This window comes from Medicago sativa, chromosome 2, assembly GCF_051527215.1.
Source record: "Medicago sativa cultivar Bolivia chromosome 2, Bolivia_mono, whole genome shotgun sequence".
NCBI lineage: Eukaryota > Viridiplantae > Streptophyta > Magnoliopsida > Fabales > Fabaceae > Medicago > Medicago sativa.
In genome coordinates, this window is record NC_140750.1 from 44,509,563 (window position 1) to 44,653,741 (window position 144,179).

Sequence of the window (144,179 nt, forward strand, 5' to 3'; positions counted from 1 at the left end):
ACTCAATAAAATAAAAAGAAAAAAACTCCAAAGTTATATACTCAAAAGACAATCGATAAAAAAAATAAACAAAACATACGAAAGAGGTTATATTCTGACGACAAAATTCAATATCTAAACAAACTAAAACAAATGGTAAAAAGATGAATAAAGAGAGATGTTGTGGTGATTAAAGAAATTAAATTTACAAGTGTTACACGACTAACCTTGAGAGAACTGCATATTTAACGATTGATCCATCAATCAAGAAGCTTCGTATTTATTCCCATTTAATCAAATATCACATTTTCGCCTCAACAGTCATCGAAACAAAATATTAACTTTCCTATTTATCAAATTTATATTAAACTAAAATTATTTTCGGTTTGAGGATCATTGAACCACATTTTCATACTTCCAGTTTAGCAAAATCCAAACAAACTCGGCTTAAAAATCATATTTCGCATCAAGGGACATCGAGGTACAAGTTCAACCTTCTCATTTATCATATTTGTAACCATAAATGCTAAAACCTCATTTTTGCGACAAGAGTCATCGAGAAACAATATGATAGGAGAGAAAAAGCATGTGTTCAATTTACCAAATTTAAAACAAAATAGGTTCAAATATCATGTTTCGCATGAAGGGATATAGAGGGACAAGTTCAACCTTCATATTTATCAAACTTCTAACCATATAGGCTAAAATCTCGTTTTCGCGACAAGGAACATTCCAATACTTTCATTTTACCGAATATGAAACCAAATAGGTTCACATATCATGTTTTGCATCAAGGCTCATCGAGGGTTCAACCTTCATATTTATCAAACTTGTAACGATATTAGTTAAAATTTCGTTTTCGCAGCAAGGATCATCTCATTACTTTCTATTTACATAATTTAAAACCAAATAGGTTCAATATTATGTTACGCATCAAAGGACATCGAGGGACAAATTCAACCTTCATATTTATCAAACTTCTAACCATATAGGCTAAAATCTCATTTTTTTGACAAGGGTCATTCCAATACACTTTCATTTTACCGAATACAAAACCAAATAGTTTCATATATCATATTTTGCATCAAGGGACATCGAGGGACAAGTTCAACCTTTATCAAACATCTAACCATATAGGCTAAAATCTCATTTTCGCCTCATGTTTCGCATCAACGGTCAAGTTCAAACTTCTCATTTATCAAACTTGTAGGCATATATACCAAAATCAAATTTTCGCGACAAGGGCCATTCCAATACTTTCATTTTACCGAATACAAAAACAAATAGGTTCACATATCATGTTTCACATCAAGCGACATCAAGAGACAATTTCAAACTTCCCATTTATCAAACTTTGTAACCATATAGGTTAAAATCTCGTTTTTGTGACAAGGGTCATCCCAATACTTTATATTTACCGAGGGACAAGTTCAAACTTCCAATTTATCAAACATGTAACCATTTAAGCTAAAATCTGTTTTTCGCGGCAAACAGAAGACATAACTCAATAAAATAAAAAGAAAAAAACTCCAAAGTTATATACTCAAAAGACAATCGATAAAAAATATAAACAAAACATACGAAAGAGGTTATATTTTGACGTCAAAATTCAATATCTAAACAAACTAAAACAAATGGTAAAAAGATGAATAAAGAGAGATGTTGTGGTGATTAAAGAAATTAAATTTACAAGTGTTACACGACTAACCTTGAGAGAACTGCATATTTAACGATTGATCCATCAATCAAGAAGCTTCGTATTTCTTCCCATTTAATCAAATATCACATTTTCGCGTCAACTGTCATCGAAACAAAATATTAACTTTCCTATTTATCAAATTTATATTAAACTAAAATTATTTTCGGTTTGAGGATCATTGAACCACATTTTCATACTTCCAGTTTAGCAAAATCCAAACAAACTCAGATTAAAAATCATATTTCGCTTCGAGGGACATCGAGGTACAAGTTCAACCTTCTCATTTATCATATTTGTAACCATAAATGCTAAAACCATCATTTTTGCGACAAGAGTCATCGAGAAACAATATGATAGGAGAGAAAAAGCATGTGTTCAATTTACCAAATTTAAAACAAAATAGGTTCAAATATCATGTTTCGCATGAAGGGATATAGAGGGACAAGTTCAACCTTCATATTTATCAAACTTCTAACCATATAGGCTAAAATCTCGTTTTCGCGACAAGGAACGTTCCAATACTTTCATTTTACCGAATATGAAACCAAATAGGTTCACATATCATGTTTTGCATCAAGGGCCATCGAGGGTTCAACCTTCATATTTATCAAACTTGTAACGATATTAGCTAAAATTTTGTTTTCGCAGCAAGGATCATCTCATTACTTTCTATTTACATAATTTAAAACCAAATAGGTTCAATATTATGTTACGCATCAAAGGACATCGAGGGACAAATTCAAACTTCATATTTATCAAACTTCTAACCATATAGGCTAAAATCTCATTTTTGTGACAAGGGTCATTCCAATACACTTTCATTTTACCGAATACAAAACCAAATAGTTTCATATATCATATTTTGCATCAAGGGACATCAAGGGACAAGTTCAACCTTTATCAAACTTCTAACCATATAGGCTAAAATCTCATTTTCGCCTCATGTTTCGCATCAACGGTCAAGTTCAAACTTCTCATTTATCAAACTTGTAGGCATATATACCAAAATCAAATTTTCGCGACAAGGGCCATTCCAATACTTTCATTTTACCGAATACAAAAACAAATAGGTTCACATATCATGTTTCACATCAAGCGACATCAAGAGACAATTTCAAACTTCCTATTTATCAAACTTTGTAACCATATAGGCTAAAATCTCATTTTTGTGACAAGGGTCATCCCAATACTTTATATTTACCGAGGGACAAGTTCAAACTTCCAATTTATCAAACATGTAACCATTTAAGCTAAAATCTGTTTTTCGCGGCAAACAGAAGACATAACTCAATAAAATAAAAAGAAAAAAACTCCAAAGTTATATACTCAAAAGACAATCGATAAAAAAAATAAACAAAACATACGAAAGAGGTTATATTCTGACGACAAAATTCAATATCTAAACAAACTAAAACAAATGGTAAAAAGATGAATAAAGAGAGATGTTGTGGTGATTAAAGAAATTAAATTTACAAGTGTTACACGACTAACCTTGAGAGAACTGCATATTTAACGATTGATCCATCAATCAAGAAGCTTCGTATTTATTCCCATTTAATCAAATATCACATTTTCGCCTCAACAGTCATCGAAACAAAATATTAACTTTCCTATTTATCAAATTTATATTAAACTAAAATTATTTTCGGTTTGAGGATCATTGAACCACATTTTCATACTTCCAGTTTAGCAAAATCCAAACAAACTCGGCTTAAAAATCATATTTCGCATCAAGGGACATCGAGGTACAAGTTCAACCTTCTCATTTATCATATTTGTAACCATAAATGCTAAAACCTCATTTTTGCGACAAGAGTCATCGAGAAACAATATGATAGGAGAGAAAAAGCATGTGTTCAATTTACCAAATTTAAAACAAAATAGGTTCAAATATCATGTTTCGCATGAAGGGATATAGAGGGACAAGTTCAACCTTCATATTTATCAAACTTCTAACCATATAGGCTAAAATCTCGTTTTCGCGACAAGGAACATTCCAATACTTTCATTTTACCGAATATGAAACCAAATAGGTTCACATATCATGTTTTGCATCAAGGCTCATCGAGGGTTCAACCTTCATATTTATCAAACTTGTAACGATATTAGTTAAAATTTCGTTTTCGCAGCAAGGATCATCTCATTACTTTCTATTTACATAATTTAAAACCAAATAGGTTCAATATTATGTTACGCATCAAAGGACATCGAGGGACAAATTCAACCTTCATATTTATCAAACTTCTAACCATATAGGCTAAAATCTCATTTTTTTGACAAGGGTCATTCCAATACACTTTCATTTTACCGAATACAAAACCAAATAGTTTCATATATCATATTTTGCATCAAGGGACATCGAGGGAGAAGTTCAACCTTTATCAAACTTCTAACCATATATGCTAAAATCTCATTTTCGCCTCATGTTTCGCTTCAATGGTCAAGTTCAAACTTCTCATTTATCAAACTTGTAGGCATATATACCAAAATCAAATTTTCGCGACAAGGGCCATTCCAATACTTTCATTTTACAGAATACAAAAACAAAAAGGTTCACATATCATGTTTCACATCAAGCGACATCAAGAGACAATTTCAAACTTCCCATTTATCAAACTTTGTAACCATATAGGCTAAAATCTCGTTTTTGTGACAAGGGTCATCCCAATACTTTATATTTACCGAGGGACAAGTTCAAACTTCCAATTTATCAAACATGTAACCATTTAAGCTAAAATCTGTTTTTCGCGGCAAACAGAAGACATAACTCAATAAAATAAAAAGAAAAAAACTCCAAAGTTATATACTCAAAAGACAATCGATAAAAAAAATAAACAAAACATACGAAAGAGGTTATATTTTGACGACAAAATTCAATATCTAAACAAACTAAAACAAATGGTAAAAAGATGAATAAAGAGAGATGTTGTGGTGATTAAAGAAATTAAATTTACAAGTGTTACACGACTAACCTTGAGAGAACTGCATATTTAACGATTGATCCATCAATCAAGAAGCTTCGTATTTCTTCCCATTTAATCAAATATCACATTTTTGCCTCAACAGTCATCGAAACAAAATATTAACTTTCCTATTTATCAAATTTATATTAAACTAAAATTATTTTCGGTTTGAGGATCATTGAACCACATTTTCATACTTCCAGTTTAGCAAAATCCAAACAAACTCGGCTTAAAAATCATATTTCGCATCAAGGGACATCGAGGTACAAGTTCAACCTTCTCATTTATCATATTTGTAACCATAAATGCTAAAACCTCATTTTTGCGACAAGAGTCATCGAGAAACAATATGATAGGAGAGAAAAAGCATGTGTTCAATTTACCAAATTTAAAACAAAATAGGTTCAAATATCATGTTTCGCATGAAGGGATATAGAGGGACAAGTTCAACCTTCATATTTATCAAACTTCTAACCATATAGGCTAAAATCTCGTTTTCGCGACAAGGAACATTCCAATACTTTCATTTTACCGAATATGAAACCAAATAGGTTCACATATCATATTTTGCATCAAGGCCCATCGAGGGTTCAACCTTCATATTTATCAAACTTGTAACGATATTAGCTAAAATTTCGTTTTCGCAGCAAGGATCATCTCATTACTTTCTATTTACATAATTTAAAACCAAATAGGTTCAATATTATGTTACGCATCAAAGGACATCGAGGGATAAATTCAACCTTCATATTTATCAAACTTCTAACCATATAGGCTAAAATCTCATTTTTGTGACAAGGGTCATTCCAATACACTTTCATTTTACCGAATACAAAACCAAATAGTTTCATATATCATATTTTGCATCAAGGGACATCGAGGGACAAGTTCAACCTTTATCAAACTTCTAACCATATAGGCTAAAATCTCATTTTCGCCTCATGTTTCGCATCAATGGTCAAGTTCAAACTTCTCATTTATCAAACTTGTAGGCATATATACCAAAATCAAATTTTCGCAACAAGGGCCATTCCAATACTTTCATTTTACCGAATACAAAAACAAATAGGTTCACATATCATGTTTCACATCAAGCGACATCAAGAGACAATTTCAAACTTCCCATTTATCAAACTTTGTAACCATATAGGCTAAAATCTCGTTTTTGTGACAAGGGTCATCCCAATACTTTATATTTACCGAGGGACAAGTTCAAACTTCCAATTTATCAAACATGTAACCATTTAAGCTAAAATCAGTTTTTCGCGGCAAACAGAAGACATAACTCAATAAAATAAAAAGAAAAAAACTCCAAAGTTATAAACTCAAAAGACAATCGATAAAAAAATAAACAAAACATACGAAAGAGGTTATATTTTGACGACAAAATTCAATATCTAAACAAACTAAAACAAATGGTAAAAAGATGAATAAAGAGAGATGTTGTGGTGATTAAAGAAATTAAATTTACAAGTGTTACACGACTAACCTTGAGAGAACTGCATATTTAACGATTGATCCATCAATCAAGAAGCTTCGTATTTCTTCCCATTTAATCAAATATCATATTTTCGCGTCAACTGTCATCGAAACAAAATATTAACTTTCCTATTTATCAAATTTATATTAAACTAAAATCATTTTCGGTTTGAGGATCATTGAACCACATTTTCATACTTCCATTTTAGCAAAATCCAAACAAACTCAGCTTAAAATCATATTTCGCATCGAGGGACATCGAGGTACAAGTTCAACCTTCTCATCTATCATATTTGTAACCATAAATGCTAAAACCTTCATTTTTGCGACAAGAGTCATCGAGAAACAATATGATAGGAGAGAAAAAGCATGTGTTCCATTTACCAAATTTAAAACAAAATAGGTTCAAATATCATGTTTCGCATGAAGGGATATAGAGGGACAAGTTCAACCTTCATATTTATCAAACTTTTAACCATATAGGCTAAAATCTCGTTTTCGTGACAAGGAACATTCCAATACTTTCATTTTACCGAATATGAAACCAAATAGGTTCACATATCATGTTTTGCATCAAGGCCCATCGAGGGTTCAACCTTCATATTTATCAAACTTGTAACGATATTAGCTAAAATTTCGTTTTCGCAGCAAGGATCATCTCATTACTTTCTATTTACATAATTTAAAACCAAATAGGTTCAATATTATGTTACGCATCAAAGGACATCGAGGGATAAATTCAACCTTCATATTTATCAAACTTCTAACCATATAGGCTAAAATCTCATTTTTGTGACAAGGGTCATTCCAATACACTTTCATTTTACCGAATACAAAACCAAATAGTTTCATATATCATATTTTGCATCAAGGGACATCGAGGGACAAGTTCAACCTTTATCAAACTTCTAACCATATAGGCTAAAATCTCATTTTCGCCTCATGTTTCGCATCAACGGTCAAGTTCAAACTTCTCATTTATCAAACTTGTAGGCATATATACCAAAATCAAATTTTCGCGACAAGGGCCATTCCAATACTTTCATTTTACCGAATACAAAAACAAATAGGTTCACATATCATGTTTCACATCAAGCGACATCAAGAGACAATTTCAAACTTCCCATTTATCAAACTTTGTAACCATATAGGCTAAAATCTCGTTTTTGTGACAAGGGTCATCCCAATACTTTATATTTACCGAGGGACAAGTTCAAACTTCCAATTTATCAAACATGTAACCATTTAAGCTAAAATCAGTTTTTCGCGGCAAACAGAAGACATAACTCAATAAAATAAAAAGAAAAAAACTCCAAAGTTATAAACTCAAAAGACAATCGATAAAAAAATAAACAAAACATACGAAAGAGGTTATATTTTGACGACAAAATTCAATATCTAAACAAACTAAAACAAATGGTAAAAAGATGAATAAAGAGAGATGTTGTGGTGATTAAAGAAATTAAATTTACAAGTGTTACACGACTAACCTTGAGAGAACTGCATATTTAACGATTGATCCATCAATCAAGAAGCTTCGTATTTCTTCCCATTTAATCAAATATCACATTTTTGCCTCAACAGTCATCGAAACAAAATATTAACTTTCCTATTTATCAAATTTATATTAAACTAAAATTATTTTCGGTTTGAGGATCATTGAACCACATTTTCATACTTCCAGTTTAGCAAAATCCAAACAAACTCGGCTTAAAAATCATATTTCGCATCAAGGGACATCGAGGTACAAGTTCAACCTTCTCATTTATCATATTTGTAACCATAAATGCTAAAACCTCATTTTTGCGACAAGAGTCATCGAGAAACAATATGATAGGAGAGAAAAAGCATGTGTTCAATTTACCAAATTTAAAACAAAATAGGTTCAAATATCATGTTTCGCATGAAGGGATATAGAGGGACAAGTTCAACCTTCATATTTATCAAACTTCTAACCATATAGGCTAAAATCTCGTTTTCGCGACAAGGAACATTCCAATACTTTCATTTTACCGAATATGAAACCAAATAGGTTCACATATCATATTTTGCATCAAGGCCCATCGAGGGTTCAACCTTCATATTTATCAAACTTGTAACGATATTAGCTAAAATTTCGTTTTCGCAGCAAGGATCATCTCATTACTTTCTATTTACATAATTTAAAACCAAATAGGTTCAATATTATGTTACGCATCAAAGGACATCGAGGGATAAATTCAACCTTCATATTTATCAAACTTCTAACCATATAGGCTAAAATCTCATTTTTGTGACAAGGGTCATTCCAATACACTTTCATTTTACCGAATACAAAACCAAATAGTTTCATATATCATATTTTGCATCAAGGGACATCGAGGGACAAGTTCAACCTTTATCAAACTTCTAACCATATAGGCTAAAATCTCATTTTCGCCTCATGTTTCGCATCAATGGTCAAGTTCAAACTTCTCATTTATCAAACTTGTAGGCATATATACCAAAATCAAATTTTCGCGACAAGGGCCATTCCAATACTTTCATTTTACCGAATACAAAAACAAATAGGTTCACATATCATGTTTCACATCAAGCGACATCAAGAGACAATTTCAAACTTCCCATTTATCAAACTTTGTAACCATATAGGCTAAAATCTCGTTTTTGTGACAAGGGTCATCCCAATACTTTATATTTACCGAGGGACAAGTTCAAACTTCCAATTTATCAAACATGTAACCATTTAAGCTAAAATCAGTTTTTCGCGGCAAACAGAAGACATAACTCAATAAAATAAAAAGAAAAAAACTCCAAAGTTATAAACTCAAAAGACAATCGATAAAAAAATAAACAAAACATACGAAAGAGGTTATATTTTGACGACAAAATTCAATATCTAAACAAACTAAAACAAATGGTAAAAAGATGAATAAAGAGAGATGTTGTGGTGATTAAAGAAATTAAATTTACAAGTGTTACACGACTAACCTTGAGAGAACTGCATATTTAACGATTGATCCATCAATCAAGAAGCTTCGTATTTCTTCCCATTTAATCAAATATCATATTTTCGCGTCAACTGTCATCGAAACAAAATATTAACTTTCCTATTTATCAAATTTATATTAAACTAAAATCATTTTCGGTTTGAGGATCATTGAACCACATTTTCATACTTCCATTTTAGCAAAATCCAAACAAACTCAGCTTAAAATCATATTTCGCATCGAGGGACATCGAGGTACAAGTTCAACCTTCTCATCTATCATATTTGTAACCATAAATGCTAAAACCTTCATTTTTGCGACAAGAGTCATCGAGAAACAATATGATAGGAGAGAAAAAGCATGTGTTCCATTTACCAAATTTAAAACAAAATAGGTTCAAATATCATGTTTCGCATGAAGGGATATAGAGGGACAAGTTCAACCTTCATATTTATCAAACTTTTAACCATATAGGCTAAAATCTCGTTTTCGTGACAAGGAACATTCCAATACTTTCATTTTACCGAATATGAAACCAAATAGGTTCACATATCATGTTTTGCATCAAGGCCCATCGAGGGTTCAACCTTCATATTTATCAAACTTGTAACGATATTAGCTAAAATTTCGTTTTCGCAGCAAGGATCATCTCATTACTTTCTATTTACATAATTTAAAACCAAATAGGTTCAATATTATGTTACGCATCAAAGGACATCGAGGGATAAATTCAACCTTCATATTTATCAAACTTCTAACCATATAGGCTAAAATCTCATTTTTGTGACAAGGGTCATTCCAATACACTTTCATTTTACCGAATACAAAACCAAATAGTTTCATATATCATATTTTGCATCAAGGGACATCGAGGGACAAGTTCAACCTTTATCAAACTTCTAACCATATAGGCTAAAATCTCATTTTCGCCTCATGTTTCGCATCAACGGTCAAGTTCAAACTTCTCATTTATCAAACTTGTAGGCATATATACCAAAATCAAATTTTCGCGACAAGGGCCATTCCAATACTTTCATTTTACCGAATACAAAAACAAATAGGTTCACATATCATGTTTCACATCAAGCGACATCAAGAGACAATTTCAAACTTCCCATTTATCAAACTTTGTAACCATATAGGCTAAAATCTCGTTTTTGTGACAAGGGTCATCCCAATACTTTATATTTACCGAGGGACAAGTTCAAACTTCCAATTTATCAAACATGTAACCATTTAAGCTAAAATCAGTTTTTCGCGGCAAACAGAAGACATAACTCAATAAAATAAAAAGAAAAAAACTCCAAAGTTATAAACTCAAAAGACAATCGATAAAAAAATAAACAAAACATACGAAAGAGGTTATATTTTGACGACAAAATTCAATATCTAAACAAACTAAAACAAATGGTAAAAAGATGAATAAAGAGAGATGTTGTGGTGATTAAAGAAATTAAATTTACAAGTGTTACACGACTAACCTTGAGAGAACTGCATATTTAACGATTGATCCATCAATCAAGAAGCTTCGTATTTCTTCCCATTTAATCAAATATCATATTTTCGCGTCAACTGTCATCGAAACAAAATATTAACTTTCCTATTTATCAAATTTATATTAAACTAAAATCATTTTCGGTTTGAGGATCATTGAACCACATTTTCATACTTCCATTTTAGCAAAATCCAAACAAACTCAGCTTAAAATCATATTTCGCATCGAGGGACATCGAGGTACAAGTTCAACCTTCTCATCTATCATATTTGTAACCATAAATGCTAAAACCTTCATTTTTGCGACAAGAGTCATCGAGAAACAATATGATAGGAGAGAAAAAGCATGTGTTCCATTTACCAAATTTAAAACAAAATAGGTTCAAATATCATGTTTCGCATGAAGGGATATAGAGGGACAAGTTCAACCTTCATATTTATCAAACTTTTAACCATATAGGCTAAAATCTCGTTTTCGTGACAAGGAACATTCCAATACTTTCATTTTACCGAATATGAAACCAAATAGGTTCACATATCATGTTTTGCATCAAGGCCCATCGAGGGTTCAACCTTCATATTTATCAAACTTGTAACGATATTAGCTAAAATTTCGTTTTCGCAGCAAGGATCATCTCATTACTTTCTATTTACATAATTTAAAACCAAATAGGTTCAATATTAAGTTACGCATCAAAGGACATCGAGGGATAAATTCAACCTTCATATTTATCAAACTTCTAACCATATAGGCTAAAATCTCATTTTTGTGACAAGGGTCATTCCAATACACTTTCATTTTACCAAATACAAAACCAAATAGTTTCATATATCATATTTTGCATCAAGGGACATCGAGGGACAAGTTCAACCTTTATCAAACTTCTAACCATATAGGCTAAAATCTCATTTTCGCCTCATGTTTCGCATCAATGGTCAAGTTCAAACTTCTCATTTATCAAACTTGTAGGCATATATACTAAAATCAAATTTTCGCGACAAGGGCCATTCCAATACTTTCATTTTACCGAATACAAAAACAAATAGGTTCACATATCATGTTTCACATCAAGCGACATCAAGAGACAATTTCAAACTTCCCATTTATCAAACTTTGTAACCATATAGGCTAAAATCTCGTTTTTGTGACAAGGGTCATCCCAATACTTTATATTTACCGAGGGACAAGTTCAAACTTCCAATTTATCAAACATGTAACCATTTAAGCTAAAATCTGTTTTTCGCGGCAAACAGAAGACATAACTCAATAAAATAAAAAGAAAAAAACTCCAAAGTTATATACTCAAAAGACAATCGATAAAAAAAATAAACAAAACATACGAAAGAGGTTATATTTTGACGACAAAATTCAATATCTAAACAAACTAAAACAAATGGTAAAAAGATGAATAAAGAGAGATGTTGTGGTGATTAAAGAAATTAAATTTACAAGTGTTACACGACTAACCTTGAGAGAACTGCATATTTAACGATCGATCCATCAATCAAGAAGCTTCGTATTTCTTCCCATTTAATCAAATATCACATTTTCGCGTCAACTGTCATCGAAACAAAATATTAACTTTCCTATTTATCAAATTTATATTAAACTAAAATCATTTTCGGTTTGAGGATCATTGAACCACATTTTCATACTTCCATTTTAGCAAAATCCAAACAAACTCAGCTTAAAATCATATTTCGCATCGAGGGACATCGAGGTACAAGTTCAACCTTCTCATCTATCATATTTGTAACCATAAATGCTAAAACCTTCATTTTTGCGACAAGAGTCATCGAGAAACAATATGATAGGAGAGAAAAAGCATGTGTTCCATTTACCAAATTTAAAACAAAATAGGTTCAAATATCATGTTTCGCATGAAGGGATATAGAGGGACAAGTTCAACCTTCATATTTATCAAACTTTTAACCATATAGGCTAAAATCTCGTTTTCGTGACAAGGAACATTCCAATACTTTCATTTTACCGAATATGTAACCAAATAGGTTCACATATCATGTTTTGCATCAAGGCCCATCGAGGGTTCAACCTTCATATTTATCAAACTTGTAACGATATTAGCTAAAATTTCGTTTTCGCAGCAAGGATCATCTCATTACTTTCTATTTACATAATTTAAAACCAAATAGGTTCAATATTAAGTTACGCATCAAAGGACATCGAGGGATAAATTCAACCTTCATATTTATCAAACTTCTAACCATATAGGCTAAAATCTCATTTTTGTGACAAGGGTCATTCCAATACACTTTCATTTTACCGAATACAAAACCAAATAGTTTCATATATCATATTTTGCATCAAGGGACATCGAGGGACAAGTTCAACCTTTATCAAACTTCTAACCATATAGGCTAAAATCTCATTTTCGCCTCATGTTTCGCATCAACGGTCAAGTTCAAACTTCTCATTTATCAAACTTGTAGGCATATATACCAAAATCAAATTTTCGCGACAAGGGCCATTCCAATACTTTCATTTTACCGAATACAAAAACAAATAGGTTCACATATCATGTTTCACATCAAGCGACATCAAGAGACAATTTCAAACTTCCCATTTATCAAACTTTGTAACCATATAGGCTAAAATCTCGTTTTTGTGACAAGGGTCATCCCAATACTTTATATTTACCGAGGGACAAGTTCAAACTTCCAATTTATCAAACATGTAACCATTTAAGCTAAAATCAGTTTTTCGCGGCAAACAGAAGACATAACTCAATAAAATAAAAAGAAAAAAACTCCAAAGTTATAAACTCAAAAGACAATCGATAAAAAAATAAACAAAACATACGAAAGAGGTTATATTTTGACGACAAAATTCAATATCTAAACAAACTAAAACAAATGGTAAAAAGATGAATAAAGAGAGATGTTGTGGTGATTAAAGAAATTAAATTTACAAGTGTTACACGACTAACCTTGAGAGAACTGCATATTTAACGATTGATCCATCAATCAAGAAGCTTCGTATTTCTTCCCATTTAATCAAATATCATATTTTCGCGTCAACTGTCATCGAAACAAAATATTAACTTTCCTATTTATCAAATTTATATTAAACTAAAATCATTTTCGGTTTGAGGATCATTGAACCACATTTTCATACTTCCATTTTAGCAAAATCCAAACAAACTCAGCTTAAAATCATATTTCGCATCGAGGGACATCGAGGTACAAGTTCAACCTTCTCATCTATCATATTTGTAACCATAAATGCTAAAACCTTCATTTTTGCGACAAGAGTCATCGAGAAACAATATGATAGGAGAGAAAAAGCATGTGTTCCATTTACCAAATTTAAAACAAAATAGGTTCAAATATCATGTTTCGCATGAAGGGATATAGAGGGACAAGTTCAACCTTCATATTTATCAAACTTTTAACCATATAGGCTAAAATCTCGTTTTCGTGACAAGGAACATTCCAATACTTTCATTTTACCGAATATGAAACCAAATAGGTTCACATATCATGTTTTGCATCAAGGCCCATCGAGGGTTCAACCTTCATATTTATCAAACTTGTAACGATATTAGCTAAAATTTCGTTTTCGCAGCAAGGATCATCTCATTACTTTCTATTTACATAATTTAAAACCAAATAGGTTCAATATTAAGTTACGCATCAAAGGACATCGAGGGATAAATTCAACCTTCATATTTATCAAACTTCTAACCATATAGGCTAAAATCTCATTTTTGTGACAAGGGTCATTCCAATACACTTTCATTTTACCAAATACAAAACCAAATAGTTTCATATATCATATTTTGCATCAAGGGACATCGAGGGACAAGTTCAACCTTTATCAAACTTCTAACCATATAGGCTAAAATCTCATTTTCGCCTCATGTTTCGCATCAATGGTCAAGTTCAAACTTCTCATTTATCAAACTTGTAGGCATATATACTAAAATCAAATTTTCGCGACAAGGGCCATTCCAATACTTTCATTTTACCGAATACAAAAACAAATAGGTTCACATATCATGTTTCACATCAAGCGACATCAAGAGACAATTTCAAACTTCCCATTTATCAAACTTTGTAACCATATAGGCTAAAATCTCGTTTTTGTGACAAGGGTCATCCCAATACTTTATATTTACCGAGGGACAAGTTCAAACTTCCAATTTATCAAACATGTAACCATTTAAGCTAAAATCTGTTTTTCGCGGCAAACAGAAGACATAACTCAATAAAATAAAAAGAAAAAAACTCCAAAGTTATATACTCAAAAGACAATCGATAAAAAAAATAAACAAAACATACGAAAGAGGTTATATTTTGACGACAAAATTCAATATCTAAACAAACTAAAACAAATGGTAAAAAGATGAATAAAGAGAGATGTTGTGGTGATTAAAGAAATTAAATTTACAAGTGTTACACGACTAACCTTGAGAGAACTGCATATTTAACGATCGATCCATCAATCAAGAAGCTTCGTATTTCTTCCCATTTAATCAAATATCACATTTTCGCGTCAACTGTCATCGAAACAAAATATTAACTTTCCTATTTATCAAATTTATATTAAACTAAAATCATTTTCGGTTTGAGGATCATTGAACCACATTTTCATACTTCCATTTTAGCAAAATCCAAACAAACTCGGCTTAAAAATCATATTTCGCATCAAGGGACATCGAGGTACAAGTTCAACCTTCTCATTTATCATATTTGTAACCATAAATGCTAAAACCTCATTTTTGCGACAAGAGTCATCGAGAAACAATATGATAGGAGAGAAAAAGCATGTGTTCAATTTACCAAATTTAAAACAAAATAGGTTCAAATATCATGTTTCGCATGAAGGGATATAGAAGGACAAGTTCAACCTTCATATTTATCAAACTTCTAACCATATAGGCTAAAATCTCGTTTTCGCGACAAGGAACATTCCAATACTTTCATTTTACCGAATATGAAACCAAATAGGTTGACATATCATGTTTTGCATCAAGGCCCATCGAGGGTTCAACCTTCATATTTATCAAACTTGTAACGATATTAGCTAAAATTTCGTTTTCGCAGCAAGGATCATCTCATTACTTTCTATTTACATAATTTAAAACCAAATAGGTTCAATATTATGTTACGCATCAAAGGACATCGAGGGACAAATTCAACCTTCATATTTATCAAACTTCTAACCATATAGGCTAAAATCTCATTTTTGCCTCATGTTTCGCATCAATGGTCAAGTTCAAACTTCTCATTTATCAAACTTGTAGGCATATATACCAAAATCAAATTTTCGCGTCAAGGGCCATTCCAATACTTTCATTTTACCGAATACAAAAACAAATAGGTTCACATATCATGTTTCACATCAAGCGACATCAAGAGACAATTTCAAACTTCCCATTTATCAAACTTTGTTACCATATAGGCTAAAATCTCGTTTTTGTGACAAGGGTCATCCCAATACTTTATATTTACCGAGGGACAAGTTCAAACTTCCAATTTATCAAACATGTAACCATTTAAGCTAAAATCTGTTTTTCGCGGCAAACGGAAGACATAACTCAATAAAATAAAAAGAAAAAAACTCCAAAGTTATAAACTCAAAAGACAATCGATAAAAAAAATAAACAAAACATGCGAAAGAGGTTATATTTTGACGACAAAATTCAATATCTAAACAAACTAAAACAAATGGTAAAAAGATGAATAAAGAGAGATGTTGTGGTGATTAAAGAAATTAAATTTACAAGTGTTACACGACTAACCTTGAGAGAACTGCATATTTAACGATTGATCCATCAATCAAAAAGCTTCGTATTTCTTCCCATTTAATCAAATATCACATTTTCGCGTCAACTGTCATCGAAACAAAATATTAACTTTCCTATTTATCAAATTTATATTAAACTAAAATGATTTTCGGTTTGAGGATCATTGAACCACATTTTCATACTTCCAGTTTAGCAAAATCCAAACAAACTCAGCTTAAAAATCGTATTTCGCATCGAGGGACATCGAGGTACAAGTTCAACCTTCTCATTTATCATAATTGTAACTATAAATGCTAAAACCTTCATTTTTGCGACAAGAGTCATCGAGAAACAATATGATAGGAGAGAAAAAGCATGTGTTCAATTTACCAAATTTAAAACAAAATAGGTTCAAATATCATGTTTCGCATGAAGGGATATAGAGGGACAAGTTCAACCTTCATATTTATCAAACTTCTAACCATATAGGCTAAAATCTCGTTTTCGCGACAAGGAACATTCCAATACTTTCATTTTACCGAATATTAAACCAAATAGGTTCACATATCATGTTTTGCATCAAGGCCCATCGAGGGTTCAACCTTCATATTTATCAAACTTGTAACGATATTAGCTAAAATTTCGTTTTCGCAGCAAGGATCATCTCATTACTTTCTATTTACATAATTTAAAACCAAATAGGTTCAATATTATGTTACGCATCAAAGGACATCGAGGGACAAATTCAACCTTCATATTTATCAAACTTCTAACCATATAGGCTAAAATCTCATTTTTGTGACAAGGGTCATTCCAATACACTTTCATTTTACCGAATACAAAACCAAATAGTTTCATATATCATATTTTGCATCAAGGGACATCGAGGGACAAGTTCAACCTTTATCAAACTTCTAACCATATAGGCTAAAATCTCATTTTCGACTCATGTTTCGCATCAACGGTCAAGTTCAAACTTCTCATTTATCAAACTTGTAGGCATATATACCAAAATCAAATTTTCGCGACAAGGGCCATTCCAATACTTTCATTTTACCGAATACAAAAACAAATAGGTTCACATATCATGTTTCACATCAAGCGACATCAAGAGACAATTTCAAACTTCCCATTTATCAAACTTTGTAACCATATAGGCTAAAATCTCGTTTTTGTGACAAGGGTCATCCCAATACTTTATATTTACCGAGGGACAAGTTCAAACTTCCAATTTATCAAACATGTAACCATTTAAGCTAAAATCTGTTTTTCGCGGCAAACAGAAGACATAACTCAATAAAATAAAAAGAAAAAAACTCCAAAGTTATATACTCAAAAGACAATCGATAAAAAAAATAAACAAAACATACGAAAGAGGTTATATTTTGACGACAAAATTCAATATCTAAACAAACTAAAACAAATGGTAAAAAGATGAATAAAGAGAGATGTTGTGGTGATTAAAGAAATTAAATTTACAAGTGTTACACGACTAACCTTGAGAGAACTGCATATTTAACGATTGATCCATCAATCAAGAAGCTTCGTATTTCTTCCCATTTAATCAAATATCACATTTTCGCGTCAACTGTCATCGAAACAAAATATTAACTTTCCTATTTATCAAATTTATATTAAACTAAAATCATTTTCGGTTTGAGGATCATTGAACCACATTTTCATACTTCCAGTTTAGCAAAATCCAAACAAACTCGGCTTAAAAATCATATTTCGCATCAAGGGACATCGAGGTACAAGTTCAACCTTCTCATTTATCATATTTGTAACCATAAATGCTAAAACCTCATTTTTGCGACAAGAGTCATCGAGAAACAATATGATAGGAGAGAAAAAGCATGTGTTCAATTTACCAAATTTAAAACAAAATAGGTTCAAATATCATGTTTCGCATGAAGGGATATAGAAGGACAAGTTCAACCTTCATATTTATCAAACTTCTAACCATATAGGCTAAAATCTCGTTTTCGCGACAAGGAACATTCCAATACTTTCATTTTACCGAATATGAAACCAAATAGGTTGACATATCATGTTTTGCATCAAGGGCCATCGAGGGTTCAACCTTCATATTTATCAAACTTGTAACGATATTAGCTAAAATTTCGTTTTCGCAGCAAGGATCATCTCATTACTTTCTATTTACATAATTTAAAACCAAATAGGTTCAATATTATGTTACGCATCAAAGGACATCGAGGGACAAATTCAACCTTCATATTTATCAAACTTCTAACCATATAGGCTAAAATCTCATTTTCGCCTCATGTTTCGCATCAATGGTCAAGTTCAAACTTCTCATTTATCAAACTTGTAGGCATATATACCAAAATCAAATTTTCGCGTCAAGGGCCATTCCAATACTTTCATTTTACCGAATACAAAAACAAATAGGTTCACATATCATGTTTCACATCAAGCGACATCAAGAGACAATTTCAAACTTCCCATTTATCAAACTTTGTAACCATATAGGCTAAAATCTCGTTTTTGTGACAAGGGTCATCCCAATACTTTATATTTACCGAGGGACAAGTTCAAACTTCCAATTTATCAAACATGTAACCATTTAAGCTAAAATCTGTTTTTCGCGGCAAACGGAAGACATAACTCAATAAAATAAAAAGAAAAAAACTCCAAAGTTATAAACTCAAAAGACAATCGATAAAAAAAATAAACAAAACATGCGAAAGAGGTTATATTTTGACGACAAAATTCAATATCTAAACAAACTAAAACAAATGGTAAAAAGATGAATAAAGAGAGATGTTGTGGTGATTAAAGAAATTAAATTTACAAGTGTTACACGACTAACCTTGAGAGAACTGCATATTTAACGATTGATCCATCAATCAAAAAGCTTCGTATTTCTTCCCATTTAATCAAATATCACATTTTCGCGTCAACTGTCATCGAAACAAAATATTAACTTTCCTATTTATCAAATTTATATTAAACTAAAATCATTTTCGGTTTGAGGATCATTGAACCACATTTTCATACTTCCAGTTTAGCAAAATCCAAACAAACTCAGCTTAAAAATCGTATTTCGCATCGAGGGACATCGAGGTACAAGTTCAACCTTCTCATTTATCATATTTGTAACCACAAATGCTAAAACCTCATTTTTGCGACAAGAGTCATCGAGAAACAATATGATAGGAGAGAAAAAGCATGTGTTCAATTTACCAAATTTAAAACAAAATAGGTTCAAATATCATGTTTCGCATGAAGGGATATAGAAGGACAAGTTCAACCTTCATACTTATCAAACTTCTAACCATATAGGCTAAAATCTCGTTTTCGCGACAAGGAACATTCCAATACTTTCATTTTACCGAATATGAAACCAAATAGGTTCACATATCATGTTTTGCATCAAGGGCCATCGAGGGTTCAACCTTCATATTTATCAAACTTGTAACGATATTAGCTAAAGTTTCGATTTCGCAGCAAGGATCATCTCATTACTTTCTATTTACATAATTTAAAACCAAATAGGTTCAATATTATGTTACGCATCAAAGGACATCGAGGGACAAATTCAACCTTCATATTTATCAAACTTATAACCATATAGGCTAAAATCTCATTTTTGTGACAAGGGTCATTCCAATACACTTTCATTTTACCGAATACAAAACCAAATAGTTTCATATATCATATTTTGCATCAAGGGACATCGAGGGACAAGTTCAACCTTTATCAAACTTCTAACCATATAGGCTAAAATCTCATTTTCGCCTCATGTTTCGCATCAACGGTCAAGTTCAAACTTCTCATTTATCAAACTTGTAGGCATATATACCAAAATCAAATTTTCGCGACAAGGGCCATTCCAATACTTTCATTTTACCGAATACAAAAACAAATAGGTTCACATATCATGTTTCACATCAAGCGACATCAAGAGACAATTTCAAACTTCCCATTTATCAAACTTTGTAACCATATAGGCTAAAATCTCGTTTTTGTGACAAGGGTCATCCCAATACTTTATATTTACCGAGGGACAAGTTCAAACTTCCAATTTATCAAACATGTAACCATTTAAGCTAAAATCTGTTTTTCGCGGCAAACGGAAGACATAACTCAATAAAATAAAAAGAAAAAAACTCCAAAGTTATATACTCAAAAGACAATCGATAAAAAAAATAAACAAAACATACGAAAGAGGTTATATTTTGACGACAAAATTCAATATCTAAACAAACTAAAACAAATGGTAAAAAGATGAATAAAGAGAGATGTTGTGGTGATTAAAGAAATTAAATTTACAAGTGTTACACGACTAACCTTGAGAGAACTGCATATTTAACGATTGATCCATCAATCAAGAAGCTTCGTATTTCTTCCCATTTAATCAAATATCACATTTTCGCGTCAACTGTCATCGAAACAAAATATTAACTTTCCTATTTATCAAATTTATATTAAACTAAAATCATTTTCGGTTTGAGGATCATTGAACCACATTTTCATACTTCCAGTTTAGCAAAATCCAAACAAACTCGGCTTAAAAATCATATTTCGCATTAAGGGACATCGAGGTACAAGTTCAACCTTCTCATTTATCATATTTGTAACCATAAATGCTAAAACCTCATTTTTGCGACAAGAGTCATCGAGAAACAATATGATAGGAGAGAAAAAGCATGTGTTCAATTTACCAAATTTAAAACAAAATAGGTTCAAATATCATGTTTCGCATGAAGGGATATAGAAGGACAAGTTCAACCTTCATACTTATCAAACTTTTAACCATATAGGCTAAAATCTCGTTTTCGCGACAAGGAACATTCCAATACTTTCATTTTACCGAATATGAAACCAAATAGGTTGACATATCATGTTTTGCATCAAGGGCCATCGAGGGTTCAACCTTCATATTTATCAAACTTGTAACGATATTAGCTAAAATTTCGTTTTCGCAGCAAGGATCATCTCATTACTTTCTATTTACATAATTTAAAACCAAATAGGTTCAATATTATGTTACGCATCAAAGGACATCGAGGGACAAATTCAACCTTCATATTTATCAAACTTCTAACCATATAGGCTAAAATCTCATTTTCGCCTCATGTTTCGCATCAATGGTCTAGTTCAAACTTCTCATTTATCAAACTTGTAGGCATATATACCAAAATCAAATTTTCGCGTCAAGGGCCATTCCAATACTTTCATTTTACCGAATACAAAAACAAATAGGTTCACATATCATGTTTCACATCAAGCGACATCAAGAGACAATTTCAAACTTCCCATTTATCAAACTTTGTAACCATATAGGCTAAAATCTCGTTTTTGTGACAAGGGTCATCCCAATACTTTATATTTACCGAGGGACAAGTTCAAACTTCCAATTTATCAAACATGTAACCATTTAAGCTAAAATCTGTTTTTCGCGGCAAACGGAAGACATAACTCAATAAAATAAAAAGAAAAAAACTCCAAAGTTATAAACTCAAAAGACAATCGATAAAAAAAATAAACAAAACATGCGAAAGAGGTTATATTTTGACGACAAAATTCAATATCTAAACAAACTAAAACAAATGGTAAAAAGATGAATAAAGAGAGACGTTGTGGTGATTAAAGAAATTAAATTTACAAGTGTTACACGACTAACCTTGAGAGAACTGCATATTTAACGATTGATCCATCAATCAAAAAGCTTCGTATTTCTTCCCATTTAATCAAATATCACATTTTCGCGTCAACTGTCATCGAAACAAAATATTAACTTTCCTATTTATCAAATTTATATTAAACTAAAATCATTTTCGGTTTGAGGATCGTTGAACCACATTTTCATACTTCCAGTTTAGCAAAATCCAAACAAACTCAGCTTAAAAATCGTATTTCGCATCGAGGGACATCGAGGTACAAGTTCAACCTTCTCATTTATCATATTTGTAACCACAAATGCTAAAACCTCATTTTTCGACAAGAGTCATCGAGAAACAATATGATAGGAGAGAAAAAGCATGTGTTCAATTTACCAAATTTAAAACAAAATAGGTTCAAATATCATGTTTCGCATGAAGGGATATAGAGGGACAAGTTCAACCTTCATATTTATCAAACCTCTAACCATATAGGCTAAAATCTCGTTTTCGCGACAAGGAACATTCCAATACTTTCATTTTACCGAATATGAAACCAAATAGGTTCACATATCATGTTTTGCATCAAGGGCCATCGAGGGTTCAACCTTCATATTTATCAAACTTGTAACGATATTAGCTAAAATTTCGTTTTCGCAGCAAGGATCATCTCTTTACTTTCTATTTACATAATTTAAAACCAAATAGGTTCAATATTATGTTACGCATCAAAGGACATCGAGGGACAAATTCAACCTTCATATTTATCAAACCTCTAACCATATAGGCTAAAATCTCATTTTTGTGACAAGGGTCATTCCAATACACTTTCATTTTACCGAATACAAAACCAAATAGTTTCATATATCATATTTTGCATCAAGGGACATCGAGGGACAAGTTCAACCTTTATCAAACTTCTAACCATATAGGCTAAAATCTCATTTTTGCCTCATGTTTCGCATCAACGGTCAAGTTCAAACTTCTCATTTATCAAACTTGTAGGCATATATACCAAAATCAAATTTTCGCGACAAGGGTCATTCCAATACTTTCATTTTACCGAATACAAAAACAAATAGGTTCACATATCATGTTTCACATCAAGCGACATCAAGAGACAATTTCAAACTTCCCATTTATCAAACTTTGTAACCATATAGGCTAAAATCTCGTTTTTGTGACAAGGGTCATCCCAATACTTTATATTTACCGAGGGACAAGTTCAAACTTCCAATTTATCAAACATGTAACCATTTAAGCTAAAATCTGTTTTTCGCGGCAAACGGAAGACATAACTCAATAAAATAAAAAGAAAAAAACTCCAAAGTTATATACTCAAAAGACAATCGATAAAAAAAATAAACAAAACATACGAAAGAGGTTATATTTTGACGACAAAATTCAATATCTAAACAAACTAAAACAAATGGTAAAAAGATGAATAAAGAGAGATGTTGTGGTGATTAAAGAAATTAAATTTACAAGTGTTGCACGACTAACCTTGAGAGAACTGCATATTTAACGATTGATCCATCAATAAAGAAGCTTCGTATTTCTTCCCATTTAATCAAATATCACATTTTCGCGTCAACTGTCATCGAAACAAAATATTAACTTTCCTATTTATCAAATTTATATTAAACTAAAATCATTTTCGGTTTGAGGATCATTGAACCACATTTTCATACTTCCAGTTTAGCAAAATCCAAACAAACTCAGCTTAAAAATCGTATTTCGCATCGAGGGACATCGAGGTACAAGTTCAACCTTCTCATTTATCATATTTGTAACCACAAATGCTAAAACCTCATTTTTGCGACAAGAGTCATCGAGAAACAATATGATAGGAGAGAAAAAGCATGTGTTCAATTTACCAAATTTAAAACAAAATAGGTTCAAATATCATGTTTCGCATGAAGGGATATAGAAGGACAAGTTCAACCTTCATACTTATCAAACTTCTAACCATATAGGCTAAAATCTCGTTTTCGCGACAAGGAACATTCCAATACTTTCATTTTACCGAATATGAAACCAAATAGGTTCACATATCATGTTTTGCATCAAGGGCCATCGAGGGTTCAACCTTCATATTTATCAAACTTGTAACGATATTAGCTAAAGTTTCGATTTCGCAGCAAGGATCATCTCATTACTTTCTATTTACATAATTTAAAACCAAATAGGTTCAATATTATGTTACGCATCAAAGGACATCGAGGGACAAATTCAACCTTCATATTTATCAAACTTATAACCATATAGGCTAAAATCTCATTTTTGTGACAAGGGTCATTCCAATACACTTTCATTTTACCGAATACAAAACCAAATAGTTTCATATATCATATTTTGCATCAAGGGACATCGAGGGACAAGTTCAACCTTTATCAAACTTCTAACCATATAGGCTAAAATCTCATTTTCGCCTCATGTTTCGCATCAACGGTCAAGTTCAAACTTCTCATTTATCAAACTTGTAGGCATATATACCAAAATCAAATTTTCGCGACAAGGGCCATTCCAATACTTTCATTTTACCGAATACAAAAACAAATAGGTTCACATATCATGTTTCACATCAAGCGACATCAAGAGACAATTTCAAACTTCCCATTTATCAAACTTTGTAACCATATAGGCTAAAATCTCGTTTTTGTGACAAGGGTCATCCCAATACTTTATATTTACCGAGGGACAAGTTCAAACTTCCAATTTATCAAACATGTAACCATTTAAGCTAAAATCTGTTTTTCGCGGCAAACGGAAGACATAACTCAATAAAATAAAAAGAAAAAAACTCCAAAGTTATATACTCAAAAGACAATCGATAAAAAAAATAAACAAAACATACGAAAGAGGTTATATTTTGACGACAAAATTCAATATCTAAACAAACTAAAACAAATGGTAAAAAGATGAATAAAGAGAGATGTTGTGGTGATTAAAGAAATTAAATTTACAAGTGTTACACGACTAACCTTGAGAGAACTGCATATTTAACGATTGATCCATCAATCAAGAAGCTTCGTATTTCTTCCCATTTAATCAAATATCACATTTTCGCGTCAACTGTCATCGAAACAAAATATTAACTTTCCTATTTATCAAATTTATATTAAACTAAAATCATTTTCGGTTTGAGGATCATTGAACCACATTTTCATACTTCCAGTTTAGCAAAATCCAAACAAACTCGGCTTAAAAATCATATTTCGCATTAAGGGACATCGAGGTACAAGTTCAACCTTCTCATTTATCATATTTGTAACCATAAATGCTAAAACCTCATTTTTGCGACAAGAGTCATCGAGAAACAATATGATAGGAGAGAAAAAGCATGTGTTCAATTTACCAAATTTAAAACAAAATAGGTTCAAATATCATGTTTCGCATGAAGGGATATAGAAGGACAAGTTCAACCTTCATACTTATCAAACTTCTAACCATATAGGCTAAAATCTCGTTTTCGCGACAAGGAACATTCCAATACTTTCATTTTACCGAATATGAAACCAAATAGGTTGACATATCATGTTTTGCATCAAGGGCCATCGAGGGTTCAACCTTCATATTTATCAAACTTGTAACGATATTAGCTAAAATTTCGTTTTCGCAGCAAGGATCATCTCATTACTTTCTATTTACATAATTTAAAACCAAATAGGTTCAATATTATGTTACGCATCAAAGGACATCGAGGGACAAATTCAACCTTCATATTTATCAAACTTCTAACCATATAGGCTAAAATCTCATTTTCGCCTCATGTTTCGCATCAATGGTCTAGTTCAAACTTCTCATTTATCAAACTTGTAGGCATATATACCAAAATCAAATTTTCGCGTCAAGGGCCATTCCAATACTTTCATTTTACCGAATACAAAAACAAATAGGTTCACATATCATGTTTCACATCAAGCGACATCAAGAGACAATTTCAAACTTCCCATTTATCAAACTTTGTAACCATATAGGCTAAAATCTCGTTTTTGTGACAAGGGTCATCCCAATACTTTATATTTACCGAGGGACAAGTTCAAACTTCCAATTTATCAAACATGTAACCATTTAAGCTAAAATCTGTTTTTCGCGGCAAACGGAAGACATAACTCAATAAAATAAAAAGAAAAAAACTCCAAAGTTATAAACTCAAAAGACAATCGATAAAAAAAATAAACAAAACATGCGAAAGAGGTTATATTTTGACGACAAAATTCAATATCTAAACAAACTAAAACAAATGGTAAAAAGATGAATAAAGAGAGACGTTGTGGTGATTAAAGAAATTAAATTTACAAGTGTTACACGACTAACCTTGAGAGAACTGCATATTTAACGATTGATCCATCAATCAAAAAGCTTCGTATTTCTTCCCATTTAATCAAATATCACATTTTCGCGTCAACTGTCATCGAAACAAAATATTAACTTTCCTATTTATCAAATTTATATTAAACTAAAATCATTTTCGGTTTGAGGATCATTGAACCACATTTTCATACTTCCAGTTTAGCAAAATCCAAACAAACTCAGCTTAAAAATCGTATTTCGCATCGAGGGACATCGAGGTACAAGTTCAACCTTCTCATTTATCATATTTGTAACCACAAATGCTAAAACCTCATTTTTCGACAAGAGTCATCGAGAAACAATATGATAGGAGAGAAAAAGCATGTGTTCAATTTACCAAATTTAAAACAAAATAGGTTCAAATATCATGTTTCGCATGAAGGGATATAGAGGGACAAGTTCAACCTTCATATTTATCAAACCTCTAACCATATAGGCTAAAATCTCGTTTTCGCGACAAGGAACATTCCAATACTTTCATTTTACCGAATATGAAACCAAATAGGTTCACATATCATGTTTTGCATCAAGGGCCATCGAGGGTTCAACCTTCATATTTATCAAACTTGTAACGATATTAGCTAAAATTTCGTTTTCGCAGCAAGGATCATCTCTTTACTTTCTATTTACATAATTTAAAACCAAATAGGTTCAATATTATGTTACGCATCAAAGGACATCGAGGGACAAATTCAACCTTCATATTTATCAAACCTCTAACCATATAGGCTAAAATCTCATTTTTGTGACAAGGGTCATTCCAATACACTTTCATTTTACCGAATACAAAACCAAATAGTTTCATATATCATATTTTGCATCAAGGGACATCGAGGGACAAGTTCAACCTTTATCAAACTTCTAACCATATAGGCTAAAATCTCATTTTTGCCTCATGTTTCGCATCAACGGTCAAGTTCAAACTTCTCATTTATCAAACTTGTAGGCATATATACCAAAATCAAATTTTCGCGACAAGGGTCATTCCAATACTTTCATTTTACCGAATACAAAAACAAATAGGTTCACATATCATGTTTCACATCAAGCGACATCAAGAGACAATTTCAAACTTCCCATTTATCAAACTTTGTAACCATATAGGCTAAAATCTCGTTTTTGTGACAAGGGTCATCCCAATACTTTATATTTACCGAGGGACAAGTTCAAACTTCCAATTTATCAAACATGTAACCATTTAAGCTAAAATCTGTTTTTCGCGGCAAACGGAAGACATAACTCAATAAAATAAAAAGAAAAAAACTCCAAAGTTATATACTCAAAAGACAATCGATAAAAAAAATAAACAAAACATACGAAAGAGGTTATATTTTGACGACAAAATTCAATATCTAAACAAACTAAAACAAATGGTAAAAAGATGAATAAAGAGAGATGTTGTGGTGATTAAAGAAATTAAATTTACAAGTGTTGCACGACTAACCTTGAGAGAACTGCATATTTAACGATTGATCCATCAATAAAGAAGCTTCGTATTTCTTCCCATTTAATCAAATATCACATTTTCGCGTCAACTGTCATCGAAACAAAATATTAACTTTCCTATTTATCAAATTTATATTAAACTAAAATCATTTTCGGTTTGAGGATCATTGAACCACATTTTCATACTTCCAGTTTAGCAAAATCCAAACAAACTCAGCTTAAAAATCGTATTTCGCATCGAGGGACATCGAGGTACAAGTTCAACCTTCTCATTTATCATATTTGTAACCACAAATGCTAAAACCTCATTTTTGCGACAAGAGTCATCGAGAAACAATATGATAGGAGAGAAAAAGCATGTGTTCAATTTACCAAATTTAAAACAAAATAGGTTCAAATATCATGTTTCGCATGAAGGGATATAGAGGGACAAGTTCAACCTTCATATTTATCAAACCTCTAACCATATAGGCTAAAATCTCGTTTTCGCGACAAGGAACATTCCAATACTTTCATTTTACCGAATATGAAACCAAATAGGTTCACATATCATGTTTTGCATCAAGGGCCATCGAGGGTTCAACCTTCATATTTATCAAACTTGTAACGATATTAGCTAAAATTTCGTTTTCGCAGCAAGGATCATCTCTTTACTTTCTATTTACATAATTTAAAACCAAATAGGTTCAATATTATGTTACGCATCAAAGGACATCGAGGGACAAATTCAACCTTCATATTTATCAAACCTCTAACCATATAGGCTAAAATCTCATTTTTGTGACAAGGGTCATTCCAATACACTTTCATTTTACCGAATACAAAACCAAATAGTTTCATATATCATATTTTGCATCAAGGGACATCGAGGGACAAGTTCAACCTTTATCAAACTTCTAACCATATAGGCTAAAATCTCATTTTCGCCTCATGTTTCGCATCAACGGTCAAGTTCAAACTTCTCATTTATCAAACTTGTAGGCATATATACCAAAATCAAATTTTCGCGACAAGGGTCATTCCAATACTTTCATTTTACCGAATACAAAAACAAATAGGTTCACATATCATGTTTCACATCAAGCGACATCAAGAGACAATTTCAAACTTCCCATTTATCAAACTTTGTAACCATATAGGCTAAAATCTCGTTTTTGTGACAAGGGTCATCCCAATACTTTATATTTACCGAGGGACAAGTTCAAACTTCCAATTTATCAAACATGTAACCATTTAAGCTAAAATCTGTTTTTCGCGGCAAACGGAAGACATAACTCAATAAAATAAAAAGAAAAAAACTCCAAAGTTATATACTCAAAAGACAATCGATAAAAAAAATAAACAAAACATACGAAAGAGGTTATATTTTGACGACAAAATTCAATATCTAAACAAACTAAAACAAATGGTAAAAAGATGAATAAAGAGAGATGTTGTGGTGATTAAAGAAATTAAATTTACAAGTGTTGCACGACTAACCTTGAGAGAACTGCATATTTAACGATTGATCCATCAATAAAGAAGCTTCGTATTTCTTCCCATTTAATCAAATATCACATTTTCGCGTCAACTGTCATCGAAACAAAATATTAACTTTCCTATTTATCAAATTTATATTAAACTAAAATCATTTTCGGTTTGAGGATCATTGAACCACATTTTCATACTTCCAGTTTAGCAAAATCCAAACAAACTCAGCTTAAAAATCGTATTTCGCATCGAGGGACATCGAGGTACAAGTTCAACCTTCTCATTTATCATATTTGTAACCACAAATGCTAAAACCTCATTTTTGCGACAAGAGTCATCGAGAAACAATATGATAGGAGAGAAAAAGCATGTGTTCAATTTACCAAATTTAAAACAAAATAGGTTCAAATATCATGTTTCGCATGAAGGGATATAGAGGGACAAGTTCAACCTTCATATTTATCAAACCTCTAACCATATAGGCTAAAATCTCGTTTTCGCGACAAGGAACATTCCAATACTTTCATTTTACCGAATATGAAACCAAATAGGTTCACATATCATGTTTTGCATCAAGGGCCATCGAGGGTTCAACCTTCATATTTATCAAACTTGTAACGATATTAGCTAAAATTTCGTTTTCGCAGCAAGGATCATCTCTTTACTTTCTATTTACATAATTTAAAACCAAATAGGTTCAATATTATGTTACGCATCAAAGGACATCGAGGGACAAATTCAACCTTCATATTTATCAAACCTCTAACCATATAGGCTAAAATCTCATTTTTGTGACAAGGGTCATTCCAATACACTTTCATTTTACCGAATACAAAACCAAATAGTTTCATATATCATATTTTGCATCAAGGGACATCGAGGGACAAGTTCAACCTTTATCAAACTTCTAACCATATAGGCTAAAATCTCATTTTCGCCTCATGTTTCGCATCAACGGTCAAGTTCAAACTTCTCATTTATCAAACTTGTAGGCATATATACCAAAATCAAATTTTCGCGACAAGGGTCATTCCAATACTTTCATTTTACCGAATACAAAAACAAATAGGTTCACATATCATGTTTCACATCAAGCGACATCAAGAGACAATTTCAAACTTCCCATTTATCAAACTTTGTAACCATATAGGCTAAAATCTCGTTTTTGTGACAAGGGTCATCCCAATACTTTATATTTACCGAGGGACAAGTTCAAACTTCCAATTTATCAAACATGTAACCATTTAAGCTAAAATTTGTTTTTCGCGGCAAACGGAAGACATAACTCAATAAAATAAAAAGAAAAAAACTCCAAAGTTATATACTCAAAAGACAATCGATAAAAAAAATAAACAAAACATACGAAAGAGGTTATATTTTGACGACAAAATTCAATATCTAAACAAACTAAAACAAATGGTAAAAAGATGAATAAAGAGAGATGTAACACCCATACTAAACGTATCTAGAAAGTTTAGCACGTGTGTTATCTTTAGTACTGGATACATTAAAATTTACAACATAAAAAAACTTCGAATGAATATATTAGACAACAATACGCTTTCGTACAAAAACAATACTACACCTCTTGTCTAAAATATAATAAATGCATCCTTGAATCCACAATCATTCTGCAGCGGGTACGAACGAGCACTTGCTAAAATATCCATCCGGCTACTAGCTTGCAATCCAACCTGTTTATCTGAAACAAATAAGGATTGGGATGAGACTTAATGTCTCAGTGAGTTCCACCTAATCCTAGGCTAAAGGCAACCTCAAGGGGAAACCTACGGTCACCACGTGTCTACATTACAACCTGACGGTTGATTATACGTGTGTGGGGACTTGCATACTTAGACGGTTGTGCATACTAGGGCCGTCATAATTCATCTTACTTGTTATAGGCTTACTATCATACGTGTCATGGCGGTCAAGGGATCCTAGGACCGCTAACTCAAGATACGTTAAACGCATCAAGACTTAACATAACATATTCATGACGCAATCCTAAACCGGACGATTAGGGGAACCTAAGATCGTCATCGGCATAACATTCTTTACTTGATCTATTTCATATCTCATACTTGTCTAATAGCATCTCGTGCTATTGCTCATAAACATAATCTTACATAAATTCATTTCTTGCAACATAAACATAAATAAAGTCAGGGTCATACTTGGTTAGCGTTGAACAAACATTATTATCTTGATTCATTTTACGGATAGTCCCGGGTGGAGTAACCCCGAGATCAATCCCATACATGACCGATGTACGTACATCGGACTCCCTCGGTGTCGTGCGGGTCCCTTGCGGCTTGAACCATTCCCCTTAGGTCGAGAACCTCTCGTATCCCCCTGGCGTGGATAACAAGAGACACGAACACCTACATCTTACTTACTCAGTGACATGCGGGTCCCTTACGGCTTAAATCGTTCCCATCATGAGAACCCCTTGAATCCATACCTTCATGGATTGCAAGAGACATGTCACCTACATATTCATTTTTAATCATAAATCTTAATCTTAAACATATCATGAAAGGTTAAACATTTTCATGCTTACTTGTTGATTCTTACATATGTGAAGAGATTAATCATCAATTCACGTCTTAACATAATGCTTGATTATCTTAAACATATGCGAAGAGATTACACTTCGCGTCTTTTCATATTTAGGATTCTTGCTTAACTTTCTTTGTGAAAAGATATCCAATCTCTCACATCCTAGCATAAATAATTCATGCTAACTATCTAGTTCTCGATAACTATATCGAGGCTCTAGTTCTTTCCCCTTTCTTATTTTATGCTACCCGGACATAATGAATATTATTCTCTCGCATGCCACGCTTTACCAACATATTAAATACTTGTTTTATTCTTAAGTAAATACATAAAAACTTGTAAAACATCTTTTCAGCAAGTATTCATGAGTTAGCAAGAATGGCATAATTTGGGTAACTAATCATAACATATAAAATTCCTAATATTCATATTATCCTCACAAGATAAAAACATAATCCCAAAGGGTGGGAAAACTATCTATGGAACTCACCATAAAAGTTCTTGATTCTCTCAATATCTTTTGCCACAACTCAAAGCTCATATCATTGCTTTCCCTTCAACCCTCTTATCTTGCTCTTAGAAGCCTTATTTTCAGACCTCTGCTTCAGTCCTTGTCCATTCAATATGACTCACTTATGCAAAACCCGTACCCTGCAAATCCAGCATCAATGCCTTGACTTTAACAATTTAATTAAAATACCAAACGATATCGGTTTTGAGCAAACGACCACTCGTTGGAAAGCTTAGGGTGTCAGGATTCCAAATATAATTTTTGTTTTGAGGATTAACCATCCAATTTGTACAGTTTAACAAAAGAGTGGACATTGGTACAGAAACGAGACTGAAATTTTCCTCAAACTTGCAGGTAGATTTTCTCCTACTATACTTGATAGAATTTAATAATTCTTGTGTCGAAACTGTAGAGAATTTTGTTAGCTATCCACAGCAATAACAACCACTCAATTCAGAGTTACATGGAAAGAGTTCTTACCATTTTAATGAAGCCCTGTTCGAAAATCCGCAGCCAGAATCCAGCAGAAAATACCAAACTTTAAACATGTTTTCCGAACTCGTTTCAAATCCGAATCATACAAAATTTGTGTCCAAACTATAGGGAATTGAATGAGGAATCCAAAACTTCAGTAATCATTCAATTCCAAGCTACATAGAAATAGGTACGAATTAAAAACCAGAACTAGAGCTTACCACTATTTCATGAAATTCATCCATAATCAACCTCAAATTCAAAATTAATGAAACACTCACCTAATTGATTAAGCAACAGCCCCAGCTTAAGCTCCAATTCCAACTTTTCTCTGCATCAAAAACCTAGCTTCCCTTGAACATCTCTTTATGAGCTTTAAGATGGAAAAATTGCTAACCCAAGCTTCTATATACCTCCATGATTATGTACAAACCACAACATAAGCTTGATCATTCAAGAATCCAACTTAATCAAAACCTTAACTTCTTAAAGGAGAGAAGAATTGAAACTTACCTATTAATCCAAGCTTCTAGCACCATAAAATTTTATTGGGAAACTTACACAACTTGTTCCATGATTTGGAAATAGTTTGGAAAGGATTGATGGAAGAAGAAGAAAAGAAGAAGAAGAAGGAAGAGAGGCGTGAGAGAGTAGGGAAGAGAGAAGAAGAAAAGAGAGTGAAGATATTTTGGGGTAAAATCCAAATAAAAATATCCCTTCCACGGGAAAGTACTATAATGCCCCTGTCTTAAAAGTGTTAAATCCGACTTTGATACTTAACTTGTGTTTAGCTGACATCACATAATAATTATTTCCATCATATTTAATTATTTCATAATTCTCTGACACATTCAACCGGTAATATTCCATTAGCTGACAAGTGGGATATTACACTCTACCCCCCTTAAAAGAATTTCGTCCCCGAAATTTAGAAATCACTTAATGGGTACTGAGTTCAAACATAACATCTTGAAATAATCATTGCATTGTCGGAATCATCCTTCTCATAGTCTTAGCTTAACGTAAAAACATCATAATCATAACTTATTCTTACAACATATTGGTCTAATTATCTCTGATCTGTATCTCAAGTGTTTGGCATAAATCATTCATATAGGTAACTTATCATTAACTGGAACACTCAGGATTTGCCTTTTAACTGGAGTTTTACTAGAATCCAGGTTTGCCCTGCAGTGCTCAATTGCATCATAGACATCTTATTGTGTAAACACATAATCTTTCTTATATAACTTGAGACTCATGCCTCTGACTTACATTACTTATCTAGATGATTCCACGAATCTCTTATCTCTTTTCAGAGTCTTAGGAAATATTCTGATCTCATTGCACCCGAATTCCATCGGTAACTCATATAACTTATCATGGATAAGCAAATTTAAGTGTTTCCATTATACTTGACATCTATAAACCAGTCTTTGGTTCACATGCTCTTAAACTTTCCGACTTAGTCCGCTTGCACTTGAACATTCTTAGCATATACTTGTACGTCTCATATGACCCTTTTGAAGAACATTGTTGTTCACTTCTTCAAATCTTAATTTCCATAGTGTTTGCATACCTCAAGTGCCACATACTGTTAGGTAATAACGATACTTGTTCTATCTTTTTACTTTAAGAAATCTTATAAACATTGGTATACGGATTCTTGGAATAAAATATGTATAACCTTTTTAAGGAAATCATTTTGAAACCAAACCGATAACGGTACTACAGAGTCACAAGACGAGTTTCTATGTTTTGAAAAAGGTTTGAATCTCGTCCCAAGCTCGCCACTGACGAGTTGGTCTGGAAGTCCGCACGTCTTAAGTGAACTTACTCACTTATGGCGTGTATCATCGGTTTCAGAAAATGAAAATATCATGTTTTTAGAATAATTCATTGCCAAGTCCCTTAATGTCGTCTTCACTTTTAAAAGTTGAAAGAAAATTATAATTTTGACATCGTTAGCAAGTATCGTCATCACTTAACAAATATGGCATAGGAGGGTATGAATCTTTTCGTTCATAATTCGTATCTTCAAAACATCTCTTTCGGATAATGTTCAGATGTTGTTACCTTCACCCGTATGGCACTTATTATTCAGATACCGATCACCTCACATGATGCCTTGATCATCACTTTGAATCACAAGAAAGGACTTTCTGAATCTTACATGTATTTTCTCTTGTCAGAACACGTACTCTTTCTATCCGACTAACAGTCTTGTACACGCTCAACATCACTAATAGGCGACCTGATTACTTCATTATAGCGTCTTCAACCTTTCCTATTTTACTTAGATAATGAAAACACATCCATATACTTTTACCTTATTCATCATTGATTGTATAAATCTCATTACTTGACATTTTGAGAACTCTTTGCTCGTCTCATAACGCCTCTCATGAAGCTTCTTTACTGTTAACAATTTAACCGATTTACTTCTGTTGCGCTACTCTGATTACCACCGGTTGTCTTTAACCAATACTCAAAATCATGGATTCGAGTGAAACTTAACGTTCCTTTTCTTATATGTTTACCATCTTTCTGAACTCTACTCAAGCCCATTCATGTGACAATCAATGTCGTAACTCGCACTTCTCATTGGCTTGTAAGATTTAAATCTCACAATGGACTTAACGTATTATCATAATACTTTCTTATGGTTGAACCTTACATACTCACTGGTTGACTTACCTTCTGACTTATTAATACCATTCTTAAACTTATTTCCGAGCAGAACTTAAATTCCATAGTTGACTCATCATGTACTTATACATACCCTTCTTGAACATCCAGCATTGCATCTTCGTATTCTCGCACGCTATGTTTTGCTTAATCTTACCAGTGCTTGCTCATTACTTTTTCTTCTTGAATAAAACTTCATAAATTAGCACACGGATCATTGGTGTTGATGTTTCTTTATTATATATAAAAATATAGTGAATCTGGGTCCCAGTCATTACCATAAAATTCATGGAACGAGTTGATAACACAACAGTGTTATCAAGTCTTGCTCCAAGTGTTCAAATTATTTTACATAAGTCGTAACCGACCGGTACCTACAGAATTCCATTTTTAAATTTATGAACACCAATTCCAATCACCCATATGCGTAAATCTTTTCTAAAATCATATAAATTTTGCAAATATTAAAATCTGTCATGGCAACGAGCCTTAGCAAATGAATTAAGCAAATCATAGATTCGAGGGGTAATTAATACTCCACAAAATCTGAGAATCTTGTGATCTAACATAATTCTTCATCACTTCAATATTTTGCCTCATGTCTTCATGTCTGTTCCATCTGTTCCATATACCGGAACCTTTAATCTCTTGGTCTAAACTCCTTTTTAACTCTTGACACATTAATCTCCGAGGTCACCTTAAACTGAATCGATTTTGTTAATGGTTGTCCATGCCCTTTTTCCTTTGGAAACTTTAATTGGTAATGTGCATTCGTTACTTGATGTTATTAAAAGGTGTTTATTGCAAAAAGGTTGTGAAGACAACTCCCCAATAGTCATTGCGGACCCTAGAGACAAACTGACAGTTTTCGGAAAAACTGAAAATTTCACCCCAGGTTCGCTATCAGCGAAATCATCTGAAGTAATTTCGCTATTAGCGAAAATTTTGCTATTGGCGAGTTTCTTTATCTTAGTTTTCCAGAAATCATAGTTTGTACAAAATCTTATTTCTCAAGCAATCCAATGCACATTATTCATTCTTAACATCATTAAAACATTTATATCGTATGCATGACAAACATCAACATCATTCGATTCAATTCTCGACACATCAGAAATTATTGCCTTAATCATGGCATCATAAAATATCCACATAAAATCTTAACTTCGTTCGCTGCGAACGGTTAACTTGCTTCTCTGTCGACTCGCTCGACATTCCAACATGAGAACCTTGTACTCTCTGGGAATTCAAATCTTTGGCTTCATTCACATACCTCTAATCCTGAGAACTTCCATATTTTGTCAACATATGACGACTTCTCCTTATCTTGTAGTCTTGCACTTATATTCCAGAAATATATTTCCTTTCTATATCGCAGTTCTGTTCCAACAACAACTCTTAACAAAACTCCCGGTCATATTTAGACATTTTCAAATTCTTAACTTACGGGTATACAAAGTATCCTTATCAACTTACCCAACGTCGTCGAAACACTCCATCTTATTATTACTTTGCATTCCCGGAGTATTCAAACTTGAACAGCTTAGCTCACCGGCCACCATTTGGCACGAACAGACTCTTACTTTACTTCTTGTTTCTACCTTCTCAGATAATCTTCATCACATATTTCGTTCCTCCTGGGTCCTATTCAGCTCTCAGGCATCCGTTCTAACCGTCAAATGTTAAATTGAGTTGATCAGGCTCAACTAACATCAACAATTAAAACATTTACCTGGAACCCAATGGTCCCACTTCCTTAGTTGTAACTTAATGACCCAAGGCACGGTCTGAATCGACCTGCTCTGATACCAAATGTAACACCCATACTAAACGTATCTAGAAAGTTTAGCACGTGTGTTATCTTTAGTACTGGATACATTAAAATTTACAACATAAAAAAACTTCGAATGAATATATTAGACAACAATACGCTTTCGTACAAAAACAATACTACACCTCTTGTCTAAAATATAATAAATGCATCCTTGAATCCACAATCATTCTGCAGCGGGTACGAACGAGCACTTGCTAAAATATCCATCCGGCTACTAGCTTGCAATCCAACCTGTTTATCTGAAACAAATAAGGATTGGGATGAGACTTAATGTCTCAGTGAGTTCCACCTAATCCTAGGCTAAAGGCAACCTCGAGGGGAAACCTACGGTCACCACGTGTCTACATTACAACCTGACGGTTGATTATACGTGTGTGGGGACTTGCATACTTAGACGGTTGTGCATACTAGGGCCGTCATAATTCATCTTACTTGTTATAGGCTTACTATCATACGTGTCATGGCGGTCAAGGGATCCTAGGACCGCTAACTCAAGATACGTTAAACGCATCAAGACTTAACATAACATATTCATGACGCAATCCTAAACCGGACGATTAGGGGAACCTAAGATCGTCATCGGCATAACATTCTTTACTTGATCTATTTCATATCTCATACTTGTCTAATAGCATCTCGTGCTATTGCTCATAAACATAATCTTACATAAATTCATTTCTTGCAACATAAACATAAATAAAGTCAGGGTCATACTTGGTTAGCGTTGAACAAACATTATTATCTTGATTCATTTTACGGATAGTCCCGGGTGGAGTAACCCCGAGATCAATCCCATACATGACCGATGTACGTACATCGGACTCCCTCGGTGTCGTGCGGGTCCCTTGCGGCTTGAACCATTCCCCTTAGGTCGAGAACCTCTCGTATCCCCCTGGCGTGGATAACAAGAGACACGAACACCTACATCTTACTTACTCAGTGACATGCGGGTCCCTTACGGCTTAAATCGTTCCCATCATGAGAACCCCTTGAATCCATACCTTCATGGATTGCAAGAGACATGTCACCTACATATTCATTTTTAATCATAAATCTTAATCTTAAACATATCATGAAAGGTTAAACATTTTCATGCTTACTTGTTGATTCTTACATATGTGAAGAGATTAATCATCAATTCACGTCTTAACATAATGCTTGATTATCTTAAACATATGCGAAGAGATTACACTTCGCGTCTTTTCATATTTAGGATTCTTGCTTAACTTTCTTTGTGAAAAGATATCCAATCTCTCACATCCTAGCATAAATAATTCATGCTAACTATCTAGTTCTCGATAACTATATCGAGGCTCTAGTTCTTTCCCCTTTCTTATTTTATGCTACCCGGACATAATGAATATTATTCTCTCGCATGCCACGCTTTACCAACATATTAAATACTTGTTTTATTCTTAAGTAAATACATAAAAACTTGTAAAACATCTTTTCAGCAAGTATTCATGAGTTAGCAAGAATGGCATAATTTGGGTAACTAATCATAACATATAAAATTCCTAATATTCATATTATCCTCACAAGATAAAAACATAATCCCAAAGGGTGGGAAAACTATCTATGGAACTCACCATAAAAGTTCTTGATTCTCTCAATATCTTTTGCCACAACTCAAAGCTCATATCATTGCTTTCCCTTCAACCCTCTTATCTTGCTCTTAGAAGCCTTATTTTCAGACCTCTGCTTCAGTCCTTGTCCATTCAATATGACTCACTTATGCAAAACCCGTACCCTGCAAATCCAGCATCAATGCCTTGACTTTAACAATTTAATTAAAATACCAAACGATATCGGTTTTGAGCAAACGACCACTCGTTGGAAAGCTTAGGGTGTCAGGATTCCAAATATAATTTTTGTTTTGAGGATTAACCATCCAATTTGTACAGTTTAACAAAAGAGTGGACATTGGTACAGAAACGAGACTGAAATTTTCCTCAAACTTGCAGGTAGATTTTCTCCTACTATACTTGATAGAATTTAATAATTCTTGTGTCTAAACTGTAGAGAATTTTGTTAGCTATCCACAGCAATAACAACCACTCAATTCAGAGTTACATGGAAAGAGTTCTTACCATTTTAATGAAGCCCTGTTCGAAAATCCGCAGCCAGAATCCAGCAGAAAATACCAAACTTTAAACATGTTTTCCGAACTCGTTTCAAATCCGAATCATACAAAATTTGTGTCCAAACTATAGGGAATTGAATGAGGAATCCAAAACTTCAGTAATCATTCAATTCCAAGCTACATAGAAATAGGTACGAATTAAAAACCAGAACTAGAGCTTACCACTATTTCATGAAATTCATCCATAATCAACCTCAAATTCAAAATTAATGAAACACTCACCTAATTGATTAAGCAACAGCCCCAGCTTAAGCTCCAATTCCAACTTTTCTCTGCATCAAAAACCTAGCTTCCCTTGAACATCTCTTTATGAGCTTTAAGATGGAAAAATTGCTAACCCAAGCTTCTATATACCTCCATGATTATGTACAAACCACAACATAAGCTTGATCATTCAAGAATCCAACTTAATCAAAACCTTAACTTCTTAAAGGAGAGAAGAATTGAAACTTACCTATTAATCCAAGCTTCTAGCACCATAAAATTTTATTGGGAAACTTACACAACTTGTTCCATGATTTGGAAATAGTTTGGAAAGGATTGATGGAAGAAGAAGAAAAGAAGAAGAAGAAGGAAGAGAGGCGTGAGAGAGTAGGGAAGAGAGAAGAAGAAAAGAGAGTGAAGATATTTTGGGGTAAAATCCAAATAAAAATATCCCTTCCACGGGAAAGTACTATAATGCCCCTGTCTTAAAAGTGTTAAATCCGACTTTGATACTTAACTTGTGTTTAGCTGACATCACATAATAATTATTTCCATCATATTTAATTATTTCATAATTCTCTGACACATTCAACCGGTAATATTCCATTAGCTGACAAGTGGGATATTACAAGAGATGTTGTGGTGATTAATGAAATTAAATTTACAAGTGTTGCACGACTAACCTTGAGAGAACTGCATATTTAACGATTGATCCATCAATAAAGAAGCTTCGTATTTCTTCCCATTTAATCAAATATCACATTTTCGCGTCAACTGTCATCGAAACAAAATATTAACTTTCATATTTATTAAATTTATATTAAACTAAAATCATTTTCGGTTTGAGGATCATTGAACCACATTTTCATACTTCCAGTTTAGCAAAATCCAAACAAACTCAGCTTAAAAATCATATTTCGCATCAAGGGACATCGAGTTACAAGTTCAACCTTCTCATTTATCATATTTGTAACCATAAATGCTAAAACCTCATTTTTGCGACAAGAGTCATCGAGAAACAATATGATAGGAGAGAAAAAGCATGTGTTCAATTTACCAAATTTAAAACAAAATAGGTTCAAATATCATGTTTCGCATGAAGGGATATAGAGGGACAAGTTCAACCTTCATATTTATCAAACTTTTAACCATATAGGCTAAAATCTCGTTTTCGCGACAAGGAACATTCCAATACTTTCATTTTACCGAATATGAAACCAAATAGGTTCACATATCATGTTTTGCATCAAGGGCCATCGAGGGTTCAACCTTCATATTTATCAAACTTGTAACGATATTAGCTAAAATTTCGATTTCGCAGCAAGGATCATCTCATTACTTTCTATTTACATAATTTAAAACCAAATAGGTTCAATATTATGTTACGCATCAAAGGACATCGAGGGACAAATTCAACCTTCATATTTATCAAACTTATAACCATATAGGCTAAAATCTCATTTTTGTGACAAGGGTCATTCCAATACACTTTCATTTTACCGAATACAAAACCAAATAGTTTCATATATCATATTTTGCATCAAGGGACATCGAGGGACAAGTTCAACCTTTATCAAACTTCTAACCATATAGGCTAAAATCTCATTTTCGCCTCATGTTTCGCATCAATAGTCAAGTTCAAACTTCTCATTTATCAAACTTGTAGGCATATATACCAAAATCAAATTTTCGCGACAAGGGCCATTCCAATACTTTCATTTTACCGAATACAAAAACAAATAGGTTCACATATCATGTTTCACATCAAGCGACATCAAGAGACAATTTCAAACTTCCCATTTATCAAACTTTGTAACCATATAGGCTAAAATCTCGTTTTTGTGACAAGGGTCATCCCAATACTTTATATTTACCGAGGGACAAGTTCAAACTTCCAATTTATCAAACATGTAACCATTTAAGCTAAAATCTGTTTTTCGCGGCAAACAGAAGACATAACTCAATAAAATAAAAAGAAAAAAACTCCAAAGTTATATACTCAAAAGACAATCGATAAAAAAAATAAACAAAACATACGAAAGAGGTTATATTTTGACGACAAAATTCAATATCTAAACAAACTAAAACAAATGGTAAAAAGATGAATAAAGAGAGATGTTGTGGTGATTAAAGAAATTAAATTTACAAGTGTTACACGACTAACCTTGAGAGAACTGCATATTTAACGATTGATCCATCAATAAAGAAGCTTCGTATTTCTTCCCATTTAATCAAATATCACATTTTCGCGTCAACTGTCATCGAAACAAAATATTAACTTTCCTATTTATCAAATTTATATTAAACTAAAATCATTTTCGGTTTGAGGATCATTGAACCACATTTTCATACTTCCAGTTTAGCAAAATCCAAACAAACTCAGCTTAAAAATCATATTTCGCATCAAGGGACATCGAGTTACAAGTTCAACCTTCTCATTTATCATATTTGTAACCATAAATGCTAAAACCTCATTTTTGCGACAAGAGTCATCGAGAAACAATATGATAGGAGAGAAAAAGCATGTGTTCAATTTACCAAATTTAAAACAAAATAGGTTCAAATATCATGTTTCGCATGAAGGGATATAGAGGGACAAGTTCAACCTTCATATTTATCAAACTTTTAACCATATAGGCTAAAATCTCGTTTTCGCGACAAGGAACATTCCAATACTTTCATTTTACCGAATATGAAACCAAATAGGTTCAAATATCATGTTTTGCATCAAGGGCCATCGAGGGTTCAACCTTCATATTTATCAAACTTGTAACGATATTAGCTAAAATTTCGTTTTCGCAGCAAGGATCATCTCTTTACTTTCTATTTACATAATTTAAAACCAAATAGGTTCAATATTATGTTACGCATCAAAGGACATGGGACAAATTCAACCTTCATATTTATCAAACCTCTAACCATATAGGCTAAAATCTCATTTTTGTGACAAGGGTCATTCCAATACACTTTCATTTTACCGAATACAAAACCAAATAGTTTCATATATCATATTTTGCATCAAGGGACATCGAGGGACAAGTTCAACCTTTATCAAACTTCTAACCATATAGGCTAAAATCTCATTTTCGCCTCATGTTTCGCATCAACGGTCAAGTTCAAACTTCTCATTTATCAAACTTGTAGGCATATATACCAAAATCAAATTTTCGCGACAAGGGTCATTCCAATACTTTCATTTTACCGAATACAAAAACAAATAGGTTCACATATCATGTTTCACATCAAGCGACATCAAGAGACAATTTCAAACTTCCCATTTATCAAACTTTGTAACCATATAGGCTAAAATCTCGTTTTTGTGACAAGGGTCATCCCAATACTTTATATTTACCGAGGGACAAGTTCAAACTTCCAATTTATCAAACATGTAACCATTTAAGCTAAAATTTGTTTTTCGCGGCAAACGGAAGACATAACTCAATAAAATAAAAAGAAAAAAACTCCAAAGTTATATACTCAAAAGACAATCGATAAAAAAAATAAACAAAACATACGAAAGAGGTTATATTTTGACGACAAAATTCAATATCTAAACAAACTAAAACAAATGGTAAAAAGATGAATAAAGAGAGATGTTGTGGTGATTAAAGAAATTAAATTTACAAGTGTTGCACGACTAACCTTGAGAGAACTGCATATTTAACGATTGATCCATCAATAAAGAAGCTTCGTATTTCTTCCCATTTAATCAAATATCACATTTTCGCGTCAACTGTCATCGAAACAAAATATTAACTTTCCTATTTATCAAATTTATATTAAACTAAAATCATTTTCGGTTTGAGGATCATTGAACCACATTTTCATACTTCCAGTTTAGCAAAATCCAAACAAACTCAGCTTAAAAATCATATTTCGCATCAAGGGACATCGAGTTACAAGTTCAACCTTCTCATTTATCATATTTGTAACCATAAATGCTAAAACCTCATTTTTGCGACAAGAGTCATCGAGAAACAATATGATAGGAGAGAAAAAGCATGTGTTCAATTTACCAAATTTAAAACAAAATAGGTTCAAATATCATGTTTCGCATGAAGGGATATAGAGGGACAAGTTCAACCTTCATATTTATCAAACTTTTAACCATATAGGCTAAAATCTCGTTTTCGCGACAAGGAACATTCCAATACTTTCATTTTACCGAATATGAAACCAAATAGGTTCACATATCATGTTTTGCATCAAGGGCCATCGAGGGTTCAACCTTCATATTTATCAAACTTGTAACGATATTAGCTAAAATTTCGATTTCGCAGCAAGGATCATCTCATTACTTTCTATTTACATAATTTAAAACCAAATAGGTTCAATATTATGTTACGCATCAAAGGACATCGAGGGACAAATTCAACCTTCATATTTATCAAACTTATAACCATATAGGCTAAAATCTCATTTTTGTGACAAGGGTCATTCCAATACACTTTCATTTTACCGAATACAAAACCAAATAGTTTCATATATCATATTTTGCATCAAGGGCCATCGAGGGTTCAACCTTCATATTTATCAAACTTGTAACGATATTAGCTAAAATTTCGTTTTCGCAGCAAGGATCATCTCTTTACTTTCTATTTACATAATTTAAAACCAAATAGGTTCAATATTATGTTACGCATCAAAGGACATCGAGGGACAAATTCAACCTTCATATTTATCAAACCTCTAACCATATAGGCTAAAATCTCATTTTTGTGACAAGGGTCATTCCAATACACTTTCATTTTACCGAATACAAAACCAAATAGTTTCATATATCATATTTTGCATCAAGGGACATCGAGGGACAAGTTCAACCTTTATCAAACTTCTAACCATATAGGCTAAAATCTCATTTTCGCCTCATGTTTCGCATCAACGGTCAAGTTCAAACTTCTCATTTATCAAACTTGTAGGCATATATACCAAAATCAAATTTTCGCGACAAGGGTCATTCCAATACTTTCATTTTACCGAATACAAAAACAAATAGGTTCACATATCATGTTTCACATCAAGCGACATCAAGAGACAATTTCAAACTTCCCATTTATCAAACTTTGTAACCATATAGGCTAAAATCTCGTTTTTGTGACAAGGGTCATCCCAATACTTTATATTTACCGAGGGACAAGTTCAAACTTCCAATTTATCAAACATGTAACCATTTAAGCTAAAATTTGTTTTTCGCGGCAAACGGAAGACATAACTCAATAAAATAAAAAGAAAAAAACTCCAAAGTTATATACTCAAAAGACAATCGATAAAAAAAATAAACAAAACATACGAAAGAGGTTATATTTTGACGACAAAATTCAATATCTAAACAAACTAAAACAAATGGTAAAAAGATGAATAAAGAGAGATGTTGTGGTGATTAAAGAAATTAAATTTACAAGTGTTGCACGACTAACCTTGAGAGAACTGCATATTTAACGATTGATCCATCAATAAAGAAGCTTCGTATTTCTTCCCATTTAATCAAATATCACATTTTCGCGTCAACTGTCATCGAAACAAAATATTAACTTTCCTATTTATCAAATTTATATTAAACTAAAATCATTTTCGGTTTGAGGATCATTGAACCACATTTTCATACTTCCAGTTTAGCAAAATCCAAACAAACTCAGCTTAAAAATCATATTTCGCATCAAGGGACATCGAGTTACAAGTTCAACCTTCTCATTTATCATATTTGTAACCATAAATGCTAAAACCTCATTTTTGCGACAAGAGTCATCGAGAAACAATATGATAGGAGAGAAAAAGCATGTGTTCAATTTACCAAATTTAAAACAAAATAGGTTCAAATATCATGTTTCGCATGAAGGGATATAGAGGGACAAGTTCAACCTTCATATTTATCAAACTTTTAACCATATAGGCTAAAATCTCGTTTTCGCGACAAGGAACATTCCAATACTTTCATTTTACCGAATATGAAACCAAATAGGTTCACATATCATGTTTTGCATCAAGGGCCATCGAGGGTTCAACCTTCATATTTATCAAACTTGTAACGATATTAGCTAAAATTTCGATTTCGCAGCAAGGATCATCTCATTACTTTCTATTTACATAATTTAAAACCAAATAGGTTCAATATTATGTTACGCATCAAAGGACATCGAGGGACAAATTCAACCTTCATATTTATCAAACTTATAACCATATAGGCTAAAATCTCATTTTTGTGACAAGGGTCATTCCAATACACTTTCATTTTACCGAATACAAAACCAAATAGTTTCATATATCATATTTTGCATCAAGGGACATCGAGGGACAAGTTCAACCTTTATCAAACTTCTAACCATATAGGCTAAAATCTCATTTTCGCCTCATGTTTCGCATCAACGGTCAAGTTCAAACTTCTCATTTATCAAACTTGTAGGCATATATACCAAAATCAAATTTTCGCGACAAGGGTCATTCCAATACTTTCATTTTACCGAATACAAAAACAAATAGGTTCACATATCATGTTTCACATCAAGCGACATCAAGAGACAATTTCAAACTTCCCATTTATCAAACTTTGTAACCATATAGGCTAAAATCTCGTTTTTGTGACAAGGGTCATCCCAATACTTTATATTTACCGAGGGACAAGTTCAAACTTCCAATTTATCAAACATGTAACCATTTAAGCTAAAATTTGTTTTTCGCGGCAAACGGAAGACATAACTCAATAAAATAAAAAGAAAAAAACTCCAAAGTTATATACTCAAAAGACAATCGATAAAAAAAATAAACAAAACATACGAAAGAGGTTATATTTTGACGACAAAATTCAATATCTAAACAAACTAAAACAAATGGTAAAAAGATGAATAAAGAGAGATGTTGTGGTGATTAAAGAAATTAAATTTACAAGTGTTGCACGACTAACCTTGAGAGAACTGCATATTTAACGATTGATCCATCAATAAAGAAGCTTCGTATTTCTTCCCATTTAATCAAATATCACATTTTCGCGTCAACTGTCATCGAAACAAAATATTAACTTTCCTATTTATCAAATTTATATTAAACTAAAATCATTTTCGGTTTGAGGATCATTGAACCACATTTTCATACTTCCAGTTTAGCAAAATCCAAACAAACTCAGCTTAAAAATCATATTTCGCATCAAGGGACATCGAGTTACAAGTTCAACCTTCTCATTTATCATATTTGTAACCATAAATGCTAAAACCTCATTTTTGCGACAAGAGTCATCGAGAAACAATATGATAGGAGAGAAAAAGCATGTGTTCAATTTACCAAATTTAAAACAAAATAGGTTCAAATATCATGTTTCGCATGAAGGGATATAGAGGGACAAGTTCAACCTTCATATTTATCAAACTTTTAACCATATAGGCTAAAATCTCGTTTTCGCGACAAGGAACATTCCAATACTTTCATTTTACCGAATATGAAACCAAATAGGTTCACATATCATGTTTTGCATCAAGGGCCATCGAGGGTTCAACCTTCATATTTATCAAACTTGTAACGATATTAGCTAAAATTTCGATTTCGCAGCAAGGATCATCTCATTACTTTCTATTTACATAATTTAAAACCAAATAGGTTCAATATTATGTTACGCATCAAAGGACATCGAGGGACAAATTCAACCTTCATATTTATCAAACTTATAACCATATAGGCTAAAATCTCATTTTTGTGACAAGGGTCATTCCAATACACTTTCATTTTACCGAATACAAAACCAAATAGTTTCATATATCATATTTTGCATCAAGGGACATCGAGGGACAAGTTCAACCTTTATCAAACTTCTAACCATATAGGCTAAAATCTCATTTTCGCCTCATGTTTCGCATCAATAGTCAAGTTCAAACTTCTCATTTATCAAACTTGTAGGCATATATACCAAAATCAAATTTTCGCGACAAGGGCCATTCCAATACTTTCATTTTACCGAATACAAAAACAAATAGGTTCACATATCATGTTTCACATCAAGCGACATCAAGAGACAATTTCAAACTTCCCATTTATCAAACTTTGTAACCATATAGGCTAAAATCTCGTTTTTGTGACAAGGGTCATCCCAATACTTTATATTTACCGAGGGACAAGTTCAAACTTCCAATTTATCAAACATGTAACCATTTAAGCTAAAATTTGTTTTTCGCGGCAAACGGAAGACATAACTCAATAAAATAAAAAGAAAAAAACTCCAAAGTTATATACTCAAAAGACAATCGATAAAAAAAATAAACAAAACATACGAAAGAGGTTATATTTTGACGACAAAATTCAATATCTAAACAAACTAAAACAAATGGTAAAAAGATGAATAAAGAGAGATGTTGTGGTGATTAAAGAAATTAAATTTACAAGTGTTGCACGACTAACCTTGAGAGAACTGCATATTTAACGATTGATCCATCAATAAAGAAGCTTCGTATTTCTTCCCATTTAATCAAATATCACATTTTCGCGTCAACTGTCATCGAAACAAAATATTAACTTTCCTATTTATCAAATTTATATTAAACTAAAATCATTTTCGGTTTGAGGATCATTGAACCACATTTTCATACTTCCAGTTTAGCAAAATCCAAACAAACTCAGCTTAAAAATCATATTTCGCATCAAGGGACATCGAGTTACAAGTTCAACCTTCTCATTTATCATATTTGTAACCATAAATGCTAAAACCTCATTTTTGCGACAAGAGTCATCGAGAAACAATATGATAGGAGAGAAAAAGCATGTGTTCAATTTACCAAATTTAAAACAAAATAGGTTCAAATATCATGTTTCGCATGAAGGGATATAGAGGGACAAGTTCAACCTTCATATTTATCAAACTTTTAACCATATAGGCTAAAATCTCGTTTTCGCGACAAGGAACATTCCAATACTTTCATTTTACCGAATATGAAACCAAATAGGTTCACATATCATGTTTTGCATCAAGGGCCATCGAGGGTTCAACCTTCATATTTATCAAACTTGTAACGATATTAGCTAAAATTTCGATTTCGCAGCAAGGATCATCTCATTACTTTCTATTTACATAATTTAAAACCAAATAGGTTCAATATTATGTTACGCATCAAAGGACATCGAGGGACAAATTCAACCTTCATATTTATCAAACTTATAACCATATAGGCTAAAATCTCATTTTTGTGACAAGGGTCATTCCAATACACTTTCATTTTACCGAATACAAAACCAAATAGTTTCATATATCATATTTTGCATCAAGGGACATCGAGGGACAAGTTCAACCTTTATCAAACTTCTAACCATATAGGCTAAAATCTCATTTTCGCCTCATGTTTCGCATCAATAGTCAAGTTCAAACTTCTCATTTATCAAACTTGTAGGCGTATATACCAAAATCAAATTTTCGCGACAAGGGCCATTCCAATACTTTCATTTTACCGAATACAAAAACAAATAGGTTCACATATCATGTTTCACATCAAGCGACATCAAGAGACAATTTCAAACTTCCCATTTATCAAACTTTGTAACCATATAGGCTAAAATCTCGTTTTTGTGACAAGGGTCATCCCAATACTTTATATTTACCGAGGGACAAGTTCAAACTTCCAATTTATCAAACATGTAACCATTTAAGCTAAAATCTGTTTTTCGCGGCAAACAGAAGACATAACTCAATAAAATAAAAAGAAAAAAACTCCAAAGTTATATACTCAAAAGACAATCGATAAAAAAAATAAACAAAACATACGAAAGAGGTTATATTTTGACGACAAAATTCAATATCTAAACAAACTAAAACAAATGGTAAAAAGATGAATAAAGAGAGATGTTGTGGTGATTAAAGAAATTAAATTTACAAGTGTTACACGACTAACCTTGAGAGAACTGCATATTTAACGATTGATCCATCAATAAAGAAGCTTCGTATTTCTTCCCATTTAATCAAATATCACATTTTCGCGTCAACTGTCATCGAAACAAAATATTAACTTTCCTATTTATCAAATTTATATTAAACTAAAATCATTTTCGGTTTGAGGATCATTGAACCACATTTTCATACTTCCAGTTTAGCAAAATCCAAACAAACTCAGCTTAAAAATCATATTTCGCATCAAGGGACATCGAGTTACAACTTCAACCTTCTCATTTATCATATTTGTAACCATAAATGCTAAAACCTCATTTTTGCGACAAGAGTCATCGAGAAACAATATGATAGGAGAGAAAAAGCATGTGTTCTATTTACCAAATTTAAAACAAAATAGGTTCAAATATCATGTTTCGCATGAAGGGATATAGAGGGACAAGTTCAACCTTCATATTTATCAAACTTCTAACCATATAGGCTAAAATCTCGTTTTCGCGACAAGGAACATTCCAATACTTTCATTTTACCGAATATGAAACCAAATAGGTTCACATATCATGTTTTGCATCAAGGGCCATCGAGGGTTCAACCTTCATATTTATCAAACTTGTAACGATATTAGCTAATATTTCGTTTTCGCAGCAAGGATCATCTCATTACTTTCTATTTACATAATTTAAAACCAAATAGGTTCAATATTATGTTACGCATCAAAGGACATCGAGGGACAAATTCAACCTTCATATTTATCAAACTTCTAACCATATAGGCTAAAATCTCATTTTTGTGACACGGGTCATTCCAATACACTTTCATTTTACCGAATACAAAACCAAATAGTTTCATATATCATATTTTGCATCAAGGGACATCGAGGGACAAGTTCAACCTTTATCAAACTTCTAACCATATAGGCTAAAATCTCATTTTCGCCTCATGTTTCGCATCAATGGTCAAGTTCAAACTTCTCATTTATCAAACTTGTAGGCATATATACCAAAATCAAATTTTCGCGACAAGGGCCATTCCAATACTTTCATTTTACCGAATACAAAAGCAAATAGGTTCACATATCATGTTTCACATCAAGCGACATCAAGAGACAATTTCAAACTTCCCATTTATCAAACTTTGTAACCATATAGGCTAAAATCTCGTTTTTGTGACAAGGGTCATCCCAATACTTTATATTTACCGAGGGACAAGTTCAAACTTCCAATTTATCAAACATGTAACCATTTAAGCTAAAATTTGTTTTTCGCGGCAAACGGAAGACATAACTCAATAAAATAAAAAGAAAAAAACTCCAAAGTTATATACTCAAAAGACAATCGATAAAAAAAATAAACAAAACATACGAAAGAGGTTATATTTTGACGACAAAATTCAATATCTAAACAAACTAAAACAAATGGTAAAAAGATGAATAAAGAGAGATGTTGTGGTGATTAAAGAAATTAAATTTACAAGTGTTACACGACTAACCTTGAGAGAACTGCATATTTAACGATTGATCCATCAATAAAGAAGCTTCGTATTTCTTCCCATTTAATCAAATATCACATTTTCGCGTCAACTGTCATCGAAACAAAATATTAACTTTCCTATTTATCAAATTTATATTAAACTAAAATCATTTTCGGTTTGAGGATCATTGAACCACATTTTCATACTTCCAGTTTAGCAAAATCCAAACAAACTCAGCTTAAAAATCATATTTCGCATCAAGGGACATCGAGTTACAACTTCAACCTTCTCATTTATCATATTTGTAACCATAAATGCTAAAACCTCATTTTTACGACAAGAGTCATCGAGAAACAATATGATAGGAGAGAAAAAGCATGTGTTCTATTTACCAAATTTAAAACAAAATAGGTTCAAATATCATGTTTCGCATGAAGGGATATAGAGGGACAAGTTCAACCTTCATATTTATCAAACTTCTAACCATATAGGCTAAAATCTCGTTTTTGTGACAAGGGTCATCCCAATACTTTATATTTACCGAGGGACAAGTTCAAACTTCCAATTTATCAAACATGTAACCATTTAAGCTAAAATGTGTTTTTCGCGGCAAACGGAAGACATAACTCAATAAAATAAAAAGAAAAAAACTCCAAAGTTATATACTCAAAAGACAATCGATAAAAAAAATAAACAAAACATACGAAAGAGGTTATATTTTGACGACAAAATTCAATATCTAAACAAACTAAAACAAATGGTAAAAAGATGAATAAAGAGAGATGTTGTGGTGATTAAAGAAATTAAATTTACAAGTGTTACACGACTAACCTTGAGAGAACTGCATATTTAACGATTGATCCATCAATAAAGAAGCTTCGTATTTCTTCCCATTTAATCAAATATCACATTTTCGCGTCAACTGTCATCGAAACAAAATATTAACTTTCCTATTTATCAAATTTATATTAAACTAAAATCATTTTCGGTTTGAGGATCATTGAACCACATTTTCATACTTCCAGTTTAGCAAAATCCAAACAAACTCAGCTTAAAAATCATATTTCGCATCAAGGGACATCGAGTTACAACTTCAACCTTCTCATTTATCATATTTGTAACCATAAATGCTAAAACCTCATTTTTGCGACAAGAGTCATCGAGAAACAATATGATAGGAGAGAAAAAGCATGTGTTCTATTTACCAAATTTAAAACAAAATAGGTTCAAATATCATGTTTCGCATGAAGGGATATAGAGGGACAAGTTCAACCTTCATATTTATCAAACCTCTAACCATATAGGCTAAAATCTCGTTTTCGCGACAAGGAACATTCCAATACTTTCATTTTACCGAATATGAAACCAAATAGGTTCACATATCATGTTTTGCATCAAGGGCCATCGAGGGTTCAACCTTCATATTTATCAAACTTGTAACGATATTAGCTAATATTTCGTTTTCGCAGCAAGGATCATCTCATTACTTTCTATTTACATAATTTAAAACCAAATAGGTTCAATATTATGTTACGCATCAAAGGACATCGAGGGACAAATTCAACCTTCATATTTATCAAACTTCTAACCATATAGGCTAAAATCTCATTTTTGTGACACGGGTCACTCCAATACACTTTCATTTTACCGAATACAAAACCAAATAGTTTCATATATCATATTTTGCATCAAGGGACATCGAGGGACAAGTTCAACCTTTATCAAACTTCTAACCATATAGGCTAAAATCTCATTTTCGCCTCATGTTTCGCATCAATGGTCAAGTTCAAACTTCTCATTTATCAAACTTGTAGGCATATATACCAAAATCAAATTTTCGCGACAAGGGCCATTCCAATACTTTCATTTTACCGAATACAAAAGCAAATAGGTTCACATATCATGTTTCACATCAAGCGACATCAAGAGACAATTTCAAAGTTCCCATTTATCAAACTTTGTAACCATATAGGCTAAAATCTCGTTTTTGTGACAAGGGTCATCCCAATACTTTATATTTACCGAGGGACAAGTTCAAACTTCCAATTTATCAAACATGTAACCATTTAAGCTAAAATTTGTTTTTCGCGGCAAACGGAAGACATAACTCAATAAAATAAAAAGAAAAAAACTCCAAAGTTATATACTCAAAAGACAATCGATAAAAAAAATAAACAAAACATACGAAAGAGGTTATATTTTGACGACAAAATTCAATATCTAAACAAACTAAAACAAATGGTAAAAAGATGAATAAAGAGAGATGTTGTGGTGATTAAAGAAATTAAATTTACAAGTGTTGCACGACTAACCTTGAGAGAACTGCATATTTAACGATTGATCCATCAATAAAGAAGCTTCGTATTTCTTCCCATTTAATCAAATATCACATTTTCGCGTCAACTGTCATCGAAACAAAATATTAACTTTCCTATTTATCAAATTTATATTAAACTAAAATCATTTTCGGTTTGAGGATCATTGAACCACATTTTCATACTTCCAGTTTAGCAAAATCCAAACAAACTCAGCTTAAAAATCATATTTCGCATCAAGGGACATCGAGTTACAAGTTCAACCTTCTCATTTATCATATTTGTAACCATAAATGCTAAAACCTCATTTTTGCGACAAGAGTCATCGAGAAACAATATGATAGGAGTGAAAAAGCATGTGTTCTATTTACCAAATTTAAAACAAAATAGGTTCAAATATCATGTTTCGCATGAAGGGATATAGAGGGACAAGTTCAACCTTCATATTTATCAAACTTCTAACCATATAGGCTAAAATCTCGTTTTCGCGACAAGGAACATTCCAATACTTTCATTTTACCGAATATGAAACCAAATAGGTTCACATATCATGTTTTGCATCAAGGGCCATCGAGGGTTCAACCTTCATATTTATCAAACTTGTAACGATATTAGCTAATATTTCGTTTTCGCAGCAAGGATCATCTCATTACTTTCTATTTACATAATTTAAAACCAAATAGGTTCAATATTATGTTACGCATCAAAGGACATCGAGGGACAAATTCAACCTTCATATTTATCAAACTTCTAACCATATAGGCTAAAATCTCATTTTTGTGACAAGGGTCATTCCAATACACTTTCATTTTACCGAATACAAAACCAAATAGTTTCATATATCATATTTTGCATCAAGGGACATCGAGGGACAAGTTCAACCTTTATCAAACTTCTAACCATATAGGCTAAAATCTCATTTTCGCCTCATGTTTCGCATCAATGGTCAAGTTCAAACTTCTCATTTATCAAACTTGTAGGCATATATACCAAAATCAAATTTTCGCGACAAGGGCCATTCCAATACTTTCATTTTACCGAATACAAAAACAAATAGGTTCACATATCATGTTTCACATCAAGCGACATCAAGAGACAATTTCAAACTTCCCATTTATCAAACTTTGTAACCATATAGGCTAAAATCTCGTTTTTGTGACAAGGGTCATCCCAATACTTTATATTTACCGAGGGACAAGTTCAAACTTCCAATTTATCAAACTTGTAACCATTTAAGCTAAAATCTGTTTTTCGCGGCAAACAGAAGACATAACTCAATAAAATAAAAAGAAAAAAACTTCAAAGTTATATACTCAAAAGACAATCGATAAAAAAAATAAACAAAACATACGAAAGAGGTTATATTTTGACGACAAAATTCAATATCTAAACAAACTAAAACAAATGGTAAAAAGATGAATAAAGAGAGATGTTGTGGTGATTAAAGAAATTAAATTTACAAGTGTTACACGACTAACCTTGAGAGAACTGCATATTTAACGATTGATCCATCAATAAAGAAGCTTCGTATTTCTTCCCATTTAATCAAATATCACATTTTTGCGTCAACTGTCATCGAAACAAAATATTAACTTTCCTATTTATCAAATTTATATTAAAATAAAATCATTTTCGGTTTGAGGATCATTGAACCACATTTTCATACTTCCAGTTTAGCAAAATCCAAACAAACTCAGCTTAAAAATCATATTTCGCATCAAGGGACATCGAGTTACAAGTTCAACCTTCTCATTTATCATATTTGTAACCATAAATGCTAAAACCTCATTTTTGCGACAAGAGTCATCGAGAAACAATATGATAGGAGTGAAAAAGCATGTGTTCTATTTACCAAATTTAAAACAAAATAGGTTCAAATATCATGTTTCGCATGAAGGGATATAGAGGGACAAGTTCAACCTTCATATTTATCAAACTTCTAACCATATAGAGTAAAATCTCGTTTTCGCGACAAGGAACATTCCAATACTTTCATTTTACCGAATATGAAACCAAATAGGTTCACATATCATGTTTTGCATCAAGGGCCATCGAGGGTTCAACCTTCATATTTATCAAACTTGTAACGATATTAGCTAATATTTCGTTTTCGCAGCAAGGATCATCTCATTACTTTCTATTTACATAATTTAAAACCAAATAGGTTCAATATTATGTTACGCATCAAAGGACATCGAGGGACAAATTCAACCTTCATATTTATCAAACTTCTAACCATATAGGCTAAAATCTCATTTTTGTGACAAGGGTCATTCCAATACACTTTCATTTTACCGAATACAAAACCAAATAGTTTCATATATCATATTTTGCATCAAGGGACATCGAGGGACAAGTTCAACCTTTATCAAACTTCTAACCATATAGGCTAAAATCTCATTTTCGCCTCATGTTTCGCATCAATGGTCAAGTTCAAACTTCTCATTTATCAAACTTGTAGGCATATATACCAAAATCAAATTTTCGCGACAAGGGCCATTCCAATACTTTCATTTTACCGAATACAAAAACAAATAGGTTCACATATCATGTTTCACATCAAGCGACATCAAGAGACAATTTCAAACTTCCCATTTATCAAACTTTGTAACCATATAGGCTAAAATCTCGTTTTTGTGACAAGGGTCATCCCAATACTTTATATTTACCGAGGGACAAGTTCAAACTTCCAATTTATCAAACATGTAACCATTTAAGCTAAAATCTGTTTTTTCGCGGCAAACAGAAGACATAACTCAATAAAATAAAAAGAAAAAAACTTCAAAGTTATATACTCAAAAGACAATCGATAAAAAAAATAAACAAAACATACGAAAGAGGTTATATTTTGACGACAAAATTCAATATCTAAACAAACTAAAACAAATGGTAAAAAGATGAATAAAGAGAGATGTAGTGGTGATTAAAGAAATTAAATTTACAAGTGTTACACGACTAACGTTGAGAGAACTGCATATTTAACGATTGATCCATCAATCAAGAAGCTTCGTATTTCTTCCCAATTAATCAAATATCACATTTTCGCGTCAACTGTCATCGAAACAAAATATTAACTTTCCTATTTATCAAATTTATATTAAACTAAAATCATTTTCGGTTTGAGGATCATTGAACCACATTTTCATACTTCCAGTTTAGCAAAATCCAAACAAACTCAGCTTAAAAATCATATTTCGCATCAAGGGACATTGAGTTACAAGTTCAACCTTCTCATTTATCATATTTGTAACCATAAATGCTAAAACCTCATTTTTGCGACAAGAGTCATCGAGAAACAATATGATAGGAGAGAAAAAGCATGTGTTCAATTTACCAAATTTAAAACAAAATAGGTTCAAATATCATGTTTCGCATGAAGGGATATAGAGGGACAAGTTCAACCTTCATATTTATCAAACTTCTAACCATATAGGCTAAAATCTCGTTTTCGCGACAAGGAACATTCCAATACTTTCATTTTACCGAATATGAAACCAAATAGGTTCACATATCATGTTTTGCATCAAGGGCCATCGAGGGTTCAACCTTCATATTTATCAAACTTGTAACGATATTAGCTAATATTTCGTTTTCGCAGCAAGGATCATCTCATTACTTTCTATTTACATAATTTAAAACCAAATAGGTTCAATATTATGTTACGTATCAAAGGACATCGAGGGACAAATTCAACCTTCATATTTATCAAACTTCTAACCATATAGGCTAAAATCTCATTTTTGTGACAAGGGTCATTCCAATACACTTTCATTTTACCGAATAGAAAACCAAATAGTTTCATATATCATATTTTGCATCAAGGGACATCGAGGGACAAGTTCAACCTTTATCAAACTTCTAACCATATAGGCTAAAATCTCATTTTCGCCTCATGTTTCGCATCAATGGTCAAGTTTAAACTTCTCATTTATCAAACTTGTAGGCATATATACCAAAATCAAATTTTCGCGACAAGGGCCATTCCAATACTTTCATTTTACCGAATACAAAAACAAATAGGTTCACATATCATGTTTCACATCAAGCGACATCAAGAGACAATTTCAAACTTCCCATTTATCAAACTTTGTAACCATATAGGCTAAAATCTCGTTTTTGTGACAAGGGTCATCCCAATACTTTATATTTACCAAGGGACAAGTTCAAACTTCCAATTTATCAAACATGTAACCATTTAAGCTAAAATCTGTTTTTTGCGGCAAACAGAAGACATAACTCAATAAAATAAAAAGAAAAAAACTCCAAAGTTATAAACTCAAAAGACAATCGATAAAAAAAATAAACAAAACATACGAAAGAGGTTATATTTTGACGACAAAATTCAATATCTAAACAAACTAAAACAAATGGTAAAAAGATGAATAAAGAGAGATGTAGTGGTGATTAAAGAAATTAAATTTACAAGTGTTACACGACTAACGTTGAGAGAACTGCATATTTAACGATTGATCCATCAATCAAGAAGCTTCGTATTTCTTCCCAATTAATCAAATATCACATTTTCGCGTCAACTGTCATCGAAACAAAATATTAACTTTCCTATTTATCAAATTTATATTAAACTAAAATCATTTTCGGTTTGAGGATCATTGAACCACATTTTCATACTTCCAGTTTAGCAAAATCCAAACAAACTCAGCTTAAAAATCATATTTCGCATCAAGGGACATCGAGGTACAAGTTCAACCTTCTCATTTATCATATTTGTAACCATAAATGCTAAAACCTCATTTTTGTGACAAGAGTCATCGAGAAACAATATGATAGGAGAGAAAAAGCATGTGTTCAATTTACAAAATTTAAAACAAAATAGGTTCAAATATCATGTTTCGCATGAAGGGATATAGAGGGACAAGTTCAACCTTCATATTTATCAAACTTCTAACCATATAGGCTAAAATCTCGTTTTCGCGACAAGGAACATTCCAATACTTTCATTTTACCGAATATGAAACCAAATAGGTTAACATATCATGTTTTGCATCAAGGGCCATCGAGGGTTCAACCTTCATATTTATCAAACTTGTAACGATATTAGCTAAAATTTCGTTTTCGCAGCAAGGATCATCTCATTACTTTCTATTTACATAATTTAAAACCAAATAGGTTCAATATTATGTTACGCATCAAAGGACATCGAGGGACAAATTCAACCTTCATATTTATCAAACTTCTAACCATATAGCCTAAAATCTCATTTTTGTGACTAGGGTCATTCCAATACACTTTCATTTTACCGAATACAAAACCAAATAGTTTCATATATCATATTTTACATCAAGGGACATCGAGGGACAAGTTCAACCTTTATCAAACTTCTAACCATATAGGCTAAAATGTCATTTTCGCCTCATGTTTCGCATCAATGGTCAAGTTCAAACTTCTCATTTATCAAACTTGTAGGCATATATACCAAAATCAAATTTTCGCGACAAGGGCCATTCCAATACTTTCATTTTACCGAATACAAAAACAAATAGGTTCACATATCATGTTTCACATCAAGCGACATCAAGAGACAATTTCAAACTTCACATTTATCAAACTTTGTAACCATATAGGCTAAAATCTCGTTTTTGTGACAAGGGTCATCCCAATACTTTATGTTTACCGAGGGACAAGTTCAAACTTCCAATTTATCAAACATGTAACCATTTAAGCTAAAATCTGTTTTTCGCGGCAAACAGAAGACATAACTCAATAAAATAAAAAGAAAAAAACTCCAAAGTTATATACTCAAAAGACAATCGATAAAAAAAATAAACAAAACATACGAAAGAGGTTATATTTTGACGACAAAATTCAATATCTAAACAAACTAAAACAAATGGTAAAAAGATGAATAAAGAGAGATGTTGTGGTGATTAAAGAAATTAAATTTACAAGTGTTGCACGACTAACCTTGAGAGAACTGCATATTTAACGATTGATCCATCAATAAAGAAGCTTCGTATTTCTTCCCATTTAATCAAATATCACATTTTCGCGTCAACTGTCATCGAAACAAAATATTAACTTTCCTATTTATCAAATTTATATTAAACTAAAATCATTTTCGGTTTGAGGATCATTGAACCACATTTTCATACTTCCAGTTTAGCAAAATCCAAACAAACTCAGCTTAAAAATCATATTTCGCATCAAGGGACATCGAGTTACAAGTTCAACCTTCTCATTTATCATATTTGTAACCATAAATGCTAAAACCTCATTTTTGCGACAAGAGTCATCGAGAAACAATATGATAGGAGAGAAAAAGCATGTGTTCAATTTACCAAATTTAAAACAAAATAGGTTCAAATATCATGTTTCGCATGAAGGGATATAGAGGGACAAGTTCAACCTTCATATTTATCAAACTTCTAACCATATAGGCTAAAATCTCGTTTTCGCGACAAGGAACATTCCAATACTTTCATTTTACCGAATATGAAACCAAATAGGTTCACATATCATGTTTTGCATCAAGGGCCATCGAGGGTTCAACCTTCATATTTATCAAACTTGTAACGATATTAGCTAAAATTTCGTTTTCGCAGCAAGGATCATCTCATTACTTTCTATTTACATAATTTAAAACCAAATAGGTTCAATATTATGTTACGCATCAAAGGACATCGAGGGACAAATTCAACCTTCATATTTATCAAACTTCTAACCATATAGGCTAAAATCTCATTTTTGTGACAAGGGTCATTCCAATACACTTTCATTTTACCGAATACAAAACCAAATAGTTTCATATATCATATTTTGCATCAAGGGACATCGAGGGACAAGTTCAACCTTTATCAAACTTCTAACCATATAGGCTAAAATGTCATTTTCGCCTCATGTTTCGCATCAATGGTCAAGTTCAAACTTCTCATTTATCAAACTTGTAGGCATATATACCAAAATCAAATTTTCGCGACAAGGGCCATTCCAATACTTTCATTTCACCGAATACAAAAACAAATAGGTTCACATATCATGTTTCACATCAAGCGACATCAAGAGACAATTTCAAACTTCCCATTTATCAAACTTTGTAACCATATAGGCTAAAATCTCGTTTTTGTGACAAGGGTCATCCCAATACTTTATATTTACCGAGGGACAAGTTCAAACTTCCAATTTATCAAACATGTAACCATTTAAGCTAAAATCTGTTTTTCGCGGCAAACAGAAGACATAACTCAATAAAATAAAAAGAAAAAAACTCCAAAGTTATATACTCAAAAGACAATCGATAAAAAAAATAAACAAAACATACGAAAGAGGTTATATTTTGACGACAAAATTCAATATCTAAACAAACTAAAACAAATGGTAAAAAGATGAATAAAGAGAGATGTTGTGGTGATTAAAGAAATTAAATTTACAAGTGTTACACGACTAACCTTGAGAGAACTGCATATTTAACGATTGATCCATCAATAAAGAAGCTTCGTATTTCTTCCCATTTAATCAAATATCACATTTTCGCGTCAACTGTCATCGAAACAAAATATTAACTTTCCTATTTATCAAATTTATATTAAACTAAAATCATTTTCGGTTTGAGGATCATTGAACCACATTTTCATACTTCCAATTTAGCAAAATCAAAACAAACTCAGCTTAAAAATCATATTTCGCATCAAGGGACATCGAGGTACAAGTTCAACCTTCTCATTTATCATATTTGTAACCATAAATGCTAAAACCTCATTTTTGCGACAAGAGTCATCGAGAAACAATATGATAGGAGAGAAAAAGCATGTGTTCAATTTACCAAATTTAAAACAAAATAGGTTCAAATATCATGTTTCGCATGAAGGGATATAGAGGGACAAGTTCAACCTTCATATTTATCAAACTTCTAACCATATAGGCTAAAATCTCGTTTTCGCGACAAGGAACATTCCAATACTTTCATTTTACCGAATATGAAACCAAATAGGTTCACATATCATGTTTTGCATCAAGGGCCATCGAGGGTTCAACCTTCATATTTATCAAACTTGTAACGATATTAGCTAAAATTTCGTTTTCGCAGCAAGGATCATCTCATTACTTTCTATTTACATAATTTAAAACCAAATAGGTTCAATATTATGTTACGCATCAAAGGACATCGAGGGACAAATTCAACCTTCATATTTATCAAACTTCTAACCATATAGGCTAAAATCTCATTTTTGTGACAAGGGTCATTCCAATACACTTTCATTTTACCGAATACAAAACCAAATAGTTTCATATATCATATTTTGTATCAAGGGACATCGAGGGACAAGTTCAACCTTTATCAAACTTCTAACCATATAGGCTAAAATCTCATTTTCGCCTCATGTTTCGCATCAATGGTCAAGTTCAAACTTCTCATTTATCAAACTTGTAGGCATATATACCAAAATCAAATTTTCGCGACAAGGGCCATTCCAATACTTTCATTTTATCGAATACAAAAGCAAATAGGTTCACATATCATGTTTCACATCAAGCGACATCAAGAGACAATTTTAAACTTCCCATTTATCAAACTTTGTAACCATATAGGCTAAAATCTCGTTTTTGTGACAAGGGTCATCCCAATACTTTATATTTACCGAGGGACAAGTTCAAACTTCCAATTTATCAAACATGTAACCATTTAAGCTAAAATCTGTTTTTCGCGGCAAACAGAAGACATAACTCAATAAAATAAAAAGAAAAAAACTCCAAAGTTATAAACTCAAAAGACAATCGATAAAAAAAATAAACAAAACATACGAAAGAGGTTATATTTTGACGACAAAATTCAATATCTAAACAAACTAAAACAAAAGGTAAAAAGATGAATAAAGAGAGATGTTGTGGTGATAAAAGAAATTAAATTTACAAGTGTTACACGACTAACCTTGAGAGAACTGCATATTTAACGATTGATCCATCAATCAAGAAGCTTCGTATTTCTTCCCATTTAATCAAATATCACATTTTTGCGTCAACTGTCATCGAAACAAAATATTAACTTTCCTATTTATCAAATTTATATTAAACTAAAATCATTTTCGGTTTGAGGATCATTGAACCACATTTTCATACTTCCAGTTTAGCAAAGTCCAAACAAACTCAGCTTAAAAATCATATTTCGCATCAAGGGACATCGGGGTACAAGTTCAACCTTCCCATTTATCATATTTGCAACCATAAATGCTAAAACCTCATTTTTGCGACAAGAGTCATCGAGAAACAATATGATAGGAGAGAAAAAGCATGTGTTCAATTTACCAAATTTAAAACAAAATAGGTTCAAATATCATGTTTCGCATGAAGGGATATAGAGGGACAAGTTCAACCTTCATATTTATCAAACTTCTAACCATATAGGTTAAAATCTCGTTTTCGCGACAAGGAACATTCCAATACTTTCATTTTACCGAATATGAAACCAAATAGGTTCACATATCATGTTTTGCATCAAGGGCCATCGAGGGTTCAACCTTCATATTTATCAAACTTGTAACGATATTAGCTAAAATTTCGTTTTCGCAGCAAGGATCATCTCATTACTTTCTATTTACATAATTTAAAACCAAATAGGTTCAATATTATGTTACGCATCAAAGGACATCGAGGGACAAATTCAACCTTCATATTTATCAAACTTCTAACCATATAGGCTAAAATCTCATTTTTGTGACTAGGGTCATTCCAATACACTTTCATTTTACCGAATACAAAACCAAATAGTTTCATATATCATATTTTGCATCAAGGGACATCGAGGGACAAGTTCAACCTTTATCAAACTTCTAACCATATAGGCTAAAATCTCATTTTTGTGACAAGGGTCATTCCAATACACTTTCATTTTACCGAATACAAAACCAAATAGTTTCATATATCATATTTTGCATCAAGGGACATCGAGGGACAAGTTCAACCTTTATCAAACTTCTAACCATAGAGGCTAAAATCTCATTTTCGCCTCATGTTTCGCATCAATGGTCAAGTTCAAACTTCTCATTTATCAAACTTGTAGGCATATATACCAAAATCAAATTTTCGCGACAAGGGCCATTCCAATACTTTCATTTCACCGAATACAAAAACAAATAGGTTCACATATCATGTTTCACATCAAGCGACATCAAGAGACAATTTCAAACTTCCCATTTATCAAACTTTGTAACCATATAGGCTAAAATCTCGTTTTTGTGACAAGGGTCATCCCAATACTTTATATTTACCGAGGGACAAGTTCAAACTTCCAATTTATCAAACATGTAACCATTTAAGCTAAAATCTGTTTTTCGCGGCAAACAGAAGACATAACTCAATAAAATAAAAAGAAAAAAACTCCAAAGTTATATACTCAAAAGACAATCGATAAAAAAAATAAACAAAACATACGAAAGAGGTTATATTTTGACGACAAAATTCAATATCTAAACAAACTAAAACAAATGGTAAAAAGATGAATAAAGAGAGATGTTGTGGTGATTAAAGAAATTAAATTTACAAGTGTTGCACGACTAACCTTGAGAGAACTGCATATTTAACGATTGATCCATCAATAAAGAAGCTTCGTATTTCTTCCCATTTAATCAAATATCACATTTTCGCGTCAACTGTCATCGAAACAAAATATTAACTTTCCTATTTATCAAATTTATATTAAACTAAAATCATTTTCGGTTTGAGGATCATTGAACCACATTTTCATACTTCCAGTTTAGCAAAGTCCAAACAAACTCAGCTTAAAAATCATATTTCGCATCAAGGGACATCGGGGTACAAGTTCAACCTTCCCATTTATCATATTTGCAACCATAAATGCTAAAACCTCATTTTTGCGACAAGAGTCATCGAGAAACAATATGATAGGAGAGAAAAAGCATGTGTTCAATTTACCAAATTTAAAACAAAATAGGTTCAAATATCATGTTTCGCATGAAGGGATATAGAGGGACAAGTTCAACCTTCATATTTATCAAACTTCTAACCATATAGGTTAAAATCTCGTTTTCGCGACAAGGAACATTCCAATACTTTCATTTTACCGAATATGAAACCAAATAGGTTCACATATCATGTTTTGCATCAAGGGCCATCGAGGGTTCAACCTTCATATTTATCAAACTTGTAACGATATTAGCTAAAATTTCGTTTTCGCAGCAAGGATCATCTCATTACTTTCTATTTACATAATTTAAAACCAAATAGGTTCAATATTATGTTACGCATCAAAGGACATCGAGGGACAAATTCAACCTTCATATTTATCAAACTTCTAACCATATAGGCTAAAATCTCATTTTTGTGACTAGGGTCATTCCAATACACTTTCATTTTACCGAATACAAAACCAAATAGTTTCATATATCATATTTTGCATCAAGGGACATCGAGGGACAAGTTCAACCTTTATCAAACTTCTAACCATATAGGCTAAAATCTCATTTTTGTGACAAGGGTCATTCCAATACACTTTCATTTTACCGAATACAAAACCAAATAGTTTCATATATCATATTTTGCATCAAGGGACATCGAGGGACAAGTTCAACCTTTATCAAACTTCTAACCATAGAGGCTAAAATCTCATTTTCGCCTCATGTTTCGCATCAATGGTCAAGTTCAAACTTCTCATTTATCAAACTTGTAGGCATATATACCAAAATCAAATTTTCGCGACAAGGGCCATTCCAATACTTTCATTTCACCGAATACAAAAACAAATAGGTTCACATATCATGTTTCACATCAAGCGACATCAAGAGACAATTTCAAACTTCCCATTTATCAAACTTTGTAACCATATAGGCTAAAATCTCGTTTTTGTGACAAGGGTCATCCCAATACTTTATATTTACCGAGGGACAAGTTCAAACTTCCAATTTATCAAACATGTAACCATTTAAGCTAAAATCTGTTTTTCGCGGCAAACAGAAGACATAACTCAATAAAATAAAAAGAAAAAAACTCCAAAGTTATATACTCAAAAGACAATCGATAAAAAAAATAAACAAAACATACGAAAGAGGTTATATTTTGACGACAAAATTCAATATCTAAACAAACTAAAACAAATGGTAAAAAGATGAATAAAGAGAGATGTTGTGGTGATTAAAGAAATTAAATTTACAAGTGTTGCACGACTAACCTTGAGAGAACTGCATATTTAACGATTGATCCATCAATAAAGAAGCTTCGTATTTCTTCCCATTTAATCAAATATCACATTTTCGCGTCAACTGTCATCGAAACAAAATATTAACTTTCCTATTTATCAAATTTATATTAAACTAAAATCATTTTCGGTTTGAGGATCATTGAACCACATTTTCATACTTCCAGTTTAGCAAAGTCCAAACAAACTCAGCTTAAAAATCATATTTCGCATCAAGGGACATCGGGGTACAAGTTCAACCTTCCCATTTATCATATTTGCAACCATAAATGCTAAAACCTCATTTTTGCGACAAGAGTCATCGAGAAACAATATGATAGGAGAGAAAAAGCATGTGTTCAATTTACCAAATTTAAAACAAAATAGGTTCAAATATCATGTTTCGCATGAAGGGATATAGAGGGACAAGTTCAACCTTCATATTTATCAAACTTCTAACCATATAGGTTAAAATCTCGTTTTCGCGACAAGGAACATTCCAATACTTTCATTTTACCGAATATGAAACCAAATAGGTTCACATATCATGTTTTGCATCAAGGGCCATCGAGGGTTCAACCTTCATATTTATCAAACTTGTAACGATATTAGCTAAAATTTCGTTTTCGCAGCAAGGATCATCTCATTACTTTCTATTTACATAATTTAAAACCAAATAGGTTCAATATTATGTTACGCATCAAAGGACATCGAGGGACAAATTCAACCTTCATATTTACCAAACTTCTAACCATATAGGCTAAAATCTCATTTTTGTGACTAGGGTCATTCCAATACACTTTCATTTTACCGAATACAAAACCAAATAGTTTCATATATCATATTTTGCATCAAGGGACATCGAGGGACAAGTTCAACCTTTATCAAACTTCTAACCATATAGGCTAAAATCTCATTTTTGTGACAAGGGTCATTCCAATACACTTTCATTTTACCGAATACAAAACCAAATAGTTTCATATATCATATTTTGCATCAAGGGACATCGAGGGACAAGTTCAACCTTTATCAAACTTCTAACCATAGAGGCTAAAATCTCATTTTCGCCTCATGTTTCGCATCAATGGTCAAGTTCAAACTTCTCATTTATCAAACTTGTAGGCATATATACCAAAATCAAATTTTCGCGACAAGGGCCATTCCAATACTTTCATTTCACCGAATACAAAAACAAATAGGTTCACATATCATGTTTCACATCAAGCGACATCAAGAGACAATTTCAAACTTCCCATTTATCAAACTTTGTAACCATATAGGCTAAAATCTCGTTTTTGTGACTAGGGTCATCCCAATACTTTATATTTACCGAGGGACAAGTTCAAACTTCCAATTTATCAAACATGTAACCATTTAAGCTAAAATCTGTTTTTCGCGGCAAACAGAAGACATAACTCAATAAAATAAAAAGAAAAAAACTCCAAAGTTATATACTCAAAAGACAATCGATAAAAAAAATAAACAAAACATACGAAAGAGGTTATATTTTGACGACAAAATTCAATATCTAAACAAACTAAAACAAATGGTAAAAAGATGAATAAAGAGAGATGTTGTGGTGATTAAAGAAATTAAATTTACAAGTGTTGCACGACTAACCTTGAGAGAACTGCATATTTAACGATTGATCCATCAATAAAGAAGCTTCGTATTTCTTCCCATTTAATCAAATATCACATTTTCGCGTCAACTGTCATCGAAACAAAATATTAACTTTCCTATTTATCAAATTTATATTAAACTAAAATCATTTTCGGTTTGAGGATCATTGAACCACATTTTCATACTTCCAGTTTAGCAAAGTCCAAACAAACTCAGCTTAAAAATCATATTTCGCATCAAGGGACATCGGGGTACAAGTTCAACCTTCCCATTTATCATATTTGCAACCATAAATGCTAAAACCTCATTTTTGCGACAAGAGTCATCGAGAAACAATATGATAGGAGAGAAAAAGCATGTGTTCAATTTACCAAATTTAAAACAAAATAGGTTCAAATATCATGTTTCGCATGAAGGGATATAGAGGGACAAGTTCAACCTTCATATTTATCAAACTTCTAACCATATAGGTTAAAATCTCGTTTTCGCGACAAGGAACATTCCAATACTTTCATTTTACCGAATATGAAACCAAATAGGTTCACATATCATGTTTTGCATCAAGGGCCATCGAGGGTTCAACCTTCATATTTATCAAACTTGTAACGATATTAGCTAAAATTTCGTTTTCGCAGCAAGGATCATCTCATTACTTTCTATTTACATAATTTAAAACCAAATAGGTTCAATATTATGTTACGCATCAAAGGACATCGAGGGACAAATTCAACCTTCATATTTACCAAACTTCTAACCATATAGGCTAAAATCTCATTTTTGTGACTAGGGTCATTCCAATACACTTTCATTTTACCGAATACAAAACCAAATAGTTTCATATATCATATTTTGCATCAAGGGACATCGAGGGACAAGTTCAACCTTTATCAAACTTCTAACCATATAGGCTAAAATCTCATTTTTGTGACAAGGGTCATTCCAATACACTTTCATTTTACCGAATACAAAACCAAATAGTTTCATATATCATATTTTGCATCAAGGGACATCGAGGGACAAGTTCAACCTTTATCAAACTTCTAACCATAGAGGCTAAAATCTCATTTTCGCCTCATGTTTCGCATCAATGGTCAAGTTCAAACTTCTCATTTATCAAACTTGTAGGCATATATACCAAAATCAAATTTTCGCGACAAGGGCCATTCCAATACTTTCATTTCACCGAATACAAAAACAAATAGGTTCACATATCATGTTTCACATCAAGCGACATCAAGAGACAATTTCAAACTTCCCATTTATCAAACTTTGTAACCATATAGGCTAAAATCTCGTTTTTGTGACTAGGGTCATCCCAATACTTTATATTTACCGAGGGACAAGTTCAAACTTCCAATTTATCAAACATGTAACCATTTAAGCTAAAATCTGTTTTTCGCGGCAAACAGAAGACATAACTCAATAAAATAAAAAGAAAAAAACTCCAAAGTTATATACTCAAAAGACAATCGATAAAAAAAATAAACAAAACATACGAAAGAGGTTATATTTTGACGACAAAATTCAATATCTAAACAAACTAAAACAAATGGTAAAAAGATGAATAAAGAGAGATGTTGTGGTGATTAAAGAAATTAAATTTACAAGTGTTGCACGACTAACCTTGAGAGAACTGCATATTTAACGATTGATCCATCAATAAAGAAGCTTCGTATTTCTTCCCATTTAATCAAATATCACATTTTCGCGTCAACTGTCATCGAAACAAAATATTAACTTTCCTATTTATCAAATTTATATTAAACTAAAATCATTTTCGGTTTGAGGATCATTGAACCACATTTTCATACTTCCAGTTTAGCAAAGTCCAAACAAACTCAGCTTAAAAATCATATTTCGCATCAAGGGACATCGGGGTACAAGTTCAACCTTCCCATTTATCATATTTGCAACCATAAATGCTAAAACCTCATTTTTGCGACAAGAGTCATCGAGAAACAATATGATAGGAGAGAAAAAGCATGTGTTCAATTTACCAAATTTAAAACAAAATAGGTTCAAATATCATGTTTCGCATGAAGGGATATAGAGGGACAAGTTCAACCTTCATATTTATCAAACTTCTAACCATATAGGCTAAAATCTCGTTTTCGCGACAAGGAACATTCCAATACTTTCATTTTACCGAATATGAAACCAAATAGGTTCACATATCATGTTTTGCATCAAGGGCCATCGAGGGTTCAACCTTCATATTTATCAAACTTGTAACGATATTAGCTAAAATTTCGTTTTCGCAGCAAGGATCATCTCATTACTTTCTATTTACATAATTTAAAACCAAATAGGTTCAATATTATGTTACGCATCAAAGGACATCGAGGGACAAATTCAACCTTCATATTTACCAAACTTCTAACCATATAGGCTAAAATCTCATTTTTGTGACAAGGGTCATTCCAATACACTTTCATTTTACCGAATACAAAACCAAATAGTTTCATATATCATATTTTGCATCAAGGGACATCGAGGGACAAGTTCAACCTTTATCAAACTTCTAACCATAGAGGCTAAAATCTCATTTTCGCCTCATGTTTCGCATCAATGGTCAAGTTCAAACTTCTCATTTATCAAACTTGTAGGCATATATACCAAAATCAAATTTTCGCGACAAGGGCCATTCCAATACTTTCATTTCACCGAATACAAAAACAAATAGGTTCACATATCATGTTTCACATCAAGCGACATCAAGAGACAATTTCAAACTTCCCATTTATCAAACTTTGTAACCATATAGGCTAAAATCTCGTTTTTGTGACAAGGGTCATCCCAATACTTTATATTTACCGAGGGACAAGTTCAAACTTCCAATTTATCAAACATGTAACCATTTAAGCTAAAATCTGTTTTTCGCGGCAAACAGAAGACATAACTCAATAAAATAAAAAGAAAAAAACTCCAAAGTTATATACTCAAAAGACAATCGATAAAAAAAATAAACAAAACATACGAAAGAGGTTATATTTTGACGACAAAATTCAATATCTAAACAAACTAAAACAAATGGTAAAAAGATGAATAAAGAGAATGTTGTGGTGATTAAAGAAACTAAATTTACAAGTGTTGCACGACTAACCTTGAGAGAACTGCATATTTAACGATTGATCCATCAATAAAGAAGCTTCGTATTTCTTCCCATTTAATCAAATATCACATTTTCGCGTCAACTGTCATCGAAACAAAATATTAACTTTCCTATTTATCAAATTTATATTAAACTAAAATCATTTTCGGTTTGAGGATCATTGAACCACATTTTCATACTTCCAGTTTAGCAAAATCCAAACAAACTCAGCTTAAAAATCATATTTCGCATCAAGGGACATCGAGTTACAAGTTCAACCTTCTCATTTATCATATTTGTAACCATAAATGCTAAAACCTCATTTTTGCGACAAGAGTCATCGAGAAACAATATGATAGGAGAGAAAAAGCATGTGTTCAATTTACCAAATTTAAAACAAAATAGGTTCAAATATCATGTTTCGCATGAAGGGATATAGAGGGACAAGTTCAACCTTCATATTTATCAAACTTCTAACCATATAGGCTAAAATCTCGTTTTCGCGACAAGGAACATTCCAATACTTTCATTTTACCGAATATGAAACCAAATAGGTTCACATATCATGTTTTGCATCAAGGGCCATCGAGGGTTCAACCTTCATATTTATCAAACTTGTAACGATATTAGCGAAAATTTCGTTTTCGCAGCAAGGATCATCTCATTACTTTCTATTTACGTAATTTAAAACCAAATAGGTTCAATATTATGTTACGCATCAAAGGACATCGAGGGACAAATTCAACCTTCATATTTATCAAACTTCTAACCATATAGGCTAAAATCTCATTTTTGTGACAAGGGTCATTCCAATACACTTTCATTTTACCGAATACAAAACCAAATAGTTTCATATATCATATTTTGCATCAAGGGACATCGAGGGACAAGTTCAACCTTTATCAAACTTCTAACCATATAGGCTAAAATCTCATTTTCGCCTCATGTTTCGCATCAATGGTCAAGTTCAAACTTCTCATTTATCAAACTTGTAGGCATATATACCAAAATCAAATTTTCGCGACAAGGGCCATTCCAATACTTTCATTTTATCGAATACAAAAGCAAATAGGTTCACATATCATGTTTCACATCAAGCGACATCAAGAGACAATTTTAAACTTCCCATTTATCAAACTTTGTAACCATATAGGCTAAAATCTCGTTTTTGTGACAAGGGTCATCCCAATACTTTATATTTACCGAGGGACAAGTTCAAACTTCCAATTTATCAAACATGTAACCATTTAAGCTAAAATCTGTTTTTCGCGGCAAACAGAAGACATAACTCAATAAAATAAAAAGAAAAAAACTCCAAAGTTATAAACTCAAAAGACAATCGATAAAAAAAATAAACAAAACATACGAAAGAGGTTATATTTTGACGACAAAATTCAATATCTAAACAAACTAAAACAAAAGGTAAAAAGATGAATAAAGAGAGATGTTGTGGTGATAAAAGAAATTAAATTTACAAGTGTTACACGACTAACCTTGAGAGAACTGCATATTTAACGATTGATCCATCAATCAAGAAGCTTCGTATTTCTTCCCATTTAATCAAATATCACATTTTTGCGTCAACTGTCATCGAAACAAAATATTAACTTTCCTATTTATCAAATTTATATTAAACTAAAATCATTTTCGGTTTGAGGATCATTGAACCACATTTTCATACTTCCAGTTTAGCAAAGTCCAAACAAACTCAGCTTAAAAATCATATTTCGCATCAAGGGACATCGGGGTACAAGTTCAACCTTCCCATTTATCATATTTGTAACCATAAATGCTAAAACCTCATTTTTGCGACAAGAGTCATCGAGAAACAATATGATAGGAGAGAAAAAGCATGTGTTCAATTTACCAAATTTAAAACAAAATAGGTTCAAATATGATGTTTCGCATGAAGGGATATAGAGGGACAAGTTCAACCTTCATATTTATCAAACTTCTAACCATATAGGTTAAAATCTCGTTTTCGCGACAAGGAACATTCCAATACTTTCATTTTACCGAATATGAAACCAAATAGGTTCACATATCATGTTTTGCATCAAGGGCCATCGAGGGTTCAACCTTCATATTTATCAAACTTGTAACGATATTAGCTAAAATTTCGTTTTCGCAGCAAGGATCATCTCATTACTTTCTATTTACATAATTTAAAACCAAATAGGTTCAATATTATGTTACGCATCAAAGGACATCGAGGGACAAATTCAACCTTCATATTTATCAAACTTCTAACCATATAGGCTAAAATCTCATTTTTGTGACTAGGGTCATTCCAATACACTTTCATTTTACCGAATACAAAACCAAATAGTTTCATATATCATATTTTGCATCAAGGGACATCGAGGGACAAGTTCAACCTTTATCAAACTTCTAACCATATAGGCTAAAATCTCATTTTTGTGACAAGGGTCATTCCAATACACTTTCATTTTACCGAATACAAAACCAAATAGTTTCATATATCATATTTTGCATCAAGGGACATCGAGGGACAAGTTCAACCTTTATCAAACTTCTAACCATAGAGGCTAAAATCTCATTTTCGCCTCATGTTTCGCATCAATGGTCAAGTTCAAACTTCTCATTTATCAAACTTGTAGGCATATATACCAAAATCAAATTTTCGCGACAAGGGCCATTCCAATACTTTCATTTCACCGAATACAAAAACAAATAGGTTCACATATCATGTTTCACATCAAGCGACATCAAGAGACAATTTCAAACTTCCCATTTATCAAACTTTGTAACCATATAGGCTAAAATCTCGTTTTTGTGACAAGGGTCATCCCAATACTTTATATTTACCGAGGGACAAGTTCAAACTTCCAATTTATCAAACATGTAACCATTTAAGCTAAAATCTGTTTTTCGCGGCAAACAGAAGACATAACTCAATAAAATAAAAAGAAAAAAACTCCAAAGTTATATACTCAAAAGACAATCGATAAAAAAAATAAACAAAACATACGAAAGAGGTTATATTTTGACGACAAAATTCAATATCTAAACAAACTAAAACAAATGGTAAAAAGATGAATAAAGAGAGATGTTGTGGTGATTAAAGAAATTAAATTTACAAGTGTTGCACGACTAACCTTGAGAGAACTGCATATTTAACGATTGATCCATCAATAAAGAAGCTTCGTATTTCTTCCCATTTAATCAAATATCACATTTTCGCGTCAACTGTCATCGAAACAAAATATTAACTTTCCTATTTATCAAATTTATATTAAACTAAAATCATTTTCGGTTTGAGGATCATTGAACCACATTTTCATACTTCCAGTTTAGCAAAATCCAAACAAACTCAGCTTAAAAATCATATTTCGCATCAAGGGACATCGAGTTACAAGTTCAACCTTCTCATTTATCATATTTGTAACCATAAATGCTAAAACCTCATTTTTGCGACAAGAGTCATCGAGAAACAATATGATAGGAGAGAAAAAGCATGTGTTCAATTTACCAAATTTAAAACAAAATAGGTTCAAATATCATGTTTCGCATGAAGGGATATAGAGGGACAAGTTCAACCTTCATATTTATCAAACTTCTAACCATATAGGCTAAAATCTCGTTTTCGCGACAAGGAACATTCCAATACTTTCATTTTACCGAATATGAAACCAAATAGGTTCACATATCATGTTTTGCATCAAGGGCCATCGAGGGTTCAACCTTCATATTTATCAAACTTGTAACGATATTAGCTAAAATTTCGTTTTCGCAGCAAGGATCATCTCATTACTTTCTATTTACATAATTTAAAACCAAATAGGTTCAATATTATGTTACGCATCAAAGGACATCGAGGGACAAATTCAACCTTCATATTTATCAAACTTCTAACCATATAGGCTAAAATCTCATTTTTGTGACAAGGGTCATTCCAATACACTTTCATTTTACCGAATACAAAACCAAATAGTTTCATATATCATATTTTGCATCAAGGGACATCGAGGGACAAGTTCAACCTTTATCAAACTTCTAACCATATAGGCTAAAATCTCATTTTCGCCTCATGTTTCGCATCAATGGTCAAGTTCAAACTTCTCATTTATCAAACTTGTAGGCATATATACCAAAATCAAATTTTCGCGACAAGGGCCATTCCAATACTTTCATTTTATCGAATACAAAAGCAAATAGGTTCACATATCATGTTTCACATCAAGCGACATCAAGAGACAATTTTAAACTTCCCATTTATCAAACCTTGTAACCATATAGGCTAAAATCTCGTTTTTGTGACAAGGGTCATCCCAATACTTTATATTTACCGAGGGACAAGTTCAAACTTCCAATTTATCAAACATGTAACCATTTAAGCTAAAATCTGTTTTTCGCGGCAAACAGAAGACATAACTCAATAAAATAAAAAGAAAAAAACTCCAAAGTTATATACTCAAAAGACAATCGATAAAAAAATAAACAAAACATATGAAAGAGGTTATATTTTGACGACAAAATTCAATATCTAAACAAACTAAAACAAATGGTAAAAAGATGAATAAAGAGAGATGTTGTGGTGATTAAAGAAATTAAATTTACAAGTGTTACACGACTAACCTTGAGAGAACTGCATATTTAACGATTGATCCATCAATAAAGAAGCTTCGTATTTCTTCCCATTTAATCAAATATCACATTTTCGCGTCAACTGTCATCGAAACAAAATATTAACTTTCCTATTTATCAAATTTATATTAAACTAAAATCATTTTCGGTTTGAGGATCATTGAACCACATTTTCATACTTCCAGTTTAGCAAAATCAAAACAAACTCAGCTTAAAAATCATATTTCGCATCAAGGGACATCGAGGTACAAGTTTAACCTTCTCATTTATCATATTTGTAACCATAAATGCTAAAACCTCATTTTTGCGACAAGAGTCATCGAGAAACAATATGATAGGAGAGAAAAAGCATGTGTTCAATTTACCAAATTTAAAACAAAATAGGTTCAAATATCATGTTTCGCATGAAGGGATATAGAGGGACAAGTTCAACCTTCATATTTATCAAACTTCTAACCATATAGGCTAAAATCTCGTTTCCGCGACAAGGAACATTCCAATACTTTCATTTTACCGAATATGAAACCAAATAGGTTCACATATCATGTTTTGCATCAAGGGCCATCGAGGGTTCAACCTTCATATTTATCAAACTTGTAACGATATTAGCTAAAATTTCGTTTTCGCAGCAAGGATCATCTCATTACTTTCTATTTACATAATTTAAAACCAAATAGGTTCAATATTATGTTACGCATCAAAGGACATCGAGGGACAAATTCAACCTTCATATTTATCAAACTTCTAACCATATAGGCTAAAATCTCATTTTTGTGACAAGGGTCATTCCAATACACTTTCATTTTACCGAATACAAAACCAAATAGTTTCATATATCATATTTTGCATCAAGGGACATCGAGGGACAAGTTCAACCTTTATCAAACTTCTAACCATATAGGCTAAAATCTCATTTTCGCCTCATGTTTCGCATCAATGGTCAAGTTCAAACTTCTCATTTATCAAACTTGTAGGCATATATACCAAAATCAAATTTTCGCGACAAGGGCCATTCCAATACTTTCATTTCACCGAATACAAAAACAAATAGGTTCACATATCATGTTTCACATCAAGCGACATCAAGAGACAATTTCAAACTTCCCATTTATCAAACTTTGTAACCATATAGGCTAAAATCTCGTTTTTGTGACAACGGTCATCCCAATACTTTATATTTACCGAGGGACAAGTTCAAACTTCCAATTTATCAAACATGTAACCATTTAAGCTAAAATCTGTTTTTCGCGGCAAACAGAAGACATAACTCAATAAAATAAAAAGAAAAAAACTCCAAAGTTATATACTCAAAAGACAATCGATAAAAAAATAAACAAAACATATGAAAGAGGTTATATTTTGACGACAAAATTCAATATCTAAACAAACTAAAACAAATGGTAAAAAGATGAATAAAGAGAGATGTTGTGGTGATTAAAGAAATTAAATTTACAAGTGTTACACGATTAACCTTGAGAGAACTGCATATTTAACGATTGATCCATCAATAAAGAAGCTTCGTATTTCTTCCCATTTAATCAAATATCACATTTTCGCGTCAACTGTCATCGAAACAAAATATTAACTTTCCTATTTATCAAATTTATATTAAACTAAAATCATTTTCGGTTTGAGGATCATTGAACCACATTTTCATACTTCCAGTTTAGCAAAATCAAAACAAACTCAGCTTAAAAATCATATTTCGCATCAAGGGACATCGAGGTACAAGTTTAACCTTCTCATTTATCATATTTGTAACCATAAATGCTAAAACCTCATTTTTGCGACAAGAGTCATCGAGAAACAATATGATAGGAGAGAAAAAGCATGTGTTCAATTTACCAAATTTAAAACAAAATAGGTTCAAATATCATGTTTCGCATGAAGGGAAATAGAGGGACAAGTTCAACCTTCATATTTATCAAACTTCTAACCATATAGGCTAAAATCTCGTTTTCGCGACAAGGAACATTCCAATACTTTCATTTTACCGAATATGAAACCAAATAGGTTCACATATCATGTTTTGCATCAAGGGCCATCGAGGGTTCAACCTTCATATTTATCAAACTTGTAACGATATTAGCTAAAATTTCGTTTTCGCAGCAAGGATCATCTCATTACTTTCTATTTACATAATTTAAAACCAAATAGGTTCAATATTATGTTACGCATCAAAGGACATCGAGGGACAAATTCAACCTTCATATTTATCAAACTTCTAACCATATAGGCTAAAATCTCATTTTTGTAACAAGGGTCATTCCAATACACTTTCATTTTACCGAATACAAAACCAAATAGTTTCATATATCATATTTTGCATCAAGGGACATCGAGGGACAAGTTCAACCTTTATCAAACTTCTAACCATATAGGCTAAAATCTCATTTTCGCCTCATGTTTCGCATCAATGGTCAAGTTCAAACTTCTCATTTATCAAACTTGTAGGCATATATACCAAAATCAAATTTTCGCGACAAGGGCCATTCCAATACTTTCATTTCACCAAATACAAAAACAAATAGGTTCACATATCATGTTTCACATCAAGCGACATCAAGAGACAATTTCAAACTTCCCATTTATCAAACTTTGTAACCATATAGGCTAAAATCTCGTTTTTGTGACAACGGTCATCCCAATACTTTATATTTACCGAGGGACAAGTTCAAACTTCCAATTTATCAAACATGTAACCATTTAAGCTAAAACCTGTTTTTCGCGGCAAACAGAAGACATAACTCAATAAAATAAAAAGAAAAAAACTCCAAAGTTATATACTCAAAAGACAATCGATAAAAAAATAAACAAAACATACGAAAGAGGTTATATTTTGACGACAAAATTCAATATCTAAACAAACTAAAACAAATGGTAAAAAGATGAATAAAGAGAGATGTTGTGGTGATTAAAGAAATTAAATTTACAAGTGTTACACGACTAACCTTGAGAGAACTGCATATTTAACGATTGATCCATCAATAAAGAAGCTTCGTATTTCTTCCCATTTAATCAAATATCACATTTTCGCGTCAACTGTCATCGAAACAAAATATTAACTTTCCTATTTATCAAATTTATATTAAACTAAAATCATTTTCGGTTTGAGGATCATTGAACCACATTTTCATACTTCCAGTTTAGCAAAATCAAAACAAACTCAGCTTAAAAATCATATTTCGCATCAAGGGACATCGAGGTACAAGTTTAACCTTCTCATTTATCATATTTGTAACCATAAATGCTAAAACCTCATTTTTGCGACAAGAGTCATCGAGAAACAATATGATAGGAGAGAAAAAGCATGTGTTCAATGTTGGAACAAAATGTGTTTAACAATAAACCTTAAAGAGTTTTGATGATAACAAGGTATTAAAAATTGTAAATTGGATTAGCTAATATTTGTTCAAGTGTACAGGACCATAATTATAAAGTTACAACATCATTGGTTCTGAATGAGCAAATAAAGAGCTATGGAAACAACAAAAATTTGAAGCTTGGACGCTCCTGAAGGCAACTTGCTACTAAAGAGAAAAAGCGCTCCTGAAGAAATAGCGCTCCTGAAGTAAGCTGCTCCTGAAGAATAGTGCTTCTGAAGACAAGAGGTCCAGAAGCCACATCATCAGAAGCTGCGTCATCAGAAGCTGCAGAAGTCATATCATCAGAAGCTGCATCATCAGAAGCTGCCTCATCAGAAGCCATTTCACCAGAAGCTGAATATCAACTGGATTTGCAAAGAATCAAGAATTGAAGAATCATCAATGCACAAGCTGTCTATTGGATTCGAAAACACAAACAAAGGATTAGTGGAGTTTGCAACGGTCATTTCAAAGGTGTTTAAAGGCATGTGTTTGCAATTTGGACAAAAGCGTTGACATTGTACTTTGTACGAATTGTACAACCACGTTCTCCACTACTCTGTTTTGTGTCTGCACCTCAAGACAAGAAAACAGCTCCAGAATACGGTCTCGCCTGCATAGATGTTCCTTTGGATAAGGAATGGATTTCAAATTTGTTCTTCATAGGACAACAACCAAATCAGGCAAAAGATCATTGGTGAAAGATCAAGCTTCAACAACGACTCTTTGGTGTGCTGGCAATTTCACAACGTCTCTTTCACACCTCTATATAAAGGAGTGAAGACCTAGAGAATTGGTAATGCAAGAACGCTGAACGAAAGACTCACAAAGATTTTCACAAGTACCAAACCTCTGCTGAAATTGTTCTGCATTCACTTAGAATTTCTGTGTCTCAAAGTCATATCTTAGAAATTCTTAAGTCCATTGAGTCTGTATCTGATTTGTATTGTGAGCACCTCTGATTGTATATCAAGTGTTCAACCTTAAACAATTTTCTGTGTAATTTTGTTTAGTTAGGAAGTCTCTTGCAGTTGTGCTTGAGCAGGAAGTCTCTTGATTGTGTTCTTGAGCAAAGGAAGTCTCTTGCTTGTGTGCTTGAGCATTGGAAGTCTCTTGCTTGTGTGCTTGAGCATTTGTAATCAGATATTACTCATAGTGAAATCTCCTTGGAAGTGCAAGGGGGACTGGACTACTTCCGGATTGTGGAAGGAACCAGTATAATTGCTTTGTGTCGTTCTTCTTCTCTCTCTCTGTTTTATTCCGCTGCATTTAGATTCTGATTATCACTTCAGAAGCTGTCTCACTTAGCTTCTGATCAGTGTGTTCAGTTTTTAGGAGAAACGAAGAATTTTTCTAAAACACAATTCAACCCCCCTTCTTGTGTTTTTCTCACCTTCAATTGGTATCTAGAGCCTTGGTCTGTTGTGTATCACTTAACCGTGCAACAGTCAAAGATCTGAGAAAAACATGACTACTCCTCCTCCTGATGGTGATACTAGCTATAAAAATGTCTCACATGATTATAGTGATAGTAAGAAAACCAGTGTTGGAAAAGTTCCAAAGTTCAATGGAGATGCTGAAGAGTTCTCTTGGTGGAAGACCAATTTTTACAGTTACATCATGAGCCTAGATGAAGAATTGTGGGATATTCTGGAAGACGGCGTTGGTGGCTTAGTCCTTGATGAAGAAGGAGCTGCTGTGGATAGAAAGAAACATACTCCAGAACTGAGGAAACTTTACAAGAAGCATCATATTATCAGAGGAGCTCTTGTCACTGCCATACCCAAAGCAGAATACATGAAGATGAGTGACAAATCCACTGCTAAAGCTATGTTTGCTTCTCTCTGTTCAAATTATGAAGGGAGCAAGAAGGTCAAAGAAGCAAAGGCTCTCCTGCTTGTACATCAGTATGAGTTATTCAAAATGAAGGATGATGAAACTATTGAGGAGATGTACTCAAGGTTTCAAACCTTAGTTTCTGGTCTACAGATTCTAAAGAAGAGCTATGTTGCTTCTGATCATGTAAGCAAGATACTCAGAAGCTTACCTGCCAGATGGAGACCAAAAGTGACTGCCATTGAGGAAGCTAAAGATTTAAACACTTTAAGTGTCGAAGATCTTGTTAGTTCTCTCAAAGTTCATGAGTTAAGTCTTAATGAACATGAGTCTACTAAGAAGAGTAAATCAATAGCTCTTCCATCCAAAGGCAAGTCATCAAAAGCTCTCAAAGTGGTTGAATCTGAAGAGGAAGAACAGTCAAGTTCAGACTCTGAACCAGATGCTGCTGAAATGGCCATGCTCTCAAACAGACTTCAATATCTGGCCAAGAAGAACAGAAAGTTTCTCTCCAGAAGGGGTAACTCCAGAAGCTCAAGGAAAGAAGATCAGAAGGGATGCTTCAACTGTAAGAAGCCAGGTCACTTCATTGCTGAATGCCCTGATCTTCAAAGAGAAAAGTCAAAGGACAAGTCAAAGAGGTCTACCTTCAAACCAAGCAAATTCAAGAAGCAGATTAAGCAGAGTTTAATGGCAACCTGGGATGATTTGGGTAGTGAATCTGGATCTGATAAAGAGGAAGCTGATGAAGATGCAAAGGTAGCTGTTGGGTTGGTAGCAACAGCAACTTCAGAAGCTGGATCAGATTCAGACTCAGAAGATGAAAATGAGGTATATTCCAAAATTCCCAGAGATGAACTTGTTGAGTCACTTAAAGAACTTCTTACACATTTTGAAGTAAGAACCAATGAGTTGAAGGATTTAAAAGAAAAATATGCTGATTTGGTACAACAGCAAAAATCAACTCTATTGGATCTGAAAGCTTCTGAACAGGGACTTAGGGGCTTTGACTTCATGTGTAAAACATATGAAGACCAGCTCAGGTTCTTATGTCAGAAGCTACAAGAAAAGTGTAATGAAAAACCTTTAAGTAATCATGAAATTGCTCTTGAAGACTTCATTATATCTGGCATTGACAGAAGCAGAGTGGCTTCTATGATTTATAGCATTTACAAGAACAATGGCAGAGGAATTGGTTTTCCAGAAGTGAAACTGGAGAAAACCAATCTAAAGTCTTGTTGTGAATGCATCAAGGAAGGTCTGAAAACATTCTTTGTACCAGAAGGGGCTGAGTTGGAAACTGTTGTTCAATCAGAACCTGAAGCTTCTAGTTCTAAGGCTAAGATTACTTCAAAGCCAAAGAACTCTAAGTCAAAGGCTATGATCAAATCTGATTCCAAAACTTCAAAGGTTAGGATCCTGAAAAGATCAGAACCTATTCCTCAGAGTCTGGTGAAACCAAAATCTGGGGTTCTGAAGTCTAAGTTTCAGAAGAAGACAGTTACTGCTTCTGAAGTACCAAAACCTAAGGTGATGGCTAATCAGAAGCAACCCAACTCACAGCACAAGGTACAAGAAGTGAAGAGTAAAGCCTTAAGTACTAACCTTCCAGGACCCATAGAACAATGGGTACCTAAATCTAAAAATGTCAATGATGCAGGTATGTCTAAGAGCAGTGCCAAAGCAAAGATCATGGTACCTAGACAGCGGTTGCTCAAGACACATGACAGGAGACAAGTCCATGTTCCTCAGCCTAACAATGAAAGAGGGAGGAAATGTGAAATTTGGAGGCAACCAGTCAGGCAGGATCATAGGTACAGGAACTATTGGTAATTCCTCTACCTCAATTAATAATGTATGGTTGGTAGATGGTCTTGAACATAACCTTTTGAGCATTAGTCAATTTTGTGATAATGGTTATGATGTGCTTTTTGAAAAACCCAACTGTACAGTAATCAACAAGGAAGACAAATCCATTGTGTTCAAGGGAAAGAGAGTTGACAATGTCTATAAAATCAATTTTTCTGAACTGGCTGATCAGAAGGTGATTTGCCTACTATCAGTGAATGATAAGAAATGGATGTGGCACAGAAGGTTGGGACATGCTAACTGGAGGTTAATCTCTAAGCTTAGTAAGTTACAACTTGTGAAAGGGCTACCAGACATTGACTATCATTCAGATGCACTTTGTGGTGCATGTCAGAGAGGGAAAATTGTGAAATCATCTTTTAAAACCAAAGACATTGTCTCAACCTCAAGACCTTTAGAATTACTCCATATTGATTTATTTGGACCAGTGAGTACTGCATCCTTATATGGAAGTAGATATGGATTAGTCATTGTTGATGATTACAGCAGATGGACTTGGGTGAAATTCATAAAGAGTAAAGATGTTGCGTGTGATGTATTCAGTAGCTTCTGCACTAAAATTCAATCTGAAAAAGAATCAAAAATTTTGAAAGTCAGAAGTGATCATGGTGGAGAATTTGAAAATGAGCCATTTGAAGCTTTTTGTGAAAAACATGGAATTTTCCATGAATTCTCTTCTCCTAGAACACCACAACAAAATGGAGTTGTAGAGAGAAAGAATAGAACTTTACAAGAAATGGCCAGAACCATGATTCATGAAAACAATTTACCAAAACATTTTTGGGCAGAAGCAGTGAATACAGCATGCTATGTTCAAAACAGGATCTATATTAGACCTATTTTGGAGAAAACAGCATATGAACTCTTTAAAGGAAGAAAACCCAATATCTCTTACTTTCATCAATTTGGATGTACTTGTTACATTCTGAACAACAAGCTCTACCTAAAGAAATTTGATGCCAAGGCCCAAAGAGGAATCTTTTTAGGTTACTCTGAAAGGTCAAAGGCATACAGAGTGTATAATTCAGAAACACTCTGTGTTGAAGAATCTATGCACGTTAAATTTGATGACAAGGAGCTTGAAGATAAAACTTCAAAGCAAGGTGAAAGTTTTGCAGAGATACAGGTTCCTGAAGCTACTCCAGAACCTGATCAGATAGCTGAGTCTGAAGATAGTCCAGAAGCTGAACCCACATCAGAAGCGCAAAATGAAACTGCTTCTGATGAAGCACAAGATGGCTCACATCAAGAAGATCCTCCCAGAAACACATTCAAACACAAGTCTTCACATCCTGAGGAGCTAATCATTGGAAACAAAGATAGTCCAAGAAGAACAAGATCACATTTCAGACAAGAAGAGTCAATGATTGGACTAATCTCAATGATTGAACCTACAACAGTTGATGAAGCACTTTCAGATGATGGATGGATCCTAGCTATGCAAGAAGAGTTGAATCAATTTCAAAGAAATGATGTGTGGGATCTGGTACCCAAACCTCAGCACAAGAACATTATTGGAACAAAATGGGTATTCAGAAACAAGCTGAATGAGCAAGGTGAAGTAACAAGAAACAAAGCAAGGCTTGTTGCACAAGGGTATAGTCAACAAGAAGGCATTGATTACACTGAAACGTTTGCTCCAGTTGCAAGATTGGAAGCAATCAGGTTACTTCTTTCCTATGCAGTTAATCATGGCATAATATTATATCAGATGGATGTCAAGAGTGCATTTCTCAATGGTGTCATAGAAGAAGAAGTGTATGTTAAGCAACCTCCTGGATTTGAGGATATTAAATATCCTGACCATGTTTTTAAACTGAAGAAATCACTATATGGCTTGAAACAAGCTCCCAGAGCTTGGTATGATAGACTAAGTAATTTCTTAATCAAAAATGATTTTAAGAGAGGACAGGTTGACACTACACTCTTCAGAAGGACCCTTGGGAAAGATATTCTTGTTGTGCAAATATATGTTGATGATATAATATTTGGTTCTACTAGTGCATCTCTTTGCAAGGAATTTTCTGAGTTAATGCAGGATGAATTTGAAATGAGCATGATGGGAGAGCTGAAGTTCTTCCTTGGCATTCAAATCAATCAATGCAAAGATGGAGTCTATGTTCATCAATCAAAGTACAGAAAGGAGCTTCTGAAGAAGTTCAAACTTGAAGATTGTAAAGTGATGAACACTCCAATGCATCCTACGTGCAACCTGAGCAAAGAAGATGAAGGAGCTAAAGTAGATCAGAAGCTGTATAGAGGTATGATTGGTTCTTTGTTATACCTCACTGCATCTAGGCCAGATATTTTATTCAGTGTATGCTTGTGTGCAAGATTCCAATCAGATCCTAGAGAATCTCATATGACTGCTGTCAAGAGAATCTTCAGGTATTTGAAGGGAACAACTAATCTTGGACTCCTTTATAGGAAATCCTTAGATTATAAGCTAATTGGATTCTGTGATGCTGATTATGCTGGTGATAGGATTGAAAGAAAATCAACCAGTGGCAATTGTCAATTTCTGGGTGATAATCTTATATCCTGGGCTAGCAAAAGACAAACAACTATTGCTATGTCTACAGCAGAAGCAGAATACATTTCAGCTGCAAGTTGTTGTACACAACTACTTTGGATGAAACATCAGTTGGAAGATTATCAGATAACTGCTAACAGTATTCCCATTTATTGTGATAATACTGCTGCTATTTGTTTGTCTAAAAATCCAATTTTGCATTCAAGAGCTAAGCACATTGAAATCAAACACCACTTTATCAGAGATTATGTTCAAAAAGGAATTTTAGATATACAATTCATTGATACTGAAAATCAATGGGCTGATATATTTACTAAGCCTTTAACTGTTGAAAGATTTGATTTTATAAAGAAAAATTTGAACATGCACTTCGTGTCTGATTAAATGTTTGCTTGCTCCTGAATAGGATTTTAGGTTCTGAAGTTAGTTCAGAAGCGGTAGTCCATCAGAAGCTCTTTATTGAGGTTCTGAGGAAAACTCGCTTCTGATGATGACATCAGCATCTGAAGTCCAGAAGCTGGATTTGTTGCTTCTGAATAGTTGAATTAGTGGAAACGTTGGGAGTTACTTGTTAAAGTAACTTCTGGCCCACTAACTTGGTAGTTACTCTGTGAACTTCTTACGTGGCCTGTATGTGTTGGTGTATAACTAAAAGGGCAATGATGATTTAAAAGCTTTGAAAGTACTTTTCACGCGCCCCCAATTTTGTCATTAATGTTATGTTTGTTTGTCTCTTTTGAATTGCAATCGTTTTACTTTTAACACTTTGTCAATTCACACACTACTCACTCACAACAAACACATTTGCTCTCAAACCTCTTGCGAAGTAAGCGCATTCTCTCAACCTTAGAACCCTAAAAATCTTCATCTTCTTCAAATCTTCGTCAATCATCAAATGGCATCATCAAGCTCGCAACGAAAAGATTCAGTATCTACTTCAAGAATGGTTCCTGAATATGACTACAGAGGAAGAAGCATGAAATTGGAAGAATGGGATTTGCAAGTTCAGATAGAGAATCCAGTGGACTTTGATTCCCTGAATTTTCACAGGTGTTCTATCAGAAGCTACTATGAAGAGCAAGGACTCATGGATTATTTCAGAATGTTGAATGGACCAACATATGAAGCTCTGGTTAGACACTTCTGGGTAAGAGCAAAATTTTACAACAAAGCGGCATCCTTATCTGAGGAAAGTCAAATGGTGCTAATGTATCCTGAATTAGAAGGGAAAACAAGAGAAGAAATGGGTCTTGCGCCATTTGTTGAAGATGAAATCAGATCCAGCATCTGTGGTATTCCAATAAGAATTGCACAATGGCACATAGAGTATGTTCTCAAGGCTGCAGCCTCTGGATACTACTCTGGAATTGATCTTTCAGATGCTGCTGAAAAACGCATTTGGAAAAAGCAAGCCAACTTGGTGATTTACAATTCTGAGAAGGAGAAGAAATATGCTGAATTGAGCATGGAAACCAAGATGCTTCTGAAGATTCAGAATGAGACCCTGTTTCCAAGTGGTGACTGTGTGAAACCAAATCTAGCTCAGAAGGTCCTTCTCCAGCACTTCATCAAGAAGGAAAAGGTGAATGTGCCCAAATACGTGTTCAAGTACTTGGTAGAGTGTTTGAAGCAGAGTCAGCTACTGGATAAACCCTGGGTTCCTTATGGAAGACTCCTCTCAGAGATATTCTATCAAGGAGGTATCTTGGACAGTCTCAGTCAATCTCAAGGCTTCACAGATCAGCTACTTGACACAAAAACTGGAAAATTCATTAATGCTCATACTCTCTTGAATATGAAGCTAATCAGTGAAGTCACCAAACTTCAAACTGATTTAAGTGAATCATTTGTTAAGTCTGATCTTATGAAGGACTTTCCACCCATCTGCAAGAAGGATCCCATTGAAGTGCAGATGTACTATATCAAGGAACATTTTGAGGCAACCAATGAGAGAATCAGATTGGAAGATATTCCAGAGGAAATGTATGGTGGTGCTCTGCCACGAGCCAGAGGCAGAAAGTCAAAAAGGAAGATGACTGCAGAGCAATATCTAGAGGTTGAACAACCTACTAAAAAGGCAAAAGTTGCTGCTGACAAGCTCAAAATTGGTAGTTCATCAGTACCTTCTATTGAAGAAGCCATTGAAGACATGGACTCCAGGATGATCATGGGTGTTGACATTTCTCTTGATCAACCTGCTATACCAAAGAGGAAGAGAAAGCCAGCCTTGAGGAGAACCAAGGATTTTCCTCATATCACCTTAAGAGCTCAAGCTGCTTCTGATTTGAAGTTAAAAGAGTTACAAGAGAAGAAAGCAGCCGCTGAAAAAGTTCTGGAAATTGCTGCTGAGCTACGAGAGTCTGTAGTTTCAGAAGCCAAGCAACTGTTGCAGGTGTCCAGTGAATCTGCTAAAGAGGATTCTGATCCTGAACCAGAAAAGGTAATTAATATATCTTCAGATTCCGCATCCGCATCATTATCAGATTCTGATGATTCTGATGATGATATACCCTTAGCTCAACTGTTTCGAAAACCAGTAAAAAGCCAATCAACATCATCCAAAACCAACGATAAGCCCTCTCAGTCAACTACTTATGAACCAGTTGGTCACATAATTATTGAGAAGTTGGCTGAACTGGCTGAGCAGAGAGAAAGAGTCATTGACACTATTTTTCGCCTTCACCCTCAACCTCTTAACATTCAACCTCTCAACATGATTCCTCCTGAAAATGTTGAGTCCACCTCAGAAAAAGCCTCTGAAACAACTCCAGAAGCAGCTGCTTCTGAAAATGTTGTTTCAGAAAACCCTCATCAACAAACACCTGAACCACAAAAACCCACAACACCCCCACAATCACCAATAGCCATCACTGACCCCCAACTCAACACTCAAACAACAACTTCACCACAACAACCACCATCTGAAACTGAATTTCAACCTTTACCTGAACACTCTCCTGAACCAACTCCCATGGATGTTGACATCTCTCTAGTCAATGTTCAAGCCTCAACCTCCACCACACACATTGATTCTGACCAGCCCTCATCTTCTAACACACAAACACACCTTACCATTCCAGTTCCTAACCCTATTCAAGATTTAGAAATCAGTGATTCTGATCTTGAAATCCTTGAACATCCACCCACAAACATCCTGGAATCTGGATATATCGATTCTGAGTTTCTGACAATCTTGAGTCAGATGCACAATCTGGTGGATCAAAGAAGGACGATTGATCTCACAGGTGCATATGAAGACTCCTGGGCATCACTTCAGAACAGGGCAGCTGAGCTTATTGAAGAGATCAAGGCCAAATGCATCAGAGTCAAGCAAGCTTCATTCAGAAGGGTAATGGAGCATGTGAATCAGAGTCTGAGAGTAATAAGCTCTACACTGCTCTTGGCAAACCAGCCTTTCTTCTTTGAAACGGATTACTTGACCAGAGAAGCAAGGCTGTGTAAGCTTCTGAAGAAACAGATGGCACAGCAGCAGCAAGAAGCTAAAGAAAGGGAACAAGCTCTTCTTCAGAGGCAACAACAACTTGAAGAATTGTTGAAGAAGAAGATTGAAGAAATGGAAGAGATGAAGAAACAACAACAAACCAACCCTTAGTTGCACACCCTTGTGTTTTTCTTTGTTTGTTGTTTGTTTTATTTTCTTAGTCCTTGCTTCTGAAATCATCTTGTCTTATTTCTTTTGCTTCTGAATGCTTACTGATTCTGACTGTTTAGCTGCTTCTGACAATTGAATATACATGATTTTTTGCTCTGATTTATTTAGTTCATTGCTTAGTATACTCTCTCACGTTTGAGTTTTTCTCATATCTTTTTGTCTTTTGTGCTTAGATTTATTTTAATTTTTTGATAATGACAAAAGGGGGAGTATATGTGACAAGTATTTAAAGGCTCTGAGCCCCATTAATGGCATTTGAAATTTTTGAAAAACTTCTATCTTTTTACCTTATTGGTATAAGCTATGAATGAACGAAGGAGTATCAAAATTCAAGTAAAGTTAATTGAACCATTCTTCTTATCTATAAGTTAATTCTTTCAATGATTCAATTTTGCTTTTAAGCTCTGATAATAATTATTGCGCGCAAAATGAATTTAATTAACCTGGATAGAACTTAGGGGAAGCTTACAAACCTCACCTTAAAGACTATCAGACTCAGGGGGAGTTTGAGCTTACAAACCTCAGATTCTGAGCTTACAAACCTCAGAACCCCAAAGTCAACTTGTTAATTAGATTAACAACAATTGATCAATTTTAAATACTTTTGTTTGTCATCATCAAAAAGGGGGAGATTGTTGGAACAAAATGTGTTTAACAATAAACCTTAAAGAGTTTTGATGATAACAAGGTATTAAAAATTGTAAATTGGATTAGCTAATATTTGTTCAAGTGTACAGGACCATAATTATAAAGTTACAACATCATTGGTTCTGAATGAGCAAATAAAGAGCTATGGAAACAACAAAAATTTGAAGCTTGGACGCTCCTGAAGGCAACTTGCTACTAAAGAGAAAAAGCGCTCCTGAAGAAATAGCGCTCCTGAAGTAAGCTGCTCCTGAAGAATAGTGCTTCTGAAGACAAGAGGTCCAGAAGCCACATCATCAGAAGCTGGGTCATCAGAAGCTGCAGAAGTCATATCATCAGAAGCTGCATCATCAGAAGCTGCCTCATCAGAAGCCATTTCACCAGAAGCTGAATATCAACTGGATTTGCAAAGAATCAAGAATTGAAGAATCATCAATGCAAAAGCTGTCTATTGGATTCGAAAACACAAACAAAGGATTAGTGGAGTTTGCAACGGTCATTTCAAAGGTGTTTAAAGGCATGTGTTTGCAATTTGGACAAAAGCGTTGACATTGTACTTTGTACGAATTGTACAACCACGTTCTCCACTACTCTGTTTTGTGTCTGCACCTCAAGACAAGAAAACAGCTCCAGAATACGGTCTCGCCTGCATAGATGTTCCTTTGGATAAGGAATGGATTTCAAATTTGTTCTTCATAGGACAACAACCAAATCAGGCAAAAGATCATTGGTGAAAGATCAAGCTTCAACAACGACTCTTTGGTGTGCTGGCAATTTCACAACGTCTCTTTCACACCTCTATATAAAGGAGTGAAGACCTAGAGAATTGGTAATGCAAGAACGCTGAATGAAAGACTCACAAAGATTTTCACAAGTACCAAACCTCTGCTGAAATTGTTCTGCATTCACTTAGAATTTCTGTGTCTCAAAGTCATATCTTAGAAATTCTTAAGTCCATTGAGTCTGTATCTGATTTGTATTGTGAGCACCTCTGATTGTATATCAAGTGTTCAACCTTAAACAATTTTCTGTGTAATTTTGTTTAGTTAGGAAGTCTCTTGCAGTTGTGCTTGAGCAGGAAGTCTCTTGATTGTGTTCTTGAGCAAAGGAAGTCTCTTGCTTGTGTGCTTGAGCATTGGAAGTCTCTTGCTTGTGTGCTTGAGCATTTGTAATCAGATATTACTCATAGTGAAATCTCCTTGGAAGTGCAAGGGGGACTGGACTACTTCCGGATTGTGGAAGGAACCAGTATAATTGCTTTGTGTCGTTCTTCTTCTCTCTCTCTGTTTTATTCCGCTGCATTTAGATTCTGATTATCACTTCAGAAGCTGTCTCACTTAGCTTCTGATCAGTGTGTTCAGTTTTTAGGAGAAACGAAGAATTTTTCTAAAACACAATTCAACCCCCCTTCTTGTGTTTTTCTCACCTTCATTCAATTTACCAAATTTAAAACAAAATAGGTTCAAATATCATGTTTCGCATGAAGGGATATAGAGGGACAAGTTCAACCTTCATATTTATCAAACTTCTAACCATATAGGCTAAAATCTCGTTTTCGCGACAAGGAACATTCCAATACTTTCATTTTACCGAATATGAAACCAAATAGGTTCACATATCATGTTTTGCATCAAGGGCCATCGAGGGTTCAACCTTCATATTTATCAAACTTGTAACGATATTAGCTAAAATTTCGTTTTCGCAGCAAGGATCATCTCATTACTTTCTATTTACATAATTTAAAACCAAATAGGTTCAATATTATGTTACGCATCAAAGGACATCGAGGGACAAATTCAACCTTCATATTTATCAAACTTCTAACCATATAGGCTAAAATCTCATTTTTGTAACAAGGGTCATTCCAATACACTTTCATTTTACCGAATACAAAACCAAATAGTTTCATATATCATATTTTGCATCAAGGGACATCGAGGGACAAGTTCAACCTTTATCAAACTTCTAACCATATAGGCTAAAATCTCATTTTCGCCTCATGTTTCGCATCAATGGTCAAGTTCAAACTTCTCATTTATCAAACTTGTAGGCATATATACCAAAATCAAATTTTCGCGACAAGGGCCATTCCAATACTTTCATTTCACCGAATACAAAAACAAATAGGTTCACATATCATGTTTCACATCAAGCGACATCAAGAGACAATTTCAAACTTCCCATTTATCAAACTTTGTAACCATATAGGCTAAAATCTCGTTTTTGTGACAACGGTCATCCCAATACTTTATATTTACCGAGGGACAAGTTCAAACTTCCAATTTATCAAACATGTAACCATTTAAGCTAAAATCTGTTTTTCGCGGCAAACAGAAGACATAACTCAATAAAATAAAAAGAAAAAAACTCCAAAGTTATATACTCAAAAGACAATCGATAAAAAAATAAACAAAACATACGAAAGAGGTTATATTTTGACGACAAAATTCAATATCTAAACAAACTAAAACAAATGGTAAAAAGATGAATAAAGAGAGATGTTGTGGTGATTAAAGAAATTAAATTTACAAGTGTTACACGACTAACCTTGAGAGAACTGCATATTTAACGATTGATCCATCAATAAAGAAGCTTCGTATTTCTTCCCATTTAATCAAATATCACATTTTCGCGTCAACTGTCATCGAAACAAAATATTAACTTTCCTATTTATCAAATTTATATTAAACTAAAATCATTTTCGGTTTGAGGATCATTGAACCACATTTTCATACTTCCAGTTTAGCAAAATCAAAACAAACTCAGCTTAAAAATCATATTTCGCATCAAGGGACGTCGAGGTACAAGTTTAACCTTCTCATTTATCATATTTGTAACCATAAATGCTAAAACCTCATTTTTGCGACAAGAGTCATCGAGAAACAATATGATAGGAGAGAAAAAGCATGTGTTCAATTTACCAAATTTAAAACAAAATAGGTTCAAATATCATGTTTCGCATGAAGGGATATAGAGGGACAAGTTCAACCTTCATATTTATCAAACTTCTAACCATATAGGCTAAAATCTCGTTTTCGCGACAAGGAACATTCCAATACTTTCATTTTACCGAATATGAAACCAAATAGGTTCACATATCATGTTTTGCATCAAGGGCCATCGAGGGTTCAACCTTCATATTTATCAAACTTGTAACGATATTAGCTAAAATTTCGTTTTCGCAGCAAGGATCATCTCATTACTTTCTATTTACATAATTTAAAACCAAATAGGTTCAATATTATGTTACGCATCAAAGGACATCGAGGGACAAATTCAACCTTCATATTTATCAAACTTCTAACCATATAGGCTAAAATCTCATTTTTGTGACAAGGGTCATTCCAATACACTTTCATTTTACCGAATACAAAACCAAATAGTTTCATATATCATATTTTGCATCAAGGGACATCGAGGGACAAGTTCAACCTTTATCAAACTTCTAACCATATAGGCTAAAATCTCATTTTCGCCTCATGTTTCGCATCAATGGTCAAGTTCAAACTTCTCATTTATCAAACTTGTAGGCATATATACCAAAATCAAATTTTCGCGACAAGGGCCATTCCAATACTTTCATTTTACCGAATACAAAAGCAAATAGGTTCACATATCATGTTTCACATCAAGCGACATCAAGAGACAATTTCAAACTTCCCATTTATCAAACTTTGTAACCATATAGGCTAAAATCTCGTTTTTGTGACAAGGGTCATCCCAATACTTTATATTTACCGAGGGACAAGTTCAAACTTCCAATTTATCAAACATGTAACCATTTAAGCTAAAATCTGTTTTTCGCGGCAAACAGAAGACATAACTCAATAAAATAAAAAGAAAAAAACTCCAAAGTTATATACTCAAAAGACAATCGATAAAAAAAATAAACAAAACATACGAAAGAGGTTATATTTTGACGAAAAATTCAATATCTAAACAAACTAAAACAAAAGGTGTAATATCCCGTTCGTCAGCTAATGGAAGTTTTATCTGTTAAATGTGTCAGAGGACTAAGATTCATGGAAAGTGAGTATGACGAAAATGTTAAGTACGAGGGAAGCTAATATTAGGTGATATCAGTCAAGTATGGACTTATGTATCAGAGCCAGGTAAACGCGACTAATGCGAAGGGCATTTTGGGTAATTGCTCGCAAGGGAGTATATAAGTGTTTTGGGGCCAAAATTATTCATTTTCCACTTCTCTTTCTCTCTCTAGGTTTTGAGAGAAAGAATTCTCTCCTCCTTCTCTCTAAGATGGCGCCACCCTTTCCTCTCCAATCAATCCTAGGCTTTCCAAATCATGCAAGAGGTGATCAAACAAGAATCATAGAAGCTTCAAGGACAAGAAACAACAAAGAGAAAGGATTGAACAAGGATTCTTGGCCTAGGGTTTGATCTTGGAAAAGCTTGGAACTTGAGGAATCGCAAGGATTATGTTAGGTGAGTTCTTAGATAGAACCCTCCCTTGGGATTATGTGTTTATTTTGCAAGAAAACATGAATTATGTTAAGATTAGAAAATATTAGGATTTTATCCCCTTGCCTTGATCTTGCTTTGTACATGTTAATATGGCTATGAAAGATGTTTTAGAATGTATATATATGTTGCTGGATGTTTTGGTGCATTGCAGGAACCATTAGGATGAGTTTTGGGTCAAAAATAGCAAAATTTGTACCACAGTCCCGAAGAACCACGCTATTAGCGAAATATACGCTAATAGCGAAATTCTTCAGCAAGGGCTACGCCCCAGCTGCGCTAATAGCGTGGCTCTCTGGATGGGCCAGCATGCTTTGGCCTGTTGGTCCATTCTAGGGTCCGTGGTGCGTTCCGATGCTTTTCTTTCATCGTTTTATAACTTTGTAACCCCAAAACAACATCTAATCAATGCACATAACATCAAGCAACCTCGAATCAAGAATCATGGTGATCTTAACATGTACATCAAGAAAGGCACAAGAGAGTTTAAGCCGATTTATTCGGGTAGTGAGCATTAAGGAAGGGAAGAACTAGAGCCTCGACATAGTAGTCGAGAACTAGCAAGTTTAGCATGAAATCCCTAAGTATGTTAAGTATAGGAATGAACCTAAGTAATTAAGACGCGAAGTGTAATCTCTTCGCATATGATCATGTATGATTAGTTAGCACATTAAGCCATGGATTGATTAGTTAATCTCTCCACTAAGAATAAGAATGTATAAGTTTACCGCCAACCGGATCGACTCAAGGGTCCGAGGTAATAAGCAAGCATGTATGAATATGTTTATGTATATGTACGACAAGACTGTGAATTAATAAGTAGGTGGCATGTCTCTTGCTATCCACATCAGGGGGATACAAGAGGTTCTCGATCTAAGGGGAACGATTCAAGCCGTAAGGGACCCGCATGTCACTGAAATTAACAAGACGTAGGTGTTCGTGTCTCTTGTTATCCACGCCAGGGGGATACGGGAGGTTCTCGACCTAAGGGGAACAGTTTAAGCCGCAAGGGACCCGCACGACACCGAGGGAGTCCGATGTACGTACATCGGTCATGTATGGGATTGATCTCGGGGTTACTCCACCCGGGACTATCCGTAAAATGAACCAAGATAATAATTGTTTGTTCAACGCTAACCTAATGAATGAACTTATGCACGACTATGTATGTTATGTTTATGATTATGTTCATGAGTATGTAAGAGTGATTACAAGTATGATTAAGTTATGAGCAAGGGCATTAGATGCCATAAGACATGTGCAAGTTATGTAGAGAACAAGTAAAGTATGTTATGCCGATGACGATCTTAGGTTTCCCCTATTCGTCCGGTTTAGAATCGTGCCATGATTATGTATGTTTAGGCCTCGATATGTTGAGCGTATCTTTGGCAATGCGGTTTTAGGTTCCCCTCGACCGCCATGACACGTATAGGAAGTGAAGCCTATAACAAGTTAAGATAAGAGTATGACGGCTCTAGTATGCACTACCGTCTAAGCATGCAAGTCCCCACACACGTATAATCAACCGTCAGGTTGTAAAGTAGACACGTGGTGACCGTAGGTTTCCCTTGAGGTTGCCTATAGCCTAGGATTAGGTGGAACTCACTGAGACATTATGTCTCATCCCAATCCTTATTTGTTTCAGATAAGCAGGACGCTATGCAAGCTTGAAGTCGGATGAATGTTTCAGCAAGTGTGCGTTCGTGTCGCTGCAGGATGCTTTGGATATTGAAGGATGAAATTATATATATGTATAGTTGTGATGTTTATGTGTTTTATGTACGAACGCAATTTGTTGTATAAATATTCATTCGTGTGTAATTTATGTTGTAAAATTTTAATGTATCCAGTACTAATATTAACACACGTGCTAGACTTTCTAGATACGTCTGGTATGGGTGTTACAATTGGTATCAGAGCAGGTCGATTCAGACCGTGCCTTGGGTCATTAAATTACAACTAAGGTAGTGGGACCATTGGGTTCCGGGTAAATGTTCTATTTGTCATTGTTAGTTGAGCCTGATCAACTCAATTTAACATTCGACGATTAGGACGGATGCTTGAGAGCTGAATAGGACCCTGGAGGAATGAAGTATGTGATGAAGATGCACTGGAAAGTGTGAACTCAGAAGTAAGAACTCAGATAAGTATTAGTAAGAGTTTGATCGTGCCAAAAGGTGGCCGGTGAACTAACCAAGCACAAGAGTGAATCCTCCGGGAATGTAAGGCATGTTAAGAAGGAATGTTCCAACAGTGTTGGGTAAGATGTTAATGATATTTTGTGTACCCGTAAGTGAAGAAGTTGGATATATGTATCTAACCAGGACCGAAAGTTTCGGTAAGAATTGTTGTGGAACGGAATTATGATATTCTGGAATGCAGTACAAGGATACAAGATAGTGAGAAGTCGACATATGTTGACGGAGTTAGCAGGCTCTCAGGAATAACAACATGTGAATGAAGTTAAGGTTTTATGTGGAAGTTATGTTAAGTGCTATGAGGAACAAGACATTAGTTTCTAATGTGCCTTGAATTGAACCGAATGATGTTAATGCTTGCCATGCAAAGGTTATAAAATTGCTTTAAGAGATTGGAAGGAATGATATGCATTGGGATACTTGAGGAAATAAGATTTTTATGTAAAATATGATTTTTGGAAAACTGTGCTGAAGAAACCACGCCAATAGCGAAAATTTCACTAATAGCGAAATTACTCCAGAGGATTTCGCTAATAGCGAACCTGGAGCGAAAATTTTCAGTTTTTCCAAAAACTGTCATTTCGTCTCTAGGGCTTTAGTAGCTATTGGGGGTTGTTTTCACAATCTTTTATGTAACCAACACTCTCTATAACATCAAGTATCGAATGCACATCACCTCCTATGATTTCTAAGGAAGAAAATGCATGGACAAGTATTAACGGAATCAATCCGGTTTAAGGTAGTATTGGAAGTTAATGTGTCAAGAACAAGCCAAGATCAAGAGTATAAAAGTTCCGGCATTTAGAAGAAAAGTCACCGGTGTTTATGCATGAGTTAGTAAGTAAGAAATTAAGCGGTACAAAGTTATGAGAAATCACAAGATTCACGGATTATGTGGAAATATGACGTATCTCTCGAACCTATGTTTTGCTTAATAGACTTGCTAAGGCTCGATACGATGTTGAATTATAAAGTTTAAATAATTTTAGAAAGATTTATGCGTATGGGTGATTGAAGTTGACGTTTTGAAAATTCACGAGATTTTTCTAGGAACCAGGTTGCTTCGACACTCGTAGAGCAGGCTAGACTTATTAGAGTCTAGGTTTGATAGCGCGTATGTGTTATCAACTCGTTCTATGATTTTAGAGCAACGGACGGGGCCTAAACTCGATATATTTATAAAATAGAAAATCATCAACGTCAATGACCTGTGCGCTAGTTAACGAAGTTTCTTTAAAAGAAAAATTAATGAGCAAGCATTGGTATGATTAAGCAAAATATAGTTGGCGAGAATGCGAAGGTACAAGGAGTAGATAATTAAGAAAGTCATGTTCAAGTGCTAAATGGGTTAGTTAATGGGATTTGAGTTACTCGAAACAGGTTCAAATATGATATGTATGGTAAATGCAACCAGCAAGAACATAAGGTTTACCCCCAAGTCAAGTATTATGAGCATAAGATAAGTTATCATGAGTTTTATTCTTACAAGGCAGTGGTTAGGACAGGTGTGAGGTTATGTCGTTGTTTGCAACATGGAAGATCTTGAGAATAGTTCTAGAAGTAAGTATTCTAGTGGTAAGCAAGAATTGAAGTCTCAATTGCTCTAACGGGTTAGAGTATTAGTTTAAGCCAACCGGTGGGAATCAGAGTAGCGCCATGGAAGTTAATCATTAAACACGAAACATGGGAATTTTAGTATGTATGAAGCTTTTTGAAGAATATTCGGTTAGTAAGGCAAGTTTAGCAGATGCATCATAAGACAAACGAGGAGTTCTCAATGTGATAAGTAAGTATGGATGTTTATATAAGATAGCATTGGCTAAGGTAAAAGTTTCAAATATGTGCCATCACCTAAGTAAGATGATAATGGGAAGTATGTAAGGTTCAGAAGGTTACATTTTGTGACTCAAGTAAAGAATCAAAGCATCAAGAATGATAACCGGGTTCCGGAAAAGGTATTAATGCTCAAGCGATAACTAAATGAGATAATGTGGAGAATCAAGTTTAGTGTTCGGAAGAAGAGGAATAAGTTTATGTTAAGAGGTCCAAGGATTTCCTGTGGATATGTAAGCGGTATGGCAAGTATGTATATCGGTTAAACAAGGGAAGAATTTATCTTCGAAGTTAAGCATGTTATCATAAGAGAGAAGCAACTTTTGAGTGTTGTGTAAAGAGATTCATACTCATGTTTGCAATACTTGTTGAGTGAAAACGATACTTGTTAGGACACGTCAAGCCATGATTTTACAACCTTTAAGACTAAGATTGGTATTATGGAACTTGGGAACGATGTTTTTATTTAAACTTATGAAATTATACATTTTTGAAACTGATGAGATACGTCGTAAGTGAACTCACTTAAGACGTACAAACTTCAGGACCAACTCGTCGTGGACAAGTTTTGGACGAGTTGTAAAATCTTTTTCCAAAATATCGAAACTCGTCCGGTGGTTCTGAGGTTCCTTATACAATCAGTTTTGGAAATGATAAAATCTTTTTAGTTATGTATAAATTCGTTCCAAGAACCCGAATACCAAAGTTTAAGAAAAAAAATTTCTTTAAGGAAGATTTTAGAACACGTATCGTTATCATTTAACAAAAGATGGCACTTGAAAGTATGTACATGTTATGGAAACGACAATGTTTATATGAAGCCAATATCATGTAGGATACACGGAAGTGTATTAAGAGTGTACGATGTATGTGCAAGTGGATGTGCTAATAAGTTTCAAGAGCATGTGAACCACGATGTTAATTAATAGATTATCAGATGAAGTGGTGAGTTGATTTCACTTTTTCATGTCAAGCTATATAAGTTACCCCTCAGTACGGGTGATAAGATGCAATAAGATCGAAGATTTCCTAAGATTCAGGAAGAGATAAGTGATCCGTGGAATTGTTTATATGAGTAATATAAGTAAAAAGCATGTGCCTCAAGGTACAGTAAAATTATGTATTCATGATAAGATGTAGGTATGAAATATGTTTTAAAGTTACAAGTAAGCGCTGCAGGGCAAACCTGGTTTCCATAGGATTCCAGTTAAAAGGCAAATCCTGAGTGTTCATGTTTATGGTAATATATTTTTACAAGAATGTTTATGTTAAGCGGGTAAGATATATTCTGAAACAATGAGTTTATGTTAGCATGGAATGTCCCAAGTCATGGTGTACTAAGATAACATCAAAGTTTAAGTGATATTAAGATCAAGAAAGCTATATACTTACGTATATGAATCAAGAAACAAGACGGAACACAAGTTATGATGAACTTCTTGGAAATGTTTGAATGGAAAATGTTTGGCTCAGACCATAGATGGTAAATTTTTGTCATGATAAGTGGTAGTGATCTCTAAATTTCGAGGACGAAATTTTTTTTAAGGGGGGTAGAATGTAATATCCCGTTCGTCAGCTAATGGAAGTTTTATCTGTTAAATGTGTCAGAGGACTAAGATTCATGGAAAGTGAGTATGACGAAAATGTTAAGTACGAGGGAAGCTAATATTAGGTGATATCAGTCAAGTATGGACTTATGTATCAGAGCCAGGTAAACGCGACTAATGCGAAGGGCATTTTGGGTAATTGCTCGCAAGGGAGTATATAAGTGTTTTGGGGCCAAAATTATTCATTTTCCACTTCTCTTTCTCTCTCTAGGTTTTGAGAGAAAGAATTCTCTCCTCCTTCTCTCTAAGATGGCGCCACCCTTTCCTCTCCAATCAATCCTAGGCTTTCCAAATCATGCAAGAGGTGATCAAACAAGAATCATAGAAGCTTCAAGGACAAGAAACAACAAAGAGAAAGGATTGAACAAGGATTCTTGGCCTAGGGTTTGATCTTGGAAAAGCTTGGAACTTGAGGAATCACAAGGATTATGTTAGGTGAGTTCTTAGATAGAACCCTCCCTTGGGATTATGTGTTTATTTTGCAAGAAAACATGAATTATGTTAAGATTAGAAAATATTAGGATTTTATCCCCTTGCCTTGATCTTGCTTTGTACATGTTAATATGGCTATGAAAGATGTTTTAGAATGTATATATATGTTGCTGGATGTTTTGGTGCATTGCAGGAACCATTAGGATGAGTTTTGGGTCAAAAATAGCAAAATTTGTACCACAGTCCCGAAGAACCACGCTATTAGCGAAATATACGCTAATAGCGAAATTCTTCAGCAAGGGCTACGCCCCAGCTGCGCTAATAGCGTGGCTCTCTGGATGGGCCAGCATGCTTTGGCCTGTTGGTCCATTCTAGGGTCCGTGGTGCGTTCCGATGCTTTTCTTTCATCGTTTTATAACTTTGTAACCCCAAAACAACATCTAATCAATGCACATAACATCAAGCAACCTCGAATCAAGAATCATGGTGATCTTAACATGTACATCAAGAAAGGCACAAGAGAGTTTAAGCCGATTTATTCGGGTAGTGAGCATTAAGGAAGGGAAGAACTAGAGCCTCGACATAGTAGTCGAGAACTAGCAAGTTTAGCATGAAATCCCTAAGTATGTTAAGTATAGGAATGAACCTAAGTAATTAAGACGCGAAGTGTAATCTCTTCGCATATGATCATGTATGATTAGTTAGCACATTAAGCCATGGATTGATTAGTTAATCTCTCCACTAAGAATAAGAATGTATAAGTTTACCGCCAACCGGATCGACTCAAGGGTCCGAGGTAATAAGCAAGCATGTATGAATATGTTTATGTATATGTACGACAAGACTGTGAATTAATAAGTAGGTGGCATGTCTCTTGCTATCCACATCAGGGGGATACAAGAGGTTCTCGATCTAAGGGGAACGATTCAAGCCGTAAGGGACCCGCATGTCACTGAAATTAACAAGACGTAGGTGTTCGTGTCTCTTGTTATCCACGCCAGGGGGATACGGGAGGTTCTCGACCTAAGGGGAACAGTTTAAGCCGCAAGGGACCCGCACGACACCGAGGGAGTCCGATGTACGTACATCGGTCATGTATGGGATTGATCTCGGGGTTACTCCACCCGGGACTATCCGTAAAATGAACCAAGATAATAATTGTTTGTTCAACGCTAACCTAATGAATGAACTTATGCACGACTATGTATGTTATGTTTATGATTATGTTCATGAGTATGTAAGAGTGATTACAAGTATGATTAAGTTATGAGCAAGGGCATTAGATGCCATAAGACATGTGCAAGTTATGTAGAGAACAAGTAAAGTATGTTATGCCGATGACGATCTTAGGTTTCCCCTATTCGTCCGGTTTAGAATCGTGCCATGATTATGTATGTTTAGGCCTCGATATGTTGAGCGTATCTTTGGCAATGCGGTTTTAGGTTCCCCTCGACCGCCATGACACGTATAGGAAGTGAAGCCTATAACAAGTTAAGATAAGAGTATGACGGCTCTAGTATGCACTACCGTCTAAGCATGCAAGTCCCCACACACGTATAATCAACCGTCAGGTTGTAAAGTAGACACGTGGTGACCGTAGGTTTCCCTTGAGGTTGCCTATAGCCTAGGATTAGGTGGAACTCACTGAGACATTATGTCTCATCCCAATCCTTATTTGTTTCAGATAAGCAGGACGCTGTGCAAGCTTGAAGTCGGATGAATGTTTCAGCAAGTGTGCGTTCGTGTCGCTGCAGGATGCTTTGGATATTGAAGGATGAAATTATATATATGTATAGTTGTGATGTTTATGTGTTTTATGTACGAACGCAATTTGTTGTATAAATATTCATTCGTGTGTAATTTATGTTGTAAAATTTTAATGTATCCAGTACTAATATTAACACACGTGCTAGACTTTCTAGATACGTCTGGTATGGGTGTTACAAAAGGTAAAAAGATGAATAAAGAGAGATGTTGTGGTGATTAAAGAAATTAAATTTACAAGTGTTACACGACTAACCTTGAGAGAACTGCATATTTAACGATTGATCCATCAATCAAGAAGCTTCGTATTTCTTCCCATTTAATCAAATATCACATTTTTGCGTCAACTGTCATCGAAACAAAATATTAACTTTCCTATTTATCAAATTTATATTAAACTAAAATCATTTTCGGTTTGAGGATCATTGAACCACATTTTCATACTTCCAGTTTAGCAAAGTCCAAACAAACTCAGCTTAAAAATCATATTTCGCATCAAGGGACATCGAGGTACAAGTTCAACCTTCTCATTTATCATATTTGTAACCATAAATGCTAAAACCTCATTTTTGCGACAAGAGTCATCGAGAAACAATATGATAGGAGAGAAAAAGCATGTGTTCAATTTACCAAATTTAAAACAAAATAGGTTCAAATATCATGTTTCGCATGAAGGGATATAGAGGGACAAGTTCAACCTTCATATTTATCAAACTTCTAACCATATAGGTTAAAATCTCGTTTTCGCGACAAGGAACATTCCAATACTTTCATTTTACCGAATATGAAACCAAATAGGTTCACATATCATGTTTTGCATCAAGGGCCATCGAGGGTTCAACCTTCATATTTATCAAACTTGTAACGATATTAGCTAAAATTTCGTTTTCGCAGCAAGGATCATCTCATTACTTTCTATTTACATAATTTAAAACCAAATAGGTTCAATATTATGTTACGCATCAAAGGACATCGAGGGACAAATTCAACCTTCATATTTATCAAACTTCTAACCATATAGGCTAAAATCTCATTTTTGTGACAAGGGTCATTCCAATACACTTTCATTTTACCGAATACAAAACCAAATAGTTTCATATATCATATTTTGCATCAAGGGACATCGAGGGACAAGTTCAACCTTTATCAAACTTCTAACCATATAGGCTAAAATCTCATTTTCGCCTCATGTTTCGCATCAATGGTCAAGTTCAAACTTCTCATTTATCAAACTTGTAGGCATATATACCAAAATCAAATTTTCGCGACAAGGGCCATTCCAATACTTTCATTTTACCGAATACAAAAGCAAATAGGTTCACATATCATGTTTCACATCAAGCGACATCAAGAGACAATTTCAAACTTCCCATTTATCAAACTTTGTAACCATATAGGCTAAAATCTCGTTTTTGTGACAAGGGTCATCCCAATACTTTATATTTACCGAGGGACATATTCAAACTTCCAATTTATCAAACATGTAACCATTTAAGCTAAAATCTGTTTTTCGCGGCAAACAGAAGACATAACTCAATAAAATAAAAAGAAAAAAACTCCAAAGTTATATACTCAAAAGACAATCGATAAAAAAAATAAACAAAACATACGAAAGAGGTTATATTTTGACGACAAAATTCAATATCTAAACAAACTAAAACAAAAGGTAAAAAGATGAATAAAGAGAGATGTTGTGGTGATTAAAGAAATTAAATTTACAAGTGTTACACGACTAACCTTGAGAGAACTGCATATTTAACGATTGATCCATCAATCAAGAAGCTTCGTATTTCTTCCCATTTAATCAAATATCACATTTTTGCGTCAACTGTCATCGAAACAAAATATTAACTTTCCTATTTATCAAATTTATATTAAACTAAAATCATTTTCGGTTTGAGGATCATTGAACCACATTTTCATACTTCCAGTTTAGCAAAGTCCAAACAAACTCAGCTTAAAAATCATATTTCGCATCAAGGGACATCGAGGTACAAGTCCAACCTTCTCATTTATCATATTTGTAACCATAAATGCTAAAACCTCATTTTTGCGACAAGAGTCATCGAGAAACAATATGATAGGAGAGAAAAAGCATGTGTTCAATTTACCAAATTTAAAACAAAATAGGTTCAAATATCATGTTTCGCATGAAGGGATATAGAGGGACAAGTTCAACCTTCATATTTATCAAACTTCTAACCATATAGGTTAAAATCTCGTTTTCGCGACAAGGAACATTCCAATACTTTCATTTTACCGAATATGAAACCAAATAGGTTCACATATCATGTTTTGCATCAAGGGCCATCGAGGGTTCAACCTTCATATTTATCAAACTTGTAACGATATTAGCTAAAATTTCGTTTTCGCAGCAAGGATCATCTCATTACTTTCTATTTACATAATTTAAAACCAAATAGGTTCAATATTATGTTACGCATCAAAGGACATCGAGGGACAAATTCAACCTTCATATTTATCAAACTTCTAACCATATAGGCTAAAATCTCATTTTTGTGACAAGGGTCATTCCAATACACTTTCATTTTACCGAATACAAAACCAAATAGTTTCATATATCATATTTTGCATCAAGGGACATCGAGGGACAAGTTCAACCTTTATCAAACTTCTAACCATAGAGGCTAAAATCTCATTTTCGCCTCATGTTTCGCATCAATGGTCAAGTTCAAACTTCTCATTTATCAAACTTGTAGGCATATATACCAAAATCAAATTTTCGCGACAAGGGCCATTCCAATACTTTCATTTCACCGAATACAAAAACAAATAGGTTCACATATCATGTTTCACATCAAGCGACATCAAGAGACAATTTCAAACTTCCCATTTATCAAACTTTGTAACCATATAGGCTAAAATCTCGTTTTTGTGACAAGGGTCATCCCAATACTTTATATTTACCGAGGGACAAGTTCAAACTTCCAATTTATCAAACATGTAACCATTTAAGCTAAAATCTGTTTTTCGCGGCAAACAGAAGACATAACTCAATAAAATAAAAAGAAAAAAACTCCAAAGTTATATACTCAAAAGACAATCGATAAAAAAAATAAACAAAACATACGAAAGAGGTTATATTTTGACGACAAAATTCAATATCTAAACAAACTAAAACAAATGGTAAAAAGATGAATAAAGAGAGATGTTGTGGTGATTAAAGAAATTAAATTTACAAGTGTTACACGACTAACCTTGAGAGAACTGCATATTTAACGATTGATCCATCAATCAAGAAGCTTCGTATTTCTTCCCATTTAATCAAATATCACATTTTTGCGTCAACTGTCATCGAAACAAAATATTAACTTTCCTATTTATCAAATTTATATTAAACTAAAATCATTTTCGGTTTGAGGATCATTGAACCACATTTTCATACTTCCAGTTTAGCAAAGTCCAAACAAACTCAGCTTAAAAATCATATTTCGCATCAAGGGACATCGAGGTACAAATTCAACCTTCTCATTTATCATATTTGTAACCATAAATGCTAAAACCTCATTTTTGCGACAAGAGTCATCGAGAAACAATATGATAGGAGAGAAAAAGCATGTGTTCAATTTACCAAATTTAAAACAAAATAGGTTCAAATATCATGTTTCGCATGAAGGGATATAGAGGGACAAGTTCAACCTTCATATTTATCAAACTTCTAACCATATAGGTTAAAATCTCGTTTTCGCGACAAGGAACATTCCAATACTTTCATTTTACCGAATATGAAACCAAATAGGTTCACATATCATGTTTTGCATCAAGGGCCATCGAGGGTTCAACCTTCATATTTATCAAACTTGTAACGATATTAGCTAAAATTTCGTTTTCGCAGCAAGGATCATCTCATTACTTTCTATTTACATAATTTAAAACCAAATAGGTTCAATATTATGTTACGCATCAAAGGACATCGAGGGACAAATTCAACCTTCATATTTATCAAACTTCTAACCATATAGGCTAAAATCTCATTTTTGTGACAAGGGTCATTCCAATACACTTTCATTTTACCGAATACAAAACCAAATAGTTTCATATATCATATTTTGCATCAAGGGACATCGAGGGACAAGTTCAACCTTTATCAAACTTCTAACCATAGAGGCTAAAATCTCATTTTCGCCTCATGTTTCGCATCAATGGTCAAGTTCAAACTTCTCATTTATCAAACTTGTAGGCATATATACCAAAATCAAATTTTCGCGACAAGGGCCATTCCAATACTTTCATTTCACCGAATACAAAAACAAATAGGTTCACATATCATGTTTCACATCAAGCGACATCAAGAGACAATTTCAAACTTCCCATTTATCAAACTTTGTAACCATATAGGCTAAAATCTCGTTTTTGTGACAAGGGTCATCCCAATACTTTATATTTACCGAGGGACAAGTTCAAACTTCCAATTTATCAAACATGTAACCATTTAAGCTAAAATCTGTTTTTCGCGGCAAACAGAAGACATAACTCAATAAAATAAAAAGAAAAAAACTCCAAAGTTATATACTCAAAAGACAATCGATAAAAAAAATAAACAAAACATACGAAAGAGGTTATATTTTGACGACAAAATTCAATATCTAAACAAACTAAAACAAAAGGTAAAAAGATGAATAAAGAGAGATGTTGTGGTGATTAAAGAAATTAAATTTACAAGTGTTACACGACTAACCTTGAGAGAACTGCATATTTAACGATTGATCCATCAATCAAGAAGCTTCGTATTTCTTCCCATTTAATCAAATATCACATTTTTGCGTCAACTGTCATCGAAACAAAATATTAACTTTCCTATTTATCAAATTTATATTAAACTAAAATCATTTTCGGTTTGAGGATCATTGAACCACATTTTCATACTTCCAGTTTAGCAAAGTCCAAACAAACTCAGCTTAAAAATCATATTTCGCATCAAGGGACATCGAGGTACAAGTCCAACCTTCTCATTTATCATATTTGTAACCATAAATGCTAAAACCTCATTTTTGCGACAAGAGTCATCGAGAAACAATATGATAGGAGAGAAAAAGCATGTGTTCAATTTACCAAATTTAAAACAAAATAGGTTCAAATATCATGTTTCGCATGAAGGGATATAGAGGGACAAGTTCAACCTTCATATTTATCAAACTTCTAACCATATAGGTTAAAATCTCGTTTTCGCGACAAGGAACATTCCAATACTTTCATTTTACCGAATATGAAACCAAATAGGTTCACATATCATGTTTTGCATCAAGGGCCATCGAGGGTTCAACCTTCATATTTATCAAACTTGTAACGATATTAGCTAAAATTTCGTTTTCGCAGCAAGGATCATCTCATTACTTTCTATTTACATAATTTAAAACCAAATAGGTTCAATATTATGTTACGCATCAAAGGACATCGAGGGACAAATTCAACCTTCATATTTATCAAACTTCTAACCATATAGGCTAAAATCTCATTTTTGTGACAAGGGTCATTCCAATACACTTTCATTTTACCGAATACAAAACCAAATAGTTTCATATATCATATTTTGCATCAAGGGACATCGAGGGACAAGTTCAACCTTTATCAAACTTCTAACCATAGAGGCTAAAATCTCATTTTCGCCTCATGTTTCGCATCAATGGTCAAGTTCAAACTTCTCATTTATCAAACTTGTAGGCATATATACCAAAATCAAATTTTCGCGACAAGGGCCATTCCAATACTTTCATTTCACCGAATACAAAAACAAATAGGTTCACATATCATGTTTCACATCAAGCGACATCAAGAGACAATTTCAAACTTCCCATTTATCAAACTTTGTAACCATATAGGCTAAAATCTCGTTTTTGTGACAAGGGTCATCCCAATACTTTATATTTACCGAGGGACAAGTTCAAACTTCCAATTTATCAAACATGTAACCATTTAAGCTAAAATCTGTTTTTCGCGGCAAACAGAAGACATAACTCAATAAAATAAAAAGAAAAAAACTCCAAAGTTATATACTCAAAAGACAATCGATAAAAAAAATAAACAAAACATACGAAAGAGGTTATATTTTGACGACAAAATTCAATATCTAAACAAACTAAAACAAATGGTAAAAAGATGAATAAAGAGAGATGTTGTGGTGATTAAAGAAATTAAATTTACAAGTGTTACACGACTAACCTTGAGAGAACTGCATATTTAACGATTGATCCATCAATCAAGAAGCTTCGTATTTCTTCCCATTTAATCAAATATCACATTTTTGCGTCAACTGTCATCGAAACAAAATATTAACTTTCCTATTTATCAAATTTATATTAAACTAAAATCATTTTCGGTTTGAGGATCATTGAACCACATTTTCATACTTCCAGTTTAGCAAAGTCCAAACAAACTCAGCTTAAAAATCATATTTCGCATCAAGGGACATCGAGGTACAAATTCAACCTTCTCATTTATCATATTTGTAACCATAAATGCTAAAACCTCATTTTTGCGACAAGAGTCATCGAGAAACAATATGATAGGAGAGAAAAAGCATGTGTTCAATTTACCAAATTTAAAACAAAATAGGTTCAAATATCATGTTTCGCATGAAGGGATATAGAGGGACAAGTTCAACCTTCATATTTATCAAACTTCTAACCATATAGGTTAAAATCTCGTTTTCGCGACAAGGAACATTCCAATACTTTCATTTTACCGAATATGAAACCAAATAGGTTCACATATCATGTTTTGCATCAAGGGCCATCGAGGGTTCAACCTTCATATTTATCAAACTTGTAACGATATTAGCTAAAATTTCGTTTTCGCAGCAAGGATCATCTCATTACTTTCTATTTACATAATTTAAAACCAAATAGGTTCAATATTATGTTACGCATCAAAGGACATCGAGGGACAAATTCAACCTTCATATTTATCAAACTTCTAACCATATAGGCTAAAATCTCATTTTTGTGACAAGGGTCATTCCAATACACTTTCATTTTACCGAATACAAAACCAAATAGTTTCATATATCATATTTTGCATCAAGGGACATCGAGGGACAAGTTCAACCTTTATCAAACTTCTAACCATAGAGGCTAAAATCTCATTTTCGCCTCATGTTTCGCATCAATGGTCAAGTTCAAACTTCTCATTTATCAAACTTGTAGGCATATATACCAAAATCAAATTTTCGCGACAAGGGCCATTCCAATACTTTCATTTCACCGAATACAAAAACAAATAGGTTCACATATCATGTTTCACATCAAGCGACATCAAGAGACAATTTCAAACTTCCCATTTATCAAACTTTGTAACCATATAGGCTAAAATCTCGTTTTTGTGACAACGGTCATCCCAATACTTTATATTTACCGAGGGACAAGTTCAAACTTCCAATTTATCAAACATGTAACCATTTAAGCTAAAATCTGTTTTTCGCGGCAAACAGAAGACATAACTCAATAAAATAAAAAGAAAAAAACTCCAAAGTTATATACTCAAAAGACAATCGATAAAAAAAATAAACAAAACATACGAAAGAGGTTATATTTTGACGACAAAATTCAATATCTAAACAAACTAAAACAAATGGTAAAAAGATGAATAAAGAGAGATGTTGTGGTGATTAAAGAAATTAAATTTACAAGTGTTACACGACTAACCTTGAGAGAACTGCATATTTAACGATTGATCCATCAATCAAGAAGCTTCGTATTTCTTCCCATTTAATCAAATATCACATTTTTGCGTCAACTGTCATCGAAACAAAATATTAACTTTCCTATTTATCAAATTTATATTAAACTAAAATCATTTTCGGTTTGAGGATCATTGAACCACATTTTCATACTTCCAGTTTAGCAAAGTCCAAACAAACTCAGCTTAAAAATCATATTTCGCATCAAGGGACATCGAGGTACAAATTCAACCTTCTCATTTATCATATTTGTAACCATAAATGCTAAAACCTCATTTTTGCGACAAGAGTCATCGAGAAACAATATGATAGGAGAGAAAAAGCATGTGTTCAATTTACCAAATTTAAAACAAAATAGGTTCAAATATCATGTTTCGCATGAAGGGATATAGAGGGACAAGTTCAACCTTCATATTTATCAAACTTCTAACCATATAGGTTAAAATCTCGTTTTCGCGACAAGGAACATTCCAATACTTTCATTTTACCGAATATGAAACCAAATAGGTTCACATATCATGTTTTGCATCAAGGGCCATCGAGGGTTCAACTTTCATATTTATCAAACTTGTAACGATATTAGCTAAAATTTCGTTTTCGCAGCAAGGATCATCTCATTACTTTCTATTTACATAATTTAAAACCAAATAGGTTCAATATTATGTTACGCATCAAAGGACATCGAGGGACAAATTCAACCTTCATATTTATCAAACTTCTAAGCATATAGGCTAAAATCTCATTTTTGTGACAAGGGTCATTCCAATACACTTTCATTTTACCGAATACAAAACCAAATAGTTTCATATATCATATTTTGCATCAAGGGACATCGAGGGACAAGTTCAACCTTTATCAAACTTCTAACCATATAGGCTAAAATCTCATTTTCGCCTCATGTTTCGCGTCAATGGTCAAGTTCAAACTTCTCATTTATCAAACTTGTAGGCATATATACCAAAATCAAATTTTCGCGACAAGGGCCATTCCAATACTTTCATTTTACCGAATACAAAAACAAATAGGTTCACATATCATGTTTCACATCAAGCGACATCAAGAGACAATTTCAAACTTCCCATTTATCAAACTTTGTAACCATATAGGCTAAAATCTCGTTTTTGTGACAAGGGTCATCGCAATACTTTATATTTACCGAGGGACAAGTTCAAACTTCCAATTTATCAAACATGTAACCATTTAAGCTAAAATCTGTTTTTCGCGGCAAACAGAAGACATAACTCAATAAAATAAAAAGAAAAAAATTCCAAAGTTATAAACTCAAAAGACAATCGATAAAAAAATAAACAAAACATACAAAAGAGGTTATATTTTGACGACAAAATTCAATATCTAAACAAACTAAAACAAATGGTAAAAAGATGAACAAAGAGATATGTTGTGGTGATTAAAGAAATTAAATTTACAAGTGTTACACAACTAACCTTGAGAGAACTGCATATTTAACGATTGATCCATCAATCAAGAAGCATCGTATTTCTTCCCATTTAATCAAATATCACATTTTCGCGTCAACTGTCATCGAAACAAAATATTAACTTTCCTATTTATCAAATTTATATTAAACTAAAATCATTTTCGGTTTGAGGATCATTGAACCACATTTTCATACTTCCAGTTTAGCAAAATCCAAACAAACTCTGCTTAAAAATCATATTTCGCATCAAGGGACATCGAGGTACAAGTTCAACCTTCTCATTTATCATATTTGTAACCATAAATGTTAAAACCTCATTTTTGCGACAAGAGTCATCGAGAAACAATATGATAGGAGAGAAAAAGCATGTGTTCAATTTACCAAATTTAAAACAAAATAGGTTCAAATATCATGTTTCGCATGAAGGGATATAGAGGGACAAGTTCAACCTTCATATTTATCAAACTTCTAACCATATAGGCTAAAATCTCATTTTTGCGACAAGGAACATTCCAATACTTTCATTTTACCGAATATGAAACCAAATAGGTTCACATATCATGTTTTGCATCAAGTCCCATCGAGGGTTCAACCTTCATATTTATCAAACTTGTAACGATATTAGCTAAAATTTCGTTTTCGCAGCAAGGATCATCTCATTACTTTCTATTTACATAATTTAAAACCAAATAGGTTCAATATTATGTTACGCATCAAAGGACATCGGGGGACAAATTCAACCTTCATATTTATCAAACTTCTAACCATATAGGCTAAAATCTCATTTTTGTGACAAGGGACATTCCAATGCACTTTCATTTTACCGAATACAAAACCAAATAGTTTCATATATCATATTTTGCATCAAGGGACATCGAGGGACAAGTTCAACCTTTATCAAACTTCTAACCATATAGGCTAAAATCTCATTTTCGCCTCATGTTTCGCATCAATGGTCAAGTTCAAACTTCTCATTTATCAAACTTGTAGGCATATATACCAAAATCAAATTTTCGCGACAAGGGTCATTCCAATAATTTCATTTTACCGAATACAAAAACAAATAGGTTCACATATCATGTTTCACATCAAGCGACATCAAGAGACAATTTCAAACTTCCCATTTATCAAACTTTGTAACCATATAGGCTAAAATCTCGTTTTTGTGACAAGGGTCATCCCAATACTTTATATTTACCGAGGGACAAGTTCAAACTTCCAATTTATCAAACATGTAACCATTTAAGCTAAAATCTGTTTTTCGCGGCAAACAGAAGACATAACTCAATAAAATAAAAAGAAAAAAATTCCAAAGTTATAAACTCAAAAGACAATCGATAAAAAAATAAACAAAACATACAAAAGAGGTTATATTTTGACGACAAAATTCAATATCTAAACAAACTAAAACAAATGGTAAAAAGATGAACAAAGAGATATGTTGTGGTGATTAAAGAAATTAAATTTACAAGTGTTACACAACTAACCTTGAGAGAACTGCATATTTAACGATTGATCCATCAATCAAGAAGCATCGTATTTCTTCCCATTTAATCAAATATCACATTTTCGCGTCAACTGTCATCGAAACAAAATATTAACTTTCCTATTTATCAAATTTATATTAAACTAAAATCATTTTCGGTTTGAGGATCATTGAACCACATTTTCATACTTCCAGTTTAGCAAAATCCAAACAAACTCTGCTTAAAAATCTTATTTCGCATCAAGGGACATCGAGGTACAAGTTCAACCTTCTCATTTATCATATTTGTAACCATAAATGTTAAAACCTCATTTTTGCGACAAGAGTCATCGAGAAACAATATGATAGGAGAGAAAAAGCATGTGTTCAATTTTCCAAATTTAAAACAAAATAGGTTCAAATATCATGTTTCGCATGAAGGGATATAGAGGGACAAGTTCAACCTTCATATTTATCAAACTTCTAACCATATAGGCTAAAATCTCATTTTTGCGACAAGGAACATTCCAATACTTTCATTTTACCGAATATGAAACCAAATAGGTTCACATATCATGTTTTGCATCAAGTCCCATCGAGGGTTCAACCTTCATATTTATCAAACTTGTAACGATATTAGCTAAAATTTCGTTTTCGCAGCAAGGATCATCTCATTACTTTCTATTTACATAATTTAAAACCAAATAGGTTCAATATTATGTTACGCATCAAAGGACATCGAGGGACAAATTCAACCTTCATATTTATCAAACTTCTAACCATATAGGCTAAAATCTCATTTTTGTGACAAGGGACATTCCAATGCACTTTCATTTTACCGAATACAAAACCAAATAGTTTCATATATCATATTTTGCATCAAGGGACATCGAGGGACAAGTTCAACCTTTATCAAACTTCTAACCATATAGGCTAAAATCTCATTTTCGCCTCATGTTTCGCATCAATGGTCAAGTTCAAACTTCTCATTTATCAAACTTGTAGGCATATATACCAAAATCAAATTTTCGCGACAAGGGTCATTCCAATAATTTCATTTTACCGAATACAAAAACAAATAGGTTCACATATCATGTTTCACATCAAGCGACATCAAGAGACAATTTCAAACTTCCCATTTATCAAACTTTGTAACCATATAGGCTAAAATCTCGTTTTTGTGACAAGGGTCATCCCAATACTTTATATTTACCGAGGGACAAGTTCAAACTTCCAATTTATCAAACATGTAACCATTTAAGCTAAAATCTGTTTTTCGCGGCAAACAGAAGACATAACTCAATAAAATAAAAAGAAAAAAACTCCAAAGTTATAAACTCAAAAGACAATCGATAAAAAAATAAAAAAAAACATGCGAAAGAGGTTATATTTTGACGACAAAATTCAATATCTAAACAAACTAAAACAAATGGTAAAAAGATGAATAAGGAGAGATGTTGTGGTGATTAAAGAAATTAAATTACAAGTGTTACACGACTAACCTTGAGAGAACTGCATATTTAACGATTGATCCATCAATCAAGAAGCTTCGTATTTCTTCCCATTTAAACTGTAACATCCCGCTCGTCAGCTAATGGAAATTTCATTTGCTAAATGTATCAGAGGACTAAGATTCATAGAAAGTGAGCATGATGAATAAAGTTAAGTACGACGGAAGATAGTAATGAGGAATATCAGTCAAGCATGAGTTATGTATCAGAGTCAGGTAACACGATTGAGACGAAGGGCATTTAAGTAAACTCGCACAAAGGAGTATATAAGCGATTTTGGGGAAAAATATCTCATTTCCCACTTCACTTTCTCTCTCTAGGTTTTTGGGAAAAACCTTTCTCTCCTCCTTCTCTCTAGATATGCGCTCTCCTTCCTTCTTCAATCCATCCAAAGCCTTCCAAATTCATGCAATAGATGGCTTAGCAAGCAAGAAACAAGTGGAGGAAGAGATTGAAGCATGGTTTAGAGGAAAGGGCTAAGGATCAAGAATGAAGTGGAATTAGGGTTTGAAGCTTGAAGATCAAGTGCAAATCATTAGGTGAGTTCTTAGATAGAACCCACCATTGGGATTATGTGTTTAATTGCAAGCAAAACATGATTTTTGTTAAGATTAGAGAAATATAAGTTTTAGTACCCTAGCCTTGATCTTGCTTTGTACATGTTATTATTGCCATAAAAGATGTTTTATAATGTATATATATGTTGCTGGATGTTTTGGTGCATTGCAGGAACCATTAGAATGAGTTTTGGGTCAAAAATTGGAAATTTGGTACCACAGACCCGAAGAACTACGCTATTAGCGAAATCTACGCTAATAGCGTAATTCCCCAGAAAAGCCACGCTCCAGGGGCGCTATTAGCGCAGCCCTCTGGACCAGCCATCATGCTTTTTGGCTGTTGGCTCAGTGTGGGTCGGTGGTGCGTTCCGATGCTTTTCTTTCAACGTTTTATGACTTTGTAACCCCAAAACAACATCGAATCAATGCACATAACATCAAGCAATCGTTGAATCAAGAATCATGGTAATCTTAACATGTACATCAAGAGAGGCACAAGAGAGTTTAAGCCGATGTATTCGGGTAGTAAGCACTAAGAAAGGGAAGAACTAGAGCCTCGACATAGTAGTCGAGAACTAGCAAGTTTAGCATGAAATCCCTAAGTATGTTAAGTATAGGAATGAACCTAAGTAAGTAAGACGCGAAGTGTAATCTCTTCGCATATGACCATGTATGATTAGTTAGCACATTAAGTCATGGATTGATTAGTTAATCTCTCCACTAAAAATAAGAATGTATAAGTTTACCGCTAATCGGATCGACTCAAGGGACCGAGGTAATAGGCAAGCAAGTATGAATATGATTATGTATACGCATGACAAGGCTATGACTTAATAAGTAGGTGGCATGTCTCTTGTTATCCACATCAGGGGGATACAAGAGGTTCTCGATCTAAGGGGAACGATTCAAGCCGTAAGGGACCCGCATGCCACTGAAATTAACAAGACGTAGGTGCTCGTGTCTCTTGTTATCCACGCCAGGGGGATACGGGAGGTTCTCGACCTAAGGGGAACGGTTTAAGCCGCAAGGGACCCGCACGACACCGAGGGAGTCCGATGTACGTACATCGGTCATGTATGGGATTGATCTCGGGGTTACTCCACCCGGGACTATCCGTAAAATGAATCAAGATAATAATTGTTTGTTCAACGCTAACCAATATGAATGAACTTAGGTACGTTTATGTATGTTACGATTATGATTATGAACTCATGTACGATTATGTATGAGAATAAGAGCATTAGATGCTTTAAGACAAGTACAAGTTATGTATAGAGCAAGCTACGAACATGATACCGATGACGATCTTAGGTTCCCCTAATCGTCCGGTTTAGAATCGTGCCATGATATGATATGTTTAGGCCTCGATACGTAGAGCGTATTCTTGGCAATGCGGTCCTAGGTTCCCTTGACCGCCATGACACGTATAGGAAGTGAAGCCTATAACAAGTTAAGTTAAGACTATGACGGCTCTAGTATGCACTACCGTCTAAGTATGCAAGTCCCCACACACGTATAATCAACCGTCAGGTTGTAATGTAGACACGTGGTGACCGTAGGTTTCCCCCCGAGGTTGCCTATAGCCTAGGATTTAGGGGAACTCACTGAGACCTTATGTCTCATCCCAATCCTTATTTGTTTCAGATAAACAGGTTGGATTAGCAAGCTAGTAGCCGAATGGATGATGCGACAAGTATTCGTTTGTACCGCTGCAGGATGCATGGATATTCAAGGTTGCATATAGTATATTTATAAAAGGAAGAGTTGTATTTATGTTGTACAAACGCATTTGTTGTATAAGATTATTCATTCGAAGTTTTAATGTTGTAAATCTTTAATGTATCCAGTACTAATATTAACACACGTGCTAGACTTTCTAAATACGTCTGGTATGGGTGTTACAATTGGTATCAGAGCAGGTCGATTCAGACCGTGCCTTGGGTCATTAAATTACAACTAACGTAGTGGGACCATTGGGTTCCGGGTAAATGTTCTATTTGTCATTGTTAGTTGAGCCTGATCAACTCAATTTAACAATCGACGATTAGAACGGATACCTGAGAGCTGAATAGGACCCAGGAGGAACGAAGTATGTGATGAGGAAGTTTGATCGTGTCAAAAGGTGGCCGGTGAACTAATCAAGTAGAAGTGTGAATCCTCCGGGAATGTAAGGTATGTTTAGAAGGGACGTTCCAACAATGTCAGGCAAGATGTAGAGATACTTCGTGTACTCGTAAGTGAAGAAGTGGGATATATATCTAATCATGACCGAAAGATTCGGTAAGAGTTGTGGTTGGAACGGGTTTATGATATTCTGAAATGTCAGAACAATGTTACAAGGTAGTAAGAGGTCAACATATGTTAACGGAGTTAGCATGCTCTCAGGAATAGCATTATATGAATGAAGTTAAGTATAGGTATGACTGGAAGTTGCATAAGTAGCAACATAATGAATTAAGCAGTTATTAGCGGATGAAGTTAAGGTTTATGTGGAAACTTTATGTTAAGAGACATGATGACAAGGTATTAGTTTCTGATGTGCCGGGAATTGAATTGATTGATGTTAACGCTTGCCATGCAAAGGTTATAGAAATGTTTTTTTTTTAAGATGATTGGAATGAATGATGTGCACTAGATTACTTGAAGAAATAAGATTTTTATGTAAAATATGATTTTTAGAAAACTGAGTTGAAGAAAATACGCCAATAGCGAAAATTACGCTAATAGCGAAATTACTCCAGAGAATTTCGCTAATAGCGAACCTGGGGCGAAAATTTTCAGTTTTTCCAAAAATTGTCATTTCGTCTCTAGGGTCAGTAGTAGCTATTGGGGGTTGTTTTCACTATCTTTTATATGACAAACTTTTTCTATAACATCAAGTAACGAATGCACATCACATCCTATGATTTCTAAGGAAGAAATGCATGGAGAAGTATTAACGGAATCAGTCCGGTTTAAGGTAGCTTTGAAAGTTAATGTGTCAAGAGTCAAGAACAAGTCAAGATCAAGAGAATAGAAGTTCTGGCAATTAGAAGAAAAGTCACGGATGTTTATGCATGAGTTATGAAGTAAGAAGTTAAAACGGTGCAAAGTTATAAGAAATCACAAGGTTCTCGGATTATGTGAAAATATGACGTATCTCTCGAACCTATGTTTTGCTTAATCGACTTGCTAAGGCTCAATACGATGTTGAATTGTAAAGTTTAAATAATTTTAGAAAGATTTACGCTTATGGGTGATTGAGATTGACATTTTGAAAAAAATTCACGAGATTTTCCTAGGAACCGAGTTGCATTGACACTCGTAGAACGGGCTAGACTTATTAGAGTCTGGGTATGATGGCACGTATGTGTTATCAACTCGTTCTATGATTTTAGGGCAACGGCCGGGGCCTAAACTCAATATATTTATAAAGTAGAAAATCATCAACGTCAATGACCCGTGCGCTAGTTTACGAAGTTTTCTTTTAAAAAGAAAATCAACGAGCAAGCATTGGTATGATTAAGCAAAAATATAGTAGATGAGATTGTCAAAGGAATTTGAGTTACTCGGAAACAAGTTCAAGTACGACATGTATGTTTTAGCCGGTAAATCCAATCAGTAAAAATGTAAGGTTACCCCCAAGTCAAGTATTATGAGCATGAGATAAATTATCACGAGTTTTGGAATTCACAAAACAAGTGTAAGTTTGTGATGTTGGTTGCAACATGGAAGTTAATCGTTAAATACGAAACATGGGAGTTTTAGTATGTATGAAGCTTTGTGGAGAATAAGATTGTTTAAGGTGTTTATATGTTATGCCTTGCATTTTTCCTTGTCTGTTATGTTCATCGGTTGTCTGGGGTTGAAACAGATCCAAACATGAGAGTTTAACAAGAAGTTTCGAACAAAATTGCAGAAATCATTCAAGAACTACGCTATTAGCTTGGCTTACGCTAATAGCGAAATTTGCAGCATCTTCCAGAGGCTTACGCTAATAGCGAAATTCTGGCATGGCTGGAAATTTTCTGCGCTATTAGCGTAGCTTGCGGGAAGTGTGAACTTTTCTGCATTTTTAAAACAACCTTTTATGCTCTAATCTTGTTACTTTGATTTGTTCTTAATGGAACATCTTTAATCCAATTGTTTTCATTTTCAAATTTCTTTAACAAATCAAAGAGAACTCTCTTATGCTTGAACATGTATCAAGTAACCCTAGACTTCCTTGTTTGAATAATAATGGGAAGGTAAATGTCACAATCAACTTTATGTATTTACCAAGAACTCTAGAAAAGGTATTAATGCTCAAGAGATATCCGGATGAGATGATATGGAGAATCAAGTTTAGTGTTCTGAGGAAGAGGAATAAGTTTACGTTAAGAAGTCCAAGGATTTCCTATGCACATGTAAGCAGTATGGTAAGTATGTTATTATGAAAGGTGATGCCACTCTCGAGTTGAGAAATGAGAACCATACTTTCGTATGCGATACTTGTTAAGTGAAAACGATACTAGATAAAACATGTTAAGTCATGATTTTAAAATTTTTAAAAGTTAAGATTGATATTATGGAACTTGGGAACGATGTTTTATTTAAACTCATGGAAATTATACATTTTCGAAACTGATGAGATACGTCGTAAGTGAACTCACTTAAGACGTACCAACTTCAGGACCAACTTGTCGTGGACAAGTTTAGGGCGAGTTGTTAAATCTTTTTCAAATATAGAAATTCGTCCGATGGTTCTGTGGTGCTATTACAAATTCAGTTTTGAAAATGATAAAATATTTTAGTCATGTATATATATATTCGTTCCAAGAACCTGAATACCAGAGCTTACGGAAATTTCATCAAGAAAGATTCTAAGACACGTATCGTTATCATTTAGCAAGAGATGGCACTTGAAAGTATGTACATGTTATGGAAACGACAATGTTCGTATGAAGCCAATATCATGTGGATACACAGAATTGTGTTAAGAGTATACGATGTAAGTGCAAGTGGAATTACTAGTAAGTTTCACGAGTATGTGAACCATAATATTGGTTAATGGATTGTCAGATGAAGTGGTGAGTTGATTTTACTTTTCATGTCAAGCTATATGAGTTACCCATTAGTTCGGGTGTGATAAGATGCAATGGAATTGCGATGAAATCAGAAGATTTCCTAAAGCTCTGAAACGAGATAAGAGATTCATGGAATCGTTTATATGAGTAATGCAAGTAAGAAGCATGTGCCTCAAGGTACAGTAAGATTATGTATTCATGATAAGATGTATGTATGAAATATGTTTTAAAGTTACAAGTAAGCACTGCAGGGCAAACCTGGTTTCCGTAGAATCCCAGTTAAAAGGCAAATCCTGAGTGTTCATGTTTATGATAAGATATCTTTACAAGAATATTTATGTTAAGCGGGTAAGATATAATCCGAAACAATGAGTTTATGTTAGCATGGAATGTCCCAAGTCATGGTATACTAAGATAACAACAAAGTTTAAGTGATATTAAGATCAGGGAAGCTATATGCCTACGTATATGAATCAAGAAACAAGACGGAACATAAGCAATGATGAATTTTTTTTTTGGAAATGTTTGGATAGAATATGTATGGCTCAGACTAAAGATGCTAAGTTTTATCATGATGATTGGTAGGCGATCTCTAAATTTCGAGGACGAAATTTTTTTTAAGGGGGGTAGAGTGTAACATCCCGCTCGTCAGCTAATGGAAATTTCATTTGCTAAATGTATCAGAGGACTAAGATTCATAGAAAGTGAGCATGATGAATAAAGTTAAGTACGACGGAAGATAGTAATGAGGAATATCAGTCAAGCATGAGTTATGTATCAGAGTCAGGTAACACGATTGAGACGAAGGGCATTTAAGTAAACTCGCACAAAGGAGTATATAAGCGATTTTGGGGAAAAATATCTCATTTCCCACTTCACTTTCTCTCTCTAGGTTTTTAGGAAAAACCTTTCTCTCCTCCTTCTCTCTAGATATGCGCCCTCTTTCCTTCTTCAATCCATCCAAAGCCTTCCAAATTCATGCAATAGATGGCTTAGCAAGCAAGAAACAAGTGGAGGAAGAGATTGAAGCATGGTTTAGAGGAAAGGGCTAAGGATCAAGAATGAAGTGGAATTAGGGTTTGAAGCTTGAAGATCAAGTGCAAATCATTAGGTGAGTTCTTAGATAGAACCCACCATTGGGATTATGTGTTTAATTGCAAGCAAAACATGATTTTTGTTAAGATTAGAGAAATATAAGTTTTAGTACCCTAGCCTTGATCTTGCTTTGTACATGTTATTATTGCCATAAAAGATGTTTTATAATGTATATATATGTTGCTGGATGTTTTGGTGCATTGCAGGAACCATTAGAATGAGTTTTGGGTCAAAAATTGGAAATTTGGTACCACAGACCCGAAGAACTACGCTATTAGCGAAATCTATGCTAATAGCGTAATTCCCCAGAAAAGCCACGCTCCAGGGGCGCTATTAGCGCAGCCCTCTGGACCAGCCAACATGCTTTTTGGCTGTTGGCTCAGTGTGGGTCGGTGGTGCGTTCCGATGCTTTTCTTTCAACGTTTTATGACTTTGTAACCCCAAAACAACATCGAATCAATGCACATAACATCAAGCAATCGTTGAATCAAGAATCATGGTAATCTTAACATGTACATCAAGAGAGGCACAAGAGAGTTTAAGCCGATGTATTCGGGTAGTAAGCACTAAGAAAGGGAAGAACTAGAGCCTCGACATAGTAGTCGAGAACTAGCAAGTTTAGCATGAAATCCCTAAGTATGTTAAGTATAGGAATGAACCTAAGTAAGTAAGACGCGAAGTGTAATCTCTTCGCATATGACCATGTATGATTAGTTAGCACATTAAGTCATGGATTGATTAGTTAATCTCTCCACTAAAAATAAGAATGTATAAGTTTACCGCTAATCGGATCGACTCAAGGGACCGAGGTAATAGGCAAGCAAGTATGAATATGATTATGTATACGCATGACAAGGCTATGACTTAATAAGTAGGTGGCATGTCTCTTGTTATCCACATCAGGGGGATACAAGAGGTTCTCGATCTAAGGGGAACGATTCAAGCCGTAAGGGACCCGCATGCCACTGAAATTAACAAGACGTAGGTGCTCGTGTCTCTTGTTATCCACGCCAGGGGGATACGGGAGGTTCTCGACCTAAGGGGAACGGTTTAAGCCGCAAGGGACCCGCACGACACCGAGGGAGTCCGATGTACGTACATCGGTCATGTATGGGATTGATCTCGGGGTTACTCCACCCGGGACTATCCGTAAAATGAATCAAGATAATAATTGTTTGTTCAACGCTAACCAATATGAATGAACTTAGGTACGTTTATGTATGTTACGATTATGATTATGAACTCATGTACGATTATGTATGAGAATAAGAGCATTAGATGCTTTAAGACAAGTACAATTTATGTATAGAGCAAGCTACGAACATGATACCGATGACGATCTTAGGTTCCCCTAATCGTCCGGTTTAGAATCGTGCCATGATATGATATGTTTAGGCCTCGATACGTAGAGCGTATTCTTGGCAATGCGGTCCTAGGTTCCCTTGACCGCCATGACACGTATAGGAAGTGAAGCCTATAACAAGTTAAGTTAAGACTATGACGGCTCTAGTATGCACTACCGTCTAAGTATGCAAGTCCCCACACACGTATAATCAACCGTCAGGTTGTAATGTAGACACGTGGTGACCGTAGGTTACCCCCGAGGTTGCCTATAGCCTAGGATTTAGGGGAACTCACTGAGACCTTATGTCTCATCCCAATCCTTATTTGTTTCAGATAAACAGGTTGGATTAGCAAGCTAGTAGCCGAATGGATGATGCGACAAGTATTCGTTTGTACCGCTGCAGGATGCATGGATATTCAAGGTTGCATATAGTATATTTATAAAAGGAAGAGTTGTATTTATGTTGTACAAACGCATTTGTTGTATAAGATTATTCATTCGAAGTTTTAATGTTGTAAATCTTTAATGTATCCAGTACTAATATTAACACACGTGCTAGACTTTCTAGATACGTCTGGTATGGGTGTTACAATTGGTATCAGAGCAGGTCGATTCAGACCGTGCCTTGGGTCATTAAATTACAACTAACGTAGTGGGACCATTGGGTTCCGGGTAAATGTTCTATTTGTCATTGTTAGTTGAGCCTGATCAACTCAATTTAACAATCGACGATTAGAACGGATACCTGAGAGCTGAATAGGACCCAGGAGGAACGAAGTATGTGATGAGGAAGTTTGATCGTGTCAAAAGGTGGCCGGTGAACTAATCAAGTAGAAGTGTGAATCCTCCGGGAATGTAAGGTATGTTTAGAAGGGACGTTCCAACAATGTCAGGCAAGATGTAGAGATACTTCGTGTACTCGTAAGTGAAGAAGTGGGATATATATCTAATCATGACCGAAAGATTCGGTAAGAGTTGTGGTTGGAACGGGTTTATGATATTCTGAAATGTCAGAACAATGTTACAAGGTAGTAAGAGGTCAACATATGTTAACGGAGTTAGCATGCTCTCAGGAATAGCATTATATGAATGAAGTTAAGTATAGGTATGACTGGAAGTTGCATAAGTAGCAACATAATGAATTAAGCAGTTATTAGCGGATGAAGTTAAGGTTTATGTGGAAACTTTATGTTAAGAGACATGATGACAAGGTATTAGTTTCTGATGTGCCGGGAATTGAATTGATTGATGTTAACGCTTGCCATGCAAAGGTTATAGAAATGTTTTTTTTTAAGATGATTGGAATGAATGATGTGCACTAGATTACTTGAAGAAATAAGATTTTTATGTAAAATATGATTTTTAGAAAACTGAGTTGAAGAAAATACGCCAATAGCGAAAATTACGCTAATAGCGAAATTACTCCAGAGAATTTCGCTAATAGCGAACCTGGGGCGAAAATTTTCAGTTTTTCCAAAAATTGTCATTTCGTCTCTAGGGTCAGTAGTAGCTATTGGGGGTTGTTTTCACTATCTTTTATATGACAAACTTTTTCTATAACATCAAGTAACGAATGCACATCACATCCTATGATTTCTAAGGAAGAAATGCATGGAGAAGTATTAACGGAATCAGTCCGGTTTAAGGTAGCTTTGAAAGTTAATGTGTCAAGAGTCAAGAACAAGTCAAGATCAAGAGAATAGAAGTTCTGGCAATTAGAAGAAAAGTCACGGATGTTTATGCATGAGTTATGAAGTAAGAAGTTAAAACGGTGCAAAGTTATAAGAAATCACAAGGTTCTCGGATTATGTGAAAATATGACGTATCTCTCGAACCTATGTTTTGCTTAATCGACTTGCTAAGGCTCAATACGATGTTGAATTGTAAAGTTTAAATAATTTTAGAAAGATTTACGCTTATGGGTGATTGAGATTGACATTTTGAAAAAAATTCACGAGATTTTCCTAGGAACCGAGTTGCATTGACACTCGTAGAACGGGCTAGACTTATTAGAGTCTGGGTATGATGGCACGTATGTGTTATCAACTCGTTCTATGATTTTAGGGCAACGGCCGGGGCCTAAACTCAATATATTTATAAAGTAGAAAATCATCAACGTCAATGACCCGTGCGCTAGTTTACGAAGTTTTCTTTTAAAAAGAAAATCAACGAGCAAGCATTGGTATGATTAAGCAAAAATATAGTAGATGAGATTGTCAAAGGAATTTGAGTTACTCGGAAACAAGTTCAAGTACGACATGTATGTTTTAGCCGGTAAATCCAATCAGTAAAAATGTAAGGTTACCCCCAAGTCAAGTATTATGAGCATGAGATAAATTATCACGAGTTTTGGAATTCACAAAACAAGTGTAAGTTTGTGATGTTGGTTGCAACATGGAAGTTAATCGTTAAATACGAAACATGGGAGTTTTAGTATGTATGAAGCTTTGTGGAGAATAAGATTGTTTAAGGTGTTTATATGTTATGCCTTGCATTTTTCCTTGTCTGTTATGTTCATCGGTTGTCTGGGGTTGAAACAGATCCAAACATGAGAGTTTAACAAGAAGTTTCGAACAAAATTGCAGAAATCATTCAAGAACTACGCTATTAGCTTGGCTTACGCTAATAGCGAAATTTGCAGCATCTTCCAGAGGCTTACGCTAATAGCGAAATTCTGGCATGGCTGGAAATTTTCTGCGCTATTAGCGTAGCTTGCGGGAAGTGTGAACTTTTCTGCATTTTTAAAACAACCTTTTATGCTCTAATCTTGTTACTTTGATTTGTTCTTAATGGAACATCTTTAATCCAATTGTTTTCATTTTCAAATTTCTTTAACAAATCAAAGAGAACTCTCTTATGCTTGAACATGTATCAAGTAACCCTAGACTTCCTTGTTTGAATAATAATGGGAAGGTAAATGTCACAATCAACTTTATGTATTTACCAAGAACTCTAGAAAAGGTATTAATGCTCAAGAGATATCCGGATGAGATGATATGGAGAATCAAGTTTAGTGTTCTGAGGAAGAGGAATAAGTTTACGTTAAGAAGTCCAAGGATTTCCTATGCACATGTAAGCAGTATGGTAAGTATGTTATTATGAAAGGTGATGCCACTCTCGAGTTGAGAAATGAGAACCATACTTTCGTATGCGATACTTGTTAAGTGAAAACGATACTAGATAAAACATGTTAAGTCATGATTTTAAAATTTTTAAAAGTTAAGATTGATATTATGGAACTTGGGAACGATGTTTTATTTAAACTCATGGAAATTATACATTTTCGAAACTGATGAGATACGTCGTAAGTGAACTCACTTAAGACGTACCAACTTCAGGACCAACTTGTCGTGGACAAGTTTAGGGCGAGTTGTTAAATCTTTTTCAAATATAGAAATTCGTCCGATGGTTCTGTGGTGCTATTACAAATTCAGTTTTGAAAATGATAAAATATTTTAGTCATGTATATATATATTCGTTCCAAGAACCTGAATACCAGAGCTTACGGAAATTTCATCAAGAAAGATTCTAAGACACGTATCGTTATCATTTAGCAAGAGATGGCACTTGAAAGTATGTACATGTTATGGAAACGACAATGTTCGTATGAAGCCAATATCATGTGGATACACAGAATTGTGTTAAGAGTATACGATGTAAGTGCAAGTGGAATTACTAGTAAGTTTCACGAGTATGTGAACCATAATATTGGTTAATGGATTGTCAGATGAAGTGGTGAGTTGATTTTACTTTTCATGTCAAGCTATATGAGTTACCCATTAGTTCGGGTGTGATAAGATGCAATGGAATTGCGATGAAATCAGAAGATTTCCTAAAGCTCTGAAACGAGATAAGAGATTCATGGAATCGTTTATATGAGTAATGCAAGTAAGAAGCATGTGCCTCAAGGTACAGTAAGATTATGTATTCATGATAAGATGTATGTATGAAATATGTTTTAAAGTTACAAGTAAGCACTGCAGGGCAAACCTGGTTTCCGTAGAATCCCAGTTAAAAGGCAAATCCTGAGTGTTCATGTTTATGATAAGATATCTTTACAAGAATATTTATGTTAAGCGGGTAAGATATAATCCGAAACAATGAGTTTATGTTAGCATGGAATGTCCCAAGTCATGGTATACTAAGATAACAACAAAGTTTAAGTGATATTAAGATCAGGGAAGCTATATGCCTACGTATATGAATCAAGAAACAAGACGGAACATAAGCAATGATGAATTTTTTTTTTGGAAATGTTTGGATAGAATATGTATGGCTCAGACTAAAGATGCTAAGTTTTATCATGATGATTGGTAGGCGATCTCTAAATTTCGAGGACGAAATTTTTTTTAAGGGGGGTAGAGTGTAACATCCCGCTCGTCAGCTAATGGAAATTTCATTTGCTAAATGTATCAGAGGACTAAGATTCATAGAAAGTGAGCATGATGAATAAAGTTAAGTACGACGGAAGATAGTAATGAGGAATATCAGTCAAGCATGAGTTATGTATCAGAGTCAGGTAACACGATTGAGACGAAGGGCATTTAAGTAAACTCGCACAAAGGAGTATATAAGCGATTTTGGGGAAAAATATCTCATTTCCCACTTCACTTTCTCTCTCTAGGTTTTTGGGAAAAACCTTTCTCTCCTCCTTCTCTCTAGATATGCGCCCTCCTTCCTTCTTCAATCCATCCAAAGCCTTCCAAATTCATGCAATAGATGGCTTAGCAAGCAAGAAACAAGTGGAGGAAGAGATTGAAGCATGGTTTAGAGGAAAGGGCTAAGGATCAAGAATGAAGTGGAATTAGGGTTTGAAGCTTGAAGATCAAGTGCAAATCATTAGGTGAGTTCTTAGATAGAACCCACCATTGGGATTATGTGTTTAATTGCAAGCAAAACATGATTTTTGTTAAGATTAGAGAAATATAAGTTTTAGTACCCTAGCCTTGATCTTGCTTTGTACATGTTATTATTGCCATAAAAGATGTTTTATAATGTATATATATGTTGCTGGATGTTTTGGTGCATTGCAGGAACCATTAGAATGAGTTTTGGGTCAAAAATTGGAAATTTGGTACCACAGACCCGAAGAACTACGCTATTAGCGAAATCTATGCTAATAGCGTAATTCCCCAGAAAAGCCACGCTCCAGGGGCGCTATTAGCGCAGCCCTCTGGACCAGCCAACATGCTTTTTGGCTGTTGGCTCAGTGTGGGTCGGTGGTGCGTTCCGATGCTTTTCTTTCAACGTTTTATGACTTTGTAACCCCAAAACAACATCGAATCAATGCACATAACATCAAGCAATCGTTGAATCAAGAATCATGGTAATCTTAACATGTACATCAAGAGAGGCACAAGAGAGTTTAAGCCGATGTATTCGGGTAGTAAGCACTAAGAAAGGGAAGAACTAGAGCCTCGACATAGTAGTCGAGAACTAGCAAGTTTAGCATGAAATCCCTAAGTATGTTAAGTATAGGAATGAACCTAAGTAAGTAAGACGCGAAGTGTAATCTCTTCGCATATGACCATGTATGATTAGTTAGCACATTAAGTCATGGATTGATTAGTTAATCTCTCCACTAAAAATAAGAATGTATAAGTTTACCGCTAATCGGATCGACTCAAGGGACCGAGGTAATAGGCAAGCAAGTATGAATATGATTATGTATACGCATGACAAGGCTATGACTTAATAAGTAGGTGGCATGTCTCTTGTTATCCACATCAGGGGGATACAAGAGGTTCTCGATCTAAGGGGAACGATTCAAGCCGTAAGGGACCCGCATGCCACTGAAATTAACAAGACGTAGGTGCTCGTGTCTCTTGTTATCCACGCCAGGGGGATACGGGAGGTTCTCGACCTAAGGGGAACGGTTTAAGCCGCAAGGGACCCGCACGACACCGAGGGAGTCCGATGTACGTACATCGGTCATGTATGGGATTGATCTCGGGGTTACTCCACCCGGGACTATCCGTAAAATGAATCAAGATAATAATTGTTTGTTCAACGCTAACCAATATGAATGAACTTAGGTACGTTTATGTATGTTACGATTATGATTATGAACTCATGTACGATTATGTATGAGAATAAGAGCATTAGATGCTTTAAGACAAGTACAAGTTATGTATAGAGCAAGCTACGAACATGATACCGATGACGATCTTAGGTTCCCCTAATCGTCCGGTTTAGAATCGTGCCATGATATGATATGTTTAGGCCTCGATACGTAGAGCGTATTCTTGGCAATGCGGTCCTAGGTTCCCTTGACCGCCATGACACGTATAGGAAGTGAAGCCTATAACAAGTTAAGTTAAGACTATGACGGCTCTAGTATGCACTACCGTCTAAGTATGCAAGTCCCCACACACGTATAATCAACCGTCAGGTTGTAATGTAGACACGTGGTGACCGTAGGTTTCCCCCCCGAGGTTGCCTATAGCCTAGGATTTAGGGGAACTCACTGAGACCTTATGTCTCATCCCAATCCTTATTTGTTTCAGATAAACAGGTTGGATTAGCAAGCTAGTAGCCGAATGGATGATGCGACAAGTATTCGTTTGTACCGCTGCAGGATGCATGGATATTCAAGGTTGCATATAGTATATTTATAAAAGGAAGAGTTGTATTTATGTTGTACAAACGCATTTGTTGTATAAGATTATTCATTCGAAGTTTTAATGTTGTAAATCTTTAATGTATCCAGTACTAATATTAACACACGTGCTAGACTTTCTAGATACGTCTGGTATGGGTGTTACATAAACTAAAATCATTTTCGGTTTGAGGATCATTGAACCACATTTTCATACTTCCAGTTTAGCAAAATCCAAACAAACTCAGCTTAAAAATCATATTTCGCATCAAGGGACATCGAGGTACATGTTCAACTTTCTCATTTATCATATTTGTAACCATAAATGCTAAAACCTCATTTTTGCGACAAGAGTCATCGAGAAACAATATGATAGGAGAGAAAAAGCATGTGTTCAATTTACCAAATTTAAAACAAAATAGGTTCAAATATCATGTTTCGCATGAAGGGATATAGAGGGACAAGTTCAACCTTCATATTTATCAAACTTCTAACCATATAGGCTAAAATCTCGTTTTCGCGACAAGGAACATTCCAATACTTTCATTTTACCGAATATGAAACCAAATAGGTTCACATAGCATGTTTTGCATCAAGGGCCATCGAGGGTTCAACCTTCATATTTATCAAAGTTGTAACGATATTAGCTAAAATTTCATTTTCGCAGCAAGGATCATCTCATTACTTTCTATTTACATAATTTAAAACCAAATAGGTTCAATATTATGTTACGCATCAAAGGACATCGAGGGACAAATTCAACCTTCATATTTATCAAACTTCTAACCATATAGGCTAAAATCTCATTTTTGTGACAAGGGTCATTCCAATACACTTTCATTTTACCGAATACAAAACCAAATAGTTTCATATATCATATTTTGCATCAAGGGACATCGAGGGACAAGTTCAACCTTTATCAAACTTCTAACCATATAGGCTAAAATCTCATTTTCGCCTCATGTTTTGCATCAATGGTCAAGTTCAAACTTCTCATTTATCAAACTTGTAGGCATATATACCAAAATCAAATTTTCGCGACAAGGGCCATTCCAATACTTTCATTTTACCGAATACAAAAACAAATAGGTTCACATATCATGTTTCACATCAAGCGACATCAAGAAACAATTTCAAACTTCCCATTTATCAAACTTTGTAACCATATAGGCTAAAATCTCGTTTTTGTGACAAGGGTCATCCCAATACTTTATATTTACCGAGGGACAAGTTCAAACTTCCAATTTATCAAACATGTAACCATTTAAGCTAAAATTTGTTTTTCATGGCAAACAGAAGACATAACTCAATAAAATAAAAAGTAAAAAACTCCAAAGTTATAAACTCAAAAGACAATCGATAAAAAAATAAACAAAACATACGAAAGAGGTTATATTTTGACGACAAAATTCAATATCTAAACAAACTAAAACAAATGGTAAAAAGATGAATAAAGAGAGATGTTGTGGTGATTAAAGAAATTAAATTTACAAGTGTTACACGACTAACCTTGAGAGAACTGCATATTTAACGATTGATCCATCAATCAAGAAGCCTCGTATTTCTTCCCATTTAATCAAATATCACATTTTCGCGTCATCTGTCATCCAAACAAAATATTAACTTTCCTATTTATTAAATTTATATTAAACTAAATTCATTTTCGGTTTGAGGATCATTGAACCACATTTTCATACTTCCAGTTTAGCAAAATCCAAACAAACTCAGCTTAAAAATCATATTTCGCATCGAGGGACATCGAGGTACAAGTTCAACCTTCTCATTTATCATATTTGTAACCATAAATGCTAAAACCTTCATTTTTGCGACAAGAGTCATCGAGAAACAATATGATAGGAGAGAAAAAGCATGTGTTCAATTTACCAAATTTAAAACAAAATAGGTTCAAATATCATGTTTCGCATGAAGGGATATAGAGGGACAAGTTCAACCTTCATATTTATCAAACTTCTAACCATATAGGCTAAAATCTCGTTTTTGCGACAAGGAACATTCCAATACTTTCATTTTACCGAATATGAAACCAAATAGGTTCACATATCATGTTTTGCATCAAGGGCCATCGAGGGTTCAACCTTCATATTTATCAAACTTGTAACGATATTAGCTAAAATTTCGTTTTCGCAGCAAGGATCATCTCATTACTTTCTATTTACATAATTTAAAACCAAATAGGTTCAATATTATGTTACGCATCAAAGGACATCGAGGGACAAATTCAACCTTCATATTTATCAAACTTCTAACCATATAGGCTAAAATCTCATTTTTGTGACAAGGGTCATTCCAATACACTTTCATTTTACCGAATACAAAACCAAATAGTTTCATATATCATATTTTGCATCAAGGGACATCGAGGGACAAGTTCAACCTTTATCAAACTTCTAACCATATAGGCTAAAATCTCATTTTCGCCTCATGTTTCGCATTGGGTCAAGTTCAAACTTCTCATTTATCAAACTTGTAGGCATATATACCAAACTCAAATTTTCGCGACAAGGGCCATTCCAATACTTTCATTTTATCGAATACAATAACAAATAGGTTCACATATCATGTTTCACATCTAGCGACATCAAGAGACAATTTCAAACTTCCCATTTATCAAACTTTGTAACCATATAGGCTAAAATCTCGTTTTTGTGACAAGGGTCATCCCAATACTTTATATTTACCGAGGGACAAGTTCAAACTTCCAATTTATCAAACATGTAACCATTTAAGCTAAAATCTGTTTTTCGCGGCAAACAGAAGACATAACTCAATAAAATAAAAAGAAAAAAACTCCAAAGTTATAAACTCAAAAGACAATCGATAAAAAAATAAAAAAAAAACATGCGAAAGAGGTTATATTTTGACGACAAAATTCAATATCTAAACAAACTAAAACAAATGGTAAAAAGATGAATAAGGAGAGATGTTGTGGTGATTAAAGAAATTAAATTACAAGTGTTACACGACTAACCTTGAGAGAACTGCATATTTAACGATTGATCCATCAATCAAGAAGCTTCGTATTTCTTCCCATTTAATCAAATATCACATTTTCGCGTCAACTGTCATCGAAACAAAATATTAACTTTCCTATTTATCAAATTTATATTAAACTAAAATCATTTTCGGTGTGAGGATCATTGAACCACATTTTCATACTTCCAGTTTAGCAAAATCCAAACAAACTCAGCTTAAAAATCATATTTCGCATCGAGGGACATCGAGGTACAAGTTCAACCTTCTTATTTATCATATTTGTAACCATAAATGCTAAAACCTTCATTTTTGCGACAAGAGTCATCGAGAAACAATATGATAGGAGAGAAAAAGCATGTGTTCAATTTACCAAATTTAAAACAAAATAGGTTCAAATATCATGTTTCACATGAAGGGATATAGAGGGACAAGTTCAACCTTCATATTTATCAAACTTCTAACCATATAGGCTAAAATCTCGTTTTCGCGACAAGGAACATTCCAATACTTTCATTTTACCGAATATGAAACCAAATAGGTTCACATATCATGTTTTGCATCAAGGGCCATCGAGGGTTCAACCTTCATATTTATCTAACTTGTAACGATTTTAGCTAAAATTTCGTTTTCGCAGCAAGGATCATCTCATTACTTTCTATTTACATAATTTAAAACCAAATAGGTTCAATATTATGTTACGCATCAAAGGACATCGAGGGACAAATTCAACCTTCATATTTATCAAACTTCTAACCATATAGGCTAAAATCTCATTTTTGTGACAAGGGTCATTCCAATACACTTTCATTTTACCGAATACAAAACCAAATAGTTTCATATATCATATTTTGCATCAAGGGACATCGAGGGACAAGTTCAACCTTTATCAAACTTCTAACCATATAGGCTAAAATCTCATTTTCGCCTCATGTTTCGCATTGGGTCAAGTTCAAACTTCTCATTTATCAAACTTGTAGGCATATATACCAAACTCAAATTTTCGCGACAAGGGCCATTCCAATACTTTCATTTTATCGAATACAAAAACAAATAGGTTCACATATCATGTTTCACATCAAGCGACATCAAGAGACAATATCAAACTTCCCATTTATCAAACTTTGTAACGATATAGGCTAAAATCTCGTTTTTGTGACAAGGGTCATCCCAATACTTTATATTTACCGAGGGACAAGTTCAAACTTCCAATTTATCAAACATGTAACCATTTAAGCTAAAATCTGTTTTTCGCGGCAAACAGAAGACATAACTCAATAAAATAAAAAGAAAAAAACTCCAAAGTTATAAACTCAAAAGACAATCGATAAAAAAATAAAAAAAAACATGCGAAAGAGGTTATATTTTGACGACAAAATTCAATATCTAAACAAACTAAAACAAATGGTAAAAAGATGAATAAGGAGAGATGTTGTGGTGATTAAAGAAATTAAATTACAAGTGTTACACGACTAACCTTGAGAGAACTGCATATTTAACGATTGATCCATCAATCAAGAAGCTTCGTATTTCTTCCCATTTAAACTGTAACATCCCGCTCGTCAGCTAATGGAAATTTCATTTGCTAAATGTATCAGAGGACTAAGATTCATAGAAAGTGAGCATGATGAATAAAGTTAAGTACGACGGAAGATAGTAATGAGGAATATCAGTCAAGCATGAGTTATGTATCAGAGTCAGGTAACACGATTGAGACGAAGGGCATTTAAGTAAACTCGCACAAAGGAGTATATAAGCGATTTTGGGGAAAAATATCTCATTTCCCACTTCACTTTCTCTCTCTAGGTTTTTGGGAAAAACCTTTCTCTCCTCCTTCTCTCTAGATATGCGCCCTCCTTCCTTCTTCAATCCATCCAAAGCCTTCCAAATTCATGCAATAGATGGCTTAGCAAGCAAGAAACAAGTGGAGGAAGAGATTGAAGCATGGTTTAGAGGAAAGGGCTAAGGATCAAGAATGAAGTGGAATTAGGGTTTGAAGCTTGAAGATCAAGTGCAAATCATTAGGTGAGTTCTTAGATAGAACCCACCATTGGGATTATGTGTTTAATTGCAAGCAAAACATGATTTTTGTTAAGATTAGAGAAATATAAGTTTTAGTACCCTAGCCTTGATCTTGCTTTGTACATGTTATTATTGCCATAAAAGATGTTTTATAATGTATATATATGTTGCTGGATGTTTTGGTGCATTGCAGGAACCATTAGAATGAGTTTTGGGTCAAAAATTGGAAATTTGGTACCACAGACCCGAAGAACTACGCTATTAGCGAAATCTATGCTAATAGCGTAATTCCCCAGAAAAGCCACGCTCCAGGGGCGCTATTAGCGCAGCCCTCTGAACCAGCCAACATGCTTTTTGGCTGTTGGCTCAGTGTGGGTCGGTGGTGCGTTCCGATGCTTTTCTTTCAACGTTTTATGACTTTGTAACCCCAAAACAACATCGAATCAATGCACATAACATCAAGCAATCGTTGAATCAAGAATCATGGTAATCTTAACATGTACATCAAGAGAGGCACAAGAGAGTTTAAGCCGATGTATTCGGGTAGTAAGCACTAAGAAAGGGAAGAACTAGAGCCTCAACATAGTAGTCGAGAACTAGCAAGTTTAGCATGAAATCCCTAAGTATGTTAAGTATAGGAATGAACCTAAGTAAGTAAGACGCGAAGTGTAATCTCTTCGCATATGACCATGTATGATTAGTTAGCACATTAAGTCATGGATTGATTAGTTAATCTCTCCACTAAAAATAAGAATGTATAAGTTTACCGCTAATCGGATCGACTCAAGGGACCGAGGTAATAGGCAAGCAAGTATGAATATGATTATGTATACGCATGACAAGGCTATGACTTAATAAGTAGGTGGCATGTCTCTTGTTATCCACATCAGGGGGATACAAGAGGTTCTCGATCTAAGGGGAACGATTCAAGCCGTAAGGGACCCGCATGCCACTGAAATTAACAAGACGTAGGTGCTCGTGTCTCTTGTTATCCACGCCAGGGGGATACGGGAGGTTCTCGACCTAAGGGGAACGGTTTAAGCCGCAAGGGACCCGCACGACACCGAGGGAGTCCGATGTACGTACATCGGTCATGTATGGGATTGATCTCGGGGTTACTCCACCCGGGACTATCCGTAAAATGAATCAAGATAATAATTGTTTGTTCAACGCTAACCAATATGAATGAACTTAGGTACGTTTATGTATGTTACGATTATGATTATGAACTCATGTACGATTATGTATGAGAATAAGAGCATTAGATGCTTTAAGACAAGTACAAGTTATGTATAGAGCAAGCTACGAACATGATACCGATGACGATCTTAGGTTCCCCTAATCGTCCGGTTTAGAATCGTGCCATGATATGATATGTTTAGGCCTCGATACGTAGAGCGTATTCTTGGCAATGCGGTCCTAGGTTCCCTTGACCGCCATGACACGTATAGGAAGTGAAGCCTATAACAAGTTAAGTTAAGACTATGACGGCTCTAGTATGCACTACCGTCTAAGTATGCAAGTCCCCACACACGTATAATCAACCGTCAGGTTGTAATGTAGACACGTGGTGACCGTAGGTTTCCCCCGAGGTTGCCTATAGCCTAGGATTTAGGGGAACTCACTGAGACCTTATGTCTCATCCCAATCCTTATTTGTTTCAGATAAACAGGTTGGATTAGCAAGCTAGTAGCCGAATGGATGATGCGACAAGTATTCGTTTGTACCGCTGCAGGATGCATGGATATTCAAGGTTGCATATAGTATATTTATAAAAGGAAGAGTTGTATTTATGTTGTACAAACGCATTTGTTGTATAAGATTATTCATTCGAAGTTTTAATGTTGTAAATCTTTAATGTATCCAGTACTAATATTAACACACGTGCTAGACTTTCTAGATACGTCTGGTATGGGTGTTACAATTGGTATCAGAGCAGGTCGATTCAGACCGTGCCTTGGGTCATTAAATTACAACTAACGTAGTGGGACCATTGGGTTCCGGGTAAATGTTCTATTTGTCATTGTTAGTTGAGCCTGATCAACTCAATTTAACAATCGACGATTAGAACGGATACCTGAGAGCTGAATAGGACCCAGGAGGAACGAAGTATGTGATGAGGAAGTTTGATCGTGTCAAAAGGTGGCCGGTGAACTAATCAAGTAGAAGTGTGAATCCTCCGGGAATGTAAGGTATGTTTAGAAGGGACGTTCCAACAATGTCAGGCAAGATGTAGAGATACTTCGTGTACTCGTAAGTGAAGAAGTGGGATATATATCTAATCATGACCGAAAGATTCGGTAAGAGTTGTGGTTGGAACGGGTTTATGATATTCTGAAATGTCAGAACAATGTTACAAGGTAGTAAGAGGTCAACATATGTTAACGGAGTTAGCATGCTCTCAGGAATAGCATTATATGAATGAAGTTAAGTATAGGTATGACTGGAAGTTGCATAAGTAGCAACATAATGAATTAAGCAGTTATTAGCGGATGAAGTTAAGGTTTATGTGGAAACTTTATGTTAAGAGACATGATGACAAGGTATTAGTTTCTGATGTGCCGGGAATTGAATTGATTGATGTTAACGCTTGCCATGCAAAGGTTATAGAAATGTTTTTTTTTAAGATGATTGGAATGAATGATGTGCACTAGATTACTTGAAGAAATAAGATTTTTATGTAAAATATGATTTTTAGAAAACTGAGTTGAAGAAAATACGCCAATAGCGAAAATTACGCTAATAGCGAAATTACTCCAGAGAATTTCGCTAATAGCGAACCTGGGGCGAAAATTTTCAGTTTTTCCAAAAATTGTCATTTCGTCTCTAGGGTCAGTAGTAGCTATTGGGGGTTGTTTTCACTATCTTTTATATGACAAACTTTTTCTATAACATCAAGTAACGAATGCACATCACATCCTATGATTTCTAAGGAAGAAATGCATGGAGAAGTATTAACGGAATCAGTCCGGTTTAAGGTAGCTTTGAAAGTTAATGTGTCAAGAGTCAAGAACAAGTCAAGATCAAGAGAATAGAAGTTCTGGCAATTAGAAGAAAAGTCACGGATGTTTATGCATGAGTTATGAAGTAAGAAGTTAAAACGGTGCAAAGTTATAAGAAATCACAAGGTTCTCGGATTATGTGAAAATATGACGTATCTCTCGAACCTATGTTTTGCTTAATCGACTTGCTAAGGCTCAACACGATGTTGAATTGTAAAGTTTAAATAATTTTAGAAAGATTTACGCTTATGGGTGATTGAGATTGACATTTTGAAAAAAATTCACGAGATTTTCCTAGGAACCGAGTTGCATTGACACTCGTAGAACGGGCTAGACTTATTAGAGTCTGGGTATGATGGCACGTATGTGTTATCAACTCGTTCTATGATTTTAGGGCAACGGCCGGGGCCTAAACTCAATATATTTATAAAGTAGAAAATCATCAACGTCAATGACCCGTGCGCTAGTTTACGAAGTTTTCTTTTAAAAAGAAAATCAACGAGCAAGCATTGGTATGATTAAGCAAAAATATAGTAGATGAGATTGTCAAAGGAATTTGAGTTACTCGGAAACAAGTTCAAGTACGACATGTATGTTTTAGCCTGTAAATCCAATCAGTAAAAATGTAAGGTTACCCCCAAGTCAAGTATTATGAGCATGAGATAAATTATCACGAGTTTTGGAATTCACAAAACAAGTGTAAGTTTGTGATGTTGGTTGCAACATGGAAGTTAATCGTTAAATACGAAACATGGGAGTTTTAGTATGTATGAAGCTTTGTGGAGAATAAGATTGTTTAAGGTGTTTATATGTTATGCCTTGCATTTTTCCTTGTCTGTTATGTTCATCGGTTGTCTGGGGTTGAAACAGATCCAAACATGAGAGTTTAACAAGAAGTTTCGAACAAAATTGCAGAAATCATTCAAGAACTACGCTATTAGCTTGGCTTACGCTAATAGCGAAATTTGCAGCATCTTCCAGAGGCTTACGCTAATAGCGAAATTCTGGCATGGCTGGAAATTTTCTGCGCTATTAGCGTAGCTTGCGGGAAGTGTGAACTTTTCTGCATTTTTAAAACAACCTTTTATGCTCTAATCTTGTTACTTTGATTTGTTCTTAATGGAACATCTTTAATCCAATTGTTTTCATTTTCAAATTTCTTTAACAAATCAAAGAGAACTCTCTTATGCTTGAACATGTATCAAGTAACCCTAGACTTCCTTGTTTGAATAATAATGGGAAGGTAAATGTCACAATCAACTTTATGTATTTACCAAGAACTCTAGAAAAGGTATTAATGCTCAAGAGATATCCGGATGAGATGATATGGAGAATCAAGTTTAGTGTTCTGAGGAAGAGGAATAAGTTTACGTTAAGAAGTCCAAGGATTTCCTATGCACATGTAAGCAGTATGGTAAGTATGTTATTATGAAAGGTGATGCCACTCTCGAGTTGAGAAATGAGAACCATACTTTCGTATGCGATACTTGTTAAGTGAAAACGATACTAGATAAAACATGTTAAGTCATGATTTTAAAATTTTTAAAAGTTAAGATTGATATTATGGAACTTGGGAACGATGTTTTATTTAAACTCATGGAAATTATACATTTTCGAAACTGATGAGATACGTCGTAAGTGAACTCACTTAAGACGTACCAACTTCAGGACCAACTTGTCGTGGACAAGTTTAGGGCGAGTTGTTAAATCTTTTTCAAATATAGAAATTCGTCCGATGGTTCTGTGGTGCTATTACAAATTCAGTTTTGAAAATGATAAAATATTTTAGTCATGTATATATATATTCGTTCCAAGAACCTGAATACCAGAGCTTACGGAAATTTCATCAAGAAAGATTCTAAGACACGTATCGTTATCATTTAGCAAGAGATGGCACTTGAAAGTATGTACATGTTATGGAAACGACAATGTTCGTATGAAGCCAATATCATGTGGATACACAGAATTGTGTTAAGAGTATACGATGTAAGTGCAAGTGGAATTACTAGTAAGTTTCACGAGTATGTGAACCATAATATTGGTTAATGGATTGTCAGATGAAGTGGTGAGTTGATTTTACTTTTCATGTCAAGCTATATGAGTTACCCATTAGTTCGGGTGTGATAAGATGCAATGGAATTGCGATGAAATCAGAAGATTTCCTAAAGCTCTGAAACGAGATAAGAGATTCATGGAATCGTTTATATGAGTAATGCAAGTAAGAAGCATGTGCCTCAAGGTACAGTAAGATTATGTATTCATGATAAGATGTATGTATGAAATATGTTTTAAAGTTACAAGTAAGCACTGCAGGGCAAACCTGGTTTCCGTAGAATCCCAGTTAAAAGGCAAATCCTGAGTGTTCATGTTTATGATAAGATATCTTTACAAGAATATTTATGTTAAGCGGGTAAGATATAATCCGAAACAATGAGTTTATGTTAGCATGGAATGTCCCAAGTCATGGTATACTAAGATAACAACAAAGTTTAAGTGATATTAAGATCAGGGAAGCTATATGCCTACGTATATGAATCAAGAAACAAGACGGAACATAAGCAATGATGAATTTTTTTTTTGGAAATGTTTGGATAGAATATGTATGGCTCAGACTAAAGATGCTAAGTTTTATCATGATGATTGGTAGGCGATCTCTAAATTTCGAGGACGAAATTTTTTTTAAGGGGGGTAGAGTGTAACATCCCGCTCGTCAGCTAATGGAAATTTCATTTGCTAAATGTATCAGAGGACTAAGATTCATAGAAAGTGAGCATGATGAATAAAGTTAAGTACGACGGAAGATAGTAATGAGGAATATCAGTCAAGCATGAGTTATGTATCAGAGTCAGGTAACACGATTGAGACGAAGGGCATTTAAGTAAACTCGCACAAAGGAGTATATAAGCGATTTTGGGGAAAAATATCTCATTTCCCACTTCACTTTCTCTCTCTAGGTTTTTGGGAAAAACCTTTCTCTCCTCCTTCTCTCTAGATATGCGCCCTCTTTCCTTCTTCAATCCATCCAAAGCCTTCCAAATTCATGCAATAGATGGCTTAGCAAGCAAGAAACAAGTGGAGGAAGAGATTGAAGCATGGTTTAGAGGAAAGGGCTAAGGATCAAGAATGAAGTGGAATTAGGGTTTGAAGCTTGAAGATCAAGTGCAAATCATTAGGTGAGTTCTTAGATAGAACCCACCATTGGGATTATGTGTTTAATTGCAAGCAAAACATGATTTTTGTTAAGATTAGAGAAATATAAGTTTTAGTACCCTAGCCTTGATCTTGCTTTGTACATGTTATTATTGCCATAAAAGATGTTTTATAATGTATATATATGTTGCTGGATGTTTTGGTGCATTGCAGGAACCATTAGAATGAGTTTTGGGTCAAAAATTGGAAATTTGGTACCACAGACCCGAAGAACTACGCTATTAGCGAAATCTACGCTAATAGCGTAATTCCCCAGAAAAGCCACGCTCCAGGGGCGCTATTAGCGCAGCCCTCTGGACCAGCCAACATGCTTTTTGGCTGTTGGCTCAGTGTGGGTCGGTGGTGCGTTCTGATGCTTTTCTTTCAACGTTTTATGACTTTGTAACCCCAAAACAACATCGAATCAATGCACATAACATCAAGCAATCGTTGAATCAAGAATCATGGTAATCTTAACATGTACATCAAGAGAGGCACAAGAGAGTTTAAGCCGATGTATTCGGGTAGTAAGCACTAAGAAAGGGAAGAACTAGAGCCTCGACATAGTAGTCGAGAACTAGCAAGTTTAGCATGAAATCCCTAAGTATGTTAAGTATAGGAATGAACCTAAGTACGTAAGACGCGAAGTGTAATCTCTTCGCATATGACCATGTATGATTAGTTAGCACATTAAGTCATGGATTGATTAGTTAATCTCTCCACTAAAAATAAGAATGTATAAGTTTACCGCTAATCGGATCGACTCAAGGGACCGAGGTAATAGGCAAGCAAGTATGAATATGATTATGTATACGCATGACAAGGCTATGACTTAATAAGTAGGTGGCATGTCTCTTGTTATCCACATCAGGGGGATACAAGAGGTTCTCGATCTAAGGGGAACGATTCAAGCCGTAAGGGACCCGCATGCCACTGAAATTAACAAGACGTAGGTGCTCGTGTCTCTTGTTATCCACGCCTACGGGAGGTTCTCGACCTAAGGGGAACGGTTTAAGCCGCAAGGGACCCGCACGACACCGAGGGAGTCCGATGTACGTACATCGGTCATGTATGGGATTGATCTCGGGGTTACTCCACCCGGGACTATCCGTAAAATGAATCAAGATAATAATTGTTTGTTCAACGCTAACCAATATGAATGAACTTAGGTACGTTTATGTATGTTACGATTATGATTATGAACTCATGTACGATTATGTATGAGAATAAGAGCATTAGATGCTTTAAGACAAGTACAAGTTATGTATAGAGCAAGCTACGAACATGATACCGATGACGATCTTAGGTTCCCCTAATCGTCCGGTTTAGAATCGTGCCATGATATGATATGTTTAGGCCTCGATACGTAGAGCGTATTCTTGGCAATGCGGTCCTAGGTTCCCTTGACCGCCATGACACGTATAGGAAGTGAAGCCTATAACAAGTTAAGTTAAGACTATGACGGCTCTAGTATGCACTACCGTCTAAGTATGCAAGTCCCCACACACGTATAATCAACCGTCAGGTTGTAATGTAGACACGTGGTGACCGTAGGTTTCCCCCCCGAGGTTGCCTATAGCCTAGGATTTAGGGGAACTCACTGAGACCTTATGTCTCATCCCAATCCTTATTTGTTTCATATAAACAGGTTGGATTAGCAAGCTAGTAGCCGAATGGATGATGCGACAAGTATTCGTTTGTACCGCTGCAGGATGCATGGATATTCAAGGTTGCATATAGTATATTTATAAAAGGAAGAGTTGTATTTATGTTGTACAAACGCATTTGTTGTATAAGATTATTCATTCGAAGTTTTAATGTTGTAAATCTTTAATGTATCCAGTACTAATATTAACACACGTGCTAGACTTTCTAGATACGTCTGGTATGGGTGTTACATAAACTAAAATCATTTTCGGTTTGAGGATCATTGAACCACATTTTCATACTTCCAGTTTAGCAAAATCCAAACAAACTCAGCTTAAAAATCATATTTCGCATCAAGGGACATCGAGGTACATGTTCAACTTTCTCATTTATCATATTTGTAACCATAAATGCTAAAACCTCATTTTTGCGACAAGAGTCATCGAGAAACAATATGATAGGAGAGAAAAAGCATGTGTTCAATTTACCAATTTTAAAACAAAATAGGTTCAAATATCATGTTTCGCATGAAGGGATATAGAGGGACAAGTTCAACCTTCATATTTATCAAACTTCTAACCATATAGGCTAAAATCTCGTTTTCGCGACAAGGAACATTCCAATACTTTCATTTTACCGAATATGAAACCAAATAGGTTCACATAGCATGTTTTGCATCAAGGGCCATCGAGGGTTCAACCTTCATATTTATCAAAGTTGTAACGATATTAGCTAAAATTTCATTTTCGCAGCAAGGATCATCTCATTACTTTCTATTTACATAATTTAAAACCAAATAGGTTCAATATTATGTTACGCATCAAAGGACATCGAGGGACAAATTCAACCTTCATATTTATCAAACTTCTAACCATATAGGCTAAAATCTCATTTTTGTGACAAGGGTCATTCCAATACACTTTCATTTTACCGAATACAAAACCAAATAGTTTCATATATCATATTTTGCATCAAGGGACATCGAGGGACAAGTTCAACCTTTATCAAACTTCTAACCATATAGGCTAAAATCTCATTTTCGCCTCATGTTTTGCATCAATGGTCAAGTTCAAACTTCTCATTTATCAAACTTGTAGGCATATATACCAAAATCAAATTTTCGCGACAAGGGCCATTCCAATACTTTCATTTTACCGAATACAAAAACAAATAGGTTCACATATCATGTTTCACATCAAGCGACATCAAGAAACAATTTCAAACTTCCCATTTATCAAACTTTGTAACCATATAGGCTAAAATCTCGTTTTTGTGACAAGGGTCATCCCAATACTTTATATTTACCGAGGGACAAGTTCAAACTTCCAATTTATCAAACATGTAACCATTTAAGCTAAAATTTGTTTTTCATGGCAAACAGAAGACATAACTCAATAAAATAAAAAGTAAAAAACTCCAAAGTTATAAACTCAAAAGACAATCGATAAAAAAATAAACAAAACATACGAAAGAGGTTATATTTTGACGACAAAATTCAATATCTAAACAAACTAAAACAAATGGTAAAAAGATGAATAAAGAGAGATGTTGTGGTGATTAAAGAAATTAAATTTACAAGTGTTACACGACTAACCTTGAGAGAACTGCATATTTAACGATTGATCCATCAATCAAGAAGCCTCGTATTTCTTCCCATTTAATCAAATATCACATTTTCGCGTCATCTGTCATCCAAACAAAATATTAACTTTCCTATTTATTAAATTTATATTAAACTAAATTCATTTTCGGTTTGAGGATCATTGAACCACATTTTCATACTTCCAGTTTAGCAAAATCCAAACAAACTCAGCTTAAAAATCATATTTCGCATCGAGGGACATCGAGGTACAAGTTCAACCTTCTCATTTATCATATTTGTAACCATAAATGCTAAAACCTTCATTTTTGCGACAAGAGTCATCGAGAAACAATATGATAGGAGAGAAAAAGCATGTGTTCAATTTACCAAATTTAAAACAAAATAGGTTCAAATATCATGTTTCGCATGAAGGGATATAGAGGGACAAGTTCAACCTTCATATTTATCAAACTTCTAACCATATAGGCTAAAATCTCGTTTTTGCGACAAGGAACATTCCAATACTTTCATTTTACCGAATATGAAACCAAATAGGTTCACATATCATGTTTTGCATCAAGGGCCATCGAGGGTTCAACCTTCATATTTATCAAACTTGTAACGATATTAGCTAAAATTTCGTTTTCGCAGCAAGGATCATCTCATTACTTTCTATTTACATAATTTAAAACCAAATAGGTTCAATATTATGTTACGCATCAAAGGACATCGAGGGACAAATTCAACCTTCATATTTATCAAACTTCTAACCATATAGGCTAAAATCTCATTTTTGTGACAAGGGTCATTCCAATACACTTTCATTTTACCGAATACAAAACCAAATAGTTTCATATATCATATTTTGCATCAAGGGACATCGAGGGACAAGTTCAACCTTTATCAAACTTCTAACCATATAGGCTAAAATCTCATTTTCGCCTCATGTTTCGCATTGGGTCAAGTTCAAACTTCTCATTTATCAAACTTGTAGGCATATATACCAAACTCAAATTTTCGCGACAAGGGCCATTCCAATACTTTCATTTTATCGAATACAATAACAAATAGGTTCACATATCATGTTTCACATCTAGCGACATCAAGAGACAATTTCAAACTTCCCATTTATCAAACTTTGTAACCATATAGGCTAAAATCTCGTTTTTGTGACAAGGGTCATCCCAATACTTTATATTTACCGAGGGACAAGTTCAAACTTCCAATTTATCAAACATGTAACCATTTAAGCTAAAATCTGTTTTTCGCGGCAAACAGAAGACATAACTCAATAAAATAAAAAGAAAAAAACTCCAAAGTTATAAACTCAAAAGACAATCGATAAAAAAATAAAAAAAAAACATGCGAAAGAGGTTATATTTTGACGACAAAATTCAATATCTAAACAAACTAAAACAAATGGTAAAAAGATGAATAAGGAGAGATGTTGTGGTGATTAAAGAAATTAAATTACAAGTGTTACACGACTAACCTTGAGAGAACTGCATATTTAACGATTGATCCATCAATCAAGAAGCTTCGTATTTCTTCCCATTTAATCAAATATCACATTTTCGCGTCAACTGTCATCGAAACAAAATATTAACTTTCCTATTTATCAAATTTATATTAAACTAAAATCATTTTCGGTGTGAGGATCATTGAACCACATTTTCATACTTCCTGTTTAGCAAAATCCAAACAAACTCAGCTTAAAAATCATATTTCGCATCGAGGGACATCGAGGTACAAGTTCAACCTTCTTATTTATCATATTTGTAACCATAAATGCTAAAACCTTCATTTTTGCGACAAGAGTCATCGAGAAACAATATGATAGGAGAGAAAAAGCATGTGTTCAATTTACCAAATTTAAAACAAAATAGGTTCAAATATCATGTTTCACATGAAGGGATATAGAGGGACAAGTTCAACCTTCATATTTATCAAACTTCTAACCATATAGGCTAAAATCTCGTTTTCGCGACAAGGAACATTCCAATACTTTCATT

The 144,179-nt window shown here is 33.9% G+C and overlaps 3 long non-coding RNA genes across 6 annotated transcripts; all 3 read right to left on the reverse strand.

Moving 5' to 3' along the window:
* Nucleotides 1-30,674: 30,674 nt before the first annotated feature.
* On the reverse strand, nucleotides 30,675-40,279 carry LOC146946862 (uncharacterized). 4 transcript variants are annotated; one of them, XR_015026821.1, is made up of 9 exons: nucleotides 39,899-40,279; nucleotides 39,667-39,798; nucleotides 39,392-39,561; nucleotides 38,891-39,051; nucleotides 33,061-33,192; nucleotides 32,786-32,955; nucleotides 32,285-32,445; nucleotides 30,818-30,934; nucleotides 30,675-30,697 (listed from the first exon to the last, which is right to left on the reverse strand). It is a non-coding gene; the product is annotated as an uncharacterized LOC146946862 (long non-coding RNA). The 4 variants fall into 4 exon arrangements; XR_015026824.1 differs by having other exon boundaries at nucleotides 39,667-39,790; nucleotides 39,899-40,064; XR_015026823.1 differs by having other exon boundaries at nucleotides 30,697-30,730.
* Nucleotides 40,280-54,784: 14,505 nt separating this feature from the next.
* Nucleotides 54,785-71,727, reverse strand: LOC146946863 (uncharacterized). Its single transcript, XR_015028285.1, has 3 exons — nucleotides 71,636-71,727; nucleotides 62,171-62,261; nucleotides 54,785-54,855 (listed from the first exon to the last, which is right to left on the reverse strand). It is a non-coding gene; the product is annotated as an uncharacterized LOC146946863 (long non-coding RNA).
* Nucleotides 71,728-101,240: 29,513 nt separating this feature from the next.
* Nucleotides 101,241-108,738, reverse strand: LOC146946864 (uncharacterized). Its single transcript, XR_015028286.1, has 6 exons — nucleotides 108,646-108,738; nucleotides 107,165-107,255; nucleotides 105,684-105,774; nucleotides 104,203-104,293; nucleotides 102,722-102,812; nucleotides 101,241-101,331 (listed from the first exon to the last, which is right to left on the reverse strand). It is a non-coding gene; the product is annotated as an uncharacterized LOC146946864 (long non-coding RNA).
* Between the last annotated feature and the right edge of the window lie 35,441 nt (nucleotides 108,739-144,179).